General features: G+C 34.3%; 16 protein-coding genes and 1 non-coding gene across 25 annotated transcripts; 8 read left to right on the top strand and 9 right to left on the bottom strand.

Moving 5' to 3' along the window:
• Positions 1-16,849: 16,849 nt before the first annotated feature.
• LOC120276842 lies at positions 16,850-23,757 on the top strand. 7 transcript variants are annotated; one of them, XM_039283567.1, is made up of 8 exons: positions 16,850-17,461; positions 17,777-17,840; positions 17,971-18,182; positions 18,340-18,569; positions 18,683-19,538; positions 19,779-22,080; positions 22,601-22,744; positions 22,854-23,757. In XM_039283567.1, exons 4-6 carry the CDS (start codon positions 18,342-18,344, stop codon positions 21,818-21,820), a joined length of 3,126 nt encoding a protein of 1,041 aa, XP_039139501.1. In that variant the 5' UTR covers positions 16,850-17,461; positions 17,777-17,840; positions 17,971-18,182; positions 18,340-18,341; the 3' UTR covers positions 21,821-22,080; positions 22,601-22,744; positions 22,854-23,757. The 7 variants fall into 7 exon arrangements, with proteins under 7 accessions (XP_039139501.1, XP_039139494.1, XP_039139495.1 ...); XM_039283560.1 differs by having other exon boundaries at positions 19,779-22,473; XM_039283561.1 differs by having other exon boundaries at positions 19,779-22,473; positions 22,851-23,757.
• Positions 22,135-23,358, bottom strand: LOC120277831 (putative pentatricopeptide repeat-containing protein At1g69350, mitochondrial). The gene is made up of 4 exons (XM_039284667.1): positions 23,224-23,358; positions 22,735-23,158; positions 22,424-22,555; positions 22,135-22,337 (listed from the first exon to the last, which is right to left on the bottom strand). Exons 1-4 carry the CDS (start codon positions 23,356-23,358, stop codon positions 22,135-22,137), a joined length of 894 nt encoding a protein of 297 aa, XP_039140601.1.
• A 1,429-nt stretch (positions 23,758-25,186) lies between the features above and the next one.
• Positions 25,187-34,238, top strand: LOC120277830 (mitotic checkpoint protein BUB3.3-like). Its single transcript, XM_039284666.1, has 15 exons — positions 25,187-25,329; positions 25,423-25,553; positions 25,899-25,981; positions 26,273-26,524; positions 26,853-26,925; positions 27,089-27,169; positions 27,249-27,327; positions 27,926-28,026; positions 28,420-28,486; positions 29,735-29,789; positions 29,885-30,015; positions 30,848-30,970; positions 31,075-31,131; positions 31,205-31,279; positions 34,065-34,238. Exons 1-15 carry the CDS (start codon positions 25,225-25,227, stop codon positions 34,164-34,166), a joined length of 1,515 nt encoding a protein of 504 aa, XP_039140600.1. The 5' UTR covers positions 25,187-25,224; the 3' UTR covers positions 34,167-34,238.
• Positions 34,239-35,510: 1,272 nt separating this feature from the next.
• LOC120276803 (isopentenyl phosphate kinase) lies at positions 35,511-40,668 on the bottom strand. 3 transcript variants are annotated; one of them, XM_039283516.1, is made up of 12 exons: positions 40,578-40,668; positions 40,279-40,497; positions 40,096-40,193; positions 38,996-39,038; positions 38,374-38,435; positions 38,197-38,253; positions 37,332-37,367; positions 37,098-37,175; positions 36,731-36,797; positions 36,590-36,652; positions 35,922-36,025; positions 35,511-35,821 (listed from the first exon to the last, which is right to left on the bottom strand). In XM_039283516.1, exons 1-12 carry the CDS (start codon positions 40,651-40,653, stop codon positions 35,708-35,710), a joined length of 1,017 nt encoding a protein of 338 aa, XP_039139450.1. In that variant the 5' UTR covers positions 40,654-40,668; the 3' UTR covers positions 35,511-35,707. The 3 variants fall into 3 exon arrangements, with proteins under 3 accessions (XP_039139450.1, XP_039139447.1, XP_039139449.1); XM_039283513.1 differs by having other exon boundaries at positions 35,511-35,817; XM_039283515.1 differs by having other exon boundaries at positions 35,511-35,817; positions 38,374-38,432.
• A 1,100-nt stretch (positions 40,669-41,768) lies between these two features.
• On the top strand, positions 41,769-50,490 carry LOC120277829. Its single transcript, XM_039284665.1, has 12 exons — positions 41,769-42,062; positions 42,157-42,251; positions 42,345-42,465; positions 42,550-42,668; positions 43,024-43,210; positions 43,416-43,559; positions 43,809-44,096; positions 44,257-44,328; positions 46,472-47,005; positions 47,826-48,526; positions 49,066-49,224; positions 49,826-50,490. Exons 1-12 carry the CDS (start codon positions 41,784-41,786, stop codon positions 50,115-50,117), a joined length of 2,991 nt encoding a protein of 996 aa, XP_039140599.1. The 5' UTR covers positions 41,769-41,783; the 3' UTR covers positions 50,118-50,490.
• An 854-nt stretch (positions 50,491-51,344) lies between these two features.
• On the bottom strand, positions 51,345-52,325 carry LOC120277828. The gene has a single exon (XM_039284663.1). The coding sequence runs from the start codon at positions 52,323-52,325 to the stop codon at positions 51,345-51,347; it is 981 nt and encodes a 326-aa protein (XP_039140597.1).
• Positions 52,326-58,212: 5,887 nt separating this feature from the next.
• Positions 58,213-59,049, bottom strand: LOC120277827. Its single transcript, XM_039284662.1, has one exon. It carries the CDS (start codon positions 59,047-59,049, stop codon positions 58,213-58,215), a length of 837 nt encoding a protein of 278 aa, XP_039140596.1.
• Positions 58,928-62,893, top strand: LOC120277172 (GDP-Man:Man(3)GlcNAc(2)-PP-Dol alpha-1,2-mannosyltransferase). Its single transcript, XM_039283922.1, has 8 exons — positions 58,928-59,122; positions 59,234-59,612; positions 60,025-60,311; positions 60,451-60,637; positions 61,332-61,400; positions 61,493-61,686; positions 62,187-62,296; positions 62,384-62,893. The coding sequence occupies exons 1-8, from the start codon at positions 59,058-59,060 to the stop codon at positions 62,632-62,634; spliced, it is 1,542 nt and encodes a 513-aa protein (XP_039139856.1). The 5' UTR covers positions 58,928-59,057; the 3' UTR covers positions 62,635-62,893.
• A 2,214-nt stretch (positions 62,894-65,107) lies between these two features.
• On the bottom strand, positions 65,108-66,016 carry LOC120277826 (ethylene-responsive transcription factor ERN1-like). Its single transcript, XM_039284661.1, has one exon. The coding sequence runs from the start codon at positions 66,014-66,016 to the stop codon at positions 65,108-65,110; it is 909 nt and encodes a 302-aa protein (XP_039140595.1).
• Positions 66,017-69,169: 3,153 nt separating this feature from the next.
• On the bottom strand, positions 69,170-75,542 carry LOC120277354 (CSC1-like protein HYP1). Its single transcript, XM_039284164.1, has 11 exons — positions 75,148-75,542; positions 74,917-75,072; positions 74,621-74,684; positions 74,038-74,247; positions 73,240-73,434; positions 72,112-72,410; positions 71,346-71,622; positions 70,371-70,643; positions 69,770-70,003; positions 69,444-69,625; positions 69,170-69,376 (listed from the first exon to the last, which is right to left on the bottom strand). Exons 1-10 carry the CDS (start codon positions 75,429-75,431, stop codon positions 69,464-69,466), a joined length of 2,154 nt encoding a protein of 717 aa, XP_039140098.1. The 5' UTR covers positions 75,432-75,542; the 3' UTR covers positions 69,170-69,376; positions 69,444-69,463.
• A 19,323-nt stretch (positions 75,543-94,865) lies between these two features.
• On the top strand, positions 94,866-97,152 carry LOC120276708 (origin of replication complex subunit 5). The gene is made up of 4 exons (XM_039283388.1): positions 94,866-95,907; positions 95,996-96,415; positions 96,489-96,801; positions 96,896-97,152. Exons 1-4 carry the CDS (start codon positions 95,108-95,110, stop codon positions 96,944-96,946), a joined length of 1,584 nt encoding a protein of 527 aa, XP_039139322.1. The 5' UTR covers positions 94,866-95,107; the 3' UTR covers positions 96,947-97,152.
• A 672-nt stretch (positions 97,153-97,824) lies between these two features.
• LOC120276954 (probable receptor-like protein kinase At5g61350) lies at positions 97,825-101,219 on the bottom strand. Its single transcript, XM_039283695.1, has 2 exons — positions 98,069-101,219; positions 97,825-97,969 (listed from the first exon to the last, which is right to left on the bottom strand). The coding sequence occupies exon 1, from the start codon at positions 100,722-100,724 to the stop codon at positions 98,094-98,096; it is 2,631 nt and encodes an 876-aa protein (XP_039139629.1). The 5' UTR covers positions 100,725-101,219; the 3' UTR covers positions 97,825-97,969; positions 98,069-98,093.
• Positions 101,220-102,997: 1,778 nt separating this feature from the next.
• LOC120277886 (transcription factor bHLH113-like) lies at positions 102,998-104,761 on the bottom strand. Its single transcript, XM_039284738.1, has 6 exons — positions 104,451-104,761; positions 104,263-104,340; positions 104,102-104,167; positions 103,859-103,924; positions 103,527-103,580; positions 102,998-103,398 (listed from the first exon to the last, which is right to left on the bottom strand). The coding sequence occupies exons 1-6, from the start codon at positions 104,661-104,663 to the stop codon at positions 103,246-103,248; spliced, it is 630 nt and encodes a 209-aa protein (XP_039140672.1). The 5' UTR covers positions 104,664-104,761; the 3' UTR covers positions 102,998-103,245.
• Positions 104,762-109,775: 5,014 nt separating this feature from the next.
• On the bottom strand, positions 109,776-111,491 carry LOC120277825 (cytochrome P450 81Q32-like). The gene is made up of 2 exons (XM_039284659.1): positions 110,601-111,491; positions 109,776-110,408 (listed from the first exon to the last, which is right to left on the bottom strand). Exons 1-2 carry the CDS (start codon positions 111,489-111,491, stop codon positions 109,785-109,787), a joined length of 1,515 nt encoding a protein of 504 aa, XP_039140593.1. The 3' UTR covers positions 109,776-109,784.
• An 11,828-nt stretch (positions 111,492-123,319) lies between these two features.
• On the top strand, positions 123,320-124,405 carry LOC120277824. Its single transcript, XM_039284658.1, has 2 exons — positions 123,320-124,048; positions 124,181-124,405. Exons 1-2 carry the CDS (start codon positions 123,320-123,322, stop codon positions 124,403-124,405), a joined length of 954 nt encoding a protein of 317 aa, XP_039140592.1.
• A 2,256-nt stretch (positions 124,406-126,661) lies between these two features.
• Positions 126,662-127,057, top strand: LOC120277822 (secreted RxLR effector protein 161-like). Its single transcript, XM_039284657.1, has one exon. The coding sequence runs from the start codon at positions 126,662-126,664 to the stop codon at positions 127,055-127,057; it is 396 nt and encodes a 131-aa protein (XP_039140591.1).
• Positions 127,058-129,125: 2,068 nt separating this feature from the next.
• On the top strand, positions 129,126-129,258 carry LOC120278354. The gene has a single exon (XR_005541688.1). It is a non-coding gene; the product is annotated as a small nucleolar RNA Z247 (small nucleolar RNA).
• Positions 129,259-129,735: the final 477 nt, after the last annotated feature.

Below are 129,735 nucleotides of genomic sequence, written 5' to 3'. Positions count from 1 at the left end.
TTATTAAAAACTATCATTTTTAAATTTTATGTTATAAATGTAAGTTTTTTTATTTAATTATTAAAGCAACTTTGTGTGTAAATTAAAATCATGTTGAATTGAAAAATATAAATCTTAACTCAAAAGAATATTAAAAATGATTAAAAGTGGTATTGTTATGGAAAAAATTAAATGAAAATTATATTTTCTTTTAAAATATGTTTACCTGATTTTTAAATATCATGAATATATATATAAGGTTTGATTCAAATGGCAGAGTTCGGAGATCTAAAAGATATTTTAATCCATCTGTTTATATATGGTACTCATTTGAAGGCATAATTAATCAGCAAGGGAACCACAAATTCAATGAAATTAATTATTCATTATGACTGAAAATTTAAAAATATGAGTTAAAAGTACATTTTGTCTTTATGTTGGAATAAGACACCACTACTCACACTTTTAAAAACAAATCCTTAATCTCCTTACATAAAAAATACTTCAATTAATTAACCAAAGCATAATTTAGTAGTTTTTTTTTATCTTTTTTGTGTCTGAGAAGTTTCGAATTCGAAACTTTATTATATTATGTTGAAATTTTTGATATTATTCTAAGCTGAGATTTTAAATGTATATATATATTAATGTTTTTTCCCTTGAGCTTAAAAATAATAAACAAATTTTACACATAAATATTTTTATATTATGAGCATCTCATTCGTTATAAATGATTTCATCATCATTTATATATATATATATATATTCATGTTTTTTTTCCTTGAGCTTAAAAATAATAAGCAAATTTTATGCATAAATATTTTTATATTATGAGCAGCCCATTCTTTATGGATGAGTTTCATCATCATATATTTATTTATTTATTTTTAAGAAATGTTTTTAAACATGGTTCCTCGTTTTTTGTTTGGGAGAATTTTGGACTTCAATTTTTGTGAGGTTGAGTTTAGATAATAAATTTTCATATGAGAAAAGAAATTTAAATTTAAATTTGGTTTGGGAGGATTTGGGAATTTAATATCATTTACTTTATGTTATTTATCTTATTATTTATGATATGAGAAAAAGAATTAAAATAATGATTGGAGCATCGTTCACATTCTTACAAAAATATAAGTCCCTCATCATCAACTCTTTCAGAGGCAACTAGTAGATGTCTTTAAGTGGTAGTTATCAAAGTTCATTTGTATTTCCCTGTTTCAAAGTTATGGTTATTTTTATTTTATGATATGTAACGAATTAAAAAAAAAAACTTACTTTTTTTTCATTAATTAGATTATAATATGTACAAAAGGAAAAATATATAATTAACCATTAATTTCATAAAAATTTTAAAGGTAATTAAACGTAAGCAAATTTTCCGATTTAATGAAAAATCACTGTTGGATACGTTCGATTTTTATTTTTATTTATTAAAAATAGCGTTTTTAATTATGTCAAATTGTTAAATATAAAAACATTATAAAAAATTTCAAACCTTAACTAAAATGTTAAAAATCATAAAAATGAACACTTTTAATTATCTTTATTCTTTTTAATTATATATTTTAAGAAAACACTGAAAAACATCATTTAAATAATGCCTCCATTTTTATGTATAAAATTTACCCCGTATTTATTATTAATCTTCTATGTCATTGCACTAAAATTCTCATCTCATATATATTTTTATAACTTGAAATCAAACACTAGAGAGCAACAGAAATTTATATAATAAAAAAATCTAAGTAACAAATATGGATTTTAGATTCTTAAAATGTAGAGATTTTTAATATTATTACGAGTTTAAGTTTTAATATATATACACACACATGTATTTTACACCAGCTAAAAAATAATTAGTATATTTTTATATTTTTTAAACAATTTTCATGAGCATATCTCATTCCTTCTTCATGAGTTGTATATATAATTATTTATTTATCATTTTTCAGAAAAATTATTTTCAGATGCTTTTAAATGAAATATGGTTGTTTTGTTTTTAGGTTGGAGGAATTTTAAACTTTAATACTTCTCATTTTCATTTTAAATAATAAAATTCGCAAACAAAAAAATATAATAATAATTTAAATTTGGCATGAGAGGATTTGGGAATTCAACATTATTTATTTTAGATAATTTATTTTATATTTAATGTCAAAACTAAACTAGTAAAACAGATTGGATATGTCAACCTACCCATGTACCATGGTAATTATTATCAGGGAAGCAATTGATTGAATATGGCACCATGTAGAACCAACCCACTTTAATAGTTTATAGGCAATTATATGCTTGGCAAATGATTCATATAGTCTTTTTCCTTGTATAAAGCTTTTTTTCACTGGTGAGCAAGAGGTAACTATTTTAGAGGCACTCATTCAAGTAATTTTTTTAAAAAAAAGGAATTTCTAATTTTTAAGATATGTATGCTAAATTTTTTTCAAAATTTTGATTTAATTATTAACACCCATGAAAATAGGTAAATTTTCATGTATGATTATTTTGAATTTATATCTACACATTCTTCGAAGTAACATCCCAGATTTTCAAAAGGTTGAGAGAAGATGAGGATGGGTGAGACAGATGAACAATGTCATTAAAAAATATTCTGTGCATCCCACTCATTATCATGCAACTATTTATAAACACAATAATATTATTCAACTGAATGATAAAGACTGTTGGATACAATGTAACCGTTGAAATTGGTTTTCAGTTTAAACCATAGGTCTCGTAGAAATAAAATTGGATGATTGAATCACAGCCGTCCAACTCTATTTCTATTGTATAATATTTTTATTTGAACTGTAGATCGTGATCGTAATAGAAAATAAAATAAATGAATTACAACTGTTTCTATTTCTACTGTACCTACAATTTAACTAAAATAAGAACTCACTGCAAGATATAAAGCCTGTTGGGGGTGGTGGTGGTGGTACAATTCTTCAGGTACTGTTTATGTCCCCAAATGATGTGTTCACAATTATTTATATGTCATTATAAAAATATGTAAGACTTGCCCAATAATGTTTTTAGCTAAGCCAACAAAAAAATTAATTTATTAAAAATTTAAATGGTATATATATATATATAAATATGGATATTTTAAGATACCAGGCCAACTTTGTCAAATTTAATAAAAATCTAGCAACTTATAGCATTCTATTATGTGAAATTTATTTAAAAAAAATATAAATCTCAATAGAAAATAAATTGTAAAAATCATTAAAAATACCAATTTTGGAAATTTTAATTTTAAAATGAAATCAATATTTTCTTTAAAAAATATTTGCATGAATTTTAAATATCATGAACTTTTTTTAATGTAAATATGAATATTTTCTTATTGATTTCTTCTTTAAATAACTTTAGTACTTTTTTAGAGCTCAAATAATTTGCTTAGCAGATTAATTTTGATAATGTCTTTTTTCCCTCAAAATACTTATTTTGTAATTTTAGATTATATACACACACACACACACACACACAAGCAAATGTTGAAAGTAAAAAGATTTTGAAATTCAAAGTTTTGACAATTATGTGGATATTTTGATGATTTGTGCACTTGCAAATACCAATAATAATAGTTGTTTTTTTTAATTTAATTATGTGGATAAATAATTACACAGGCATCTTATTTACTAGGGCATTGCTAAAATATTATTGAAATTATGTTTCTATTTTGTTTTTACAATTTTACATAAATAAAGTTTCAAGAATAATAAGAAAATATTTCTATTTTTATTTTCTGTTTTACCTGTACTTAAATGAAAACTTTTATTATTTTCAATTAACTTTGTACTTTTATAGATAAGAAATTAAAGCTGTGTGAGTGCAAATTAGTTGGGTAATAAATATATGTAATTTTTATAAAAAGGTAATCAATTTTTTTTAATCATAGCACTAAAATTTAGATGAATATTAGTAAATCACAAAAAATCATCCAAAAATAAATGCTAAACAAACATAAGTATAATAAATAATAATTTTATTGATGTGTATTTTAACAATATATACAAAATACATTGTAATGGTATTAGTAGTATTATTATAAATCTTAAATAAAATGATGTTTATCAATAACTAAAGAGGATTTCCAAATAAAAATGAATGAAAGAAGATACATTTATAATTAATATTTGATTAAAGAATAGGTGAGATGAAAATGTGAAAAGAGTATTATGGGATCTCCTGATGGTAGAAAAAGAAAAACAAATTAAATTTTGAGGTGATCCTAAAAAATAAAAATTTATTCCATCATTGATCCATTTTTTATTTTTTATAAATGTAGACCAAAATAGAACCTTCAAACTTTGAGTTTTGAGAAAAATAAAATACTATTATAGGGTAGGGGTGGTATTCTCTAATAATGCTCTTAATAACTAAAGTACGAGTTTTATGAAAACATTATTTAGAATAAAACAAATTATTGATATAACTCAATGGTAAGGTGTAACAGTCCCATGTGGGAGGTTAAATCTTATTCCACATCTAATAACAATGTAAATAGTGATTTATCCAAATTATCAAAAATAATATATATATATAGAGAAACTTATGAATTTGTAACTTTATTTTATATAAAGAATATGACATATAGTATATGAAGTTATTTAATTATATCATTAGAGTTTCTATTACAAGTCTATATACAATATTGTTTCAAATCATCCAAAATTTAAAAACTGATAAAGAATTTGCCTAATAATAATAATAATAATAATAATAATAATAATAATAATAATAATAATAATAGTAATTACATGGTTTTGAAAATAATCACCAAGTCATGCCATAAATATGTTATAATATATTTGTGTGTGTGTGTGTGTGTGTGATTTAGTTTTATTGCAGGCTCAAATCCATAAGCCAGAGCCCATATTTACTAGCAGCTTGCAAACTAAGCAAGCTAAGCAAGCTATCACATGACACTCATCAAGAATTAATTAGACTTATTAAAGAATGGCTTCATTTTAAAGTATAAAATTTTAATAAAAATCATATGAATTTGCCCACGTTATAATTAATAGAATATTATTATTCATATACTTTCCCATTGCACTAAAGAATAATTCTATAGCATATATATTTATAATTCAAAATCAAACATTAGTAATATTTTCACCCGTTGTGATAATTTTTTTTATAAAATATCAAAGATATAAATAAATTTTAGATTATATAAATATAGAGAATTTTGACATTGTTCTGAGTTGAGGTTTTAATTTCTTTTTCAATCATTTTACATGAGCTTTAAAATAATAGTATATATGTATATATATCTTTTTAAACATAAATTTCATGAGCATCTCGTTTCTTGTTCATGAGTTGCATAACTATTTATTTGTTGTTTTCCAAACATTGTTTTTCAAATGTTTTTGAATATGGTTCTGTTTTTTTAGGTTTGGGTAATTTTAAACATTAAAATATGTTAGGCCAATTTTATATAATAAAAATTTGTAAAAGAAAAAAAGATTTGGTTTGGGAGGATTTGGGAAATTAACATTATCCATTTTAAATAATATGTTTTATTCTCAATGTAGGCATAACATGTAACCATACTATCAAATTATTTGGCTAGCTAATAAGACCATACTAGTGTTGTGTTGTGAAAGCAATGATTTAATCCTTGAGATTTCTTAATCCACGCCACTGGTTTAAAAGAATAAAAAAAAATATATTTTGAAAGATGGCAAAAAAAATTATCATTAAAATTTTTAGTGTGAATGCTTATAAATATATATGTATTAATGTTTTTTACGCAAACTTAAAAAAATATGTAAATTTTATGAACAAATATTTGTTTATTATGAGCCATTCATTCTTTATCGATGAGTTTTGTTATTATTTATTTATTGTTTATAAATATATATATATATATATATGACAAGTCACACAAAAGAGCTAATTATACTAAAAATTTTACTACAAATCATGGGAGTTTGTGCACGTTATAATTAACACCATATTTATTATTAATATTCCTTCTCATTGCACTAAAATACTAGAGAGCAACAAAATTTTATATAATAAAAAAATCTAAGTAAAAAAATGGCTTTTAAATTCTATCAATGTAGAGATTTTTAATATTATTACAAGTTTAAGTTTTAATATATACACACATGTATTTTACATGAGTTTAAAAAAGTATATTTTCATGGATATATTTATATATATTTTTTTTTAAACAATTTTCATGAGCATCTCATTCCTTCTTCATGAGTTGTATAATTATTTATTTATTGTTTTCTAAAAATATGTTTTCAGATGTTTTTAAATATGGTAGTCTTGTCTTTATGTTTGGAGGAATTTTAAACTTTAATGCTTCTTATTTTCATTTTAGATAATAAAATTCTCATAAAAATGATTTAAATTTGACATGAGAGGACTTGGGAATTCAACATTATTTGTTTTTGATTATTTATTTTATATTTAATATTTAAACCAAAGCTTTCAAGCAAATTAAGTATGTCCGCCTCCCAGTGGTCTCTATGGACTCCTCTAATAGGGTGTTTGTTTTGGTGAATTTAAAAGTCATGGGAGTTGGAATTACATGATTTATCCAAATCATGTGTTTGGTTTGAGGGATTTAAAAAAGATGTTGTAGTTGCAAATACTTTATCATTGGTTTTGGGTGAATTTGGAACTCCATAATTTGGATCTCAAAAATAACTATTTTTCATAATATTTAATAATATATAAAACTAGTGACTATCTTATAAAATATTAAATAAAATATATTATAGTGTAATTAATATTAGTAGTATAATATATAACTGATTTATTATATTAAATTAATTATTTGAATAAATAAATAATATATTATATTTTATTATAATAAATTAAGTATATAATAATTATATTAATTATTCATAATATTTGAAATTTGAATTCATATTTACATAATATAAAGTATAAATTTTATAATATATATTAATTATTTATAATATCAGGCCAAGGATAACCCCATCATGGGTAATGTCACGGCCTTCCCGATCGCCCCAACGATCACCGCGCGGCGCTCGTCACACCACCAAGGCGCCGAGCCAGCCTCCAAGACCTGGAACCAAAAACAGTCCAAGAATTAGCAAGCAACCATGCCCTATCAAACAAACAAGGCTAGTAAACATGCAAGCACACACAAAGACATCATGAGAAGTCCAGGATAGATCATCCCCACATCACACCAAGGTTACCCGAAGAAAACCACACAAGACAAGGAGCTTGAGAGAAAAAGTAAACTCTCAATATAAAGGATCCGAGATACACCACAAGCCAACAACACACAGCCAAGACCTTCTCTCCACCAAGAGATGAAGGTGAACAAAGCCCCAAAGAACAAGCTTCTCTCCCAAGGAAGCTCAGCCCTTTACTTGGTCTCTAGCTGGTCATATGAGAGGGAGGAGGCGGGCTATTTATAGCCAATCACCCTCCAAGGAGAAGGGAACCGACCCTTCAAACTTGTGGCCAAGAATCATTCAGCTGTCTCGTCACAACTAACACACTGCTACAGTGCTACAGTGCCAAAGAATCACAGTGCTACAGTGTCCCAGACTCAGCCGACCACCATTAGGATCACGCTACAGTGCCGCCCATCGCCACTGTTCACCTGATCGGTAACGGTCTCGGATCACCCGGCCGACGCGCCCCATGCTCCCGGCAGCGCGCGCCTATCGGACCGTGGGTGCCGATACACTTCGGTAGTCTGTTAATTCTCGGCCATTCCTCTCGGTAAAGACCCTCGATACGCGCCCATGCGCCTCGTGTCATCTTGGCTCATGGGTCGGGCTAAAGAGCCCCCGCTCCGCCCGCCTATCTGTCGGCCGACCGACGTACAAGTCCATATCGACCGTACTGCCGATACTAACGCCGATCTGGCTCCATTTTGGCTCATACTTAGCCAAATATTACCCATCCCAGTTCCTCGGTCATGATCCCATCACCACGCGCATCACGCCCCTCACGTTGCCTAGCGAGCTCTCGGTATTGCAGCGACCGCGCGCCACGCGACCCTCGCTCGAGCACTCCCGGTCGGGATCCCCGATCATGTGCGTCACGCCCACACATAGGCCACCGGACGACTAGTGCTTCATTTGGACTCGGATTTTGACCTATCTTGGCTTCATCGGTCATCCTCCTCGGCATGGAACCGTCCACCGCCGAGCGCATAAGGTGAAACCCTTACAGGTAACTATAACATGTAATCTAAACAAAAAATACATCAAACCAAACACATATTTTTCAAATCCGAATTTACAAATCCCTCCAACCAAACATAAAATTTTGTGATCCAGTATTGCAAATACATCCAACCAAACACTGGATTTGACTCTCATGAATTTTCAAATACAAGGATTTGTAAATACAAATCCACTGCATTTTCAACTACATCCAACCAAACGCCCCCTAATGGTCTTTATGGGCTCTTGTTAGTTATATTGCCATTCAATTTTTTTATTATTTTTTTACGAGTGTATAAAATCTTTAAGGCAACAATTTCATACATGATTATTGCATTCATTCAAATAAATTTTTTAAAAAATTTTAATTTAATATTTTATGATATGTATGCAAAAAATGTTTTAAAATTTGATTTAATTATTAATACACATGCAAATTTTAATTCAATAACTGTTGAATATAAATAAAAAATTATGTAATTGTTTAGATGCCATTGTCAAAATATTTAAGATTTAGCCAATGATGTTTTTACCTTGTAAAAATGATTAAAAATACCAATTTTAAAAATTTTAGTTTTCAATTTAAATTTAAATTTTTCTTTAAAAATATTTGAATGATTTTTAAATATCATGAAAATATAATGTTTTATGTAAAAATATATATATATATATATATAATTTTAATACTTTTTTCTCACCCAATGTTACAGAATGTTTCTTTTATTTAGAGCTCAAATAATTAACTAAATCATTTGCTTAGCGTATCTCATGCTCACCTCTCAAACTATAATTACCTTTATTTTTTTGATTAAAACTCTTTTTTTTTTCTTCCTCGTAATACTTATTTTGTAATTTTAGATTGAAAAATATTTTGAAATTCAAAAGTTTTAATTATCATGTGGATGCTTTGATGATAGGTGCACATGCAAATGCCTTTTTTTTAAAGAAAATAATCAAATATGGATAAGTCGCACGGGAAGGTAAACTTTAGAACACTAATACCATTTACTTACTGTGTGAGCTGGGATTCGAACATGTCTTCTCAATGGGATGAACACCCTATATAGAATATCCGATGCTAATAAAACAAATGATTGTTACCAACTTTTGTTATTTTCAAATAACTTTATATTTTTTCCGATGAGATATTAATGTTGTGTGGTAGAAAATTATTGGAGTAATAAATGAGCGTATTTCCATAAAAATCAAGTACATGCTAATTTAAGCTATTAAATAATTTCTTTAACCTCAGTGTTAGAATTTTAAATGGCATTAGTAAATCACAAAAAATATGTAAAAATAATTTTTTTTAAAAATAAATATAATAAATAATAGACATATTGATGTGTATTTTTAAAATATAAACAACAATTCATTGTTAACCGTATCGTTATAAATTTTAAACAAAATGATGTTTAACTAAGGAAGATTTTTAAATAAAAAAATGCAAGAAATAATTTATAATTAATATTTGATTAAAGAACAGGTGAGATGAAAAATGTGGAAAGAGTATCACGGGAGCTTCTAATTGTAGAAAAAAAAAATTTTAAAAAATTCTGAGATGATGTTAAAAAATTAAAAAATTATTGATCCATTTGCTAAACAAAGTTAATTTTTTATTTTTTATTTATATATTTAGACCAATTTCATAATCCAACTCTCAAACTTTATTTTCTTTTAAAAAAATAAAATATTCCCTTATTTTATTCTAGAAGTTGTAAAAAGTTATTTCTCTAACAATGCTATCAGTAACTAAAACACAAATATCAGTAACTAAAACACAAATTTTATAAAAATATTATTTGAAACAAAACGTACAAAATATTGGTATAACTCAACGGCAAGACTTACTAGTTTATGTGGGAAGTCAAATTTAATATCACGATGAATAATATAAATAGTGGTTTATTTATTTTACAATATATATATAGGACCATTCATCTGTGGACTCCCATTATTAGCCGTTGGATTTTGATTCAACATCCAACATTGATAAACAGTAACTAATACAATAACAAATACAATAATTATTATTTATAATAGTACAACACAGTACTATTGCTCATCAACATCAACCATTGGATCACGCTCCAACGGCTAATAATTAGACGCTCATAAATAATGTTTTGCCACATGTGTATCTATATATATATATATATATATTAACTTATGGATTTGTAACTTTGTTTTATATCGGGCATAGGGCATCCACCATAGGGCGGCTCCACTATGTTTATCTTCTGATTAGTATATTAACAAGTGGACATATAAGAAGGAAGCTTACTAGTCACCAACTTATAACTAATAAGTTGAAACCCTAATTAATTCCCTAAAGTAAAGCACATAAAGCTATCTTTGAAGAGAAAAGAAGGTTATATATAAATATATATACGTTAAGGATGTAACACTGTTTTTGGTGGTCATTAAATGCAAAAGGAACTTATTCTATTCTTTTATAAAAATCAAAAGGGATGCCCTAGATTATGACTTCCTTTTGTCTAGATTAGGGTTAAGCTTTCAAAGCGAGTGTCCCACTAAGATGTGTTAACATCTTGTGTTTATATGTTTTTTTAATCTTGATCTTAAGATTTTGGGTTTCTTTGTTTGACAAGATTATCATCTCTATTTGTTTGTACTTTGTGCTTCTTTCTTTTCTCTTGTTCTTGATAAGGATATCAAAGTTAGGGTTTTGTGAAGTTGGACAAGTCACCATTGGATTCATTGAACTTTTGCTTATTATATATAACATAAGTAAGTGTTATTCTTTTAGGACAAGGGGAGTATATTTTTTAATTATCAAGGGTATTTTGGTAAAATAACAAAATACATAAAATTACTCATATTTTTTCAAGGAACATATATTGGTTGACTTAGAAAAACAAGTGTTCTAAATTTTTAATGACTCTTAAAAAAAAAATAAAAATAATTCAAACCTAACTTTCAACTTGGAAGAGTTACACTGGTTAAAAAAAAATCATGATAAAATAAATAGATTATGACAGGAAGAGTATTGTTTTGAATTTGTCAAGGGAATTTTGGTAAAAAAAAAAAGTACATCAAATCTCTTATGTTTTTTGAGAAACATATGTTGGCTGACTTAGGAAAAAAAATCATTTTAAAGTTTTATTTATTTTCTATTTTAAAATTTCAAGCCAAACACTCAACTTGATAAAAAATGTCTGAAAAGGAAAAAAAATCAAAGATTTTGGCTTATAATCTAGTCTAGCACATGCTTGACTTAGTCCTTTTTTTGTCTATTTATTATAATTTTTTAATAAAAAAATAAATGTCTAAGATTCTGAAATCTGTTGCAATTAGGTTGGAACTGAATGTTTAATTAATATTGAGATATTTACAAAGTTTGAAATGTATAACATAATTAATATGATTTTAAATAACATGTTTGGTTGGGATTTTTTCTAAAATTAATTAAATTGGCAATAAATATTTTTGTGAGGTGAATTGATGAGATGGGGCCAATCAGAAGACATTCAATAATTTGAGATTCACAAGGACTCATGCACACAATAAATATAAACAAATAAATAAATAAATAAATGAAAGAAAAGTCCAAAAACATTATTTGATATTGAAATAATCCATGAAACATTATTGTCACATCTGAACCATATTCCCACAATTCAATCATTAATGGAAAGGAATAATACTTGCATTTTCTTCCACCCTTTAATTTTTTTAATTAAATATTATCATGTGAAAATTAAGGAATTATATATTTATACACATTATTAACATCATACCCTTGTTAAAGTTAAATGTGAAATTAAGAGAAAATTACCCAAACCTTCTAAAAGTCAAACACAATAATGATAAAATTTATTAAAACACCTATAATGTGGGTAATTTCGGAACTTTCGGGGTAGATGAGGTCAAATTTCTCATGTATTTGATCATATCAATTATTTCTCTGTTTCGTATGAACTGTTATATTTAAAAATTATTTTTTAAAATTACTTGTTACCTTTAAAAATTCTTTGAGTACTAAATTTTTTTTTCCTAATTTTACTTTTTTTATTTTAAAAAATAGATATTAATGAGGGTAAATAACTCTAATAAGAGTAAAAGTTTTTATTATAAAGCATTTTTAAATTTTAAGAGCTTTAATGCCAATCTTAATATTTGTGCAAAATTTGTATATACCAAAGAGTTCATAATCCAACGATATTTGCTTTTAGTGGAAATGCTAAAAACAGCATAAGTTTAGATATGCTAAAAACACCCTGATTAGTTTTCTGATCCTCAAAAACCCCTTCCTTTTGAATTGATGATTTTTTTAAACCCCCAAACATCTAATAGTGATTGATAGAATTAATTTGGAATTTTTGGACTGAAATTGTCCCTTGCGTGGGAAGTTGTGGCAAGTGTGACGATTTTGACTATAATGCCTTTGGAGTGCAATGAGTTTCATTTAAAAATGAAAGCTTTCATTTAAAAATATGAGGTATGAGGTTCTGCTTTAAAAAAACTGAGTTTCTATTTAAAAATGAGTTTTCTATTTAAAAAAATGAGTTTTTGGTTTAAAAAAATGAGTTTTCATTTAAGAAATGAGTTTTCAGTATAAGAAATGAGGTTCTGTTTAAAAATGAGGTCTCTTTTTAAGAAATGAGTTTTTGCTTTAAGAAATGAGGTTTTTGTTTAAAAAAATGAGGTCTCTGTTTAAGAAATGAGTTTTTGTGGTGTATTTATCACCCCCAAAATCTCTTTTATCAGGTTAAATTTGGGCCAGATGAGACAAAGACGTCGACTCACAATCACGATCACGCTGCATGAAAAATGGGATTTCAAGTTTAGAGAAAAAGGTGCAACCTTTCGATGCCTTCGGCCGACGAGCGAGCATCGCGGTCTTCCCGAGGGTCGACGACGCAAGAAGATGAAAGAGATGAGGTCGACGTGCGGGAAGACGATGAAAACGAAGACGAAGACGGCGAGATCGAACCCCTCACTCCGCAGCGCTTCCTCCCTCCGTTCTCGTCACCGACTTAGGCACCATGGATCCAAAACCCCGGAATGATCCCTAACCCTAACCCTATTGCTATCCATGTTGCGGTCTCCGCAATCGAGAATGGTTCCGTTTCAAGTTCAGCTCGTCTTATCCGACGTCGCCATCGAAGACCTCACCACTCCGATCGCCGAGGAACGCCGCCAACCGGATCGCCAACGCCGATAAAGATTTCTCCTTTAAGACCCCACACGAGCAGGGCTACCTCGAGATCGCTCGCCGGGATCCGGAGCTCGAGACTCAGCGTTCGCTGAGATCGGCGACGATGAGATACTCAATGTCCCTACCAATGAGGGTCTTTTGTTTAAAAAAATAAGCTCTCGCTTTAAGAAATGAGTTCTGCTTTAAGAAATGAGTTCTCGCTTTATATGCTTGTTTGTCTTTGTTTAACTATCAATGTTTCGCTTTAATATATTGCGCTTTACGCTTTAAAAAGTGCTTAAATATCGTTGTTTCTATTTAAATACGTATCGAGTGCAACCTTTCGATGCCTTCGCTCGACGACGAGGAGCATGCGGTCTTCCCCGAGGGTCGACTGACGAAGAAGATGAAAGAGATGAGGTCGACGACAAGAAGACGATGAAGACGAAGACGAAAACGGCGAGATCGAACCCCTCATCGGGACCGCTTCCTCCCTCCGTTCGCCACCGACTTAGGCACCATGGATCCAAACCCCTGAATGATCCCTAACCCTAACCCTATCAGCTATCCATGTTGCGGTCTCCGCAGTCGAGAATGGTTCCGTTCGAGTTCGACCCTGGCCTTATCCGACGTCGCCATCAAGACCTCACCACTCCGACCGCCGAGGAACGTCGCAACCGGATCGCCAACGCCGATAAAGATTTCTCCTTTAAGACCCCCACACGAGCAGAGCTACCTTCGAGATCGCCGCCGGATCCGGAGCTCGAAAGACTCAGCGTTCGCATGAGATCGACGACGATGAGATACTCAATGTCCCTACTCAATGAGGGTCTCTGCTTTAAAAAAATAAGCTCTCTGCTTAAGAAATGAGTTCTCTGCTTATACGCTTGTTTGTCTTTGTTTAACTATCGATGTTTCGCTTTAATATATTGTGTTTACGCTTTAAAAAGCTGCTTAAATATCGTTGTTTCTATTTAAATATGTACTGAGTGGCCAAGATTAATTGGTTTTTTTATATCCGGGATTAATTTATCACGTAAATATTTATTTTTTTCTGTTTAAATATTAATGTTTTTTTGTTTAAAAAAATGAGTTTTATGTTTAAAAAAATGAGGGTTTCGTTTAAGAAATGAGTTTTCTGCTTAAGAAATGAGTTTTTGTTTAAGAAATGAGGTTTCGTTTTAAGAAATGAGTTTTTGTTTAAGAAATGAGGGTTTCGCTTTAAGAAATGAATTCTCGTTTAAGAAATGAACTCTCTGTTTAAAAAAATGAGCTCTTTGTTTAAGAAATGAAGTACATGCAAAAAGGAATGCAAAAAGAATGAAAAAAATATACGCAAAAAGGTTTAAGGGCAATGATGGAATTTCATAATGCAGGGGGTAAAAAGGAAGTGAAACAATAAAGGAAGGGTTGTCTGAGGTATGCAAAACTCACAGGGGCTGTTTGGGAAGTTTTGAAATTATCGAGGGGTAAACAGTAATTTTCCCTTGCTTTTATTGTGGAAAACAAGGGTGAGAAATTTAAAAGTTTCAAGTTTAAGACTCGTTGAAAATAATAATAGTAATGAATTGCTAATTGTGGGTACGGACACACAACCCTAACCTTTTATTCTCGGCTGCGAGTATGCAGATTGAATGATTAATTCTCAGCTCATGCATACTCCCATGGTGTATATACTATATAGGACTTGGCATTTTCATATAAAAAAAGAGCTTATATGTGATAATTAAAATGGAATAGAGGGAGTATGATTTTATGAAAACTAACAAATTTCTATTATTTATGGGACAAAAATATAATGTTTTACTTTTTATTTTTAAGTATGCAATTCAAGCCATAAATAAAACATAAGAAAATTCAGATTAATTTAAAAAAAAAAAGAAAAGGGAGAAAAGAGAAGGGCAAAATGGTAAAAGATGCATTGTAATAAAGAAAACAGTGAAGGGGTATATTGGGAAAACGGAGAAGATCTAAAGGAAGTCCCAAGATTTATGGGCGCGGATCGACCTCGGGATGTCCTCAAAGAACACAAGAATTTCGGCCGTCGAGAACTGTACGGAATTCCAAAAATGCCCTCTCCTTCTGTTCATTATTACCAAACCACCCTTGATTTGGATCTTGCCAGTCATGTGAGAAGACAACTTTACCCCCCACCTCCCCACCCCTACTCAATCTGAATTGATTTGCCTTTTCTTATTATCACTATGTTTTTGGGTATTCATTTTTATCATATATATATATATATTTTTTTTTATTTGATGGAATCTCTGACATTAAATATCTAAGATTATGAGAATATTATCAATGTTATTAAATTCAAAAATCTTATAAAGTTTTTGTTATAATTGTTCATGTGAAGTATCTCTCATCAATAATGAATGCAATTCATCATTCAAATATATTATATGAAGTGGATACAATCCAAAAACTTAAATTAACAAGATGAATAATCCAAATCTATATATTTAAATTCATATTTTTTAAATTAAATAATATAGAAGTGTTAAAAAAAAACTATTTTGTTCATGTGCCTCTATTTGAATTGTTATTATTTTTTATACATTTTTATTCCTTATTTAAAAAAGACAGGTGTGCAGTTATAGATGAAGATGAGCATGAAGAAGATATGGGATCTTGAGCTCAAAGTTGGTTGCTTTACCAACACTAGTACTACAATGAATCATAAATTTAGCCTTTCAATGTGGTCCATACATTCATTTCACTGTGTTTCTTGTTTCTCTATTTCTGTGACCAAATAATGCCACTCTCTTTAGATGAAAATTTTTTTTTTTGAAAAAGTTTAGATGAAAATTCATGCATACGCCAACGACTATTTGGTCTATTGACATTGGGTTTTTTGCGTAGGGTATTTGCCTCGAGTGGCGAGCGTGGCTCCCCGAGTTCGATCCCCATCTCGCGCAAGATGAGAGCACGGTTCGATGGTAAGCGCGGCTGCCCCGCGTGTTCGTCCCTGGGTTCCGGCGCTTATTGTCTTTCTCAAAAAAATAAAAAAAATAAAAAAAAAAAAATTCACGCATACATTTTTGATGAAATAATCAAGCAAAATTCTTGATATAAATATATATATATATATATAGAATTCAATGAATAATAAAAGTTGATATTTTTATTATTTTTGGTTGGAAAATTTCTCATGTGGTGAAGGCCATGGAAGGTAGTAGAAGAAGAACACTACACAAAGAAATACTAACCTTAATAACTCCAAAGAAGTACTTCATTATCAGATTTGGATGGTAATAGTTTGAATGCCACCACCATTTCTTGACAAATCTGAACCATGTGGAGGGAATGGCATTTGGTGGGTCAAGCTTCCAAGTCTTCCTTTGATTTGATTTGGTAATAATGCACAACTTGAATGGCAATCTTTTGTTTCCGTTTTTTATTTTTTTTACTATTATTATTATTTTAATCTATTGAATGTTGGAAGTGGAGACCATAATGAACTATTATTATTGTTGTTGCTGTTGTTTTTGTATGATAAAAATTGGATTTTTACATAAAAATTTGGTTTTTTTGGTTTGTGTTGTCAATAATTGTGAGCTAAAAAGAAGGGGGAGGAGAATCTCCAAATCCAGAGAAAAAAGTTGCAATTTTTATCACTTGTCCCAAGGACACAAAAAAAGGGAATTTTTAGAGAGGCAAAGGGAGGGACATGAATGGCAGATATGAATGAAAGAAGAGAGAGAAGAGGAGGAGGAAGAGGAGACCACAAGTTGACAAAGTTTCCTGTCATTGTTTGGGCTTTGTTCTTGGTGGGGAGATTTTCTCATCTGGGATCTGTCTTCTTTCCTCTACCTTCTCCCCCATTTTTCTCATCTCTCCCTTTCTTTCTTTTCCTCCTGCTTTCCTTCCCTTCTCCATCTCTATTGATTGGCCCAGCATATCAAAAAACTCCCAATCTAATGAAGATCTGAAACCATTTTTCATCCTATTGTCCTTTGTAGAACAACTCCTCCTTCTCTGTCTCTCCATTTGTCCCTTCTTCTTCTTCTTCTCTTGTTTCTCTTTAGGACTTGTTTCTGTCCAGTCTTGGCTCTTTCTCTGTGTTTTTTGGTCTTGGGTTTTGGTTGTGAATGCTCTTGGAGATGGTTTGTAGAGGTGGGATGAAAGTGGGCAGGAGGTGAAATTATGATCTTTCTTTGTGTTCTTCTCTTATGTCTTGATAGATTGATTTTTTTTTTTTAATGTAAAAGTTATTATTTTGCATGTTCTTCTCTTTAATTCCTGCATCAAGTTGAGATTTTTAATGTTGGATTTTTGTTTAATTGTGTTTTGCTTGTGAATTATGAAACTTTTGTGGGTCTGTGATGGTTTTATCAGTGACTTCTGGCTATTTTCTGTGCTAAGTTTATTTTATTTTTCTAGTGGTTGTTTTGAAGATTCTTACAGCCGATGGTGACTGAATTTGGGGTCTTTTGTTCTCATTGTTTTTCAGATTTGCATTGTGGTGCTGATCTCTGCAATTGAAATGCTTGCAAGATTGTTTTGGATTGTTTTCTGTATGTTCTTTACCTTTTGTGAATTAAAGAAATAAATTATGATGCATCTCTTGTAGTTCTGATCCTTTTTTTTTCTTTCACTGTTAATATCTGCAGTTTTGTTCTGAATGCTGCAATGTTTGGTGTTTAGGTTAAGTCATGGCAACCACAGTGGAGCTTAATTGCCATCAGAAACCCGAAGACTTGATAGATTGATCGACAATACTGCTTGTGGTTGTTTGATTACCAAACTCAGATCGAGTTTTGATTTAAATTGTCAATAAGAACATTGACTTGGATGCAATTCTGAGTAAAATTGATCATTGTTTTCACACTTTGATGGGAGAGGTTACTTTTGAGTAGGTAATTGTTGTTAATTTCTGAATAACTTAATTTGATTGCACTTTTTTAATTATTATGTCATCAATAAAAAAGATTTTGCCTTTGAGCTACTATCAGTAACTTAGGAGTTAATTTTTGAGAATCATCGATAAAATTACAGAGTTTTTTATCTTTGCAGAAATGGGAACAAAAGTCCAGTATAAAAATTATGTGCCAGGATATAATCCGATGAGGGGACATGATGATGATAGGAATGGTACTTGGTCTATGTTCTACGATGGTAGTAGAGCTCCAAACGGGCATCTCTATAATGCTTTCATGCTGAAGCCGATGAATGGATACTCAGAATACGATAAAGAAATGTTAAAGCGAACAATGCTTGAACATGAAGCTATATTCAGAAAACAGGTAAAATAGTTTGAAACTTCATCAGAATTTCTTGTTGCATATAACAATGTCATTGTTCTTGTTCCTGTTTGGAGATTGTTACATTATATCCATTGAGTTATTTTATCATGTAGGTCTATGAACTTCACCGTCTTTATAGAATACAGAAGAATTTAATAGATGATCTTAAAAAGAAAGAGTCATATAGATATTCTGTACAGTTGGACACATCATACAGTTCACAAGCAAACTCATTTTCATCTCAAATTCAATTGGAAGACAGCAAGAGGATGTTGCATGCAACCCATTTACCTGGGGTGAACAATTGTTATAGTAGAGCTCCTGGCACGACCATGGACAACTTTCGATTTCCCGTAAATTTTCTGAAGGAGAATCAAAATGGTGTCCGATCTGGTCATAGTTCAGTTGAAAATGGATATTCTCGGAATGATGATGTGCCTTTAGAGTCTAACCCTAACAGGTCAGCCCGGAAAATGTTTAACCTTCAGCTTCCAGTTGATGTTTATATTGATGATGAAGAATCTGAAAGATCAGAGAAGGAAAGCACCATGAAATCATCGGTTAAAGCTGTAGATTTTCTAAACAAAACTCATTCCAAAGAGCATGAGAACCGGGTGCTGCTTACACTTGGCACCAATGCACAGTCTATTTGCAGAGAAGAAAATCGTAGATTGGACTCGAAGCATTTGAGAAATGGATTCACTGCACACAGCTTCACCGATTTGAATGAGCCAATAAAAGGAAGTTCATCCGAGGTATCAGCATGTTCGTCAGCATCCTTCCTTTTTGGTCTGAATACTCACAATGTAGATTTTCTGGAGAGTAAGCTCCCACTCATAGCTAACTCAAACTTGGTAAGCCTTCAAAAGGAATATGACAGGCAAAAGGATGAAGGCGCGTCTTTAAATTTTACACGTGCAGAAATGTTGGATACAAGGAAGAAACTGCCACTCTTCCGAAATGATTCTGGTAAGACTTGACATTGTTTGGCATCATCTGCGTCATGGTAGAATTGCTTATATCAGTTTCTTGCTTTAGAATTCGATATCAACATGTCTCACATGCATTAGAAGGATATTCATAATGTCCATATGTTCATTAGTGGACTGTTGACTCTGCTTGGTTGTTAATAGTCTCAACAATTAATGATTTCTTTTCTCTTAAGACTGACTTTATCCTTCATCTACCTTGTCTAACTTGATTTTGCAGGGCAAATTCATGATCATGTAAATGCTTTTGGTCCCGGTCTCTGCAACGAGAAACCCACAACTTCCTCTCAAAAGGTAGAAATGAAACTAAATAGAACAAATGGGATAAAAGAATCAGATTTGAATAAAATGGATACTTGGTTCAGACAAAAACTACCTGATAATATTGAGCTCTCTGTCTCTAATTCTCATCTTGCTGACTTGAACAAATCAAGAATTCAAGAACCTTCGGTGCCCAACATAATGTCAGTGGTTCCATCAGGTCTCACTAGTACTCTGTCGCCGTTGGATTCATCTTGGAGAAAGTCAATGAACAATGTAGGCTGTATTCCATTTGCAATCCAAGCACTTCCACACTTCGATACATCCGCAACAATGAACTCAGAGAACTGGATTTCTAACACTCAGAATAAATCTTCTTGTGGAACTAATGCTCACCAAAATTCTCTTCTGGATTTGAGTCGTATATCCCATTGTGACCATACATCGGCCATCTCTGAGAAAGCCAAGCATAACAGCAACAACAATTGCAATAGCGCAGTGTTTGGGTCTTTTGAAGGACAGTCACCACAGAAAAGTTTGAAAGGTTTGCATTGCAGAGATGTGAAATCTGTAAAGGGTTTAAATTTGAATGAAGAATTTACTAGCGGGTTTCAAGACGACGTTGTGGCAGACGGAGATAGGTTGACACTTGATGTGAAAAGTAAGCATGAGGAATCATCAGCGGGACTCTCTTGGCTCAAAAAGAAACCATCTTTTGAGGGAACAACAGCAAAGAACAACTCCAAAATGGAGTTATGTTCCATGCAAAGTTATTCTCAGCTGCTGTCTAGCTTCACCGCTCCTGCTTCAGAATTTAAGAAGAAGCCAGACAAAGCCATAGCCGTCTTTCCACCTTCGACTTTGGGGGTGGAGGAAAACAGAATGCGTAGGACTGAGGTCTCTGATAACCTTTCTAGTAAAAGAATTCTCGGGTTTCCCATTGTTGAGAATATGCAGAAAACAACTGCATGTGCTCATCAGTCGCAATCTTTTACTAATGATACAAAGCTCAACAAGGGAGAGGGGCTACATCATTCCGAAAATCATTCGGCTATTTGTGGTGAAAACGACAATGTGAGTTCTAGGAATCACATAAATCTGAATTTCTTGGCATGTGCAGAAAGGCCAAAGTCGTCAGAGCTTCCATCAGGTTGTTCTTTATCGGGCCCAAAACTTGCTCTTGAGATTGACTTGGAAGCACCACCCATTTGTCAGCCAGAGGATGATATGGTATTCCCTGGTGAATCTTCTGAAGTGAAACAACACTCCTTGCCTGGTTTCCGTTCAAAGGAGATGGAAAACATGCATGAGAGATGCCTTAGAGAAGCGGCGGAGAGTATTGTTGCCATTTCGTTGGATGCCTGCAGCAACGGCAATGAAGGCACTTGCTGGGAAAGCTCCCCTGCTGGATCTGATGCCTTGTGTTTATTGGCTGAGGTAGTGTTATCGAATTCAGAGGAAGAGTTGAAAGAACGAAGCAGTCGACATGCTAATGCTTTATATGGCAAAACCGACAGGTTGGACTTGTTTGAACTGATGACATTGAACCTTAAAGAAATAAAGGAGGATGAGTACTGCTGCCCGTCTCAGGAACCAGTTAATCAAAAAGAGGAAGAAAATGGTGCTGCCGCGTTGCTTTTAGCAAAGCCTCGAAGAGGCCAGGCAAGGAAGAGGAGGCAGAAGAGAGACTTCCAGAAAGATATATTGCCGGGACTTGCATCACTGGCAAGGCATGAGGTAACTGAGGATCTTCAGGTCATTGGAGGACTGATGAGAGCTTCGGGCAGGTCTTGGCAGGCTGGTTTGACGAGGAGGAACAATGGTCGAAATGGGACACAAACTCAAGTGAAGGGTAGGCAGCGGCCTCGAAGACAACAACCTGAGACTGTGCCTGAGATTGTTGTCAATCAACAGGCAGAGGTAGCTCTGCTTAGAAGATCTACAATGCAGGCAGAGTGTTGTAACTGGGGCGCTATCCAGAACTCTCTCATCAAATCATAGTATTGTAGTCCTTCCTTTACTAGCCCTGTCTGACCGCAAGCCGAAAGAATGGTCATGAAGGTTATTTCATTTGCTCTTGTCCCTGATTTTAGCATTTGAGAGAAGAGCAAGGCGACATCTTCAATTTGCCCGTGTCCTCCGTATGCGGCAATGATTGAACTCCAGGACACCACATTCTTTTCCTGCAAATTATTGAAGACTCTCTGAGCCATTCCTCGGTCTCCGCATTTCGCGTACATGTTAATGAGAGCGCTATCAAGGTATGTGTTTGTTGCTACACCAGACATGATAATCTTGTGATGAATCCATCTTCCTTATGCCAAAGAACCTAGATGGGAGCAAGCCTGAATTGCAGTTAAAAAAGTGACATGATCTTCCTTGAGACAGTGACGATGAATCTGATAATACAATGCTATTGCTTCTTCTGATTTACCATTCTGAACATACCCACTGATCATTGCATTCCATGTAACTATGTCCTTTGATTCAAGCTCTGCAAATATTTTGTAAGCTTTATCTGTTGATCCACATTTACTGTACATATCTATAAGAGAATTTCGCACAAAATTACGGCTCAGAATATATATCCATGAATTTGAGCACCTGCACACAAGTCACCAATATGTCCGCACGCAGGGAGAGTACTCGACAAGGTGAATGAATCAGGAAAGAGGCCTTCTGTCCTCATAACATAGACTTCTAATGCTTTCCTTGAAGAACCATTTTCCGCATACGCTGCAATCAGTGAATTCCAACTTAGAATTGTTTTCTCTTTTGTAGTTTCGAAAACATTTCGACAAAGTTTGAGCTCATTGAAGCTGCCATACATATTAACCAATGCCGGGGCGACACAGTCCATATGCTTAATGCCATATCAACACATCTCTTGATCATGAAGCAATGGATGGACTGACCTTCTCCCAGGTATCCCAAACGAGTGCAGGAGTGCAGAACATTCATCATGGTTATTGCATTGAGCTTAATGCCATATGCTTGCATCTGAATAAAAATTTCCAATGCTTCTCTGTAGCAGGACCTCTGATTGCAGCATGAAATCATACAAGTCCAAGAGATAACATCTTTCTCAGTTGCTCCGTTGAACAGTTTCTCCGCAACAAGGAAATCACCGCATTTGCTATACATCAATATAAGGAAATTACCCACTTTCCACCTATCAGTATCGGTATCAACATCAATCCATCTCTTGATGAAATAACCATGAACTGATTTCAGCTGTTTAAGTGCTCCCAAACAAGCACAAGCCTCAGCCACCTTCATCAGCGCGACAATATCAATATCAACCTTCTCAAGAGCCATCATGGAGAAAATTTCCAGACCCTATAAATATCCCCACACTGCATATAACCTGACACCAGAGAACTCCAAGAAATAACATCCTTTACAGCCATTTCATCAAATACATAGCATGCATCATCTAAACAACCAACATTTGCATACATCTGAAGAAGTGAAGTTGCAAGAACAACATCATGCTCAAACCCACTCTTGACAATCAAACCATGCACTTTCATTCCCATGGTCACATTGTGAAGACCAGAGCAAGCTTGGAGGACTGGTGAGAAGACAAAGCTAGTGAGTTGAGGATGGTGATATTGCATGGCATGAAACAAAGAGATGGATTCTCTGAAGAGATTGGAATTTGCATATCATTTGATCATGGTGGACCACATGAATGAATCAGCAAGTATTGGGAAGAATGCATCAATGATATGCCTTGAAGAACTAATGCAACCCACATTGGCATAGGATTCAATGAGCATGGTGGCATGAAGGAGGTCCTTGTGGAGACCAGTGAGAAGGAGATGACCATGTATTTGGAGGAGACTTCTTGTGCTGCAACACTTTAACAGTGTTGTATAGAGTCTCATCCATGCACAGTTGTATAATGTGACTACTAATAATTCCTTGTGCAATTAGTTTGTGACCAGATCATTACAAATGGTGTCAGTTTCTTTTACAGGAATGATAAAACTGTAATAAAATTCCACAGTGTTTGGTTTCTCTTCTTCTTTGTAAATTTATACTGTTTGGGATTACTTTATTCTATTTTTTTTCTGCTGCCGGAACCTCCGGGGCTGATGTGCAGCCTTTGGGGTTCTTGGAGGATGTCTGTGCAGCCTCTTGTTAGAGATTTCTGTGATTTATTTGTTAAAGCTCTTGTGTGGAATGTCTGGCTTATTAGAAATGATATTATTTTTAATGCCAATACTGTGCCTGTCCATGCTATTATTCTAAAGGTTGATCACATGCTCTTGTCTCTGTTCTCAAATTGCACAGATAATTTCAAAGGAAAGCTTAAAGAGCCCATGAAGAGTATCAGTCGCAGCCTGGAGTTCATTGGATCCCAGTCTGAGGGTACCCCTTCTGATGGAGTGCTAGACGTTGCTTCAGCCGAGGAGGCTCAGCTCATGCCTACAGAGTAGTTTTCTATTGAGGGCTTGGGGAGGCCTGTTTCCCATGTATCTTTGTTTCTGTTTTCTTTTGTGTGAGTAGTTGTCCCACATCTAGTGTTATGTTGTTTTTTTGTTACTTCCTGTTGGGGGAAGTTTGCACTTTGTATTCTCTTTTGTTTTAATTAATGTGATTTATCCATTTTTTTTTTTTTAATTATACTATTTGGGTTTGGCATGCACAATTTATTTGTTGTTGAGACATGAGCTTTGGATGAGCTTTGGAAACTAATGATGTTATTTTCTTTCTTCTTTCTTATTTAAATTTTTTTGGTACCATATAAATTAAATATAATTTTATTTTTATGGACCAGTTTCGGTGTGGACTTACATGAGAGGAGTTATATTTTTAACTCTTTAAAAAATGCATGATAGAGAAAATACTATTATGGTATTATAATTACTGATATATATTATTTTGGGCATATATGATAAATTTTAATTGTTTTATGTATTTACTCACTCAAATGATAAATTTTTATCAGATGATAAAATTTTTTAGTGATCATAAAGCCACCATATGCACTTCTATGTTTATTTTTACTTAAAGGTCATTTTGGGTAAAAATAAATTAAATTTAAAGAGTTGATCTTCTCCACTCCATTAATAGTAAGTTTTTTGCTTAAATCAAATAAAAAATTTATATTTTTAAGTGAAAATAGTCTTTTAAAAAATTTGTCCCGTTTATAAAAAAATAAAAATAAAAACAAAATTTAATGTTTGTTGCTTTCTAAATTTAATAAACAAAAATGAACATTCAAATAAGTGAATATCTGTTTTGCCTCGGGATATGTTCTCAAATACAAAGGAAATCCGAAAGGGTTTTGGCGGGAAGAGTGAAAAACAAGGGTTCTCTCTCTCTCTCAAACACGAAATAGGGCACCGAAATGCATGGACGAAGGCCGGAATTAGGGTAATTCTCGGAGCGATTCGATGGCTGGATCGCCCTTGGAGGTCGGAAACCCCATCGGAGATGCGATCTCGAGGGTTCGGTTCGCTCCCAGATCCAACAATTTGTTGAGCTCTTCTTGGGATTCAGTGAGTTTCATGATTTTTTTTGTTTAAATTTGTAAAATTTCACTCTTTTCGCAAATTGTGACTTCTAATCCATTGAAGAATTTGATACTGAAGTTTCTAAGGCTTTACGACGTGGATGGATCAGCACTCAGAGTTCAAGCTTTTGCGGAAGGAGCCCTTCTTGATTGTTGCTTTGAGGATGAGTCTTTTGCCCTTTCTTCCGGCTCTGATGGCTGCATTCGTAGGTTGAAGATCGTATTTTTCTCCGTTTTTGATAGCTTTGCTTGAAATTATATGTTAATTTTTTTTGGAAAGTTTGAATTGTGTTAAATAAGTAAAAGAATTACAAAACTATCTCTCCATCTTATAAACACTTAGTTGAGTTAACTGAAATTAACGTCTCATGCTATGATTCTGTTGCTTTGTTATTGTTTGCCTTTCAGCCTTGAATTTCTTGAGTTGTTTTCAATAGTATTTGTGTTAATATTGGTGTTTATGATTTTTGTTCTTCTTTACTTTGTTTAGAAAAATTATCTTCTTCATGCTCTATAATGAAATGATTGTTTTTTTTTTAATGTAAATATTTTTAGGTATGACTTAAATTCAGGAGCACAAAGTGTCATGGGGAAGCATGGCGATACAGCAACATGTGTTGAGTATTCTGATGGCACTGGTATGTGATGGAAAGGTCATCTCTGCTGATTGTCATTGGTTCAAATTATTTATGGATTGTTCATTTAATAGTGTTGTATTAGATTAGAATGCTGTTAGTGAATGGTATAGAATGGACAAGATTAGAGGTTACAATTTATCCTTGCTATCCATTATGTATAAATTCTTGTTTTACCTTAGAATGCTGTTGGATGTGAAGAAATTGTCATATAGTCAGCTGAATATTATGTGCAATATTATTTGATTGTGTTCTAGGGTTTTATACAATGGTCATGGTTATTTGATTTTTCAGATCAGGTTATTAGTGCTGGTTTGGACAAAAAATTAAGATTTTGGGATCCAAAGGAGAAATGTGAAAATGGAGGATCCAAGTCAGTCGATTCAGAGGTTTGGTCTATGTCGCTTTGTGGGGTTTATGTACTAGCTGCCGTTGGGGTGATGGTGGATGCTTATGATTTGAGAAACTTGAAAGGACCAGTTCAATCAAAAGACTGTTCTATGGACTATCAGATCCAATGTGTTCGCTCATTTTTTGATCTCCAAGGTATCTTATATATTTTTTTTCTCTGACAGCATTAAAGTTGTCACCTTTTGCCAGGTTGCATGTTATATTATGCGAAGAGTTTTAACCTGGAGGTTGTATAGTTGTTAATTCACGCATTACTTCTATAAGAGAAAAAAAATGGCTATAGAGTATAGATCACACTTCATGCTACATTTGTAGGCTGAGATCGATGCAAGTTGTTACTGTCTTTTTTAATCTGTTGAGCCTAGTATCACTCCAATCACTGCAGTCCTTTTTAATAACAATACATTTTCTGAATTTTCATTTATAAAAAGCTTATCCCCTCCTTTTTTTTTTTTAATAATAGGGTTTGGGGTTGGATCTATTGATGGACGTGTTGCTTTGAAGTTTCTTGACCAGTCAAAATCAGGTGCAATGGGGTCAGTCTTTTGTTCTTTTCACACAAAACAATCTTTTGGTAATTTTACTTGCAATAGGGGATGGTGATTGAAATTCGGTTTAAATTACTACCCTATAGAAAAACTAATGCAAACCTTTGTGCTTGCAAGAACTCCATTCACATTATACTTGTATGTTGCACAGGTGTGCCTTCAGATGTCATCCCAAGTTAAGAGACAGGAAATATCATCTGGTTTCAGTGAATGACATAGCATTCCACCCATGGTATCCGTTCATATATTTTTCCTCGGAAGAATTTATACCTTTAGTAATTGAAGGATTTAACTAAGTTGGTTTATTGCAGCCTTGATACCTTTGTGACCGGAGATAATGAAGGATATGCTATTATTTGGGATGCTCAAAGTAGGAAGAAACTGTATGAGGTACTGTTTGTATTGGTTGCACTTGTTTGGGATATATTCTATGTTATTGCATGAAGAAACTCTTTATTTTTTAATTAATAAATGGTTCTCAAAAGTTAATTCCATGACTAATTCTATTTAAAAAGTTTGTAAATACTGAGATAAATTTTACATTGTTGTTCCAATTCCCAATCTTATTGTTAGGAAAGCAGGAAATGTTTTGGTTACACCCAATGGTAGCAGAATCTGACTGTTTTCTTTTACATGATGTGAACTGTTTCGGAATCCCAATGTCTAAAATCTAGTTAATAACTGTGTTTGTTATAGGACAAACTAGAAATTTAAATGACCTCAAATACATCTGTTTTGACTCGATTGATTAAGATAGAAGTGGTTCTAGATAACCCTGAAGGAAAGGAGAACTTGCGCATACCTCAATGCTGTGTTTAATAATGATTTTGTTGTGATGGCATATTTTTTCTTTTTTTTTTTCATGGTTAATCCACTTGAAATTCATGTTGATCATTGATGCATGTTTTTTTTATTCTTATAGATCTAATCTGCAAGATATTTTTTTTTCATGCGATCATTAATTCATTGAATCCATGTCTTTATTCAGTTTGAGAGGTACTCCAACAGTGTGGCATGCTTATCATACAACCATAATGGACAACTTTTGGCTGTTGCATCAAGTCATACGTACCAAGAAGCAAAGGAAACGTTAGTATTTCCTTATATTCCATTACAATCATTTACATTTATACGAATTTGTCCTTGATATAATTCACTCTAGTTTGCTGATTGATAATCTTAACTATCCTAACAGCTTGCTGCTAAGGCATTGTTTTTGAATTAAAATTCCAAAAATTGCACTTCTGTGTTCAATCATATTTTGGTGAATTGTCCACAAAGATGTAGTTGAACCTTTATCATCTGTTACTGGTTGAGTGTGTTAGTGTAGTTTATAAAATCCATGCTGAACTCAATTGTGCATATCATCATTAATATGCATGTCAACCAGATCTATACCTCTGCATGTCACTGTGCACATTTACTCTTCTTGATCATTTTATGAACTACATTATCTTAACCTATATTATTATTACTACTCAGGGAAGGAGCTTCTCAGATATTTATACATAAAACATCGAACTTGGCTATGTCGAAATCTCCACAACAGGTTGAAGAATCTGATCGATTCTAAGCAAGTATAGCATGTTGTTTTTCTCTGCCATAGTGGTACAAAGATCTTTACTGTCTTTGTTATGGATGCTCTGCTAATTGCTTTCAAATCTTCTTATTGATGGAGTAGGATTGCAAGGGGATATAAATTCTAAACTGGAAGTTAATTTTGGTTAATGTTTGTGGTTCATGTACACTGCCTGTCCGTTTTGTATCATGAATTTCCGCTCCAAATGTAATGCATGTTAACTATTTGTTGTAATTGGTTCTTGTCTCAGATGTTTCTGTTTGCCTAACGTTTCTAATTAATTATTATTTGTTTATTTTTTTTTTTTACCAAGTGGATAAGTCATGTGGTGATGAGGGTGTGTGCACCACCGGAATTAATCGTCCAGCTAATACACATCCATCCTGTGGCGGTGGATACAGGGATTGAAATGTAAGACCGCATTCATAGTCAAAATTTTCTTTGACATTATTGGTTGTGGGGCCAGTACCATCCGACCAAAGGTTTTATGGTAAATAAATTACATCATGTTTTTTACAAATGTTTATTTTGCCAATTACATCATTTGTTGATTTAACAACTTCAAATAAATTAGGTTTAAATTGAATTATTGGTCTTATATTTGACTTTGGTATTCATGTTTGCCCCTCTATTTACAAAATATTTATTGCAGTTCCTAATGTTGACTGGTCATATAATTTTATATGCAAGATTTTTTTTTTTTTTGAAAATTCAGTGTAAACCAACATGACATGTTACATACTAGTATTTTATGTTATCATATATTTATGTGAACTTTTAATAGAAAAAAAAAAATTTCATAGCGGTGCCGGTGATGACATGGTCAATTTTATCCGATAATTTTAAATATAAATTTTAAAGCTTATTATAAGTTAGCCATTCACTTAGACTATATATATATATATATATAATCAAATTAAAACTCTATTTGTAAAATTATATGTGACCTTAATAAATATCTTCTCTAAAATACATTATCAATTTATCATATAAACATTTTGTAAATGGAAAATTTCAAATAAGTAAAGGAGCCTGGTGAAAGTATTTGTCCTAATCGCAAAGCCCAATCGTGTGGTTGATATGCCATCCATATATGCACGTCAATCTAACGGTCAGATTTACTCCGGACGCCAACTCATACTCTTTAGGCGAGAATGAAGCCTAAGGTTTGAAATCCGACCCCCAAAACACGTGACTTCCATTTCTATATATAAATAGATCGCTTTCTCGGCCGCCGTCCGCCATTGTCCCCTCTTCCTCTTCGCAGCAGCCGGTGAGTTTCGAAACCCTAGATCTCGATTCATTCTCTTTGGTCTCGATTTCTCTTTGTCTCCATGGATTGATGCTTTGGTTCTTGCATTGGTTCAGGAACAGTGATGTCGGACGAGGAGCATCATTTTGAATCCAAGGCCGACGCCGGGGCGTCGAAGACCTATCCCCAGCAAGCTGGAACCATTCGCAAGAATGGGTATATTGTGATCAAAGGAAGACCCTGCAAGGTTCGCCATCGGTCTTCTTGATCTGTGTTTTTTTTTCGTTCTTTTCTTTGCTTGGAATCGAAGTTTCTCTCTATTTCGTTTTCTTTTGGTTTTTGTGGACTCTGGTATGTGGAATTTGGTGACAGGCTTTGTTTCATCGATCTTTTATAGTTTGTAGTTTGAAGGTGTTCAAGATTGTTGTAGGGTTTCACTCTTCATAGAAAAAACGAGTTGATTGATTGCATGAAAACGTTATTATGAGGAATCACATAGTAAGTTCAATTTATTAATGGCTGGTTTTCTTGATTTTCAAGAAGATGATCATTGATGTTTCTTGTGCACTATGCATGCTATGTTGAATTTGAATATGCTCTCTTATTGGTAGCATGAAGATGTTAATTAAAATTCTGGTTGGAAAAAGTTGCACTGATTGATGGTTGGTTTTCTTGGTTTTCAAGAAGATTTTTGCTGTTTTTTCTTATTTGCTATAAATACTGTTATGTTAACTTGATTGTTTCTCATCATTCACAATTTATGCTTATGTGAATTTGTTTGGCTAAGACAGTAGTACTTAACCGACAATCTCTGATATTGCTAATTATTATTTTGATGTGTTTGTATGCATCTCATGTAATTTTGATTAGTGTATCTTTTATAATTTGACTTCCTTGCAAATGACGTGGTTCTGTGTGATGTACTTCAGTGTGTTCCAGAGCTCATTCTGATTCAGTTTATATTGGGATTGGGATTATTCTTTCATATTTTAAAGCTCACTTTAGCTTTTGCTTTTTCAGTTTTGGTAGCAAAGGCAACTTATTTTGATCTCATTGTTGAAATGATTGATGTGCACTAGGTTGTGGAGGTGTCTACATCCAAGACTGGCAAGCATGGTCATGCTAAGTGCCACTTTGTTGCCATTGACATCTTCACTGCAAAGAAGCTTGAGGATATTGTGCCTTCTTCTCACAACTGTGATGTAATTATACTTCTTTCTTCGAAGGCTGGCTTGGTGATATGTGCTTTGTGTTATGTATGGATTGCATTAATTGATCTAGTGTCTGATCTGGTGTTTGGTTACAGGTTCCTCATGTTAATCGTACTGACTATCAGCTGATTGACATATCTGAGGATGGCTTTGTATGTTCTATTCTTCTGGTGTAGGTTTTTTTTTTCTCTTTCATGCATATTGACACTACACTGTATTGGGCAGGTGAGCCTGCTGACTGAAAATGGTAACACTAAAGATGACCTGAGACTCCCAACTGATGATGCACTGCTCACTCAGGTTGGTTTTCTTTAATAACTTTTCTTTCCTAGTATGAACTATTATTATTTTTTATTGTATCTGAGTTGCATCATGGAAAAGAGCTATGTTTGGGATACCCCTTTTTAACAAACAAACAGCCAAGGTTATGCCTGTGCTAACCTAGGTTAAGCTTTAGTGATATTAATTAATTGTAATTAGACAGTTATTGATTTAAGATGATCTAAGCCCAAAATTACTAGTTTATCTGGCATTTACTGTTACCTACATTTTTGTGCCAACCGAAAATTAATAATTTCATCTAAAACCAAAACTAAACTTACCCATGTGAGTATACCTGTTCAATGGCATCATTGTTGGCTGAAGTTCATAACTATTAGTTTTATCACAATGGAAGAAAGAAAGAGTATTTATCCTAATGTTAAACCCATATTTAAAACCAAAACCAAATTTACTCATGTGACCATACCATTCCCATGCTATAACAAAATTATGATTTGAGGTGTCCTATTTAAGGTGATCAAACAATATGATTAGGTGTAGTGGGAGAAAATGGAGTGATGTGGATGACTATAAGTTCTTTGAAGGGTTGTTTACAGTAATGTTGAATGAAATGAGTGCAAGTGGGGAAGAAGTTATGAGAGTCCATGATTTTTAAAGAGAAGGGAGCAACCCATCAGTCTTTGTTATTGGCACCAGTGGAATTTGGTATGTTATATGAAGTTAGAAAAAAAATTCACTAATATCATGCTGGATGGTGCTGCAAGGGCTATAGTTGCAGAGTTTCATGAGGAAAGAGAGCAACCCACCAGTCTTGGTTATTGGCATCAGTAAAATTTGGTATGTCTTATATGTAGTTAGTAAAAATTTCACCAGTATCACATCCAATGGCACTGCAAAGGCCATACATACAGAGTTTCATAAGATTAAATTTGCCCCCCAATCTTTCCATTACATTTTCTTTTTTGACATGTTGGGTAAAACATTATTTAAATTTTTTTAATGTTAGTAAATATACATGATGAGAGGGAATTGACCCGATGATCTTGTTTGGAGGGGAAGAATTCAAGCCTGACATATCCTTTGGTGTTGGCCATCTTTGTTTCAGTAATTTATTTATGACTCTGTCAATCCTCCTACAGATATCTTTTTTGCAGCGCTGCAAGGTCACATTTAATTTTTTTTTTTTCAAATGCCTTAATTTTAACAACCAGTGGTTATATGTGGGCAAAAACATGAAAAAAAAATAATTCATTTTGGGCTGTGCGAGGCTGGTGACCCATATATTTTTTGCGCATAGCAAATACTACGACCATTTTGGGTAAGAACAAATTTCAAGTGTCGCTGTATTATACTACATGTTGATGAATTTTGGGTAATTGGATTGCCCTCCAAAAGAGCTTGATGTTTTTTAATCTCACTAACCTTAATCTAGGTTTCCAAAATCCCAACTAAACATAGTTTAGATTTTCAATTCCATTTTTAGATAATAATAATTAATGCCAAACATTGTAAGTTTCTCATGTTTACTTGTTCCGGAAAATTTACAAGACCAAAACAATTCCATCTTCAGCATATGTAACTGTTATTTGCATAAAATTTATATTTGTTGCGAGTTGAGTTGAGAAATCCATTGGCTGAAGGGTTTTTTTTTTTTCCCTAGAAGTTCACATTGTTTGGCAGGGTAAACCAAGATTCCGCCCAAAAAGATACCCTCTCCAGACTTTTTGCATATGATTCAATTATTTAAATAAATTTATTTTAATAATTAGTTTTAAAAATTAATTAATGAAATTAGAAAAGTATTTTTTGACAATTTAAAAATATTTTCTTTTTAGTATTAATAAAGTCAAAGTTTGGTAAAAAGTTTTCTTTCCAAACAATTTTAAACTTCAAAACCTTAATGCCATTATCCTGTTCTCTTGACCCCTTAGTTCTTTTTTATTGGGGGATATATAGTTTTATTTACATTAGTTCTTGTGTAATTATGCCACTTCTTCCGAGTTTTTTGTGATGATTTTTTTTATGGAGAGAAACATGTTTTGGTTTAGGTAGTCATTGCCTCCATTTTTGTTTTGTTTAACTTTGTCAGTCTTGTGTGTGGAGAAACACTAAAATATCTACATCTGGTTCTCTGGAAATTGCTCAAATTTAATTTTGACCTTTTGCATTTATTATTCATTGCTGAGTTTGATGTGTAGCCTTGCTTAGTATCTTACAATTTACAAGTATCATGTTGCTTGATTGTAGCTAATCTTTTCAATAATACTCTAGTGAAGCTCTGTTTAATACTATAAAGTTGTCACGGTTGGTGCCATTTGCATGGCATGTGATGCCCCTCTATAGATTACTTGAAGTATTTTTTATGCGCACCATGCATTTGCTGGTTATTCTTTATATTTATGTTTAATTTCTTCTAGGCTCACTATCCTTTTTCCAAAGGAAAGATTATGAAATTAGTTTTCTTGTTGGGAAATGTTTATGTGAGTTTGGATGCTTTTATGTACACCATGCATTCCTTTTATAAAGAAAGGATTTGGAAATTAGTTTTGCATTGGCATTAGCACATGGATGTAGAAATAGATTTAACATTTTAACTATTTTGATAGAAATTGTGTATTAATAGGAGCATGTTTGTGGTCTACTAGTCATAGATGTGAATTCATTGTAGCCTACTGTGTTTTCTGGTTTAAGAAACTTGCCTTTTTGTTAGAGCCTATGTTCATCCATGTAGGATTTATTATTATTATTATTATTATTGGAATTTGATTTACATTGCCCTGCAATTATTTTCTTCATTTGACAGCTGAAGGATGGTTTTGGGGAGGGTAAAGATCTGGTTGTCACAGTGATGTCAGCCATGGGTGAAGAACAAATCTGTGCGCTAAAGGACATTGGGCCGAAGTAGTAGGTCTGATATTTTTCCCAAACCTTGGTTTGTCTGCGTGCTGGTATAACCGGATAAAAAAAAAAGAAAAAGGAAAAAAAGATAAATATAGTTCAGGTTGCTCTAAAACTTCTAAGTTTGGTGTGGATTGATAGTCAGTGTCACCTTCTTTTGCACTGGTTTTCTTACTGTTTTTGGGGTATTATTTTACATATATGAAGATGGGACTGTTACTTATGTCTTTGTTTATTGGGAACTGTGCTCTTCCCTCCATTGTTATTGTGTTATATATTTTGTTTGCTCTGCTGTTTATCCCATCTTCTCTGTCAAGCGTGGCGATCCGCGCAGAGGTGCTGAGGGATTTTCTTTTTACGTGATGCAAGGGTAAGTGTGTATTAGGCCGGGCAGATTAAATTAGTATGTAGGTTAGTGTAGATTTGATTAGTGTAATGGTTAGGGTGGGGAACAGGAGTTCGGGAAAGGTTTGGTTAGGGGTTAGTAGTACATAGGATTAGTGCTGTTGAGCGTAGGGCATATTAGGGTTGTTGGGGCCCTAGTGAAGGGCCAGCGGATCCTGTTATTAGGGTAAAGTAGGCTGTACCGGATGGGGTTTAAGCGTGTAGGTGTAGGGGCGTTAGGAATAGGGTGGGTGATTAAAAAGCATCTTAGGGTAGATTGGCGTTGGGTTTAGACTAGGGTCGGAATTAGGCCGGGTCGTAGTTTAGTATAGGGGTATAGTCTTGATTAGGATCATGTGCAGGGTAGCTGGGTAGGGGGAAATTGTGGATTAGATCGGGTAGAGAAGGGAGTCTATGATACCTACCTGATTTACGTACCTTCCATCTAATCTCACAATCCTTGTGGACCCTCTTCCCCCTTCCTACCATCCTACCCTGACAACACAATCAATCATCATCTACCCAAACACTCCATCCCATCTTATCTTTTTTCGCTCTCATTGATTGGCAAATAGCTTATTTTACTTATTTTCAAATTTAAATTTCAGTGCTAAGCCGATCCTTACATCATAAATTAACCTTCATTTATTTAATGTTGATTTTTGGATAATCACAACAGTATTTGGAGTAAGCGCCCGCGCTCGTGAAAAATATTGAATTGAATGTCTTGTAATTTATTTTCAAAGCTGGTTTGATCCAAAAATAGGTTTCACTATCAGTCACTTGTGCATTGAGCTTTGTTAATATATGTGTTTATAAAAGTTATTATTCATATCTTTTTTAATTGCAAAAAGCGTTTTTTTTTTAAAATCCATGTAGCACTCTTTCGTAGCACTAGTCCATCTTTGTTTAAAAAAAAAAATTAAATTTTTTTGAAGATAAAAACTACAGATTCAATAAATCAAGGTCAAAATTGCTCGTCCATACAAATAAAATTTTACAAAGAATATTTGGTGGCTTGGTTAGGTTCACAAGGGAAAAAATAATAATAAATTTAAGCATTAATTAATTAATTAATATTTTTTTTTAAGTGATCCATAGCACTTGGTACAATTTTATTTTAATTTCAGAATACCACTTGGAAGAGAAAGGTAGTTTTTATAATCAAAGAGGGCGAACCTGTTTGGCAGACCGTATAGCAGTTCCAAGCCAATCATCAGGAACACTACTATTACCCACTTCTCCCTTGAGAGCTCGTAGAGAGTGTACTGTACCTGCCTACCTCACCCAGGCGGAGCACGAAAGAAGAGATTTCAGACTAGGCTTTGTATTAAAATTTAAAATAAATATCAACATTTGGTATTCGTGTGCCTCACACCTTTGTGATGTAGACATCAATACCAAGCTTTGCTATTGCTGCAGCTTCTGCTATTTTTGTTTCCATCCCTCCTGTTGTGTCATGAGCTGCTACTGTTATCTCAACTGCACAAAACAACCAAAAAATAAAAGGTAAATAAATTTTAAAAAAATAATAAATAAAGTCGGGAAAGAAAAATGTTGGCATTCTATATTTGATCTTCCGTATATTAGATAATCTATGTTTTATCATGTGGAAATAATCTATGTTTTATCATATTATTATAAGCTATATCTATGCGTTGATGGTGTAAGTTTCATAATTAGCAAAAATTATGATCTATATAAGCATAGGTCTTCTAGTGTTGTATAAGCAGCAAGATCTTCCATAATATTTTGATTTTCGTATGGATCACAATCTTCTTTAACTCAGTTGTGCTCTTTGTTATACATTAAATTAATAATGTCACCGAATTTTAATTATTGTTGAAATATGATAACAACGGATATCTATATTGAATGTAGTTCTGATTTGCTTTGTTTGGATGAGCATTTGCTTCTTATAAAGTTAATGATAACTTTTTTGTGTTTTCAGGTAATTTTTTTCTATTTATTTAAAAACAGAGGCATATAAGCTGAACAATCGCAGAAACAGGAAATAAAACTAAATAATGTTGATAAACATCATACCTTCTTTTTTCAGGTGCCCCAACAAGGGTTTGATTATGGACCAGTTTCCATCTTCATCAACAGCTGCAGTCATGTGAAATTAGTGTTACAAGCATGGGAAAGATCTATCCATATCTAAATCTTCTATAGACAAATGCTCACCTATCTCTTTGAGTAGTATAGCATTTGTATCAGTCGGTGGACGGTCATAGACTCCTAGAACATCTGTCTTCATTATTCAAATATAGGAAAGCACTGGTAGAAATATACAACATTCCTGTTTTGATAATGGGGTATATACGGGATTGAGAAACAAATTTTAGCTAAAACATAGAAATCCGAAAAAAAAAAGAAAAAGAAAAATCCCAGAGTCCATAGACTAGCAAAATTAGTTATATCGACCTAATTAAACCAACTAAATTGAATCACAGCAAAGGCCATTGGATCTAAAAGGGAGGATGTGCCTACCTCCCAGCAAGGAAACAGACTTTTATGTGGTGTGTATGTGACTAACTAAGATGAAGGATACAAGGAATACAACATACTCGGGCAGTAATAACTGTGCAAGATGACGGATAATCACATCACCACTCAATATTGTACATTCCTGGAAAAGAGATTGTTTACAACATTAGTCATACGTTAGTATATTTATTGTGATCAGTTCAAATTTCTAATTATTTCCTAAACTATGTTCTATCAACTATTATCAACATCTTAACAACTTGGATGGTATACTGGGCCATTTGACCCAAAGACGTACCTGCAAGTTATCCAGGACCGCATCACCATGCAAAACCTACAGGAAAGGAGCTTTCAGATTTGTGAAAAAAACAGAAGGAAGAAAAGGTGAAAGGTTACTATCTTAAAGAGCTATAGTAGATGATGCACTAAGATGCTGAAGATCTAAAGCAGCACTTCTTCTGTGAAATCAGTATACCTTTCTGTTGCCTGTTTGCCCTTCCTTGGCAGTATGGTTTTGTATTGGATAAACTAGGATTGAGAATGACCAGCATTCCACTTCCACATGGAAAGCAATTCCAAAACCACGCAATGAATTTGATGGAAGTTTTATTAGTATGAAATCAACTATCACATCCGGCCCTCCTAAATCAATGAAGTCTGCAGTCAACACTACTGTTAAACCTTTTTTTTTTTTTTTTTCAAACCTTTGTTGCATCAAATAGTCTACAATTATTTTTATACGCTATTGTTTTTTAATGTCTTCAATGGGTTTATATTTACTAACACAATACAATATGGCCCAGTGTATCTTCTGCATTATCAACTACTATTAACATATCCTAATAGAGCTAGGTAAACATCACACAACTTGAGTTCAAATAGAAGGAAGGATTATATCAATGCAAAGCGTAGTTGGGGTACGATTTCCATCATTCACTTGTTAATTTTTCACATACTTTAACCCTATTAAGGGTCCAAAGCATTTATGTGGATGAAACAAGGTCAAGTGAAATCAAGCATAATGGGAAGCAAAAAATGATTTGTAGCTAATTATAACTTCGTGTATAAATGTGAACAAACCCAGTGAATAAGTATGCCAAATTCAATTTACCAACAAAAGATCATCTAACCATCCATAAACAATTTTAAGCCAGTAAACTCACCGGGACAAGACCAGCATGGAGAGCCTCACCAATATGTGAAGCATCAGCAGAAGCAATCTGAGAGAAAAACACTAGTTCACAAATGATTGTTTATTATGTACACATGCATACATGACACGGCTAGGAGATGAAAAAGGAATAAATAGTCTAGTAACAAGAATTAAGGCTGCTACTGACATTTCTTCTTCTTGTTGTCCATCCACTAGCAAATGGTGACACTCCAACAGATGGTACCCCTTCTACAAGAATGCCACATCAAATTAGGCCAGAACTCATAATCCAGATCATCAACTCATAGCAAAATTATTCAAACAAAAAATAAGTATAATTGGAAGAATTTACAGATAATCCTCTAACAAGACAACCAACAATTTCTGTTGTTTCAGTTAACACTTTAGATAGGAGTTGTTTCTGTGCACACTGCAGACAAACTGCTACTAACTGATAGAGGCCACAATGAATAAACTTCTTTATTAGATAGGGATTGAAATTGTGAACAATTCAGACAAACTGCTGACAGAGGCCACAATCAATAAACTTGTTTCTCATATAATGTTTATTTCAGTGAACAAAAGACAAACAACTCACAACCAATAGAGCCTAAAATGTAAAAACTAGGTTATCGTATAGGGAATGCAGATACTGAGTTCCAAGAAGGTGCTATATGTGTCATAAGAATAATGATATAACATAATAAATAAATTTTTCTTAGCAACTACCACAAATTTATAAATACACACATTCAGTAGGTATACTTCATTAAAATTTACATGGTCAATAAAGATTTGAATCTAAGTACCTCTGGCAAGAGCTCTAACAATTTCAAGGTTGAGAGTTGTCACCTGTGTCATTAGTAAGATGCTTAATTAGTTGTAGCAATGAAAAGTGGTTATTAATAACAAAACAAAAAGCACGCCAAGCAGAATAGCATTAAGATGCATCCGCTTTTCATTTGATAGTAACATCTTCCTGAATAGCATTAAGATGCATCGGCTTTTCATTAGATATTAACATCTTCCCCCACTTAACATGCTTCAGGTTTTCAATAAAAAAAAACTGCATATTTGGCAAGGACAAGCGCAAGCCAAGCTTTTTAGTCATGCAGTTCTTGGAGAGAATCTTGAGTTCTTGGCCAAAAAGTAAGGGATGCTCTTCCATCAAACACAAACAAATGCAAGCACATGCACATACACATATGCAGACTAACCAGAAATACACACACATTCCACAAACTTCCTAGCTATTGCACACATGCATTTAAAGAACTATATGTGCATTACAATCTATATGACAATTCTGCCATTTCACATGTGTGATATCACCTTGGTCATATCACCCCTTCTGCCTACTTTTCTGGCAGACATTCATGGAAATCTAGCCAGAAACTAAAAAGTAAAATCCAAAACACATGATCATGCTTTGCATTGTGGAATATTAAATTTTACAGTGTGTATATATATAACATTAATTCATTTTTACGGGCAAATTGAGGGGAAAAATGATTCAGATGACAATAACCATGACTCAAAGAAATATTAATTTTAAATGAAATTTCAAGAAAGAACTTAAAAAAAAATCTACATTAAAAGAGAATAACTAAGTGATCTTCATGTTAAATCCGCAATTTAGCTCATTGGTAGTAAATCAACTATACCAAAAATCCGAAAACAAATTAAGCCATATTTTCGGTTAATCAGGAAATAAAAAATTATGGAGGAGCATATATATAATTATACTAATTTCTAGGGATCATATATATAAAAACCCCTTACAAATCAATGCGATGAAATCTCAAAAAGGAAAACCAAGAACCACGGTAAAAAGATAATATCATTAGGTTGATCTTCATGGTAAATACGAAATACAACAGAAAGATCGTTACTAATAAACGGAGTATACCGATATTCGAGTTGCCACGAACCCAGCCTTCACGAGAGGTCTCTGCAACCCTCCTTTGTGAACCCCCGATCTACTCGCCTGAAAATGCCCGAAAGATCCTGCAAAACCAAATCACAGCTCAACAAGCAAAACGATTGCTCAATCTTGATCTCAGATCGTTTCAAGAAAAGCATAATCTCGAACCAGCTCCATGAACAACGATGAAATTGGTATCAAGATCAAATGCCGGCTCTTCAACGTCGTCTATAACTATCTGATCTCCAGATACCCGGCTCCAATCCATTCCAAATACTTTGGCCACGGAGCTCCTCGCCATGGCTTCTCTCAGCTGCTGACAAAACAACCTGAGATTCGTCCCATTGATCGTCTCCAGCTCGTTCTTGCAAGTGATCGCAGCGCCACCTGAAACCAAGAAAGCACAAAACCCTAGCAAGAAAATCACAAGAATCTCAAGTAGGAGGCAAAGGAGGAGAAGATTTAACCTAGTTTGACAATGCATCGTAGAGGCTTCGGCTTCTCGCTCTTTAGGGTTTGATTCGAGCTCTCGCTTTCCGCCATTGATCTCCACTCTCGAGCTTCAGAGTAGGAAGCATGTCTCAGTGTCGGTATTTATAGAGCTCTGAAATCCAGATGCGGAAACACGATTGACGGTCCAGATTGAGCCTTGAAGCATCTAGAATCTTGATGTCTAATCGTTTTGTTTTTCCGATTACCCCCTCATTATTGGCGGTATTTATCAACAATTTTGAAAAGATTTAAATAAAATTACCTTTTAACCCTGTAGCTTGCCATTATTTTACGAGGAGTCCTTGAAGTTTCAAATTTTTACTATTTGAACCATATTTCTTCTAGATAATATGGTTTCTTTCAACTAAAACACATCCTTTTATCTTAAGCCCATTCACCAATTAGGCATCTATTACATAAGTTTTTCATGAGGATTGGGAGATAAATTACAAAGTAATATATATACATATATGGCAAATAAAAAAAAAGTTCATCATGCCAAGAGACATTCACATATGTTTAAGATTAATTGTTTAATCTATGCATTTTAACATAAGATTTAGCGTCACACAGCTTAGTCTACAAATCTGGAAGACTTATTATTACTATTATATTAGTAATAGTGAAATTCAAATTTTTTAAATCCTAACATGAATACTTTTGAAAGTAGAGATAATATTTTGAGTTACGATTTAATTTTTTTTTTTTTTTAAAAAAGGGCGACAAGCCCCTAATTAAGGAACGGATATGTGGGGGAACCACACTTTACATCACAATGCCCTCACTTTGAGAGGGACAAGGATCGAACTCGGGAAGTCATACTCTATTCAAGACAAAAGTCCTACGCAAGAGACCCAGTGCCAATTGACCCAAGGGCTATTGGCGAATTATGAACTTTTGATAATACTATATTTTTTATTCTACAACTACAAAAACTACTTTTGTTTAGATTTTTGATTTTTTTATTAATTTATGTATTAAATAATTTTATATTTGACCTAACCAATAACTTTTATTAAATAAGGAAAATATCAGGGGTATTTACAAAAATCAGGACAATTGATAGCTTCGTCAGCACAACGAGTGGCCACGATTGAGTGAAGGCCATACCTCGGGATTAGAACTCGGAAGTGGATAAGAACCAGAGTCTCAGTGAGCCGAGAGACACTGGAGCTCCATCCATGGCGTCCATAGCTCGCATTTCGATCCCTCCGCCGATGGCGGAAGGCCTGGCCCCCAAATCGATCCCAAGAATGCTTTCCAGTGTCCCGAAGTGGAGGTTGAGCTCGAGCTCGGCGCTTGTCACTCCAATTCGATCCCGAAGGCTTGGAATACGAGCGGCGGGGACGCCTTCACAGGCTGTGGAAGAGCAGCAGAAGCAGGACGATGAGTCGATGAGCATCGACGCACTGCATCGGTTTTTCGATCTCAATATCGGCAATTGGAACGGCTCCTTCTATGTTTGTATCGATTCTGTTTCATTGCCTTTGATTTCTCTTCGTTCTGGTGCTTTGATTGTGGGTTTGCTCATTGCTGTGTGGGTTGGAATGGCAGCAATTCGATGCCAATGGGAATGTATTGCAGAACGTGAGCACGAAGCTCGCAGTGAGTTCTTACGGCGAGGATGAACTCATCAGCCTCATCCAATCGTGAGACCTTTAGATTTCATCTTTTATTCAATGTTATAGATTTTTTTTCTTATCAGAAAGCTTGATTAGAATGCTTGATAATGGGGTTTGCAGATTGTATATCAAGCAGCCGCCTTCGAGGACTTCCATTGCTGGAGATGAGGAAGAAGAGCCTGAATGGTTGGAGTATAAGATTAAAGAGACGAACATGTTTACAGTGGACAAATACCAACAGGTTGATGCTCAAAGATTGGAGTTTTTTGTTTGTAAAGTGATGGCCCTTTAGTTTTGAGTAGTGTTAGTTGTTGTTGTTCTGCAGATAGGATTTTTTCCAAAGGAGAAGGCATTTGCATTGAGGTATCAGACTGCTGGGATGCTGGAAACTGTTCTAAGAGCTGGTGTACTTGGAGAAGATGACACTGGGGAGGAATCTCCCAAGTATGTACTTCTTGATTTTTCTGATAATTCATAGCAAAATTTTAATTAACAAATTAAAATGGTGATATAAATCAGTGTGTTTGGCTGTCTCAGTAACCATTGTATATAAGTTTACATGATAAATCACAAGAATATGGTTCGCTTGGCTTTGGTGTTTTGCCATGAGGAATGCTTAGCCAAACGTTTAGTTATTTGTTTAATGAAGTAAGATGAATTGATGCAATTTTTAGAGGCTAGGTTGTTATGTTGCTTACTGACTTTCAGAGCTTGATACATATCTAAGAGTCTTGATGATCTCTTAAATAATCAGCCCGCATATACCATTGAGTGGTTTTCAAGTTAGTATTCTTTTCAGGAATTTGAAGATTCCTTCTCGCCGGCCTTCTGTTGTCTGTGAAAATTGTCTTTATTCTTTGAATAAAGATATGAGAACTAGAGCATTTCATATTATGGACCCAAAGGGCGTTCTTGAGATGCTTCTGATTTTTCTCGAGGAAAGAGGTGGCGGTGTGCCTGCTATTTCATCTCCTAAGAACTTGGAGGTAATCATGTATGACTTGATTAAACAACGTGTGAATTGTTAGTATGCATTGAATAGCTTTTGGCAAAAAACACATTTAAGAAAATCTCAAATCTTTGACAAACAAACACCACTAGAGTTATGATAACGAAGTTACTCTTAGTTAGGGAAAGTTTATTCTAAATTTGTTTTGTTTATCTTTCCTTGAACTATTTTATTATTGATAGGGCACTGAGGACAGGTTAACTCCAATGCTGGGTCGTTGGGAAGGTCATTCTATAACAAAACGCAGTGGTGTTTATGGAGCGACAATCTCAGAGGCTGATACAGTTGCTTTAATTGAATTAAATGACAAAGGCCAGTTAATTCAGGTTTGTGATATCTGGAATGTGTGGCAATTCAAGTTACGTCAACTATTATCCTATACACTGGAAATCGATAATGACACATTCTTTAAAATTCACATCATAGAACTGTGTTTTTATCTGATAAATCACTGAATTTACATTAACGTGTTTTTCTGCATATTTATTTCTGGTCATCTTGTCCTAATCATACTTAAATTTAACAACTAGCATTTTTGCTCTTAAATTTCGTATTCCCTAAAATGATGGATGTAGGATATAACTTCAACAACCAGTGGGACTAGCACTACAACCAATGTCCCTTGGACTGGCGTGGTATCGAACAACTTGGTCACTTTTGATGGAGGTTTCCAGTTGACCTTAATGCCTGGAGGGATGTACATGGGATGTCCATGTGATATTGCCAAGAGTGTAGCCCAGTTACAATCCTTTCATTTGGAATTCTGCTGGATGGAATCTCCAAATAAGAGGCAACGGCTGGTGCGCACTTTTGATGTTGAGGGTTTGGCGGTGTCATCAACCTACTTTTATGAGGTCAAAGTGTAAGAGCAGTTTTGGTTCATCTTTGCATTCTCCTTGATAAAGTTGAGTGCAATCTCCCCATTCATAGGTAATTTATACGTTTTGCGTTTGCTCATCTTCCCTGTTTTCGAATATTGTTTCCTGATGATGCATAGGATTTCTTTTTTTCTTTTCTAACAAGGGAAGGGAGCAACAAGCATCCAGAGTGTGTTTGAGAACATATAGACCCAGGAGGAACTTCCCATCTATTGAGGTATTTATTTTAGCACTTTGAAATGGAAAGGGCATTTTTTTGTCATCTGGGTTATTATTTTGTGTTTTTCTTTTCAAATAAGAATCTTGACAATGCTGTATAAATTCTTTTAATTATCCATACATTGTATTGTTGCTATTGGCTTCCTCTTCTTCTATGGCTTTTATTCTTGAACACGTAGCTAGTTTTTTGTCATATGGGCATTTTCCTTTCCATCTTTCATTTTCTTTTTGACAAGCTTCCAGCATCTCTTTGCTTTCCATCTTTCATTTTCTTTGTTACAAGCCTCAAGCATCTTGTCCTATTCTGCAAACAACTTGTTTGCAATTTTGTAACAAAACCTTCACATCAACAATAGCCTTCGATAAGCCAAAATGTGATAGAACAACAACTACATCAAAGTCCTGCACTAATTTTTTAAGCCTTGCTCGATGATTTCTTACGTATCATTTACCTTATGTTGTTGCTATTTAGTCAGCATTTCAGAGCTGGTAAAACACCGTATTTCTCTCTTCTGTGTTCAAAGTTCTTTTCTAGAAACAAGTTCTTTAGACTTCTTGAAGTTGTAAGACTTTTGTACCATAACCAGTCTACCGTTAAAATTCAAAACTTTTTCCTTCCAATTTTTTTCTGCAAATTAATAAATGATTATTCCGGCCATAATTTTCTGCAGATAAGAAGGTGGAAGATGTGGTGCTGCACAAATGGTGATCGAAAATTTTTGTCATTTATCGGAGGGTCCATTGTTGAAAAGCCTAATAAAACAAGTTTCAGCTCCTTAGTATTTGTTCCAGAATGGTTATCAAACCTTTCAATCTACGTCTTTCTTGCCTTAGCTCAAATAAATACCATGTTTGATGATCTCATGCTTTGACATTATGTATATTTTCTTGTACAATGTAACAACTAAATGAGATGTCAGACCTCTTTGATAATCCTTGTAACTCATGAGCTGTTTCTTTTTTTATGCTTCTTTTATTAATATAAAACTCACTAAACGGTGTGCTTATGGTTCTTGGTTAACTGTTTCTGAAAGTCTACTTCTAAATTGAGAAATGTTTGTGAGGATGAGCTCTCTGGTGAACTCTTCTGCATTCACACTTTTATATTATGAGATCAATTAAATCAAGCATTCACATGTGTATATATATATTTTAAATAAGTGGATAAATCACGAGGATATATAACAGTGAACAGAGGAGAGATTAACAAAGAGGATAGAATGGCAGGTCACTAGCGGTAGAGAACTCGGTTTGGTTCTAAAATAATAAATAATTTTTTTTATACATCCAGGAGAAATTGATTTTTTTTTTATATTTATGTATACACACTTATGTTTATATTTCTTAACATTTACTACATTTATTAATATATACAATTTTTTTCCCAAGATTTTTTTCCCCAAAATTTGAGTTATAATAATTTATAAAATATAATTTATTTAAGAATATCATTGTTTTAATTATACAACTAACAAAGATAATCTATATATATAAAGAGAAATTTGGCGAGGGTATATGTATAATTTTGGTTTTTTTGTAGGGGTATATATGTAAAAACTCAAATTATAATAAATTATATGGAATTGATATAGATTTTTAGGATACCCTAGCTCACCAGCTGTCTAAATCGGTGTAATGTTACATTAATATTTATATATAAATATATATACATAAATATTTAATAAAATAAGATGAGCAAGCAAGCATTGATGGGTGTACAATCCACCACCTCTACCATGAACTGGCTGATGTGATTGGGAAGGAAAAATAGAGAAGAGAAGTTAGAGTTTGATCCATCTGCCCTCCAATTCCTTCTTATTGCAAAACCAAAAATAAAATCACTGAATTTACCAATTTATCCTTCCTTCAAAAACTAATTAAATACATATATATATTCATTTCATATTATCAAATAAATAAATAAATAAATAAATAATTACTCCTACTATATGATTAAACAATTTGATTATTTTGATGAGGATTTTAATTGATTTAAAAAAAAATTAATAATAGAATAATTCAATAATTTTAAGGGGCAATTAAGTCAAATCACGTGATCCACGTGGTGGCCCACAGCTAACCACTCAAGTCAACGTCCCGCGTTTGCATTGCATCCGAATTTAATCTCCCCCGAAATTTAGCCTTGCTCATCTTCCTGTCCGCTTCCAACCCGCTCTCTGCCGCCAAATCCGCCGTCCGTTTCGCGTCAAGATTCGTGCTTACTGTTTTCCCAGGCGTCTGATCTCGATCCGATGTCTGAAGACTCCGGGTCCGCTCCGCGGCCGCCGCCGACGCTTACCCTGCCGCCGCGCGCCAACCTCGAGAGTCTCTTCCGCGGCGGCGGCGGCGGCGTTGGCCTGAGCCCTGGGCCGATGACTCTCGTATCTAGCTTCTTCGCTGAAGACCCGGGCTCTGACTGCCGCTCCTTCTCTGAGCTCCTTGCCGGCGCCATCGCCTCCCCTCAGGCGGCGCAGTTTCGGAGACCGGCGATGGTGGCTGGGGAGGAGAAGCCTGTTGAAGAGAAGAGAGGGGAAGATGGCTCTGGGATCTCGCAACAGCAGCAGCCATCGCCATCGCAGGCGCCGCTGCTGGTCGTGCCTTCTCCGGCCTTCTTCATGGTTCCTCCGGGGCTTAGTCCTTCCGGCTTGCTCGATTCCCCCGCCTTCTTCTCGTCTGTGCGTAAGCATAATTATAATGTTTTTTCCCAAAAAATCTATCTTTGTTTGTGATTCTGAGTGTCTGATTTGATTGATTTGGGGGTTTAGATTTATATGCTTTCTGTTTGATACTATGAGAATTTCTAGTTATTTTCTTACATATTTTGGTTTGATGTGATGAAAAAAGATGGTAAAAATTTCATCTTTTATTTGGATTTAATGTTCAAAAATCAATTCAATTGATGTGCTTTCTGCTTCTAATGCTATTTAACACACTATTGATTTTGACTTTAGTTTAACTGCTTTAAACTCTGTTTCCATTTTTTTTTTTCTTTCTCCTTATTCCCCACCTCTTTGACTTTTGCTTGCTGATATTTGGATTTAGTGAACAACTATAAATGTTTTGGATGAATTCTTGTGTTGTTATTGGTTTTGTATATGAATATTTCTCTAATCTTGTTTATATGACTTCTTGTTTTTCTTATCTGGATTTTCTTAGAATGTCAATGACATGTCTTGCATTAGCTTTTTCTAGGCTTTTTTTCAATTGCCATTTAATTCTTCAGAGTTTGAATTCATGGTATTATCTGATGAACTAATGTCAGAAAGTATGCTTGCACAAGTTGTGATAGTTGCAAAAGTTAATAATTTTTATTCTTTTCTTTCATATATACATACATACATACATATATATATATATATATAGAATTGAAGTTCTTATTGTTCTTAGCCTTCTTGTTCTGTAAAATTTTCTTGAAGTTCTTAACAGCTTTGCCATTTCTAAGCTTTAATTTGGAGATTGTACCTATTGGAGGTTGATTAATTTAATTATGTGCAGGCCCGTTTTGGAATGTCCCATCAAGAAGCCCTGGCACAAGTCACAGCTCAAGCAGTTCAGTTTCAATCGCAAGTGCAACCCCATGAGTATTTACCCTCTCTATCGACAACAACTACAGCTTCCCAGACACAACTACCGGCCCAAGAGGTGCTACCTGTAACATCTGATTCAGAAAACACCGCATTTGAATCTGCTGAGGTTTCTCATTCTGAACATAAATCTCAATCTACAACTCTGGCTGACAAACCTACTGATGACGGGTACAATTGGCGCAAGTATGGGCAAAAACAAGTCAAGGGAAGTGAGTTTCCTAGAAGCTATTACAAGTGTACCCATCCTAACTGTCCTGTTAAGAAGAAGGTTGAGCGATCTCTTGAAGGCCAGGTGACAGAGATAATCTATAAGGGCCAGCACAATCATCAACGCCCCCCACCCAATAAGCGTGCCAAGGAAGGCAGTGCCTTGCCTCCTGGCTCAAATGCCATAAATGGGAACACTGATTATCATGCTAATTCTGAAAGACCATCAAAAAGTCACCTCAACAGATCAAATGATGCCCATGTTTCAGCATCTAAGAGGGGTCGGGAATCTAACTATGGAACACCAGAACATGTATCTGGTTCAAGTGATGGTGAGGAACTTGTTGAAGCTGAAGTTAGGACTGATGAAGCAGATGCCAATGAATCTGATATGAAAAGAAGGTAAATTTTCAAACCTACAACAACACTGATGCTTATATTGTTTAATACTTGGTAGATAAGCAAAGTTATTTTCCTTTTTATTATGATATTTGAAGCATTTATATTGAACTTTTTTCATACTTGGATTAGGTTTATTTATGTATATATACTTGTTGATGGTCACTGGCATGTGACAACTAATTATGTGTAAGGTACAAAAGGATTCAAAGTTGATCTTGTAAGCATTCACATGGTCACTGGGAGTGATTATGACAGAACTGAATAGCCAGTTCTTTATACCTTAAACTTAGCAAAACTTAAAGTAAATCTGGATGGTTTTCAAGTATTAATAGAGCACCATTAGATGATGGTAACTTTTCTTAGTTATGTCATGTGATGTGCTCTATTTTCCTTGGGCATGTTATTGCACATGGACAGGCCTACCAAGAGAGTATGTTGATGAAACACTGTCCATGTAATGGCAGTGCTCTCTTTCGTGCAAGTGGCTTACTTGAGATATTTATGTTTACTAGTATTGACATTATGCACTGATTGAACAGGAATGTGGAACCCAAGGTGTCAGAAACAGCTTCTTCGCAAAAGACAATGACAGAATCGAGGATCATTGTGCAGACAACCAGTGAAGTTGATCTTTTGGATGATGGTTACCGGTGGCGCAAATATGGGCAGAAAGTGGTGAAAGGAAATCCTAATCCAAGGTTGTACATTCTGTCTTTTCAAAAGAAATGGAATTATTTCATGTTGTTTGCTTTTGCAATTATACAGACGATAGTGACCTGAATGCCATCTTATCTTGTTCTCGGTTCTTGCCTGTTTTTGCACTTCTTGCATCAAATATTACTAGACTGATGATCTCATTGATGATGCATTACAAAAAGGCCTGATGATTTGCGTACCATCTACACAAAGATATGTGATGCCTTTGTTTTGTCAATAAAAGGTCTCCTGCCATGACTTTGTCACTGTTTTTAAAAGCCAATAGGCTTGAGAGACTCTATAGCTGAGCAGATGCAGATTGATCATATCAGTTCTATATCTTTTCGTTCAAAGCCAGTGATTCCATAAATTAGATAGAATTTAAGCTTCCATGTTGTAGATTTCATAAATTGCATCTAAACCAAGCTTTCAAGGTTGCATTTCTTTCTTTCAATTCATGTTGTTCTTCCACCAATAGTATCTCTTGATGTTATATTAATTGGTTCTCAGATGGGGTGCTTGCTAGTTCTCACTGATGTTTACATTGTTGAAAATATTTCATCTTTTAGAATAGTCTGTTAATTCTTCATATGCCAATCCCAGGAGCTACTACAAGTGTACTTATTCGGGGTGCAATGTTCGGAAACACGTTGAGCGGGCTTCGACAGATCCTAAAGCTGTCATCACAACATATGAAGGGAAACATAACCATGATGTACCAGCAGCAAGGAGCAGCAGCCATAACACTGCAAATGCTGCCGCTGCCGCCGCTGCTGCTGCTGCTGCTGCGAACGTTATACAACCGAAGGCACAGAACCAAGCATACCTTAACAGAAGAGATTACCGAAAGAATAATCATCACCAAGCTATGAAGGAAGAGGAAGAAATTACTTAAACTTTTGGTGTTGTGTGGTTCATCGATGCTCTTACAACTACTTGCAGAAACTATGATTTGTCTTGACTGGAATTATCAGATGTCTGCAGGAATTCTTCGTCATGTATACTAACGAGAAGATTGCCATGTATTGCTGTATCTAATAAATTTCATGCCCAATGTAGTCCTGATGTACAGGCGACTAATGCCACTGTAATTTATTTTTTCTGTTGTTTTGGTCAGGTTGGTGGCCATTTATGTAATACGGTTAGTGAGCTTCACACATGAACAAAAAAAAAAAAAAATAGTTATGCTTGAATTCAGAATTGTATATTGTTCATTTGTATTCAATTTGGAATCTGAAAGTGGATGCTTGAATGTGTTTAGTGAAGCATATTCTGTGGTTGTTTATATGTGAATTGTGCTTCTATGGTTTAGTTTCTATTCTATGATTGTCATAATGTGAAGCAATGTCTTTCTTATATTATTGTCTTGTGATATTTTATTCATGTTTTTCACTAAACTAATGCAGAGAAAAGACTGAATTTTTGGTGAATTCAACTCATTTATGTTGAACTTGAGTGAACTCTCTGTTCATTCAACAATCTGTTTTTCTTCGGTCTACTTCCATGTTCCAGAAATACAGTTGAAAATGAACAGCAGAGATATGATACTTTTTTTCTGCCAAGGTCTTCATGGCCATATGTTCAAGTGAGAAATACTGAACTTTATTATTTCAATAACATGGTTCTTCAGCGACCCACCAGCAGAATTAGGAATCTTCGAGTCCAGAGTTTATTATTACAGTTTGATTCGCGCATCGATGAGAATCGTATTTATTTCATTCTCTGCAATCGATGGAGCACGAGTATCATCACCGTTAATTCTAATATCAGAACATGTATATTAAACATACAAGAAAGATTATTAAGAACACAATTCATTGCTTTTCGTATTCGTATACTCAACATCTTTTAGCATATGAACCCTGTAAAAGTGTAGAGTGGCAAACAATCCATCAACACAACATTAGTTTAGAAGGCAACTAACCTTTACTTAAATAGCACAACCAAAGCAATGATGAATCTGTTTGAAACTTAGAAAAAGAAAAAATTGACTAAAAGGAAACTCGAGAAGATATCGGTAGTATTTCAATTATAATTCCTGTTCTACAATATCTTTTTTAAGGATTTTTGCTGTACACTTTCTCTTGAACAAGCATGAATAAACAGCTAAGATCGAATCGCTTCAAACTTGGAAATCGCTTTTCTCTTCAGCCTCAAGCTCCATACGATGATCATATCGATCCCAATTCGATGATGTACCGGACTTGCAACTCTTGTAGAACAAACAACTCAAGATAACATCAAGAACAATGACAATAGAGTGCATGAAGATGATTGAAAAGCCCTCTCCAACAAGTGCAAGGTTGAGCTTTCTATTGAGATAATAAGGCCTAACCACTCTGTACTGAAACAGGGCTTCAACAGAAGCCATCAAAAGGTTGGCAAACAAAGCAAGAATCAAAGAAGTTGAAATCCTTTTCCTGATGATCATGCATGATTTCAGAATAGATTGAAAACCACTTGAATTCTCCACTGCAGAAACTATTATTGCCAAATTACAGATAACTACTGAAATACCCAAGATCACAGAATAGATAATCGAACCGAAAACAGAAAGACCGAAAGCTGAAGTATTTGAAGAAAGATGAAGAACATCCACAAAGCTGAATGCTAGAAATAGAAAGGCGAAAGTTGCCGCATTGATGGAGATGAAAAGGAGACAAGTAGCGAAATAAGTAGTCGAAACCGGGCGAAAAATTCTCAACAAAGAAGACAGTGGAGGAGGAGAAAACTTGTGCCGAGGAAACTCAAAGATGGTTAGAACAACTGATGATTTAGCAAGAACAAGAAAAGTTATGGATGAAGGGAAGGCGAAGACGAACGAAAAGGCGGTTTCGGAGAATTTTGTATTGAGAAAGGAAAAGATTGGAGAAGAAGAAGAAGAAGAAGGGAATCCTGCTGCATGAAACAAGGATTGAATTCTTGATGAGATTGTGAGGAGGAGGAAAGGAGAAGATGGAGAGGAAGTGAGAGCTTGTGAGAAGAGAATAGAAGCAGAGACAGGGAGGAGAAGGAGAGAAGCAATGGAGGAGAAGGAGTGATAGCTATAGAAGAAGGTATTGAGTGATGATTTGATGATGATGGTGGTGGACTTCTCCTCCATGGCAAAGGTTTGTTTCAAAGCTTATCTAGATATGCAATGGAGGTGGAAGAAGGCAAGGAGGAGGAGGTTGTGCTTTTCTACTCACACTTTATATGCTTTTGTTGCCATGGACAAACAGGAGTGTCACTCTTGGCACAATGTTAGTTTGTTAAGGTGGAGTTTTTTTGGATTTGGTGCCATATGACTGATAGACCAACAACTCTATTTCTCTCTTTATTTTTACCTTTTATTTATTTAATACTTGTTAATTTTTTTTTTTCAATTTTTGTTACTTTAATATACCTTCTTGATACATGTTAATTATTTTAGTTAGAATGAGAAACTTTTATATATATATATATATATATTTAAATTTATATTTTCTATATTAACTGATGTGAGGCTATTTTTTACGGTATTGAATTGTAAAATATATATTTTTGATGTATTTTTGTTAGTAGATAAAGTGTTATGTATAGAGTTTTTTTTTTTATCTCTATTTGATTTTAGATTTTTGAATTTAGTGATTGATCACATACAATTAAAGTGGGTGTGATGGTAAAGAGTATATTCTAATTCTAATGAAAAGGTGGTTGAAATTGATCAACTACCAAGCGTTCTTCTTTTTTATTTTTCTTCTTTTTCTTCAACTTGTTCAACTTTGGTACAAATTTGCACCACCTTTTTTGGGTGGGTATTAGGTTTGATATTGAATATTTAAACAATATTATAGTCCAAATATTACCCAAAACTTTATCTTGATGGTTAATAATAAAGTCTATTTTGTCCATAAACCAAATATTACATGTATATACAAATTTACATTGTCATTAATTGTGTACCACAAAAAAAAACCCTTTGATTTATTGGTTGTTGATGGTTTCTTTTTCCTCCCTTGACCTTTGTTACAATGTTTTTAATTCCTTTTTATTTCTTAGTCTCCATTAAACAAACTTATGACATCAAATTAGTTATCCATCACTTTAGCTTCAATTACTTCAAATTTCATAATCTCCAAATAGTAATCCTTCCAATGCTCATACCTCTCTATATATAAAATCATTTAATCATATATAATTGTAATTACTTAAATACCCTTGTAGAAGTATATATAAACCTTTATCACATGTATAAAAAAACATAATGGAAATACAAAGTCTAAACCATGGAACTGTAATCTCTTTGTCAAAATATCAATTCCTTTCAAAAACAATTACATGTTTGGCATGAGTGAATCTTAAGGAATGCCACAAGAGAAAAAAATAAATATAAAATAGGTTTGGATGGTGTCCAAGGCACTTCAATGAGTAGTTGATAGCCCTTTTATTGATTAGGTGAATGGTCATACAATATTGCAATATATATATATATATATATTAGTATGTCCCATGGAATTCAATTTGAAGGTCTTTTAATTGATCAAATGGGTGTTGTTAATTAGTGTTGTTAAGGGAGAAGAATTAGCTCATCACCATCCACCATTTGTAAACATCAAAGATGTGACATGTCCCAACACATTATGATCATTAATTAAGTGGACAATTATTTTATTCATGAGTGACATTTTAATTATAAGAAGTATGAACCATTGGCCTTTGGTACTCAGTCAATATGAAGAAAATGAGTATTGATTGGAACTAGTTAAGCTCATCACTTACCTAATTAGTAGAGGAGATGTTCTCCGGTATTATCATTATTTTACTAAAAGATGAATTTGCTTAAGATGGCTCATGAAGGCCGGTCACGTGTCAGATTTTGGTTCTCACACTTTTTTTTGTTTGATAAACCGGCTACAAGCGTCTTATTCAAGAAAAATGACGGATGTGCATGTATAGTTAATTCCTCTGCACATTTGTACCATCACCTTTAGTGAGCTTTGGGTTCGATTTGTGGGTATTTATCGAAATGAACACCTTATACAAAAGATCTGATATTAATAAGCCAAAAGCCTGTTAGTATCCATGTTAAGGTAATGTTCAGTTTTTTAAAAAATTAATTCATTAATTAAATAAACATGAAAAAAATGTGAGGTTTTTTTTAATGTGAAAAAAATAAAAAAAATAAGATTAAATATTTGTATTTTTTTATAAAATATGAACAAACCACATCAGGAATGTGCACATATAGTAATTAATTCCGCAATACATTTATGCTCTTATACTACATGAATCGAGATTTGAATCTTTCTTTTCAGTAGGACATGAATACTTTATATAAAGATCTGATATCAATAGACTAAGAGATTATTGGCGTTGTACTATAGTTTTAAAGTGAAGATATTCTTGAACATTAATTTGAAAAAATTATCACTTTTAAAATTAGAAATAGATATTCAAAAATAACTTGAAGAATTTTTTTTTATATATTTTTGTGTTTTATAGCACATGGGTGGGGAAAATTCATAACTATCACTATAACACAGATAAATTAATCATTTGTTATAAATAATTATTTTAAAAAAACACATGTATATTAAAATATTCATCATAGACCATAATAGACTATCAAAGGCTTTTTATTTTTTACATAATTTATCTAAAACCCAAAACAATACCTGATATGAAAAATTATAAAAATAGGCTATACTATAATAAACTCACCTTGATCTAACTGATAAACAAATATATTTTTAGCAGCCTTATCTATAATGTATGTTTGACATATTAAAGGTAATATTACCCAATCAAATAATATTCTAAATTAAATGCTTTAAATGCACCAAGATGCTTATTTTCTTTATATATATACATACATACATATATATATATATATATATATATAAAAGAAGAGTGAAATAATTTTCTTATTGGCATGATGTTTCTTGAGACCTAAATAAGTGAATTAAACCATTAAATATGTAATATTATTATTAATATTTAATGTCACCATCTCATATCCTTTTGTGACAAAGACAAAAGGAATAACAAAGGCTGTGTTAGATTCCATTAACAAAGTCATATTTTTTTTTTGTAATTTTTTTAATAAAATTTCCACTTCATCACATTATTTTTCTTTTGGACAAGCATGCCGACATTCTGAATATTTAGTTTAATTTTAGGATTTTTTTTCCTTAAAAAATATCTTCTTTGATTTCAATTAACTATTTATTATTAGAATGGAAAATGTGTGAAATTTCTCTTATACTCTATAAATGTATATTTTCTAAATATTTAATATTTTATACATAGTCATATATTTTGAGTTGTTATTATTTATAAAATGAAATTATATTTTTGTTTTAATAAGACTAGCTTCCAATCTTGTGCTGATTGGTTTTTGAATAAATTGTGCTGATTGATTTGTAATAAATGTGTTGTTAGAATGCTGCTATAACAACAACATGAAGAAGAACATCATCAACTTATAATAAACAATGAGAACAATACTTCACCAACCAATCATTTCATTTCAAATGATTAAATGAGATTTGTACTTCTTATCTAACATCATGTTTCATTTTTTTTATAAAAAAATTCATTTTAAATGTTTATATATATATATATATATAGTGATCAATCAGTGTTTATAATATATATACACATGAGGATGAATTTTCTAAGTACGTTCATAGATTTGTAATCTATGAACGTTGATGCATACTGTCGGATTTCAATCTAACGATCATACACTGTATTATGCACAGTAATATTGTGCTTTGATTCGAACCATAGATCGTGATCACATTAGTGATTGAATCAATCTAATCTCATCCATCCAATTTGATTTCCACTAGACCTATAGTGCAAACACCGTTTATAGCATTGTTCATGCTTGGACCTCGGATGATCTTTTTTCTATATATAAGTCAAATTTTTTTTCTTTTCTTTCATTTTAGTATTTTTCTATTTTATTATGCAAAAGCTTTGTAATTAGAATGAAATGATAAAAAATAAAATAATATAATATTATATACACACAAAATATAATATTAAAAAAAAGAAAATAAAGTGATAAATCAAATAAAAGTGCACCGACGAAGAAGTATTTGGAAGTGGTTCATACTAATTATCATCATTCAAAAAGAAGTATTTGGAAGTAGTTGATACTCATTATCATCGCTCAAATGTTATTGTTATGTATTGAATGAAAAAATAAAGAAACTGGTATTTGGTAGTATATATAGATCAACACAATCATTTTCTGTTGATTTATGCATGAAAATGCATGTTGTTGGTGCAATGTCAAATGCAGAGGAATTAATGTCATAGTTTAAGTTGATAGAGGTAGAAATAAAAAAATAATCTTGAGGTGAAAAAAAAAATTTAAAATCAATATTTATTGGATGGTGTTAGTTGGTGCTTTAAATTTAAGGGCACATGTAAATTTATTAATAATTTATATAATAATATATTATCTAGCACATCAAAGAAAATTTGAATTAAACAAGTTGTAATGAAAAAAAAAACCACAATTAAATACATTAAACTCAATTATGTTGTTTGTTTTAATTAAAAGAGATGAAACAACTTATAAAATACAGATAAAGCTTGGAACTAAAAAAAAAAACAAGAAAAGAGAAATATAGTTTAAATTTGGAAAAACACTAGTCTGGTTCACAGTTTGAGCAAGCTAAGCTAAATCATGTCATTTGAATTGTAAACATGACTTGAAAGCATTTGATAACATTTTGACATTAGCTTGTAATTGTTATTACTATCAATATTGGTAATATTGGTATGAGTTGACCTGTGAGTAATTTGATGTAATGGATTAGGCATACTCGATTTAGACATACTCGATTATCATAAGAACAAGTTAAATTAATTTATAATTTATTTATTATTACTGTAATAGTAAAGTTGATATTTCATTTTTCTCTTCGATTTCAAAGTCAATCTATAGTTTATCTACACTTCTAATATATATATATATATATAATTGATTTCAATTATAATGCTAGTGATGGTATGCAAGTTAATGCAACTAGATAACTTGGGGGCTTCCCATGAGACTTGATTGCAATATCAATAGTTGGAGAAGATATATTGAAGGAGGTTAGAAATGGATCTTATGATCAATAATTAACAAACTTATTAATAAAATTTTTGTGGATGGCAGTACATATAACTTGTTTTTCTTTTTTCTTTTTAATTTTAAAATGATCAAAGCATTAATGATACATTTTTTTAAAAAAATAGATAAATCAATTCTATGAAAATTGGAGATTAATGATACATTTTCTTTTAGTATACTCCATTCAAGCCAATTTATGAAATCAAAATCATGATATGCTGCTGCATATAAAACCTCCAAGAACCCCAATTGATTTTTTATTATTATTATTTCATTAATTTTTATTAGTTTATTATTATTATTTATATTTCAATTATTGCTTTTACTCAATTATTGCCTAAGCATTCAAACTCATAAATGATAAAACCTGACATATCAAATACATCTCCAAACATCTTTATAATAATTTCAATTTACCAATCAATATATTATCATCCTGCAAAACACTTATAAATCTTCATAATCCCTTAAAAAAAAAAAATACTAAAAACTATCTAATTTCTAATCACTCTTTTCCTAAACCATTAAAAATAAATAAATAATACAATCTTATTACTAGAATTTTTATATATATATAAATACTACAAGCGCAACATTAAGAGAAGTGAGTCGAATAAATATGAGCACAACAGATAATTGATCACTAATTCACAAATTAAAATCACAAAAACCATTATTTCATCAATTCACAAACAAAAACATCCACAAAATTTATATCACATATCTTTTTTTTTATCACTTATTACTACTTTGGATCGGATGATCATCATCATATAACACGCACAGTACCAACCATTTCACTTCGGCATTTCTACAAACACTTCGCATGCATGACCCGTCGCGCGCTCACGGCCGAGCCATTGCGCGGACGATGGGCACGGTCATTGCGCGGCGGTTACGGGTGAGACACGGACACGATGTGCGGGACCTTGTGGTCGTCGAAGGGCAAGGAAACGTAGTCCCAAGCGAACTCGCGCACGATCTCGGCTTCGAGCTCGCCGTGCAGGGCTTTGCAGTACATATACAAGACGGTGTTCGTCACGATCAAGTAGAGAAGCATCACGGTTGAAACAGCGGAGCCAAGCACGGTTCGGACAATGTCTCGAACACCTTGGCTGCGTATCTCGTAGTTGAAGCCAACGCTAGAGTTGAAGACCCAGAGGATGATTCCCAGGAGGAAGGAGAAGGAGAGGTTGAGGATTAGAGCGGCGCAGCGCATGCCGGTGAGGAGATGGAAGCTGCGGTGGAATGGAGGGAAGCCCCAGGTGGATTCAAGGACGACGATGATGGGGATGAGGGAGCAGACAATGAAGTATAGGGTCGATAAGAGGAGGATCGGGGCGTAGATGAGAGGAGAAGGGGCGAGGAAAAGGAGGGCGATGAGGAGGAGGGTTGGGAGGAAGAGAGTGAGGATAAGGCGGAGAATTGGGGAAGGGATGGAGATTAGGGTTGGGAGAAGGTGAACAGGGCGGCCGAAGAAGCCGTGATGGGTGCTGGCTGAGATCGAGGAGACGGCGGCGAGGAGGAAAAGACAGAGGACGCCGGCGAGAAGATAGGGGAGCGGATCGGAGTGATACGAAGATCGGAGGAGAGATCGAGGGGGAGAGAAGAAGGAAGGGGTGAAGAGGAGGAGGAGAGAGAGGGGGAGGATGAAGAGCACGGTGAGAGCGAGGAAGTGGCGAGAGTGAGCTGCGACCACGCGTTTCGAATCGGAGAGCACGCCGGAAAGCATGTCCGGCCATGGCGCCGCCGTCACCGGCCGGCGGCGAGGAGATGAAGACGAAGAGAAGTTGCTCATTGGAATGGTATCCATTTTTCCAGGCTCGATCTCGAAACTGGGACTAGTTATAGTTACTGAGTTTTTTTAGGGGGTTTTTGCATATTTTCCTAACGGGTTTGGATCCGACCCGAAACAGTGATCTAGATCCGTACCCGATAAAGAGAGCAGTGTGGAGAGAAGTGGCAAAGCTCGAAGCTTTTGGGGGAGAACCAGCCATGGCGATTTGGGTCTCTTTGATCTCTTTGTTATCGGCGCTTCTCTCCATACTGGTTTTCTCTGTTGGGGTTGCTGTGATTTCGGGGAGGAGGAGCAGGAGGAGGGCGGTGGGGTTCTTTCATCCATTCACCAACGATGGTGGTGGTGGGGAACGGGTGTTATGGTGCGCTGTGCGAGCGGTGCAGGAGGAGCGTTCCGACCTTGATTGCGCTGTGTACACTGGCGATGAAGCGTCTCCAGAGAGTCTTGCCGCCCGGGCGCTTGATCGCTTCGGCGTTCGGCTTCTTCGCCCGCTTATTGTATGCCCCTGTCCCTTCCTTTCCTCTCTCTCTTTTTTCCTTTGTTTTTTTTTTTTAATCTAAAAATTTGGATTTAAGGGTTGTTGTTTATGTTAATTATTTGGATTTTTGAGAAATTTGGTGAATTTAGTTTGTGGCTACTCAGTTTTGTTGAAGTTGTATTGAATTCTGGTGGCTTCTCATTGTAAAGATACGATCATCAGTTTGTTCATTATTGGAACTCAGAAAAATAAAATTCTCTCAAAATTGAATTTTTCAGTGTATTTTCTTCTCAAAGACCAATATTTGTGGTACTGGATTTTGCATGTTAGGAACTTTGGTTAGTATTGTTGAAGAGGAACTAAGTTGCATCTTTGTTCTCTTTTTCTTCCTTGTACCTTGTGGCATATGATTTTTTTTTTTCAATTTGTAGGTAGTGCGCCTGTCAAAAAGGAAATGGGTTGAGGAGAAGACCTATCCTCATTTCACTATGATTGGGCAGAGTCTTGGTTCTATGTATCTCTCGTGGGAGGCCATTCGCAAGTTCACACCTTACTTTTATTTTGACACCAGTGGGTATGCTTTTACATACCCAATCGCAAGGTTATTTGGGTGCAAAGTTATTTGCTACACACATTACCCAACAATAAGTACCGATATGCTTTCTCGTGTTCGCCACCGCAGTTCAATGTACAATAATGATCCTCTGATAGCCACAAGGTATGCTTGTGCGGTTAAGATGCATCCCATGTATCCATTTTAAGTAATTCATGACATTTTGTCAATCAAATTATGCATGCATATCTGCTCTATGCTCATGCAGACTATATGCTGCTCACAATTATTTTTCTTGAGGCAGTATTTGGCTGTCGTGGGGCAAAATTATCTATTACACAATCTTTAGTTGGTTGTATGGGATGGTGGGATCTTGTGCACATCTTGCAATGGTCAACTCCTCTTGGACAAGAGCTCATATTGAGGAACTGTGGAAAATTCCTAAACGGACTATGAGAGTTTACCCTCCTTGTGATACTTCAGCTCTCCAGGTATGAATGCTTTGTCCCTTGTATTATATTTAGAATTCTCCATTATCATTCTGTAATAATACTCTCTCCTCAAAGGGAACATTTGTCCGTTCATTTTGATTGCTTCACTCCCTCATAATGTTGTCTTATCCTCTGCAAGAATTTAATATTCATCAGTATCACATTTCTGTTAGCCTTTACTTGTGCAAATCGGTACAGAACAATGTTTATGTTGTTGATCCTTGTAGTAAATATGACCCTTATTTGAAACTGAAATATGAAGCATGCAATGCAGTAGGTACTTCATCATAAAATGTCAGTGTGACTGTTTAGTTATGGAAAGATTGGATGAAAACTCAACACTACGCCATATAAGATTCATGATACATAACTCATTATAGAGGTCAGGTTTTGATGCAAATTTCAATAAGTCATACTTTGCTACACTTGAAGTTATCCTTGTTCAAATAACTCATATGTCAAGTAGGTGCAATGAATAATATATGCGATCAATTTTCACTTAATTAACTTGTGTCTTGTTTTTGAGTCAATGCTATCTGCTGTGATCACCTTGCTATATGTGCAGAGCATGACTCCCGTGGATGCTTAGCATCTGGCTTTCCCTCAATTTGTGTATCTGTTTGAAGCATGTTTCTATATAGCATCTAATTTTTTAGTCACATGTTTGGGATATAATTTTTGCATTTATAAACAGGTTCTTCCCTTGGAAAGGTCTGGCAAAACTCCTACATTTATTTCTGTTGCACAATTTCGTCCTGAAAAGGTGTGTTTAGAAATCTGAAAAGATGTAGTGCACTTTCAATTGGACCATTTCATGGCTCCATTCAACCATGGTATACTTGATTTTTCTTACAGGCTCATGCTGTTCAACTTGAGGCATTCTCGCTTGCTGTTCAGAGACTAGACTCTAGCATGCCTAGACCGAAGCTCCAGTTTGTTGGTAGTTGTAGAAACAAAGAGGACAAAGAGAGATTGCAAAAATTAAAGGATAGAGCTTCTGAGTTGAATATGGAGGAGCTTGTGGAGTTCCATAGGGATGTCTCTTACAGGTCTGGTTCACCTCACCATCTCTGTGTATCATCCTATCGAATGCATGGTTGACACTCCCCACTACATAGTTAAGAATGTTTTTTTGCATGAATATTATCAGTTGTCAAGGTTATGTCTTTGTGGCTTCTGTGAGTAAAGTCTGTCTACATTATTTATTAGCTTTCTTCAAATACAATAGTTCGCAGCTTGCTTCAAACTTTGAATATTGTATCTGAAAGTACCCTCCTGCTTGGCAGCTTTTTGTTATTGGACGAGATTTGATTAATCCATTCTAGGGGTGACTTATTTCAAGACCAACCATGATGAATGACGTTTACTCTTTAAAGGATTTTTTATCTTGATAAGACAGGAGTATCTCCATTTTGTTCATTTTGGTTGATTTTCATGTCTGTGCTAGCAGTTTTCCACCTTGCTTCAGTCATTCATACATCATTTATCTTTTGTAATTGTCAAAGTTCTTGCAAACCTCATTATTTTTCCATGTTCTCGTCTGAAACAGGGATCTGATACGACTACTAGGAGGTGCTATTGCGGGACTTCATTCCATGATAGATGAACACTTTGGCATTAGTGTTGTCGAATATATGGCAGCGGGTGCCATTCCTATTGGTTAGCAACCGGTGCTATCATTGTTAAAATTTATTTCTACCATCTTTGCGAACCACTGAAATTCTTCATTTTTCATGGTTTTTTCAGCTCATAATTCAGCCGGTCCAAAGATGGACATTGTTGCAGACGAAGATGGACATCAGACTGGCTTTCTTGCATCTGACACTGAAGGCTATGCTGAAGCTATCCTCAAGATTTTGAAAATGTCAGAGACGGAGAGGCTTACGATTGCTGCAGCTGCAAGAAAGCGAGCTCAAAAGTTTTCCGAGAAGAAATTCTGTGAAGATTTTAAAGCCGCAATTCGGCCAGTCATCTCAAGTTTACATTCTGTTAATTAGAGTGAAAAATGTTTGGATTATCTCACAATTTTGATCCTTTTCTTCCAAGGAAACGATACATTTGGATTGATGTTTATAGAGGGGGAAAAACATCCTACTGGGCATGGGAGAGAACATGGAAAACATTATTTTTGTGTGTTTGCACTTTAGGGATGAATTATTACTTGTACTTTAGATTATTAGCTCTTAATGTGTTTAGATTCGTATTTGAGTTCTATTATTTAAAATTATATCCAATGGAGCTTATGTTTATGGTTTAGATGAAGTTCTACCACCAACAACTGAACACCTGCTTCAAATTATTTGGTTGATCTATGTTCCGTATTTCTATATAAATTTGTATGTTTTTGCTTAGTACCTGTTGTGAAGTATTAACCCAGGCTGCCCTTTTGTTATCAAGGAATGAAGAAGCTAGGAAAGCTTTATGTTTGTTGGAAGATTGATTTGAGTTGGATTATGCATCAGGGAGACGCCCACTTTTGTATTTTAATAGAATGATGTATGTTGATCTGTACCTAAACATTTGATTTGGTATAGGTTGATAAAATTTGGCGATGGAATGACTACTGTTGTGCTTCTTGCTGGTGAAGTCTTGAAGGAGGCAAAACCTTTCATTGAGGATGGAGTTAATCCACAGAATCTCATTAGGAATCACAGGACAGCATGCTATCTGGTTAGTACACTTCAACATGTGTTTTTGATGTTTTTAGTGTGATTCATTGGTTGGCGGGTCTAGTAAGTGCATCTTGATGTCCAACAGGCAATTGAGAAAATTAAAGGAATAGCTGTAAGCATAGAGGGGAAAAGCATGTAAGAAAATAAAACGTTGTTGGCCAAATGTGCTGCTATTACACTCTCTTCTGAGTTGATTGGTGGAGAAAGGAGTTTTTTGCATCAATGGTTGTGGATGCTGTTATGGCTATTGGTGATGATGGTAGACTAAATTTAAATGGAATTACAAAGGTCTTTCTTGGATTTTACAATTTAATGTTTTGAAAAACTGTCAATTTAATGGCTGTGTTTATGCAGATTATCCCAAGGCTACTTTGTGATAATGCTGGATTTGATGCAACTGATGTGTTATACAAACTCAGACGGAAACATGCCCTTGGTTAGTTATGCACAATTTCTTTAGTTTGTTCTCATGGATGACGGCACGTTTCTTTTGTTGTTAAATTAGATGTTATGGAGTGCTGCTTTTAGAATTGGTTGTTTTTGTTGCTGTTACTTCAATGGTTGTGAATATAAATTGCAGATTAATGCTATTACTGCCGCAAAAGAAGCTGCTTGCCTAATTTTGAGTGTGGATGAAACAGTAAAAAATCCCAAGGTAACTGCCGTTATACCTCTTGTGACAATCTCTCTGAATTACTTTGCATTTGCTTGCACAATATTTCTGGTCTTTCATTTATGTTCTTTTTACTCTCTTTTTGTTCTTTGCTTGTTTCTTATCAAATATAAGATAATATCGGCATTTACTTACTGTTTCCTGATGCATTGAAATTTTTGTGCTGGTTGTGTTGTCACATTGGCTTTTAACAATTTCAAGCATCATCACTGACTGTTAATTGATGGAAATAATTTCAGTAGGAGAGTGCACAAGGTGAGGCGGCAACAAGTGCAATGGCTGGCCGGGGGTGAGGTGGGGCAGCTTTCCGAGGATGTGGTGGAAGAGGAATACGAAGACGAAGACGGTGATCATGCCGACAATTGATTTTTCATGCTTTTGTTTCAAGGTGTGAAAGTATTTTTAACTCCAGAGAGAGATGGTTTGGTTCCCTCTTCTTTCTGGCTTTAAAAAGCAGATACTTTGTACAAGTAATGTTCCAGACCTGCGTCTCTGTTGCCAACATGTGAGTTTTTAGATTGGTTTGGGTACTCTGAAGGTTTGTTGGTTCATGGAACGGGAATGTGAATGGATGATAGGGATTGGAGAGGGGATCGAAATAAAAATGAAAACAGTATTTGGTTGGAGTGAATAAAAACAGTGGATACTGTGCCTTTGCAATGTTTGTGTTCTGATTTCCAAATTTTTATAACGTTTTTTTTTTTAAACATGCATGCTTTCAGTTTTGTTAGTCTTATAAAGTATCCACTATCCTTTGCACAGATTGTGTTTCAAATGTTCCTTTAGGTCAATTCACCCAAGCATGAACCGCCAAGCTATCTACTCTGAGTTTTCCTGTCAGTTTATTATGAGTATTTGGTCTTAAAGACATCAATGTTTTAGACCAAACCGTCAGATTCTCTCATGTTTTCATACAAGTTCCTCTTGTGCATGTGTATATATATATATATATATATATATATGTATGCATCTGTGTATTAAAAAAAGCCAACTTTGCCAGGTGATGATATTTCATCAAGCTTTGCACATCAAAATCATAAGCTACTCCTCCCTTTAATCACAGGCAAACAAGTAATCGTGTGAATTGAAAGTATATATATATATATGTAATAATAATATATAATATCATGTAAAGAAGCTAATGGGAGGGAGATCAAGTGAACTCCAGAGTTCCAGATCTCCATCATCACTCATAACCTGAGAAGCACTTGCTTGAGCCTGCTTCACTTGCAACTCAACTCCTTTCCTTCCCTCCATTGCCAGCTCTTCTCCTCCCTCTTCCTCCTCCCTCATCCCCACCATTCTAAAACACTCCGGCACGCCATCGAGATCATAGAGCGATGCAGTAGCCCTCTGCTCGTGTTCGTGCTCGTACTTCATCCTCTTCACTGCCGCCGCTCTCATTGCCATCGTCTCATCTCCCACCAATTCCTCTTCGACTTCAAAATGTGAGTATCCATAGTTCATAACTTCAGCCATATCCATATCATGACTAGAACTAATACAACTCATAAGACTACTACTCCCTGATATATTACAATCCTCTAAAAACTCTGCAAAGTCTATATCATAATCCTCAACTGTTGTTTCTTCATGTTGTTGTTGTTGTGGTTGCGGTAATTGTTGAGGCTGTTCTTTGTTTGCATGCACTGGTGTTGATGCATTTCCGGCACTCAGTCTCAATAGCAGCAGATTAGTTATCCTGGCAGGCAATGCACGGCTGAACACCGGCTCCGGAGGTGAGCAAGGCCAGAAGTTAGTTCTTGTATTGGCTCCACGGAGCAAACAGGCGGCCTCGTCATAAGCCCGGGCTGCCTCCTCTGCAGTATCGAACGTACCGAGCCACACTCTTATCTTGTGTATCGTATCTTTGATCTCCGCTACCCATCGTCCCGATGGCCGTTGCCGGACTCCTACATATCGTTTTCTAGCTCGGCGAGCACCACTTATTGCCGATACATCCCAACCGGTCTCACCTGAGGTTGAATTCTCCTTCTCTTGAGCTCCATTCATCCCCTTCCTCTTCCCTGCCATTCTTTTGCTTGTGTTTTTCTTCAGAGGAGCATAACTGTGTTGAGTGTATATATACATATAGAAAGATACATCTTATTAATGCAATGGAAGTCTTGTTACTTGATCCTTTCCTTTTGGCTTTAGTTACTCCCAATTGTTCTTGAGATTACATTTGGAGGCTTCACAATTGATGCAAAAAGAATATATAGAGTGTTTTGGTTTGCTCTTGTCAGTGTGAATTACATTGCTAGATCTTTGTTTGATTGTTATCATGGGTTGAGATTTGCAGCAGTTAAAAAGCTTGCCAATTGTTTGTTTGTCTGTGTTGATAATGTTATGCTTTATTGTAGTAATGTGCTCAAATTTTTAATATATATATATATATATTTCTGTTATGATATTGTGAATTATATGATTATTGGGTATTATTAGACAAAACATGGCTAATTTTAAATTCATAAATTATTGGATGATATTCCAAAAAACAAGGAGCAAGCTAACACCATTGAGCTCCAAAATAAAGCATTTTTTTTTTAAACTTTATTACTCATCAATTGTCATTATTAACAAACAATATTAGCTGAAGTGAAATTTTAACAACAAAAAGCTTTTAGTTTCCTCAAGTAAAATTAAGTTATATTTTAACCCAAAAAAAATTCTCAATTTTTAGTATTGTTTTTGGAGAGTAAAATAATTTATTTTTATATTTAAAGTAAATTTAGAACAACAATAACAACAAACCCTTAGTTCTAACTATTTGCAATTGGCTACCTATTACTTTACCAAAAAGCAAAAAAATTAAATATATCAAAATCAAATTAATTATTTCAAATATTTTTTTAAGTTTATTTCTTCCTCTGTTAATATTATCTTACACGAAGAATTTTTACTTTTTTATTTTTCATGTAAAGTGTATATAAAGTGTTTACGATCGTTTAAGAATATATCCGTATCATCTTAATTAATTTAATCAAATATTTGGGATAAAAGCATTATTTAATAGATGGGTTTCAGTAAATTCATCTCCTCTTATCTTATTAATAATAAATCCGGGTGCTCTCTAGTTGTGTACCAACTAAGAGTTCATTGAGAAGATGGCAAAGCATTAAGATTTGATTTTGATTAACTCCTAGTATTTCAAGTTTAGTGTTTGTAATTTGTTTTAAGAGCTATTAATGGAGGAAGAGCATGTGTACAAAATAGAACACTTCTTCACAAGAGGACGCCCCAAGCCAGATGGAATATCTCAAAGATAAAGAGAGAAGACCATTTCTCATAATGAAATAGTATGTAAAGTTTTTCATCATTTTTAGATTTATCATAAATATTAAATTTAGGGTTTGACCCTTACCCACAACATTACATTATTATTATTATTGTGCCTTAGTTATCTCTAAAGAACTCATAACTACACACATACACATATACATATACTACGGTCCATTGATTACGATCATATACATATACTACGGTCCATTGATTACGATGACTTATTAGTTTTTTAAAAATTTATTAACTTAGTCAAATATCACATAAAACAATGAAAATTCAGCACGTACAAATTCTGAAAATTTGCAATAACCAAATCGAGCTAATAAATTCTTTTGCCATACAATCTTAGAGAAGAAAGATATGACTTCTCCTACAAAAGATCAATTTGAGATCCATTTAAACAATACAGTGCATGGTATAGAGTCCAAAAACAATGAGTAAATAATATTGTTACAGTACCATATCACAAGGTTTCAACCTTGCGTCCGCTCATCCACTACCATCGGACAATCCACTGTGCTACACAATGGTTTTTCTTCACATGTTTGTGCTTAACGGACAATACTACAAGTGTATCATGATAAAAACCCAAATTGTATGTGCATATCCATCTAATAACCATTTGACTAGACAAATAAAATGATTAAAGAAAACCAACACAACTTTCTATATAACAATCCTTATTTATCACCAACGTGGTAGGGTTTTCTGTCATTAACTTTATATATATATATATATATATATATAATCTTTCAATATAGACAATAAAAAACTAATTCTCCATTATTTTTTATAACTGGTCAAGAGAGAAGAAGCACACACAAACTCATTCAGATACACAGGCAATTCAGTGTTTTAATCTGGTTGTACACATAATAACATTCATCTTTTCCAGATAAAAAAAACCATATTAATAAAAGAAAAGAATTATAAGGGTGGTTGCAAATATGACTATTAATAAATAAATAAATAAATAAAAACATTATCATAATTGATTTTTGATAAAAGAATTAATAAAGATCTAGGAACAGACCAAGTTAGAAAGAAAGGCATGCTTATCTTCAAGTCCTCCATTTGGCCAAATGATCATACAAAGCCACAAACATGGTTCCACATGCCTTATGAGCAAACCACTAAACAATCTTATCTCCAATTTCAGTAATCATTTTGTTTGGATTCTAATACAAAAAACATGTAATATAATTCTATGCTTATTCAAAGAATTAAATGGAATGGGGGCCAACAAGTGGAACTCAACTTCAGTATAACTACAAAAAAATTGAATGATGCTTAAGTTTGCTTACCTTCTCCTTGTCCCAAAGATCCACATGCCAGCATAGAGATTGGTTAGTGTTATTTATTAATATAGCATTTAAGTCATCTGCGTACGTACGTAAATAACTGTTCACTAGGTATATTTATATACAGCCGTGACTGATGTTCTAATGGTTATTGTTCATATAAATATTGCATAAATTTACTGTAGATAATTTACTGAATAATACTGATTGAATATGTTCATGAATGGATCATAACTTGAATAGTAACATGCCTAGAGTTAAAATCAAGGGACATACCTAAATGATGGATCCTCTATTATATATATAACTTTTGTTTCATGAACTAAACCTCTGTGTTGTTCTACAGTCCTCAAATTGGGGGGAAGATGTACAAGAATAATTCCTAAATTACATTGAAAATTGAGGATTGTGATCCTTACTCAAAAATGTTGTTTAATCTTTAAAGAAAAATGAATATCAGTTGTTATTAAAGACCAAAATAAATTTCCAAGTACAGTTCAGGAGCTGAAATTGCAGTTATGCTATACCTTGCCTAAAGACTAAGGAAATTTCCAACAATGGGAACTCACACCTGAAGGAGAATCAGGTTACAAAGGGAAAAGAAGAATAACAAAAGTAATTGCAATAGTATTATCATGTGATTATACGTAATACACACATTGCGGCAATAACAAATTCGAATGAAGCATAATACAAGAACACACACTCACCAATAAAAACACAAGTGTTGTGTACATCATCACCTGATAGTAAAACACTCATTTCAGCAACCATTTGTATAACTCATCTTAACAACCATTTGTGTAACCTGAAGAAACAGAAACTGACTGGTAAACAAGAATTAGTAAAGAATGAAACAGTATTTTATTGCTTGCCTTGTTTTGGGTTTATCTTATTATGAGTAAGCATGAGAAAGTAGTGGGGAGTTCCGCTCATGTCTGTCCTGTGAGTGGTTTCTTGGCATCAGAGCTGGATCCCGATATGTGTTAACCACTCCATCTAAAAACTCATTCAAAGACGGATCATTCTGATCTTCCCGATCTTTCTTTATTAAAGTCTGCAAATTAAATGAAATGAATACATTAGATCTTATGAATGTTTTTAGCATACAGAATACAGTTACCAGTTGACAACTTGAAATTCCAAGAAAGAGTTTAGATCAAAAGTGAGAAAACAATAGTTGTGTCAGCTGATGAAATACCTCAGCAGGATAAGCATGAAAAACAGGCAGAAAGCGCTTCCGACAATAATCATTGAATAAAAGTGTGAGCACTGGAAGCGGCAGAATCAAGCTGGATGCAACTGGTAGTTTCTTCAGGCTAAATATTCCAAATGCAATGGCTTGCATAAGTATAAGAGAAAATATGGTTGAATTGTGGACAATAGGCCAAAATTTTCCACCAGTTTCATACTTGGGCATGTACACGTTCAATAGCTGCAGGAAACAATGACATAATAATCCCAAATGAATAAGCCCATGTTTAGCACAGTTACACATGAATCATTGATCACAAAGCAGCCCTTATAACACATTTTTCAAACTTATATCAAAGATTGATGATTGCAAGTGAAAAGCAATAAAATTGTAGCATCCCAAAAGGCAACCCATTGAATGATGCCACAGTAGAATAGAATCTAGGGACTGTAAAACTTTACCACTAGTGGAGAATCCTTTTCCTAGACTAGAACATATAACATCCAAATTGTCAATAAGCAGCCTTACAGCGAGGTAAGGCAGACCCTAAACAAATTGATGAAACATATTAAAAATCCAAAAAGCAACATGAAAGATATTCATATACCTGATTGCGGTAGATAATGTATCCAAAACATAAGAAAACCAGTATAAATGGTAAAATCAGCGGAGCTAGGATAAAATAGGTGAGTCCGAGAAGCCCAAATAGAAGAATTCTAGGAATCTCACTGTGATAGGTGATTGATGGTGCATGGAACTCACTATCATGAGATTTTAAACAATGCCTCTGTATGAAATTACCAACGAGAGTAAGCAAGAAAGTGAGTTCAGATGACAAACTTGCCCAAGATGTCACAACATAGGCAATGAAGAACGAAGCCTGCAAGACAAAGGGCGAATATTTGTTGATGCTATATACTGGAGAAAAGGAAGAATCAATAAACAATTATTCAGGTAAGGCATACTGCGACAAGGCATAATAACTCGTTTTGGTGTAAAGCTAAATAAAGTCTAGAGTCCACAAAGAGGCAAATTTATAAACTAATATCAAAATTTCACTTTAGGGGTGCATGACAATCCAAAAAAATAACATGATCATCCTATTAAGAAAAATGCATGTTAGACAGGCAGGAAACAACTGAAGTTTCACCTGCCATATCATTAAATTGTTCAAAAAGTTTGTTTTGTTTGTTTGTTTGCTTTTATTTTTTTCATTAAAGTTTCTGTAACCTCAAGAAAGAGCTCCCTTACCTCATACATATTTCTCACCATTTGTCTTAGTGACAGATATGTAGACATCTAAAATGCAAATGCATCAATGGTAATCCAAAATTTAATGAACTGCAACGCTTCAAGTTAGAGAAAGAATGGAAAAGAAGAAAACAAAGAAGGTCTCTAAAGTTTCCAAAGCATGTCTTTAAATCAGAGGAAGTATATAGTTGAAACTTGAAAATAAATTGATAATTGCACAAATAGGTACAGTAAATTCTACACTATGTCTCTGAAATATTCGACATTGGTTAAACCTAAACCATTGGTTGGGCCTGCACCTTGACAAGAGGGAAAAAAGCTAAATTATTACCTGTGCTGGTACCAGAACAGCCAGCTTTGAAGGTATAGTCTTGGGATCATAAAATATCTCCAATCGACTGGAAATAGTCCCAGCTAGCACATTTGCAAAGAAAATATTCCATATGGTAAACCAAAGCATTTTATTGCAAGCACTTTTCTCAATCTCACTCAAAGCAATAAAACCTTGCATGGTGGAAAAGAGCTTCATGATTGGAGGAACAAAGGATAGAAACAAGTGAAGAATGAGACTTGGAAGATATCCTGTAATTACTTGACTTACAACAGTGCTGCAGAAAAGAAGTATATCAATCAGTGCTCATCACAGTAGTTTAATTGGCATCTACAGCAAAGCATAATTGTTGGTGAAAATTCGAATTCATCGGAAAATATCTATCAAGAGCTTCAGTCTAATTGGTTGTAACCCTACTATTCTTCTACTCGTTCGGTGCACACACTCAAATTTCATTTGAGAGCTCGAAAACTTCATTAAATAGTTTATGCAATGGATTTTTATGCTCCTAAATCACGACTTTGATAATTGCATTTTAACTTGCAAGATTTCATTGGACCAATGCAGCATCAATTACTTGCCATGATGAGTATTACTCTCAAGACCCCAATAAACAACAAAAGGCATTAGTATTCATCCAAGTTCAAGATTCCCAAATCCCAATGAACACAAAACAGTAATTAAATAAAACTGGATGCATAAAGTTGAATGAGAAAGAAAGGAAAGAAAAGAATTTTATTTTCTGGATGAATTGCCAATTACTTACATTTCCAGAATGCCCACCAAGGGAGGGAACGTGGTCTCTAGCTGATCCAAATTGGTTAGTGCTTGAACAATGGCAACAGGAAGGAGAAAGATAATAGTCAGGATAAAAGATGCAACAAAAACCACAAGCTTGGAAACCCATCTTTGCATGAATGATGCAGAAAAAAAAGGCCAATAGATGTCCCGAGGTTCAGGAGCTTGTTCGGTGACCCACTGTGTGGGATTAACTGATTGCTGGATGTGGAGAGCAGTTGCGGCGCCATATCGAGATCTAAAGCAAACAAAAGCAGCAGGAACTTCCTAGAGAATCAAATGCAAATTCAGAAAGTCATGGTGTGTAGGCATGCTGCTAAAAAGTTTGCTATGATGAAAAAAGACATTAGAAATCCCAGTCACCAATAGGTGGTGATAAAATCAATATAATAGTATTTCTCTTCAATAATTGTTAAGAGAAAAATTGGTGCTTATCTTATCTCCCACAAACACAAGACATGGTAATGTAAAAAGATACATCTGAACACATAAAAGGCAGATGTAAATACTAAAAGTCATTCTCTACACATGCAGAATAAAAGGATATGATATGAACTAAGCATCAGTAACATCATGGTGCAAAATAATGCAAATATTCATCATACACCAAAAATAACCTTCCAATACCTTCAGATATCAGCTTATGAACACACAAGGGACTTGCATCAAGTCATCCAATTTCATACAGTCAAGTGGTAGCGAACACAAATATTACATACACTGCTCCAGGGTTTCAGTTTTTCACATGATGATGCTGCTGCTCTTGCTCACATAGAGCAATACTGTTGCAAGCAAATGTAGTGAAATTCCAATAATCCTAGTGCAAGTAATGTGCTTCAAAGTTCAAACAGTTTTTCATTGTTGACTGGTTACTTACAGAAGATACATGCTTGCTAGTAATAAGCATTTATCCCTTTATGGTTCATAAGTACAGCAAGAGCACCATTTAATAGTATTCATTTTAGGAATGCAACACTAAACAAGTCACACAGGAATTAAATGTCATTAAGACATGAAATGCAGGTATAAATCAAGAAGAACAAGTACAGCATAGTTCTGTCTGTTGATGCTGAGATAAAAAAAAAAAAACACGCACCACTCTTCTTAAAGAAGCATCTGATTGCTCTATCCTCAAGTTTGTTTCCAGATCTTCCAGCTTCTTTGAATATTGACGTACAAGATCACCATTCTGTCTAAAAATTCCTAGGAAACCACTTCGTCTTGAGTGTTCAGAAGTATGAGGCCTTGACTTTAGATGAGCGAGTCTTCTATATAAATTCTCAGCATCAGTCTGAACAGAACAACTAACAATGAACAGTTATTATTTATATCATATACAAATACATTTTATTATTTTCTAGAATCAACAAAAAGTACAAATATGCCTTGTTATTGAAGGTCAGGTTTAAAATTAATAGACACTCTCTACAATCTAGTTTCCATTGGCATTGCCAACAAAACTACAGTGTATATAATGCATCAAAAGGGTTAGCGTGTCATATAAAAAATGGCGAACAAAAATGTGATATCAGAGATCTTTGTGATTTGAAAAACCCTTTATAAAAAATAATTAAAATGATTCCTAGATGAGGCTTACCAAATTCACCTGAGTGAGGAAGACACAATAACATGAGAAGAAGTATTTAAGGTTGATTCGTACAAATAAAAATTTAGCTCTGGCTGCTTGACCACAGACAGAACTACTGCCCTCATGGAATGAGGTGCTTAGGCAAGCAGACAAAATTGAGACTAACAACCACCTAGGCAACTGAATATAATTAAATTAAAATTTAAACATGAGCAAATGCAATCAGAAAATATATTCGAATAAGAGATATGAAACAGCATCTGCATAGAAGGAATGAAAAAAATTCAAGTTTTGCAATATTCTTACCATGAGATCTCGAAGTTTGCGTGTTCGACGAACCACAACATGTGACAGGTAAGTAGATGGATGATATTCTGTGAAAAAGTTCTCCACTGCATCACCGACACTACTCCCATCATGAGCAGGAATACCACGGACAAGAATGGTAAATTGATGAGGTTGTGGGCTGGATGCACTATAGTAAGCAAGCCTCTTCAAAGAGATATATTTAAACTCCTGCAAAAATAAATGATTAAGAAATGTTCCCAGACTTCGAAAACATTAAACTAACACACTCATGCACCATCCAAATAAATTAGCAAGCTCTAATTAAGAGCCAGAGAACTATCGTTTTATGAACTACTAACTGAATGCTGCATTTAGTCTCAGAACTCAGCAGTAAATTAAAAAAAGAAAAAAGAGAAAAACTTGCTTCCAGTTACATCAATATCTATTCACAACAGAAAGAGAAAACCATGATTCAGATTTCTTCCATGATCTTTGAAAAAAACCATGATACAGATTTCTTCCATGATCTTTGAAAAAACTAACTCATTTTGAAGAAATTAACAAATTAAAAATAAATCAAACTAATGAAATTAAAACTCACAGCATACAGCAGATAGCAAACAACTGCACTGATAAGATATGCAGCAGAGAAATGAACCCATAACCTGTGAACAAACTGGGGCAAATTAATTCCAGCCATTTGCATATACATAATCAACCCATATGCAATACAAACTATAAAAAAAAAATAATAAATAAAAAAAAAATAGAGCAAGCATCCATCAGGCAATAAAATCAAAGTAGAAAAATTCAAAGAAAAAAAAAAAAGCAAGCAATTCGGGACAATAAGACTCCCTTCTGCAAAGAAAAGAAGAAAGACAAGCAATAAAAAGAGACCTGTTAGATCCATCCTTCACATTTGAAATGCTGAACAAATCCAAGGATTTATTCGGGATATCAGCGAAATCGATACCACTGAGTTGATCACCAAGATAATTCACTGGAACCAACACAAACACCCCAACAATCCCAGCAACAGTGAAAACTCTCAAACTGCAAGCCAGGAAAGACGATCAGAAACCAGAACCAAAATCAGCACACAAAAAGGGAACAAGAATAGAGGAATACCTGAAGATGAAAATACGCATGAAGACAACAGCGTCAAGGCCACAGGAGGCGAGGAGGTCATCTTCAGAGGGATGCCACGCGCGCTGGACCCATCCGGGAGAAGGCAAAAGATCCTCAATATTGAATTCACCGCCTCTTCTCCGGGCTTTCCCCTCAGCGACGAGCCGCGGGGCGTAGACCTCGATGTTGCCGGGCTGCTTCCGAAGCACGGAGTAGAGCGTGAAGAAGAGGATGCAGAGGGCGAGGTTGATGCCCACGGAGGTCAGCAACGCCGAGACGATCATCAGCGCCAATCGAAGAAGCGAAGAAGCGAAGAAGCGAAGAAGAAGAAGGGTCGGTGTGGAGACTGAGAGCTCGGGATTGAGTGCCAATCAAGTGTTTGCTTTAATGCCACAGTGAACGAATCGCGTATCAAGCGTTGGATTTAGTGCGTGCGTAGCGTGCGTGGCAGGCTCTGGTTGTTCGGAGTGGCACGCATCACCGCGAGGTATCCCATGCGAGGTTTTTACTTTCCAACCCCTGAAAATTAGCGAAATTGCTTGACATCGTCTTTATTTTCAGAAATGATGGCTTGTAAAATTTACATGTCACCCTTTTTTATTTTTATTTTCAATTTATTTACTTTCACCGTCTCAATTTTACATGGGAAAATTGCTTTGAAGTAGTGTCATTAAGACAAGATAAAATTTACATTAAAAAAAAATACAATTTTAAAAATATTATTTATTGATATTTTAATAAAATTTATGCATAGTTAAACTTTTTTATTTTGTTATCTGTATTATGGATACAACCCCTTAAATTTATAAAGGGTCATTTTGATCGCAGTAAATATCATTAAAAAAATTAAAGGTTTTCTTACTATAATCTTTGAAAATTTCTCAAATATCAATTTATATAATTGTATTTAGCCTCCTTTAACATTTTTAATTTATTCTCTAAAAAAAATCATAATTTGTAATTTTTTTAGGGTTATAAATGAAAACTATCTGTTCGAAAACTTGGAGTTTTTATTTGTTATAACCTTTAAAAATGGTTCATATCTCAATCACAAATTCACAATTAACCCCTCATTAAAAGTTTTATTTTTATTCTTTTAATTTTTTTATAATTTATATTTTTTATAGGGTTATACACAAAAAGTGTCATTCAAAACGTTGGAAGTTTTACCCAGCCTTTGAAAATTTCTCAAATATCAATTTATATAATTACATTTAACCCGTAATAATTTTAGGTTTTTTCTCATAAGGGCAAAATTCTTTATACATTGTGTTTTTTGTAGGATTATAATTAAAAATATCTATTCAAGACCTAGCCTTTGAAAATTATCCAAATCTCAATCACAAAATTACAATTAAACCCTTATAAAAAGTTTTATTTTTATTCTTGGAAAGAAAAACATTTTTTTTTATAATTTATATTTTTTTTAAATTATATATATAAAAATGTCATTCAGAAGTTGGAGATTTTTACTTACTATAGCCTTTGAAAATTCTCAAATATCAATTTATAAACTTTCATTTAACGCCTTGTAACCATTTTAATTTTATTATTTAAAAAAATTGTTTATAATTTATATTTGTGGAAATTGCCAAAAACACCCCGTTAGTTTTGCACTCCTCAAAAACCCCTTCCTTTTGAATACAATGATTTTTTAAACCCCCCAAACATCTAATAGTGATTGATAGAGTTAATTTGGAATTTTTTTGGACGAAATTGTCCTCATGCGTGGGAAGTTATGGCAAGTGTGACGGGGTTTGACTATAATGCCCTTGGAGTACAATGAGTTTCTATTTGAAAATGAAGCTTTCTATTTAAAAATATGAGGTATGAGGTTCTGTTTAAAAAAATGAGTTTCTGTTTAAAAAAATGAGTTTTCTATTTAAAAAAATGAGTTTTTTTGTTTAAAAAAATTGAGTTTTTTTGTTTAAGAAATGAGTTTTTCTGCTTTAAGAAAAGAGGTTTCTGCTTTAAAAAATGAGGTCTCTGTTTAAGAAATGAGTTTTCTGCTTTAAGAAATGAGGGTTTTTGTTTAAAAAAATGAGGTCTCGTTTAAGAAATGAGTTTTTTTGTGGTGTATTTATCACCCCCAAAAATCTCTTTATCATGCTTGATCTGGGCCAGTGAGACAAAGCATGCGGCTCACAATCACAGTCACGTTGCATGAAAAATGGGATTTCATGTTCAGAGAAAAAGGTGCAACCTTTCGATGCCTTAGCTCGACGACGAGGAGCATGCGGTCTTCCCCGAGGTCAACGACGAAGAAGATGAAAGAGATGAGGTCGACGACAGGGAAGACGATGAAGACGAAGACGAAGACAGCGAGATCGAACCCTCATCGGCGCCGCTTCCTCCCTTCGTTCCTGTCACCGACTTAGGCACCATGGATCCAAAACCCCGAATGATCCCTAACCCTAACCCTATTGCTATCCATGTTGCGGTCTCCGCAGTCGAGAATGGTTCCGTTCAAGTTCAACTCGTCTTATCCGACGTCACCACCGAAGACCTCACCACTCCGACCGCCGAGGAACGTCGCCAACCGGATCGCCAACGCCGATAAAGATTTCTCCTTTAAGACCCCACATGAGCAGGCCACCTTCTAGATCGCTCGCCGGATCCGGAGCTCGAGACTCAGCGTTCGCGCGAGATCGCGACGATGAGATACTCAATGTCCCTACTCAATGAGGTCTCTGCTTTAAAAAAATAAGCTCTGCTTTAAGAAATGAGTTCTCTGTTTAAGAAATGAGTTCTCTGTTTATACGCTTGTTTGTCTTTGTTTAACTATCGATGTTTCGCTTTTAATATATTGCGTTTACGTTTAAAAAAGTGCTTAAATATCGTTGTTTCTATTTAAATATGTACGAGTGCAACCTTTCGATGCCTTCGCTCGACGACGAGGAGCATGCGGTCTTCCCCGAGGTCGACGACGAAGAAGATGAAAGAGATGAGGTCGACGATAGGGAAGACGATGAAGATGAAGACGAAGACGGCAAGATCGAACCTTCATCGGCACCGCTTCCTTCCTCCGTTCCCGTCACCGACTTAGGCACCATGGATCCAAACCCCGGAATGATCCCTAACCCTAACCCTATTGCTATCCATGTTGCAGTCTCCGCAGTCGAGAATGGTTCCGTTCAAGTTCAGCCCGTCTTATCCGACGTCGCCACCGAAGACCTCACCACTCCGACCGCCGAGGAACGTCGCCAACCGGATCGCCAACGCCGATAAAGATTTCTCCTTTAAGACCCCACACGAGCATGCCACCTTCGAGATCGCTCGCCAGATCTGGAGCTCGAGACTCAGCGTTCACGCGAGATCGCCGACGATGAGATACTCAATGTCCCTACTCAACGAGGGTTTTCGCTTTAAAAAAATGAGGTCTTTGTTTAAAAAATAAGCTCTCTGTTTAAGAAATGAGTTCTCTATTTATACGCTTGTTTGTCTTTGTTTAACTATCGATGTTTCGTTTAATATATTGCGCTTTACGCTTTAAAAAAAGTGCTTAAATATCGTTGTTTCTATTTAAATATGTACGAGTGGCCAAGATTAATTGGTTTTATATCCAGGATTAATTTATCATGTAAATATTTGTTTTTCTGTTTAAATATTAATGTTTTTGTTTAAAAAATGAGTTTTATGTTTAAAAAAATGAGGTTTCTGTTTAAGAAATGAGTTTTCTGTTTAAGAAATGAGGTTTCTGTTTAAGAAATGAACTCTCTGTTTAAGAAATGAGTACATGCAAAAAGGAATGCAAAAAAGAATGAAAAAAATGTATGCAAAAAGGTTTAAGGGCAATGATGGAATTTCATAATGCAGGGGGTAAAAAGGAAGTGAAACAATAAAGGAAAGGTTGTCTGAGGTATGCAAAACTCACAGGGGCTGTTTGGGAAGTTTTGAAATTATCAAGGGGTAAACAGTAATTTTCCCTTTATATTTTTATAAAGTTATAAATGAAAATTTTCTATATAACAAATTGTGACAGCCTTTCAAAATTGTTCACATCTCAATCACCAAATTAAAATTATCCCGTAATTAAAAATTTTATTTTATTTTTAAAAAAAAAAATTTTATTATTTATACTTTTATAGGTTTATATACATGTATAAAACCTCTACTTTTCATTCAAAAATACAATTATCACGAGCAATTTATTACATGTGCATCCATTACATTTATACACGTTCATTTTCTTCCACCTCCCCACCTACGAAACGAACATTTGATCAATCAGCTACAATATTAAAAAATTCAACTGGCACACACAGTTTATTCCAAGCATATACATTATATTTATATACATAGTACATCTATTTTTCTACCATTTTCAATGGAGCATATTTCAATCCAACAGTCATATTAAAAAATCTACCTATCACCTGAGACAAGTAGCTTTGTACATGTACAATACATACAAACAAGTGCTCTTATCTGGTTTTAAAAAAGATGAAAGGTGTCACACCCACCCCTATGTGGCACCCATTAGTTAAAAATTCATTTTAACTGGAAACCTAACACCCCTCAGAAACTAAATTAGACTTACAAATCACAATTTATAACTTAACACCAACTACAGGATTCAAATACATAAATACAACAAATATAATTACTCAAATTTGCAGGTACAACCGCTATAAGATCACGACAACAACAAATAGAAAGAAAGGTATGTGACCCACTGCAATCTTAGCCTCAACCTTGACTAACTCTATAGTCGAACAGTGATCTATTAGGGTCCTGCTCCTGCAACTACAACACGTTCAGTTGGTCGATAGTAACTCAATAATTTCAAATAATTTAATGTAGTGTACATAAAGTATATAAAACATCAATTCTCAAATAGTTTCCCAACTTTTACAAATACCAGAATTTTAGAAAAAAAAATACAACTTTAAAGAGCTTTTGAAACATAAATTCATCATAAATCAACATCAAATTGGATTTATCAAAAAACACAAATTTTGTGAGGGACTGCCCTCCTAAGAGCGAGAGCTGGCTTCGCCCCTCATCATAATTCAAAATAACATAAATCTCAAATTCAATATAAAACAATACTCAACACTCACTCAACATAACATGGTCTAGAAACCTCTCTAACCTTTCGTCGTGGCCCCGGCTAGGTTCAGAGTCGTTAAGGAACTCATGTCCTTAACGTTGACCCATCAGTTCAACGGTCGGTGACCCCTGGCTACCCGATGAATATCCAGTCAGGGCTCTACACTCCCACCTGAACTGGCCCTCGTAGAAATCAACAATCAGGTCCATCACGCCACCTCTAAAGGATCGCCCGTGGGGACCCACTACTGCAGTAGTCGGGTTTAAGCCCGCCGTTACCATCCAAACCAATCAAGTAGATATAGCAATAATACAATCGGTATAAATCATATCACAGAATCCTTATCCAGGACAAGTATTCACATATCAGAATTAAACATTATTTTCCACAAAGCCAATGCCAAAAGTATAACAATGCATAATACCAGTAAAGTCCAGATCGACGATACCATTCATATACCAGGAATGAAAACCAATTCTACAAATATTACCGGTAAAACATTTTAATATGTGCACATGGTTTCACAAATCATTCTAAATCAAAGCATATGTAACCATAGAAAAATAAATACATGAACCGAATAATTAAATTAGATATACATGTATTTCCACTATTTAAAAGTACATATAATTATATAAAATCATGTGTATCAATACGATTGTCACGGCACAATAACGTCAAATAAATATAAGTATTTCCAAGCCAAGTCATCACTCCACTATTTCCCCTCATTTCTTCTTCTTTTTTTTTCCCGGGTTACTGATGGAGAAGAAGGAGATGAAACCATTAAACTCTAGATTTTTCTCAACTTAAGTTTCCTGCCGAAATTTACTGTTAGTCCCTGAAAATATAATCTCTTACAAAACGGTTCCTGAAAAGTTCACCAATGGTTCCTGAATCGTGAAATAATATTTCCAAAAGATCCTTACAAACTATCCAACGGTCCCTGGATTATGACATAATATTTCAAAAAGGTCCCTTCCGTCTTACCTTTCAGTCCTTGGTCTCCAAAAATATTTCAAATCAAATCCTTTTCATTTACTCTTTAACCCAAAATCTTTTAGAAACTTTCACATTTAGGTCCTTGTTCTTTCCACTTGGGGTTTCTCAACAAGATTGCTCTGTAGAAAAATCTTATTACAACTGTAGTAATACACTGAACTGGTATCCAAAGGTTCAAGTATTACAAAAGGCCTCAAGAAAATCCTTTGTTGAACCTTTCCACTATCTAAACATGACAAATAATGTGAGAGAACTTGTCCGCAAGATCGCATAAATAAAAATGTGACAAAAACTACTGCAAGGTTTTACTTTGCAGAACTGGATGGGCCTATAGCCTTGGGTATCCCATCCCCATCCCAAGATATCTAGGCTGTCAAACACTACCAAAATTCATACAACTACTTTTAAATATATAGTCAAACAAAACTATACAAAAAAAGCACAAAAAAGTCTCTTATGTAATTAATAATACATTTTTTGTTCAACAAATTTTTAATTAAACCCAAACCCCCCAAGACCTAAAACTGAAATTTCTTATTAAACTTGCTCACTTGAAAATTTTGCTGGCCCACTTATCCATAACTCTTCGAAGAATTTTTTTAAAAATATTCAAATAGTATTTTCAAATTTCCTGCCCACTCCCCTCCTTCACACAAACTGGCTTTTAAATTTCAATTTTCGTCGTCCATGTTTTCTCCCTTGTTTTTTCTCGCTCCCTCGTCTCATTCCAAGCTCTCCAGCTCTCCAGAATTAAGATGCTACCCTATATTCCCCCGTCCTAAGTTGAGGTCGCCGTCTCTACAGTCACTATGGATGGAGCTCCCTAAAACTTCCACTGAATTCTCCAAAGAAGAGGAGAACAACACTTCTACTGATGTCTCCAAAGAAGAGGAGAACAACGCTTCTGCTTAAGTCCCCAAAGAAGAGGAGAACAGGGGAGACGCCCCCCACGCCTGAGTCGAATCTGGAACTTGGCAGCGGTAGCCGTTCTTGCAATCGCCTTCTACTACAATAACATGAAAAGTTTGGAAAAGATCATCAGATGTCACGCTGATGGAGATGGCGTCACGTAAACGGAGATCAAATCTTCGAGATGCTACAGAAGGCCTTAGATAAGGCTGTGAGAGACTGCCCTCCTAAGAGCAACAGATCAGATCAGACAGACAAATGGGTGACAGATGGACAAACGGGCCCATTTGTCTGTCTGTCCGATCTGTCACTCTTAGGAGGGTGGTCTCTCACAAAAAAGGCCCATCACAAATCAGGTATTGTACAATAGCCGCAAAATTCATTCCCTCTAGGGATCAAACCTGCGACCTACTCTTTATCTCGCTCTTAAGGCGAGTGTCTCTCATCATTTGATCCGCGGCTTAAAAAAGTTTTACAAGTCAAACTCCTAAAGGCTTCATAAGCATGAAATGTCAGTCCTCAAGTACCAAAATTAAAGGAGTTTAAGGTCATGATTACAACTTGAAATCCATTTCAAAACCAAATAAGCTAAATCATCACACAAAAGGTCGTAACTCGATGATGTTCAAGTCAATGCCCAAAGTATATAAAAAAAAAACAAATGAATGATGAATGAACTTTGAAATCTCAAGACATCAAAAGTCAAAGAATCGAAGAGTCTCACAGGTCAAAGACTTAAAGGCTTCACTATTATGGCATGCTGAAGTCTTCAAGAAAATAACATCGAAGGAGGCCTGGATAATGCTCAAGAGGCAAACTCAAAAAGTCGAAGAAGAAGATCAAAATCGACAAAATCAAAAAGAGACATTCAAGCATGATTTTCAGCGAAAGAGTCAAGAGAATAGAAACCGAATGGCCTTAAAACATGTGAAGATAGAAGAAAATTAGGAAATTAGGTTTAGGAGAATTATATTTCTAGTCTTTGTACTTTTGATCATGATTATGTACTCATGTACTTTTTGAAATCAAATAAAATATATTTTATGTTTTTTTCTTCTCATTCACACTTATTCTTAGTTGAGACTCCCATGACTTTGTCTAAAATTTGGGGTAATTAATATTAGGGGCTTGCTCTTAATAGTAATCATAAATTTATCACTTGAAATCATAAAAAAAAAAATTAAAATTTGATTTGTAATATACTATTTTTAACTGGTCAATTCTAATGAAAAACCATGCAAAAAATAAAGGACTCAATATGGATGTTTAGCGAAAAAGTAGTGATAGAGAGAGAGATAGAGTCTTAGAGAGATAAACGGTTATATTCACAGTAGTAAAAACAGTGTCCAAAATTTTGTACTTGCTCCCGAGACGGGTGGTTCGGTGTTTGTTTGATTTTTAATTTTTATTAGCTTTGAAGGGTGGGGGGCTAGTAAGGCTAGAGGTGGGCACGGGCTGGTTAACCGGGCCCGACCCGCCGGGTCCGGTTCACTAGAAGCCGGACCCAGAACCGGCCCGTGCTACAGAGGAGACCCGCCGGGTCGGGTTGACCCGGCAGGCCCGCCGGGTCCGTTTCAATTTGTGAATGAACCGGACTCTGCCCGGCTTATCATAGAACCCGCCGGGTCCGGGCCAGGCCCATTTGACCCGGCGGGTTTTTGTAAATAACAAAAACCAATTGTCATGGATGGGGTTTGAACCTAGGACCTCTTACATGAGAAAATAACATTAACCAATTAACTTTTCTTGTTTTAGTGTAAAATATAAATAAATATAAATAAGTTGCAAAATATTTTTTAAATTTAATCCCAAACAACAAAAAAATTAAAATAATTTATAATAACTTAAAAAATTTTAAAATAATTTTAAAAAAGGATAAAAAAAACTACATTTTTAATTTATTTATCTATCAAATTAAATTATTAGCACACTCTTTTAAGTGTAACAAAATGTATATATCAAGTAGTATTCTTATTTTAAATTGAAGTTATCATCAACTTATTTATTTATTTATTATAATTAGGGTTGGCTCTAGATTTTACTTTGGCTCTAACGTTATTATTGTGATTATCATGTTGTCATTGAAAAAAAGTTACAAATCAAAATAATATGGTGTGAACCATTATTTAAAGATATTTTTTTTCACTAATATATTTTTTTATAAATTGATATACATAATTTAAAAACAAATTTTTGTAATTTTATTTTTTATTTTATAAATTGAAACAAAATAATCTAATATATATGTGCAAATAAGAGTGCGCTATTTAAGAGAATTTAACAGTGCATATGTAGGGACTTGGTGCTTATGAGCCAAAAGAAGATTAACAAAATAATTATTTTTTTAAAAAAATATTTATGAAAATTTATTGTTTGATACTTTGATATTTTACTAATTGATTTGCATAATTTTTTAATTTATTATATGGTTTCTTAATTTTTTATAAATTAAATATATATGTAAAATATTTTGATCAATATCCTACATCTATATATACATAATTCTTTTCAATAAATATTAGAAACAAATTGTAGCTCAACTAGTTGGGTTTTTGCTATCCAAGTTCAAGATCATGGGTTCAAATCCCATGATCAACATGTACTTGGTAATTAAAAAACAAACAATAACATTAACCCGGTTTGAAACCGGGTTTGACCCGGCCCAACTCGGTTCCACACCGGGTTTTGACCCGCCGGGTCACTGGTTGGGAAAACCCCAACCCGTAACCGGCCCGTCTACAGTACGGGCCGGTTACGGGTCATTGAACCGGCGGGCCGGTTCCGGGCACGGGCCGGGCCGGTTTTCCGGACGGCCTGTGCCCACCTCTAGGTAAAGCTAGTAAAAATCAGCTTTAACTGTTCAAATCAAATCACTATACATTCCTTTTTTACTATGCAGCTGTTCACTGTGAATACAATTTCTAGCCGTTGGATTCAAATCCAACGACTGAAAACAACAATTCTATGAAAATTCTTAGACGAACGGCCTTAGATATATATATATAGATTGAGTCTTCTAACTACGTTTGTAGATCATGTATCTACGAATGATGATATTGAACAGTTGTATTGAAATCCAACATCCTCAACAATTTTGATTCAAATTTTACTGTATAGATAAATAGTATTACTGTGTTTATAGATAAACACAAAGAAAAGTGGGATGTACAATGTTTTGATCTAAACCGTTAGGTCATGATCGTAATGGTAACTAAATCAATCTCAGTCATCAACTCAATTTCTATTATACAAAAAAAATTATAAACTATAGTACAACTCTGCATATTTTTTTTTAAAATTTAGTATAAGTTTTTGACACTGTTTACAGTAATGTTTATAAACCTATTTATTCCTTTTTTTTCTTCTATCATTTTCTTTTTATCAACTGTGGATGTTCTAACATTAGGAGTTGACATTTATTCATATATATTATATTATATTATTAAACTTAAAATTCAATTCTCGTTTAAATTTTTATAAAATTAATTTTTTTGTTAGGTTTCTTTTAATAGATAGTCTAAATAAGCTAAAAACATTATTAGCTAAATATTACATATTTTTTATAATGACATACAGATAATTACATGCTTATATGTATATATATATGTATGCATATATTTGACAGTAATCTAACCATGCCTTACACTTGCAAAAAGATTATATATGAACATTAAAACGGCAAGCAAACCAACACAGTTAAGACTTTCATTTTTCCGAGATGACATTGCATCTTCCAATCACTCAACAAACCTTATACATTAAATGCTTTCAACTTGACCCACATGCACAAAAACTTCGTAAATCAATTTTGTTAGAGAGAATTGATTTTTGATATTGAACAAATGCAGAGTGAATGAACAAATAGCATGAATATCATGAAAAGAATTTCAATTCATTAATTTTTATATTTATGATCATCTTGTTAAATAAGTTGCACATTATTTTGCTTATTTTTCTCTTAACAAAATTAGCCTATGACTGAGAAGATAAACATAAAAAGCTAGCTAACCTACACACCCCACTCATTCAACAAAATGTCCTCAAGAACTTTAATTTTAAGCAAAAATATTAAACTACTATTAAGAAACAGGTCAATCTAAATGAAAACCTAAATCAAACCTACATGAAAAATAATAATAAAAAAATTGTTCTCCTCAAAAACCAGGATTATTTGTGTAACAGCTATTAAGTCCTCAAGACTTTTGTTGGACAACAATCCAGCACTAATTCTTTCTTATTTTTTAATCACAAGCAAATACTAAAAAAAAATGACAAAAAGAAAATTCTCATTTTTCTATAAGATTTTGGAATCAAAATTTTTAAGATGAATATATTTAAAACATAAATTAACACAAAAAATTTATAGTAAATCTGCAACTAATGTAGAAAATAACTACACTTAAAAATAAACATAATTAACTCATATCCTGAGACCTCCCTCACCACCGCCGTTTCTATCCAACGGCCACACAATTTTAGGTTTTTTTTTTGTTAATTGTAAACCATGTTGTAAGCACAATATATATATTTTTTGTTTAAACATGTAAGAGATGGGATGAACACAATGCATTGATTGTAAAATGTGTACAAACCATGTGATCAGTGTAGGTGGAAGTTTTTGTTTATTGTTGCTGGTGTTCAATACGATATTGTGAAGTTTTTGTATACTGTTGTTTGTGTTTAGTACAAAATTGTGAAATTCTTTGCTACAATTGTTGACTTCATTTAGTTCAGTAGTTTGAAGAAAATTTAACCAATAGTTTGGGAAGTTTTTGTATTTCAAAAAGTTGTTCTAGTATGTGGCTGATGCAAAGTTGTTTAGAAAAGATTTATATTTAAATGTATTGTTCTATTACACCAAGATAGTTGGAAGAATAACAATAAAACAAAATTAGAGAATTAACAAAAGTCAGGGAAAACTCCACTGTTTTAGCCATTGAGACCTTGTATACACCCTCTTACTATGAAATTAGGAGTTTTGTACAGTATAGAAAAATAGATCTCCTTTCACCCATACATCAAGATAGAATTCTTATACAAATTTGAAAAAAAAATTACAATTAATACTAAAATTGGGAATATAGTTCTGAAGACAATTCTCTACTTAAATTTCTTTAAGATCAAATTTAAGTAAAGGGAATAAAATTTTAGAGCGAGAGAGAAAGTAGAGGGTATTAAATCTTAGCACTCGTCCCTCCCTATTGTATCTAGCAATAGCACAAAAACTCTCTATAATAGCCCTACATTTTTATAAATTGTTACTCCCTCCTGCAGAATGATCAAAGTGAGAGCAATGAAGAAATTCTCACCTTATCGGAAAACCGGCAGAACTCAAATTGAACAAACCAAATGAGGAGGAGGAGAAGAAGATGTAATGAGCCTTCTAAATTTTGTTTGACAAAAAACAAGCAGGAAAGCAAAAAAAATGCACAATTGTATGTATAAAGGCCGAACATGATGTGATTGGGCGGTATTTTTTTCCACCATTTGCAAGGGTAAAAATGGAATTTCATAACATGGACCTACTTGAAGTGACCGATAGGGTGTAAAAGAGAATTTAAACTATAACAAAAGGACTGTCCGAGGTGTGCAAAAGTTGGAGGGGGTTTATAGGAATTTTTGAAAATCATGAGGGGTAAACAGTAATTTTTCCTTTGTTTTATATGTTCCAACTATCTATGAATGAAGTTAAAAAAAATTATACAAATAGGATTAATTTCGTAATTGAAAATCAACTTTATATTCCAAATGCAAGACTTTTCCATAAGCATTTCTATTAATATTAGAAAGTGTTTTTTTTTTTAAAAAAAAATTTCTTCTCATCTAAGTAATTATTTAAGGAAACACGTAGCTATATTTAGCTATAATGATATATGCATTAGAACTTAATGCAAATATGTATCTCTATAATCCATCAATCTATTCTATATATTGAAAAAAATTTTGGTATCATTTAAAATTGACTAAATCTTGAGAGATCCTTTTTGCATAATTGAGAGGAGGGAGAAAATATTGAGATTTTTTAAATGTGTAAACAAATATAGTGTCTTCCTTGAATTCAAAAATTTACTATTAAAAATATATTTTTTGAATATTAAAAATAATTAAGAAACTTCATGTTTAAGAAATCATAATTATATCAATGCACATATATGATAGTAAACATTAATAAATAGAGCATCTGCCCCTTGTCTTGTTGCAAGGGTCCAAAATAAAAGAAGAGCTACATAATAGCAAGCAGAAGCAGAAGCATGGCTATCAGAGAGTTCATAGAATATGTGCTTCGCATGGTCTTTAGTGCACTGATCATATCCAATATCAACATCTTCGGTCTCTCAATGTTCGATGGTCACGCATTTTTCCTTTTGAAATTCTTTAGAGCAAGTGAAGAAGCAGTTAATGAAACAATAAGTAACAGCGGTAGGGCTGACAACAGTGGTAGCAGGAAATTGAATCTCTTAGAAATCATAACTAATCTCTTCTGGTACCATAAGATTGCCGAGGCTGGCCATTCCTTCATTTGGGCAATCATACCCAAAGAATACCAACAACGTATGAAGGCATATGAGGAGTTTAAAGGGCCTAGAAAGACACCCTCTTTTATCAAAGAACTGTTGTCCCCTCATGAAACAACTGAAGACTTTGCCGAGAATTTCACTCGCCGTGTTCTTGTCAATCTCGGCTTCCATAACTTGTCATCCTCATCTTTGTCTACTTGTTATCTTACAAATAAATATCCAGGCTGCAATGATTCCCGTGTGTCTTTGTTCGAGCGAGTTTTGAGCCAGAGTTGTTTTGCTCGTGAACTTGTTAAGAGATACAACTCCATTGATTTTTATAATAATGGTCTTTCACCTAATGCACCAACCATGTTCACTGACTTAGAGAAGAGAATATTGCGGGGGTTTTACTTTATACCCAATGATGACAAGTGGATAGAGTCTATGAATAATTGGTTCGACTGGTATATCAAAACTATTCATAAAAGAATCTTTAAATCCCAAGATTTTCAAGTGTTTGAAGCCACGGTCAAATTCCTCTTATTTGCTTTTTTGCATGACACCACGGCTCCTTTTATCTGTTTGTTTGATATGTTTGGGATTTCGTAGGCTTTTGTTTAGTTTCCTTTTTTATTTTATTTTTTATTTGAATTTTTATTATGTAATGCCTAGACTTGTGACAATGATAATTGCAATAAAGCTGATTTTAAAATAAAAAATTCATATTATATGTTCCAACTATCTACAGGTGAAATTTAAGAAAAAATTAAATAGAATCAATTCGGAACTATTCCATGAACAAATTTGTTTATAATAAAAAATAGCCCCTATACTGAAAAATCAAAATTTTGATACTTTCTTAATACATGATTGAAATGTAGTTAAATATGTGTGATCCATGGTTTCATTCGTATTGTAAAACATAATAATAAATAAATATCTTCTCTTTTATTTCTTCTTATGCAGATGGGATACACCACAGGGCTTGTACACATGACTTGAGATTATGTTTAATATTTTAAAATTGTGTTAGGTAGGCCCAAACGGAAAGAGTAAAGTGGGTCCCATCCGATCTGTTTGGCATGAATAGACCCCACGAAGCATAGCATCCGTAATATTAATTTTATTTAATAGTCTCTTAAAACTCTCCAAATCACTATTTGGTTATTGAGGATTGGAAATTTTTAAGTGATGTAGGTTTCACTCCACAATTAAAAACTCCCTATATATCCTCCCGTCTGTCTCAAGGTAGGCTATATTATATATAATATATATAATGTATAAATTTTATATAGTAATAATATATAATATAATATAATATAAAATAAACCATATGGTTATAATATATGATGGTATTCATATATAAATTTGTTTATGCTATATTAATAGTAATAATTATCTATTTAGTATGTATATATTACTTTATACTTTATAGTATTTAAAGACTTCTTTCCAAACTTGATCTTCATTTATGTAAGTTTGGTCTTCATAATCTTCAAACTTGATCTTCATTAATCCAAGTTAGGTATTCAATATTTTTATTGCTAAACTTGATCTTTTATCATTCAAGCTTAGCTTTTTAATATCTGTCAAGCATGACCTTCATTCATCCAAGCTTGGGTCATTAATTATCCCCAAATAATTTGTATCTTTAAATAGCTTGTGTACGTCTTCAAATAGCTCTACCCATATTTAGATTCCCTTGAAGTCTAAACAAATCTTTGATTGTATCTAAATATGGTTTTGACGAGATCTTGCCTTCCTTATATGGCCAAAGATAGATGTGTCTTTATATGGCCAATGCTTGCACTTTAAGAGATCCTCCAAGTTGATTGTCTTGCCAAAGATAGCTTCATATCTTCTTGTTATCTCTTGCCACATCACATTGTCTTGTCATTAAGGTCTTGCTTGCCATGTCATCTTGTTTCGGTGTCAAATGATGCCAACTATAAAGCCTAGCTCTAACAAAAATGACAATGAAACTTTGAAGCTCTAATATATAAGTAAATCAAAGGCTTAAAAAAGTTTCAGAAGTCAAACTCCTAAAGGCTTCATAAGCATGAAATTTCAGTCCTCAAGCACCAAAATTAAAAGAGTTCAAGGTCATGATTACAACTTTGGAAATCCATTTCAAAACCAAACAAACTAAATCTATCACACAAAAGGTCATAACTCGATGATGTTCAAGTCAAGGCCCAAAGTATAAAAAAAAAATCAAATGAATGATGAATGAACTTTGAAATCTCAAGACATCAAAAGTCAAAGAATCGAAGAGTCTCACAAGTCAAAGACTTAAAAGGCTTCACAATTATGGTATGCTGAAGCCTTCAAGAAAATAACATCGAAGGAATCAAATTTGTTATTCTTGAACATGGTGAGATCACAACTTGAGGCCTGGATAATGCTCAAGATGGAAACTCAAAAATGTCGAAGAAGAAGAAGATCAAAGTCGAAAAAATCAAAAAGAGACATTCAAGCATGATTTTCAGCAAAAGAGTCAAGAGAATAGAAACCGAATGGCCTTAAAATATGTGAAGATAGAAGAAAATTAGGAAATTAGGTTTAGGAGAATTATATTTCTAGTCTTTGTACTTTTGATCATGATTATGTACTCATGTACTTTTTGAAATCAAATAAAATATATTTTATGTTTTTTTTCACATTCACACTTATTCTTAATTGAGACTCCGATGACATTGTCTAGACTTTGGGGTAATTAATATTAGGGGCTTGCCCTTAATAGTAATTGCAAATCCATTACTTGATAACATAAAAAAAATTTAAAATTTGATTTGTAATATACTATTTTTAACCGGTAACTCTAATTAAAAACCAAGTAAAAATAAAGGACTCAATATGGATGTTTGGCGAAAAGTAGTGATAGAGAGAGATAGAGATAAACGACTATATTCACAGTAGCAAAAACAGTGTCCAAAACTTTGTACTTGCTCCCGAGACGGGTGGTTCGGTGTTTGTTTGATTTTTAATTTTTATTAGCTTTGAAGGGTGGGGGGCTGGTAATACTAGTAAAAATCAAGTTTAACGGTTCAAATCAAATCATTATACATTCCTTTTCACTATGCACTGTTCATAGCACTGTGCGTCCTTATTTATACAATTTCTAGCCGATGGATTCAAATCCAACAATTGAAAACAACAATTCTATGAACATTCTCAGACGAAGCGGCCTTATATAGAGTTGTCAATTCGGGCTTGGCCCGCCGGGTCAGCCCGCCCCACCAATAAAAATGGGTGGGTCGGGTTGATTTTTTATAGGCCCGCCTGGAGGCGGGCCTAAATGGGCTAACCCGCGCGGGCCGTGGGTTGGGGCGGGTCAACTCGCGGCCCGCTTCTAATTTATATATAATATATTTTATATAATTTATATATATTGATATTGACATATTGTGAAGGATTTAAATTTTGTGATTGTAATGAATGTTTTTATTTTGTGATTTGTTAATTTTGCTAAATTTTTGTTGATTGTAATGGATGAATGTTATAATTGTAATAGATATTTTATCTTGTGGTTTTTGTTGTTGTTTTTTTTTTAAATTTTGTTGATTGTAATTTTGTAATAGATGTTTTTATTTAGAGATTTTGTAATTATTGTTGATTTTTTTAGATTTTGAATATTATAATGGATGTTTTTATTTTGTTAATTATTGTATGTTTTAATTTTTAATTTAGTTTTTTTTATGAATTTATAATGAATGTTTCAATGTTTCATATATTACAACATTTATAAAAATAAAATTAATTAATTATTTTGATTTTTTGGCGGGCCGGCCCGCCCAACCCACAACCCAAAACAGGTCGGGTCGGGTTGGTATTTTGCCGGCCCACCCCGCCCCGCCAGCCCGTTTTGACTGCTCTAGTCTCATATATATATATATATATATATATATATATGAGGTTGCGTCTTCTAACTATGTTCGTAGATCATGTATCTACGAACTATGATGTTGAACCGTTGGATTGAAATCCAACAGCCGCAACAATTTTGGTTCAAATTTTACTACATAGATAAATAGTATTACTATGCTTATAAATAATAATACAAAGAAAAGTGGGATGTACAATATTTTGATTTAAACCGTTAAGTCATGATCGTAACGGTAACTAAATCAATTTCAATCATCCAACTCAATTTCTACTATACAAAAAATTATAAACAATAGTACAACACCACATACTTATTTTTAATTCAGTACAAATTTTTGACACTGTTTATAGTAATATTTATAAGCCTATTTATTCCTTTTTCTTCTATCATTTGCTTTTTATCAACTGTGGATGTTCTAACATTAGGAGTTGACATTTATTCATATATATTATATTATATTATATTATATTATTAAACTTAAAATTCAATTCTCATTTAAATTTTTATAAAATTAATTTTTTTTTGTTGGGTTTCTTTTAATAGATAGTCTAAAAAAGCTAAAAACATTATTAGCTAAATATTACATATTTTTTATAATGACATACAGATAATTATATGCTTATATGTATATATATATGTATGCATATATTTGACAGTAATCTAACCATGCCTTACACTTGCAAAAAGATTATATATGAACATTAAAACGGCAAGCAGACCAACACAGTTAAGACTTTCATTTTTCCGAGATGACATTGCATCTTCCAGTCATTCAACAAACCTTATACATCAAATGCTTTCAACTTGACCCACATGCACAAAAACTCCGTAAATCAATTTTGTTAGAGAGAATTGATTTTTGATATTGAACAAATGCAGAGTGAATGAACAAATAGCATGAATATCATGAAAAGGATTTCAATTCATTAATTTTTATATTTATGATCATCTTGTTAAATAAGTTGCACATTATTTTGCTTATTTTTCTCATAACAAAATTAGCCTATGACTGAGAATATAAACATAAAAAGCTAGCTAACCTACACACCCCACTCCCTCAACAAAATGTCCTCGAGAACTTTAATTTTAAGCAAAAATATTGAACTACTATTAAGAAACAGGTCAATCTAAATGAAAACCTAAATCAAACCTAAATAAAAAATAATAATAAAAAAATTGTTCTCAAAAACCAGGATTATTTGTGTAACAGCTATTAAGTCCTCAAGACTTTTGTTGGACAACAATCCAGCACTGATTCTTTTTTATTTGTTAATCACAAGCAAATACTAAAAAAAATGACAAAAAAAAATTTCTCATTTTTCAATAAGATTTTGGAATCAAAATTTTGAAGATGAATATATTTAAAACATATATTAACACCAAAATTTTATATTAAATCTGCAACTGATGCAGAAAATAACTACACTTAAAAAATAAACATAATTAGCTCATATCATGAGACCTCCCTCGCCACCGCCGTTTCTATCCAACGGCCATTGATGACACACAATTTGAGGTTTTTTTTGTTAATTGTAAACCATGTTGTAAGCACAATATATAAATTTTTTGTTTAAACATGTAAGAGATGTGATGAACACAATGCATTGATTGTAAAATGTGTACAAACCATGTGATCAGTGAAGGTGGAAGTTTTTGTTTATTGTTGCTGGTGTTCAATACGATATTGTGAAGTTTTTGTACACTGTTGTTTGTGTTTAGTACAAAATTGTGAAATTCTTTGCTACAATTGTTGACTTCATTTAGTTCAGTAGTTTGAAGAAAATTTAACCAATAGTTTGGAAAGTTTTTGTATTTCAAAAAGTTGTTCTAGTATGTGGCTGATGCAAAGTTGTTTAGAAAAGATTTCTATTTAAATGTATTGTTCTGTTACACAAAGATAGTTGGAAGAATAACAATAAAACTCCACTGTACTGTCTGTTCACCCGGAAATTTATACTATTTTCATACTATACATGTACTATACATCCGGGTTTCAGTATTGTTCGGTACTGTTTATATTCATATAAAAAAGGTGCTTGTCATCTATTATTAAAAAATAAAATAAAATAAAATAAAATAAAAAAACAAAAATCAGAGAAAACTCCACTGCTTTAGCCATTGAGACCTTGTATACACCCTCTTACTCTGAAATTAGGAGTTTTGTACGGTATAGAAAAATAGATCTCCTTTCACCCGTACATCAAAATAGAATTCTTATACAAATTTGAAAAAAAATTACAATTAATACTAAAATTAGGAACATAGTTCTGAAGACAATTCTCTACTTAAATTTCTTTAAAGATCAAATTTAAGTAAAGGGAATAAAAGTTTAGAGCGAGAGAGAAAGTAGAGGTATTAAAAGCCTTAAAATTTAAACAATGTTTAGGGTTTGAGAAGTAAAAATCCACTGTTTCCCTCCATCTCCATCGAAAGCAAGCTTAGGGCTCTTCGAAGCTTTTGAATCGGCGGCCATGGAGAACGGGAGCTTCAGTCCTTTGCCCATGGCGGCATCGACGGAAGAGAAGATCCAAAGTTCATCGTCTTCGTGCTAGTCCTTCGTTGTTGTCTTCTTTGCTTGATTCGATAGCTGTGACCAAGATCACTAATAGAATGCGCAAAGAGGAACGAACTCCGGAGTCCGCCTCTAAGAGGACTACACGATCCACTGTTGCCTCTCCGGCACCGAAACCTTCAAAGCCTCCATCGATCTCCGACTGTCTCTTGTTCCCCGACGATCCCATCTCTCTCGACACGCTCCTCTCCGGCCTCCCCGGCCGGAAAAATCAAATCTTTGATGTATTGCGTTTGATTGGACCTGTGAACTCTCCAATGCTGCCGATCCTTGTCTATGGTGGTGCGTCTACTGGGAAAACCGCCTCCGTCCTTAGAATCTTCCGCCATTTGCGTCGCCATTTCGTCTACGCGAGCTGCCGCACTTGCTACTGCCCTCGAATCCTCTTCGATTCAGTGCTTAATCAGCTGTCTCTCCATAGACGGAGCGAGGAAAACGGGTATACGAATGCCAAGAAATGCGAGCGGGCTTCCGATTTTGTTAATTTGCTTAGAGATGCATTGGTGCGCGCCATTAATCTCATCGGAGCTGGTTCAAAGGAGAGGACGAGGGTTGGTGATGGTGAGATGATTTACTTGGTTTTTGACAATCTCGAAGCTATTCGATCATGGGACAAGAGCACCAGTGTTCTATCTCTGTTGCTTAGATTGCATGATCTCCTGAGGATGCCTGAGGTGGGCTTGGTTTATATTAGTAGTGCCACTCCGGATGCTTACTATGGGTGCACTGGTTCTATAGAGCCGGTTCCTGTTAATTTCCCTGGCTATAATGTCAATGAGGTGTTTGATATTCTGATGTTGAATCAAGCCAATCCAAAGCTCTACTCCACTTTTCTCAGGTAAATTCTGTTATTTTTGTGCTAAAGTTTCTCGCTTTGATATTTGTTTAGGTTGATGTTTGGATTGAGAATGCTTGTTGTTCTGCAGTGCTGTACTGAAATCATTTTACAGAGTAACTAGGAGGGTAGATGAGCTGTGGATTGCATTGAATCCGTTGTTTAAGAAGTATTGTGAGCCTTTGAGTGACCTTAATTCGGTTCCTGATGAGGGGATGAAGAGGAGGCTGTTCAACAGCATCCAGCCACACATAACTGCTGCTTTGAATGAAGTAGTTGAGATTCCTTCTTATGCTTCTCATGAAAAGAACAAGGAGGGAAGTGGTAGTAGGAGGGGCACTATGAGGAGATTGAGTGGGAAGGAGGCTATTAGTGACCTTGATTTTCACATGTCAGTGTCAGCAAAATACCTTCTTGTATCTGCCTTCCTTGCTTCGCGGAACCCTGCAACTCTTGATGCTGCGCTATTTGACTCAACTGGAGGCTCAGACAATCGTAAACGGAAGAGAAGGTATATCCAATTTGCTGTTAGTGGTACCCCTGTGTAATTCCTTCTCATGTGTTTTAGTTTCTTCTGTATGAAGGAGCTCTCAGATGTCCATTGAAAAGAATGATAGTGTGGTAGAAGACATCCTCATTAAGGGGCCTGGAAGTTTTCCTTTGGAGAGGTTATTAGCTATATATCAATGCATTACATCTGTGGTAGAAGGTGAATTTAATGAGCAGCAACCTGAAGATGGGGTTACAATGGAGGGTGGTAAGATTGGGCTGATGTCTGATGTTTTATTGCAACTCTCTACACTCTGCAATGCTAATTTTATAGTCAGAAGTGGAAGCTGTCCTTTAGAGGGATCAACTAGATTTCGCTCTACAATTGATGAAGATTTGGCTTTGATGGTAAACTTAGTTGTTCTCTTTTGAATGCATCAGAAACTCTACTCTGGTGATGATCATCAGATTAATAATGCACTATATTCTTTATGTTTGATAGGTTGCAAGGAGTATAAACTTTCCCTTGGCTAAATATCTGTGCAGAAGATAGCATATCAGTTCACTACTAAATGTAAGGCGCCCTTTAGGCAGTTCTTATCGGTTCATTGTGATGATCAGTTGTTACATATGTTCTTTCTAAGCTCAATATATTGTTACATTACCAAGATACTTCTTGTTGTATCCCTTGGTAATTATAAGACTGAAGGTGGGAATTTCTTTTATAATATTAGCAATCAAAGTATCATTTTGACTTGTGTGGTGAACTTCAAGCATGTGCTATCGTCTTCTTCTAATGATGCCAATCAAATCACTTTCATTACTGGCCATGACATCTGACACTATAGATTTATTTCAAACCCAATGGCCATGAAAGCTTTCATATAATGCTGTAACATGGTAGAAATGCGACAACACTTGTTCTTTATCATCAGAAATCTTTATTCAGATCATAGATTGTATTAGGTTCCAAAATGGAGCAGACATTTTGACACCTTTACTTGTGTAGTCTTCAAATGTCTCAATGTGATTTAGAGTTTTTAACATGGTGACCTGTGAACACCAGGGATAACTAGTTAGTATATCATGTATGACATACCTCTTTAGCTTCTTTTGGACTTGGCAGTTTTGATATTTAATTTCATCATAAGGGTTGAATTGGGCCTAAGGTTTCATTTGAATAATTCATATCATCTCAATTTGGGATAGAACCTAAAGAAAATTAGATTATGAATCTTCATGCACTGATCATTTCAACTCTGTTTCCTCTCCATTCAGCAAAATACTGGTGAAGGTTGCATTCAGGTGTTAAAATGTAATGACAATAAAATCTAATTTAGAAGATTAAGTTTACAGAATATTGAGGTGAATCTTATTAAAAGAAGCACAATAAGGAAGAAAAACTGCCAGCCTGAATTTTCTAAGCTGAGTAAGAGCAGAAAAATACAAGGTTGAACATCTTTAAATATCTAAAGGAAACATAAAATGATACGAAAACACACCGAGTGTTATGAACACCACACCCAAACAAAAGAATGAAATCAACTCAACAGCTGGAAATCGATCTTCAGGGCACCTGAAATCCTTTCATTAGGTCAGAACCTTTTTAGTTTATAGCTTCTCCATGAAATCAATGAAGGACTTGTATTTTGCAGCAGTTACTCAAATGGTTTACCTCATGATTCTTTAATGGCTTAGTGTCACCTCCCTTCAATCAATGGCATGGCAGTTACTTCAGGTGTTGAGTCCTCATCAATGGTTGCAAGGCCCCTTTGATCTTGGATGGGTACAAGTGGAGTTTCTGGCAAAATGTGTCTAGCACTGTTATCGGATGGATCATCATTAGGCTGTCCCATGGAAGCCTCTTGAAGCTGCAAAGCATACTCGAGGTTCCACAGCACATCACCCATGGAAGGCCTATCAACTCCATACTCTGCCAGACATTTCTCTGTGGCTTCAACATACTTCTTGAGTGAAGCTGGACTGATTGTACCCACCAGGTGAGGGTCAATGATCTTCTCTAGCTGCCCTTTCCGGTGCCACTGCATTGCCCATTCTGCCAGGTTCACCTGCTCTCTTGGAAGTGCTGGATTTATGGCAGGTCTTGCACACAGGACTTCAAAGAGTACGACACCAAAGGAATACACATCAGATTTCTCTGTTAATTGCTGCCGCCGGAAATACTCTGGATCAAGGTAACCGAAGCTTCCCTTGACAGCAGTACTGACATGTGTTTGTTCAAGGGATGGAGCAGCCTTGGAGAGACCAAAGTCAGCGACCTTCGCTATGAGGCTATCATCAAGGAGGATATTGGTTGTCTTCACATCACGGTGGATGATGCCCTGAGCTGCGCCTGTATGGAGATAGTGTAGCCCTCTGGCAGCTCCAATACAGACTTCAAGCCTCTGCTTCCATGAGAGTGGTGGTAGGCCTGTGGAACCATAAAGGTGATCTCTCAGAGGACCATTTGACATGTATTCATACACCAAGATCATTTCTGAGTTCTCATCACAGCATCCAATGAGGGACACAAGGTGCCGATGCCGAAGCTTGGACAACATTTGTATCTCTGTTTGGAACTCATGGATCCCCTGTTCAGATGATGGATTCCCACGCTTCACAGCCAGTTTGGTCCCATCTTCAAGCTCACCTAGATACACCTTTCCAAACCCTCCTACACCAATCACATCCTTCTCATCAAAATTATGAGTTGCATGTTGGAGCTCTGCAAAGGTGAAGATTCGACCAACCCCAAGAGTTCCAGATGCAAAAAAACTCGAGTATCCACTCTTGCTCTTATGGGATCCAAATCGGTTCCTGTAGCTCCCCTTGCTACAGCTGCTGAGGAAGCTGGATTGGCTGACATGCAGTGGAAGAAGCCAAGAAGAAAAGCTGTTCTTCTTCTCCCAGCCAGCAGGACGCCGCCTCCACCGGCAGAGCATCATCCCTAGCAATATTAGTGCCACGACACCCAGTGCAAGGCCAATGGCTGACAAAATCTTTGTCACTGTGCTCTTTGTAGCATAATCACCATGATATGAACCATCAACTGCATATGGACCATCCAAGCTCCCTGCCGAATTGCTCATCTTCATTACTTCCAGACCATTAAGGATGGCATTTGGTGTCCCAGAGTCTGACCCAGTGGCTGGGCCGACCTGGATGGAAATGGTATCATTGATGATGTTGGTGGCGTTGATTACAAAGTCCTTGTAGTAAGCTGTTGAGAGGCCTGAAGTCAGTGATGATAAATCCAGGCTGGATGCACCCATAAGCCCATTGAGGTAAACATTGAAGTATAGCTCGTTGAGGCCCTTGCTTACAATATCACAGAAATGTAGCCGGATCAAGTAAGAGTACGCGTGGCTGGCAGTCATCTGCCATGTTATGTTGAAATTCTGATCAACAGTGTTCGAGTCTGCCATCTTCTCTGCGGTGGAATAGACCATGACTGGGGCAGTGAGAGGTGTCACTGAGCCATCGTCGGGGTACTTGATATTGCCAGGATCAGTGGAGACATTCTGTGCTGTGGCTGCAAACTCCATGAATTCAATGTCTGGCTTCCATTCTCTGCCCAGTGTGTCCTCCTCAGGTTTGATATTTGGTCCGCCAACATTCACTCGGTAAGACACCTCAAGAGCATAATTGGAGAGGCCAGAGAATTGCCCAGCCGGTTGAACATTAGTGACGGTATCGAGTATGAGACCATCAGGGGTTGAGACCAGCTCGATTGCATTGATGAACGCAAAGGACCCCTTCTTTGGAGTGAAAATAAGGGAGGCCCTTTCATTATTGAATGTAATCAGGTACTCTTTGACAACAGGAATTGAGGAGTTTGATATTGAGAAATCATGCAGGAGAACAATGTCATCTGTGTTGATGGAGAAGACAGCAGTAGAGAGGTTGTATCTAGGATTAGTGAATGGGTAAAAGTGCAGGCGAATCCAATGGCGGCCTGGCTGGGATATAGAGAAGCCATACGTTGATTTATCAGAGAAAACCCTTGCGTTAAGATAGATAGGGGATATGGATGACGTATTAATGCTAGACGAGAGCTTGATGTCTTCCGTCGTGTACAGGAAAGAAGTAGACTGGGGATCAGAACGAAATGTGCGGCCATCAGTGAGCTGTGTGCTCTTCGGTCCTCCACAGTCAATTAAAAAGTTGTCTGCCGGTGTGAAGCTCACCTTTCTCGGAGACTTTGATTGTGCATTGGTAATGACAATGGTGTTTGATAGAACAAGGAGGAATAGGTAAAGGAGGGAGAAAACTGGCGGTGGTGTTGTTGCCGTAAAAGGCCGGACCGCCCCATGTTTCTTGCCTCCGGTCATGTTTGGGTGGTCACAGCAAATGTAGATCAACAGAGAAGTGCAGGTGGAGACATCGGATGGCGGCAACGCCGCCTCAAGTTGAGAAGAGATTGGTTGGGTGTAAGAGGAAGGAGGAAGAGAGGCGAGGGAGGGAAGCTTGGAATTCGGAGGATACGAACGTTGGAGCGCACAAGTAGAGATGTAAGGATAGAAATGAGTTGGTTGGAAGCACGTAGGGAGGCAAGAATGTTTGCGTTTCTTTATTGTTGGGAAACCAGGGAAACGGTTGGTTGTTAATGGCTTGAAGACCTATTCCAGGAGGTATGACTCACTTCTACTATAATTCTAACTTTTGTTATCTTGTTAACAAGTTGCCTGTATTTTCTGTATTTTCACTCAATCATAATCTGCCACGTATGCGTATATTAGATGAGTCCCACATGTATTGAGATGTAGGATGTAAGGTTTGGATATAGAAAAGCCTTATGGGGACCCTTGCCAGCTATAGAAACTCATTTCTCTCCATAAGTAAGTCAATAATAATGCTGTTTTATCAACCATGTTGGTTGTAGATAGACTAAGGTGTGATAAAGAGAGAATGACTCTGTCTTTCTAATGTTGGAGTAGATGATCATGTCTAGTTCCACTTTAATCTATTATCACCTTTGCCTATTCTCATAGGATTAATATTAGCAACTACAATTCCAAAATAGATTCACCAGCTGAAAAATAATCATTATTCTTTTGTTGAGATATGCAACACTGTCTCTTGATTTGTCTATTATCAAGTATACAAATACCTTCTGTTTTGTCTGGGGTGTAATCGATCGAGTTCGAGCCGAGCAACAAGCTATTCGAGCTCGAGCTTGGTTGAAAACTTGTTGCTCGATACTCGGTTTGAGCTCGATCAAGTTTTATTTTTGTAACTCGAGCTCGACTCGATACATAAATTGAGTTATTCAAGCTTGCTCTATTAAGTTCGATAAAGACTAATAAACACGATTTGATTATAGATAATTTTATATTCGAACTCGAACTCAATTATATATATAAAACAAATAATATACAGTATATATACACACAAATACAACTACTCAATTAAGCTCACGAGCACTCGAGTTAAGTATTAAGATGCTTGAACTTGGCTCGCTTGACTGCTCGAGCTCGAGCTCAACCCTAAACAAGTCAAGTTCAAGTTTTTCTCGAATCAAACTCGAATGACTTGCGAGTTGATTCTCGAATGACTTGTGAGTAGTAATGTATCATTTACTGCATAATAAGCATCTAATAATGTTCAAATAGGTTAATGTGTTGGAAGACTCAAAAACAATGAGAATGCTTTAAATAATCATTCCATGTTTTTGATTTGCAGTTGATATTTTCTGATAACATTAACCATTCTAAAAAAATTAGTACTAAATAAATGCAAGACATTGACGTGTATGAAATTGGCAACGAACGAAAGCAACATGTGCGCACTATGTTTAGTCCACGTCTTTTTTCATATATATATATTTATTGGTGAAAAAAACATGGCAGCCATGTTTCATGCTTGAATTTATTTATATTTTGATGAGATTTTTTCATATAAGTTGTTCATCAATCTGTGTATATATTTTGCTTTTTAATTTTTCAACAGTTTACTAAACATTCTGCAAAAGGTTGGAACATATCTGGAACAAAGAGTTAATCAAGAAACATGATGAACTGATTATTTTAGTGTGTATAACGTGCAAGGCAAAAACATTCTTCATGCTGTCCATTTCCATTGGTTTGAGCTTTTCTCATCACAACCTGGTTTGTCCTTTGAAATCAATGGCCTGCCTTGGGTATATTATTGATAAGCATTGACTCTGAAATTGACACTTGTCCTTGCATGCTAGCTAATATTTTGTTAAATTATTAGATTACTAAAAGTCTCATTTCCTCTATATTTCTATTCAATACTTTGCTCCAAATTCAAAATTAATGATTATAATAAATTTTTTTTATAATTTATATTACTCAAATCACATGTATAACAAATAACTTTTTTTTTATATTAGAAGCATTACTTCAAATTTTTCTAGGTAAGTCCACTGAGATGCTTCATTGCTTTGTGTATAAAAATAGTAAAACTCTAATCCTTGGTTAAACTATTTCCTGATAAGAAAATCATAAAGAAATAATTTAGTATTTTCTCTTCTACAATTAACAATAAATGGGAGTGGTTTTCTAGGAATTAAATTGCATTAAATCACTTCACCAAACTCCATTCCAAGAAAACTCATCACTCCCCACCAAAAATAATAAAATTAAAAACCAAACCCCTTTTCTTCTCTGATATATATATATATCAAAAGCATGTTATGTTACAAAGCTTCACACATTCCTAAGTCCTCTCTCTCTTGAAAAAACAAGTCTGGTTTTATCCACCCCAAAAAAGACAAAGGTTCAGCAACCCAAGGAGAGAGACAAGCTAGGCAAAAACATCAGAGAGAGAGAGAGAGAGAGAGAGAACCAAAACCAAACTTTTTTTAAAAAAAATTATTTTATAAATTTTTTAGTGCTTGGAAGCAGAAGAAGAATTACTTCCCATAGATGAAGGAGACCAAATATCAGCACCATTGTTATTTGCCACATGATCAGTGCATGACACTGGAACCAAACACAACCCTCTGCTCCTCAATTCATTGCTCCCTCCTTCTCCTCCATCCTACCACCAAACATACCAACTTAGTAACAATTCAAATCACCTTCTTAATATATTAAAAAAAAAGTATATATATATATTATAATGAAAGATAAAGAGTGCAAGGGATAAGAGGATGAGTGTGTTTTTACATGCAAAGTGGCAGGTGGTGTTGGCAGGCGTTGCATGTACGGCAAACTCAGAACCTGTTTGAAAAGACATCTTTTTATACTGAGAAGTCATTTAAAGTAGAGAGGTGTTAATTAAAGATTAAACCTTAAAGTCAGAGACAGTGTTCATCTTTTCATTAATCTTTTACTAGTTACATGCAAGATAACATAACAATTTAACTCATCTCACAGAGAGATAAATTTTTTTTTTTGGTTAATCAAAGTTTTAAATCCAAAATATTTCACTCTTTTGAGTAAGCTAAGAAAAAAAAAAAAGATTAATTTAGAAATATATAGAACACACACACACGAACCTGAACCTGGTCATGCAGGAACCTGATGTACCCAAGAGCTTCATGAAGAACAGAGGCCGTATCTGACTGTAAAAGTAAACCCAAAATACAGTCAAAGTCAAACATTCCACCCATTTATTTATTTATATATTTACTTTTTTAATCTATAAAACAGAACAGACAAACATAAATTTTCAATCAAATTACCACCATTAATTACTCATAAACAAGAACAGGAAAAGAAATAACTAAGTTAATAATCACCTTCCCAAATGGAGAAACAAGTTGCTGCAATGCCATAATTCTCTCCCCCAACTTCTCCTTCCTCACCTGCCACAAAATAAACCATTAATTAATAAAAAAAAAAACAAACTTAAAAAATAAAAAAAAATGGAACTAAATAAACAACATGCATACATACATACCCTCATTGTCCCAGAAGTAGTAACTGATGAACTCTCACTGCTAATCTTAGTCTTCTTCTTGCTTGAACCTCCTCCTTTCTTCAATAACCATATAACCAAACAAAACACTCATCATACAATCTTCAATATTAACTCAAGCACTGCATCTCATGCATCTCATACATACATATATATATATATATAAATACCTTTGTAGTGGACTTTGAAATAGTGGTTGCTGTAGTGGTGACAGTGGATGAAGTAGTGGAAGGAAGAGGAGGAGAAGAAGAAAGAGAAGATTCAGTAGAAGAAGCAGAGGCAAAGCATAACATATGACTAGTTGTTGAAGAGGAAAGAAGGAAAGCATGTTCTTCTCCATCTCCTGAACTTAAGAGGTCTAGAAAACCACCTTCTTCCTCCATTAAACAAGAAGAACAAGAACAAGAAGAAAGGAAGGGGAAAGAAAGAGAGGAGGAGGAGGAGGAGGAGGAGGAGAGATTGCTTGGAGAGTTTGGCTTTCTAAGTTTGGGGGGGTTTTTTGGAGTGTTTGTTTTGTAGTTGGGGATGATGAACGTATCGCCGCGGATGGAGAAATGGACGGTGAGGATGGATTGCATGTTTTCATGTGGTTGCGTGTGAGCTTTGGATGCTTCCCTGGTTCTCTTCGGGTTTGATGACTCTTGACTCACCAGTCAAAACCGCCCTATCTCTCTCTCTCTATTAAATAATATAATATATATACTGGATATTATATTATATTCATTTTAATTTTTATATTTTATTTATTATTTTCTTTTAATCCAAAACAATTATGTGTCAAGGGCAGGCACATACGTTGAGCGCAACTATTAACCCAGTTATATATATGTCTTCACCCTACACGCATTCATCTACAGACAAATCATATATCAAGAACAAATGCATACGTGGAATGCAACCGCTAGCTCATCTACACATTATCTGTTTTGCAAAAAATTTTAAAAACCTAGTAGCAACCAGAGGAATAGAGTGAATTCAAGTATCAATCTGACTATATTTACTGATAAGAATATCAACCTAAATAGTATTTTTGGTATTGAGTCAAGTCAAAACACTTTTAACCATTAGAGAATGTTTGACCAAGTGAAGTTTTCTGACGCCCAAATCGCTAACTCAATTACATATGTGTTTTCACTATGCTCATTCATCCTAGACAAACCATGTTTCAAAAACGGATTTCTACCATGCACATTCATCCATAAACAAATTATTCACCTGTCAAGAGCAGATGCATTCTTGAAACATATCTACCTCAACAATATATGTGTCTTCACCCTATGTAATGACCGAGCGTGATTTGAAGCTGCTTTTTTTTGACGGACATGAACAAATACCCATTTATGGTGATTCAAATAAAAACGATTCAAATATGTTGAATACTAATCCACTGTTGTACAATAGATATTTTGATATATATATTTTTTAACATTCACAAGAATTTTAAATGTATTTTAATGATTATATTATATTATATTATATTATATTATATATTTATTGATATATTTTTATAATATTTTTAAATTGTTTTTACATGTAATTTAAAGAGCAAACCATAACCTTCTTTATTTTAATTAACTTTTATAGTACTCCCTCCGTTTCTTTTTATCTGTCATAATTAACTGAATTTCACATACCAAAAAACTTAGTTATTTCACAAAATTTTATAAAAAATTAGTTATTTTTTCCAAAATTGCCCCTAATTTATATTTTCACATTTCTCATTTAATTCTAACAAGAGAGTTGAATAGCGTGTTAAGGGTGGTTTTGAAAAAAATAATAAATACTTCTTGATATTAGATAATGACAGATAAAAAGAGAAATGGATTAATTTGTGACAAATAAAAAAGAACGAAGGGAGTAGTTTAAAATTTTATTATATATATATATATATATATATATATATAATTTTTTAAAAAATTTTGAAAAATATATATGTATCAGTATATGTAATGTCATGAATCCAGAGTGAGCAAACTATTGGGATCCATATAAAAAAGTAGATTTTTTTCCGAAGTGTTTTTTTTATTGAAATTTCATTTCAATGAATTAAATAATTAACTTAATACTTAAATTTTTGCAATCTAATTTTTTTATAGCAATTTATCATTAACTTTATAAAAAACATATACTTAATTTTAGTATATATATTAAACAACAATAGAAAACATGCTATTAAAGCTAAACGACTTTTTACTCTCTCAGTCTCTCTCAAGGGCTATATATATGACAATACTCTTACCGATCTATTAGCAACAAGTAGATCTATGCCAGGTGAATTAGTAATGTGTCAAGAGAAATTGGTGCAAAAAGCCGTGGATACACTTCTTGATAATGGGATTTGTGGGCAACCTATGAAAGATGAGCATAATAAAGTTTACAAGTCATTTTCAGATGTAATTGAAGGCAAAGAGGGAAGATTTCGTGAGACTCTCCTTGGCAAACGGGTTGATTATCCGGGACGTTCTATCATTGTTGTAGGTCCTTCGCTTTCATTACATCAATGTGGATTACCTCGTGAAATAGCAATAGAGTTTTTCCAAACATTTCTAATTCATGGTCTAATTAAACAACATGTTGCTTCTAACATAGGAATTGCTAAAAGTAATATATATATACACTCGGTGATGTATTGATTAAAATTAGTTGCTCATCTAAATTTTATTAAAAAAATTATGTCATTAACTTTTCAAAATTACCCTTATTTCAAATTCTCATGATTCCCCAAAAATATCTCTCCCATAAAAAAATTTGAAAAATTTGAAATAAAATTTTAATTTAAAAAATGTTTTTATTATTGAAGAAGTGAAAACATTTATTACAATGTGTAGAAGTAGTTAAATATGACTTAATGCTTCATAGATTTAATAAAAATTATAATTGAATATAATTTATTGAAAATTGTATAAGTACATTAAATATAAAAAATGTACCTTTTGAAAAAAAAATTATGTTTCACAATTTTTTATTAAAATGAACATATAAAAGGGACAAATTTTTTTTTTTTAAAATAAGACAAGTAAAGGGGACCCAAGTAGTTTGTAAGATATATAAGACAATATGACTGGTCATGGTACCTTCTTAATTACTTACTCCCTCTATTTTGTATTAATCGTCACATTTTAAGTTTTGCACAAATATTAACGTTGTCATTAAAGCTTCTAAAATTTTAAAAAAAATTATGATAAGATATTTTTACCTTCATTAGAATTATTTACTCTCATTTATGCACATATCTCTCTCTAATTAGGAAGAAAGATAACATTGAAAAAATAATAAGTAATATTTATAGAACTCTTAAAGGTGACAAATATTTATAGAACCTATCATATATGACAAAAATTTCCTATTCAAAGTTTTAAATCATGATATATTAAAAAAACAAATCAAAAGATTTACACATATAATTTTAAAATGCATAATTATTTTTTTAGGGATTTAAATTGTTCCTCTTTGGCTTAAAAAAAGATAAAACACACCTCTTAATTCTAAGCTTTTAATAAATTAGTGGTTTATCCACTTAAAAAACTCTTAGTCTAGGTAGCCACAATTATGTATATATCATAAAATTTATATTTACATTCTCTATTAGAAAAACACCAACATTTATTTATACTTTAAACTCTATGATTAAAAAATTAATTCCGATTTATAAAAATAGTTTCTTCATGTTCTCATATATATGGAATAGAGCTATTTTTTATTACCAAAATGAACAAAGTTTGGAGTTAACATAATGATTATTTAAAAAATAACTATATATGTATATATATATATATATTGTTTTTATGAGATAATTTTTTAATATAATTGTGAAAATTTTTAATTGATAAATAGGAGTACAAGTTAAATAACATGCACCTCTGGTTTGAAAATAATGAAAAGTACGAAAAATGGCAAGATAAGTCTTGCATACTTTCGTCAAATGCAACACTAGGCACAAGACTTATTAAAGAATCGCACGAATTTCAAGCCTTTGAATTAATTATTTATAATAATATGTTTTTGTTATGCTTTTATTTACTATTTTACATATCGTATTCAAATATTCTGTCACCACCCCAAAGTAATTAATTAAAATCTTTAATGAAATAGATGCTTAATGAAAAATAAATGCTATATATATAATATATATATTAATTGGTGGTCAAAGAATGAAAACAAATTAACTAATTTAATGAGAAAATATTATTAAGGAAGCTAGTATAATTCAAATCTTCAAACACCAAGCATATATATATATATATTATTTACAAAGGTGGCAATCAGTGCTCTATTAAAAGATTGTCAAAAGAAAAAAATATATCATTAGTTATGGTAGTTTATCAACCACCAAAGAATTAATTAACCCGGTCATATATCATATGAGGCAATAAAAATCTTACCATGTACATACTTAGAAAATTTTCATAAATCAAATTAGACTAGTAAATCTTCCTATATATATATAAAACAAATTAACAATTGAAAACAATTGTAACAAATTGATTAATTAATTATTACACATGCACACTTACCTAGTATTAACAATTCTAGAAGCTAAAGCATCTGTTGACTCGACCAACCCTCGACCAATCCTTCTAGAAGACATTAATTAAGTTGGTGTTATAAACTTAAATAAAAAGAACATGAGTTGAGTTATATGTATTTATTTTAAAATTTAAGTTTATGTGTACACAAACAAGTGAGCACTGTTAATTATATTGATAATCACGAAATATTTTTTATATGAAAATTTAAGAACATAAAAATCGAATTGGGGACATGCATAGAAAATGTGATGTCAATAAAAGTGTGATTACAAAAAGACCGTTGAAGGAAATTAAAGAAGCTTATTGGTTGTTTTTTTAATTAATTAACAAACGTAAGAACTAAATACTAAATATATATATATATATATATATATATATATAAAGCTTTTCATCAATAGAAATGTTTATACTTATAATACTAAATTATTGAATAACTTACCTCATAAACATTGTGCTCTACTATCCAAATTATTATGTCTCTAATTAATTTTCAAAATTTTACCACATTAATTACCTATACAGTCTATAGTTAGACTTATCGGTTATCAAATTTAATTTAGGCTAAAATGTTTTAACCTGTAGTATTGTTATTTTAATAACTAAATAATTAAATATTTCAATTTTGCTACCATTTAAATTATAATAATATTATTAAAAATTTTATATGTATATATATATATATATATATTAGAAAAGAGAAATTAATACAAGTGCTATTTTTTGGTAATCTAATGATAATCATGCCTCCCTGGATACAAACCTGACATATTTTATAAACTTGATTCAATAAAAAAATTGAGCTACTCGTACACGAGACACTAAAATTTAAATATTCAAATTCATATTTTCTTAAATAATTAATAATTACTCTAACAATATAGGTAATCAAAAACAGTGAAAACAAGGGAGATTACAATTATTAATTTGTTTCATCTTGTGAATACATTTGCAAGATTTTTCCACAGATATAGTTGGTTAAAGTTGGGACAGAAGATGGAGCATATGTGGCCTTGGTTTGCAAATAGCTTCCAAAGGGTTAGCCTTAGGCATAGCAAACCCTTCACCTTCATCTAAATCAACAAGTTCTTCTCCAATTATCTCCCATTCAAAGCACTGAATCAAAGACCCCAAAGTCAGCATCAACATCCTTTTGCTAAACCCTTCCCCAGGGCATCCTCTCCTTCCAGACCCAAAAGCTATGTACTTGAAGTCTTTCCCTTGGTCTCCAACCTTACAATCAAACCTCTCTGGATCAAACTTGAGTGGGTCTTTCCAAAGCTCAGGGTCTCTATGAATGGCATAAGCATTGACAAGGAGCACTGTGCCGGAGGGGATATCAAAACCAGAGATGGTGCAGTCCTCTGATGATTCATGAGGGAGGAGAGCAGGAAATGCTGGGAATAGTCTCAGAGTTTCTTTGATGATTTTGTGAAGATAACTGAGTTTAGGGAGGTCCGTGTCTGTGACCAAACGTTCAGTGCCTACTTGCATGGCTATTTCATCTCTTGCTTTGTTTAATATTTCTGGATGGTTAAGCAGCAGAACTAATGCCCATTCTAAAGTTCCAGCTACTGAATCAGTCCCTCCTGATATTAGAGTCTGTATGTACAAAAAAAACAGAGAAAATAAAGATCATGAGTTAATTATATTCATGTTCTCAATTAAGAAGTTATTAATTAGATTCAATAATAATAATAATAATAATAATAATAATAATAATAATAATAACAATAATAATAATAATAATAATAGTAAAATGGGCAATATATAGTGTCATGCATGCATGCATACCAAAAGAATCCCTTTGATGATCACGTCGGAGCAAAACCCAGGATCCTTCTCCTGCAACCCAAGCAAGACATCAATCACCGCCGTCTCCTCCACCTCCTTCCTTCGCCGTCGCCGTTCATCCATCAAGCCCTGCAGCAACTCATCCATATCCTTCCCTAACTTCACAATCCTCTCTTTCAAACCACCTCCAAACAACCTCGCCACCCACCAAGGCAAGAAGTCATCCATGCAAAGTTTCCCACTCAAAAAGAACACCGCCTCCACAATCCTTCTAAACTCCCTCCCTTCTTCTCCACCTCCATTAACATACCTCTTCCCCATCACAATCCTCACCATGAAATTGAACGTTAAATCATAGAGATAAGCCCTCATGGCCACTCTCCCAGGATTATTACAAAGTTTGCCAAGAAGACCCTTAACCTCATCTTCCCTCACACCAGCAAAGGAAGTCACCCTAGCCTGAGATAGAACTTCATGCGCCATGATACGTCGCAGGCTCCGCCAATGAGGACCATAAGGGGCTACGTCCACGGCGGTGTAGTCATACCCGAATATTTGAGAGAAGGTGAGCTGGGGACGGTTGGCAAAAGCAGTGCCTTTAGCAACTAAACATTCCTCAGCAATGGCCGCTGAAGAGACAATGAGTACAGGACGAGAGCCGAAGCGCAGGCTAAGGATGGGGCCATAAGAGGCTGCGTAGCCGGCGAGACGTTGGTGCACCGGATGTCTCATAAGATGAAGGTGGCCCAGAAGTGGGAGAGACCCTGGAATGGTTGGTGGTGCTCTTGATCTCATCCGGTGAACTTCTTCTTTCTTGCCTCCATGAAACAACCTTCGAAATATGATAATTGCTAAAGCTATGGTTGCACCATAAAACACCAAAGTATTCATTGTTTCAAGTTTTCGTTCTTCTTCTTTTCTTCTTATGTTAATATTTGTAGTGCCACAAGGAATTTATAGATGATGAGTGAATGCGTGCTAAATTAAAAAATGGAATGTAGAAAACTTTGATTTGGTAGTGGCGTTGAAATTATCTCCAAATGAATTCTTGACGTTTCCTCTCATTAATGATAGAATTTTGTATTTGCAAAGTTTAAAACCCACATTAATTATTTCATTAGTGAGATGAGTAGAGGATAGAATAATTTATTGACTTGTTGGTTAATTATGTATATATATTAAAGAAACTATATGTGTCATAATTGCTTGGATTTTAAGTTTGAATTTGAACAAATTCTTTGGAGGATTATATAGCATGTCATTTTCTGTATTAATACATCTAAATTTTTCTAAATTTGATTTTGAATTGATCAAGTAAGACATTGTCTATTGACTTAATCTGTATTGACTTAATGTGTAGCCTTTCTCAAATTTAATTTTAAATGGATTAACTCTTTGGAGGAGTTATTAAGGCATTGACTGTTTAATTAATATAGGAAAATTTTGCCAATTTAAATGGTTAATTTGTTTATTTTCCGCATTATATCCATATATTAGTTCCATATTTCGAACATCATAATTTTGATAATCCATGTATCATTTGAAATTTGTATAGTTTTTAATTATATGGATAATGATATTACACCCTGTGTATTAAACATTAAAATGGAAATAAATAACATAACTAACTAAGATTTACATGGTATTAAATATAAACAAATATGATTTCAAATGATGAAGCCAAATGGAAATTGCATGTACATTATAAAAATTTAACATAATGCATGCTTAATAAAATGTAAAACTATTTTCTTGTTACTCAATTCAAAGATAGTTATATCATTGTTTTCTTGTACTTTTAGTTTTAAAATGAACAAACTGTGTTTGCAGGAATTATAAGACTTGATCGATAAACTGTAACTGATTCGCACTGTAGTGGGCTCAGCTTCAAGTCATGCTCCATCCAACTCATCCAATGTTTGGTTGTGATTTATTATAATCATATATATATTTGTGCCTGCAATAAAGTTGCAATCGACATTTAATGTTATGTAAAGGCATATTGGACTTAACAAATTCATTATTAAACTTAAGTTTGTACATAAATTATTGAAAGCATGTTTTAGTTCAATAACTAGTGAAACTAGTGACTTATTCATCCACAAATATAATGAACACAAAAATAACAACGCCTCAAAGTTTGAGACCAAAAATAAAATTTAAGTAGATCTCAATGGTTATAAATAAGTGAGTGGGTGACAACTCCAACACAAAATTAGAGAATTACATGAGCATTTATTTATAACATTAAAAAACAAATAAACAACTTAATTAGATAGATAAATGAATTTAATGCAAGATTTTTTTTTAAAATTATTTTGAATTTTTTTAGTTGTCTCAACTTAGTCTATTCCTCCAATCCTTTTTACTTCCCATTTTAGAAATTTTTTTGTCCTTTTTACTTATATATTTACAAAATTTAAGAAGTATTAAATATTATTATTATTATTTTCAAAATTAATCTTTATATTTAATGTACTTCTATAACTTTCAATACCTTTATATTCAACCACAGATTTTATTAAATCATATTTTAAATATGGGTAATTTTGGAAAGTTAATATAATTTTTTTATAAATTTTATATTATCAACTAACTTTAATTGACTTTTTTTTATTTATGCGAATTAGTTAAAATAGACATGTAAAAAAAGATGGAGGAGTACTTTATTAAAATATTATTTATTTAAAAATTATTTTAAGAAAAAACTCAATCCGAAATGTATTTTTATTCATTGTTTTTACCAACCATACACAAATAGAAGTTTGGAGTGGATAGCTAGGTGGTGAATGGGTTATATAGGTGGGGCACGAATATGATTCGATTCTCATCCATCGATTTTAATGAGTTTTTAATATAATAATTAAAAAATCAAAAAACAAAATAAAAATTCCGTCGAGACTAGCAGGTTGGGCCCAGACCTAGCGGGTTTGAATTATTGCCCTACTAGTCCCCGGACTCGATAGGTTTGAATTACTACCTGGCTGGTTCAGCAGCGACCCGCCGGATCGTCTGGGTCAAACCAACCCGACGGGTATTGTTACCAGGCCCGGTTACAGGTTTGTTTTTCATGCCCCCTTTACTTGTATTACCTAAGCTTTATGTAGGTTTTCTAAATGGATATAATATTAAGATAAGAAATGGGTGATGACTTGTGTGCGGATTATATTGCAGTTTAAATATAAACCTCAAAATGGAAATAGAGAACATAACAAACTAAGATTTAGATGGCATTAGATATAAACACATGTTTTTTTTATCCTCACCCAAATATTTTTTTCTTCAAACAGAAGCTTAAGCGCTCCCCTGTCTTCCTGAGCACGAGACCGGTTGAGCACGCAATTACCACGGAGATACCACCACAGGAGTAATTCGCTGCTTTTAACAACATGAGTAGACCTTTGCCACCCTTTGGCTGACTTCATCTTCTTAGCTATTGCATGTTTTCTTTTTCCTCTTTTGCTCTTTTTTCTTGTGGCTGTGGTTTTTGGGAGCGCATCATCATTGGTGATGGGCTCTTAACCCTGTTTGGTCCTTGTGTCTGCGGTTTCCTATTTGTTTTATGTTTACTATTTACTAATGTAATACTTTTTTTCTTTCAATAAATTAGTGCTTTATCCAATTTTATATAAAAAAATTGTACATTATAAAAATTGAACGAGATGTTCAATAAAATAAAAAACTATTCTTCTCATTATTCAATAGAAATAAAATCAAATGATTACCAAAGAACGATTAAAGATTAATCACATTTATTATGTAGATTAATAGTTTAATGGATATATATATATATATATATATATTAACAGTTTAATGGATATATATATGATGAGGGCTAAAGCAAGCGTACGCGTCGATCAAGTAGTAAAGTGTGCATGAAAGCAGGGTATCGATCCAAAGAGAAGATTGAGATTACTAGCACTAACCCTAATCCCGAAAATTTGCCTAATCGAAGTTGTGATGTTGTGCAAAAGAACTAGAAAATAAAAGCAAGATATACAGAATAAAAGAGTAGAGAATTCAGAAGGAGAAGCGATATTCAGGCATAGCATCCCTCTAGGGTTTTATTAAGTTGAAGACAAACATTATCTAGTCATGCAATTTTATTTGAACTAAGAGATTTTCTAAATTATACTAAACCCCTCTTGCGAGGGTGAATAGTAACTGAATTGGTTTAGTGCTGATACAGTTACCACACAATTGCTTTACGCTCTGTGAAAACTCAATGTGAGTTAACAAGAATTTCTTAAATAGGTAATCCTTCTTACAAATAGATTACTCATAATCCGAATACAAAATATAGATGCGATTTCTCCTAAAATCTATTCAACATGATTGCAAAACGTATGGAAATAACTTGTTAACCCACTCAGGAGAATAAAGAGAGAAGAATTCTCCAAAGTACCCTATTGCTGGGCTTACTCACTATCCCTTCAAGTCACGTCATGTCTATGCTAGGTGGGTATTTCTACTCATCACAAAACACATCAAATATGATAATTAGGGCTTTCGCCATGATAACAATCAAGCAATACAAACACACAATTAGATTCAAATAACATGGATTGCAATTAAGAAATAACTAAATCATAAGGATCCATAACCAATGTCAAAAGATAATACCCTAGAGTTCAACTATGACCAAACATCTATGAAATTCTCCCCCTTCTCCCAATATCTTGTAATTTGGATGCTTGCCCATATATTTATGAAATTACAAGATATGGGGAGAATAAAGCAAAGCATTAAAACCCCCTTCTCAATCGTGCTAAAGGTTGATTGCCGAAAAAACTCCAAAGGACCTTCCACATACCCTGCCAAGATCGTCTTGACGGCTACAATCTTCATCTCCTCAATGGTGGAGTGAAATCTCCTTCTAGAATCACCTCCAAAGCCTTGAAGACTAGCCCCCTCGCCTCCAAATTGGAACCAAAGATAGCTTAAAAATCCTCATTAGATCTATTTATACTATGACGCTTACGAGCATAAGGACATGATAGTAATGAGCTGGAGATGATGGGTTGCGAGCCTTGCGGGAATACTTATAGCCGTAAGTCCCATCCGTAAGGTCTTATGTCTTATGTTATGGTCCAGCTTCACTGGACCGTAAGTTTCTCTGTGTTGCCCGTGCGACTGCCCTTACGGGCATAAGCTCTACTTGTAAACTCCTCTAGATGGTCCTAACGGGACTCCTTATGGGCGTAAGTCCTTCCTGTAAGATCCTCTGATTTTACTTTACACTCCTCCTTACGGGCATAAGCATGCCTGCAAGGTTCTCTGGAAGAGGCTTACAGCGCAAGCCAGGCCGTAAGCTACCCATAAGCCATCATGTTTACCTTGTTCTTATTCAATTGATGTCAAGAGAGCTCCATCTTCTTCGTTTAAGGTCTAGCTATTATTATTTTTGGGGAAAAATCAGAATTTTTTTCCAAATTTTGTTTTTCATTTGAATGTGGATTTGGGCGCCCACTAACTTAGCACACATAATATATATATATATATATATATATATATATATATATATATATATATATAAATTAAATTGATAGTTTATAATGGCTTCATGATCTGTGTAGAGTTGTCCAAATCTTTATATATTGATAATATATATTCTTTTTATTATAATGAAGCATAGATTTGTAATTTTTATTTTATTTTATTAGTTACTAGAATGCAGATGCTAATGAATTTTTATGATGATAATGTCATTGATTTTGTTTTTTTTTTTAATTAGAAACTATTCTTGTATGGTAGATGCTTTTGTAGTTTGAGTGTAAAAAAAAATTAAAAATTAAAAATTAAAAATTAAAAATTAAAAATTTATGTATAGATGACCAGTTGAAGTTTTGTATGCTTTATTTACAATATATATTAAATTGATTTGAGGATTTGGATACTGTGCTTGCTTTGATTTTATAAGGATTAGCGGAGAAGGTTTGTGTGTGAATAGTTAACATATATATATATATATATTGGATTGTTGGATGCTTTAAGTATTATGATAGTTAGTGCAGGAATTTGATCCACTATATATCCTTGTGTATTTTTTTAGCATGTTTAGCGTCTTAATATCTTTGGGATGTGCTCTCAAATATAGGGTATTCTGTGGAAGTCTAATTTCGGGGTGTATTTAGTTTTTGGTGTTAGACAGATAAGTAAACCACATATAAATCTATATATATATATGTATATGCAAATTTCTGATTTTCGATAATGGTTTATATAATTATTTTGTTAATTTGGATTTTATTGCTTAGAAAATAAAAACCATTCCTATACTGTTCACAAATTTATGTTTTGATTTTTGTGGTTATGTTGACCATCATTTTCAAAATTTAGTAATATTTATTAATTATTTAGTGATTATTGATATTTTGTATATTGATGTTATTTAATTGATTTATGATATATTAGCATAGTATGGATTATTTAAATGTTAACCTGATATTAGCTACTCATTTGGTTGTTTATTGTTTATTTTGTTTTATTTTATTATTATTTTTACTTATTAAATTATTTAAAGAAAAGAAACAAACCTGTTGTTGAGTGTTTAATTGTTTCAGAGATTATATATATATATATATATATATTATAATCTTATTTATGTGAACACTATTGGTTATTTTTGTTAATTGATGTTATCACATATTGACATTAGCTTATTTGATATAATTGGAATTATTTTTGTTAGAAAACAGGATCACTGAATTTCAGTATTATTACTTTGATGATAATTTTAGATACGACATATTTTTGCTACAGAAACTCGTAGTCCCCAATTAACTGTCCAATAACCCTGTCACTGGGTTAAACACTGACGTGTCGACACGTACTTCTGACATAGAAACTATGGTTTCACACCGTTCCGTCGGTGAAGAATAACGGCTTATGATATTCTGGCTCGGGTCACCGAGGGTAAAACTATGAGTTTTGAAATCTGACTCAGGTGATCACCGAGTTTAAATAAATGAGTTCTGAAGTTTTGTTTTGGCATTAGTTGTTTGGGGGACTTATATGCTTGTTATTTTTGTAAATTAAATTTGTTTTGGTTTATTTCTGATTTCTGGGTTAATTTTGATATTTATTTCATTATGTTACATTTTGTATGTTTTTAAAGATTTTTGAACATTTTGTGATCCCAATATTTTTAGTGGTTGCTTACTGGGCTCCCAAGCTCATTAAGTTGTTCTCATTCCCTTTCAGATCAGGTGGACAGCTTAATAAGAATCGTTGGGCAATTCGCCGAATAATTAGCTTGTAATAAGTATCATTTTTTTTGTGTGGGCCTAAGTTTTGATTGAATAAGTTGTTTTGTTTTTGCAAACACTCAGTCTGATTCTTTATTCTGTTTGGATCAGGTTTTGAGGCCTTGTATGTCTACTTGGATTCGGCCTTGTAGATGTACAGCCGTTTGTCAGCTTCCTGGGCCAATTGAGCTGGGTTCGGGGCGTGACAAATTTAGTGGTATCAGAGAATAATAGGATTTCAAAATTTGCAAATATGATGATTAGAAAAAGATGATTAGAGTTAAGCTCTTGTATGATTGTATATTGAAGCATAGGAATTGTGACTTTCAAGATTTTGATTTGAGCTTCTTGAAATTTTGTCCAAATTCAAAGACTTTAGAAATAGAATTTGGAGAAGTTTAAAACTAGAGAATTGTGGCATTCTTCCATAGCTACGCACTTGTACAATTTTGAAATCATCAGAATTGTATCTCAAGAGATATGCTCCTATGAATATGTCTACTTTGGATGTTACTGTTGTGCAGGATTTGAAGAGTAAATGTTATTTTGCATGATTTTTGAGGAAGATTTAGCCAAAGTGCAAAATAGAATGATTATTCGTTATGGTCTTAACTACTTGTCTGTAAAATATAACTATAATTGAATGTGTATATTAGGAGATAACCATGATTCTATAAAACTTGCCTGAAATATAAATGTGTAGAAATTTGGTGATATTCAAATTGATGTGATAATTTGAGGAAAGCTGAGAATATTATGGAACTTGGTCACATTGTATCTTGGTGAGTCTAAACTTATTTGAAATAGGAACCATGAGATTTGGAAAGTTTAAGTACTGCTATAATAGGAAAAGTACCTTGAGGGTTATGTGTGTTTTTCCTTGGCCTTTACTTGTTTATTGGGTAGTATACTTGGTGTTTTAGTGGAAAGATAATGATTTAAATTTTTGAGAAGCAAAATTTCTTATAATTTGATATTATTCCTTGGTTTTCTTGAAACTAAGAAGAGGGTCTGATTGAAATATATGATGTTTTCGTGTGTTTAGTTGTATTGCTTTTGTGAATTAATGGTTATCTAGAGGTGATGATCACTTGCACTTCAGGCTACAATGTCCTTATTCAAGGTTCGTTGGTAGCTTTGTTTGCTTTGGAGGTAGATTTGCCACCTTCGTAGCTTAAACATTACTGCAATGATGCCTATGTAATTTTTGGCCGAGTGCTACAATACTTGCTACAGTAATTTCAGAGCAGTGCTGTACTATAGTAATTACAGCCTGCTTATGGCCATAAGACTGCCCGTAAGACCTGGAATTTCCTTATTTTTGAGATTACGGGCTGTAAGAGTAGCCATATGACGTTCTGTGATGATTACGGCCTCGCTTACGGCTGTAATGGCGCCCATAAGCCCTTCTGTCTCCTTATTATGGCCTCTATTATGGGCATAAGAGTGCTTGTAAACTCCAATTTTCCTATAAATATGCAGAACACACTTCCTTTCCAACATTCTAATGAAGTATACACCATTTTGGACTCAAATTAGAAGCTAAACATGTAACAAGTCTATCAATTCATAGAGGAACAAAAATGGTAGACACAAGATGATCATCAAGTTATTCAAATGAACCTATACTAAAACTATAATGAACAAAACTAACTAAGAAGTAAAAGATCAAACAAACACTTAGGTTGTCTCCCAAGAAGCGCTCGTTTGCGTCGCTAGCTTAACGTACCTCTTCCTTACCTTATGTAGGCTTGAAAAGGGTGTGCTCCTCTCGGCTATAGCTTACATAGCTACTTCCCATGAACACAATTTTATCCGGTCAGGTATACACTTTTATTGGAGGCTTGAACAATTTTACTTTTGGCCTCCACGGAAACAATTTGGGCCGGGAATTGTTCAAGCTAAGCATTGATGGGTACTTGGACGGTTTGAGCCTCCTATCACATCTTCTTCAATTCGTATAACCTCTTTCTTGCATTTTGTTAGTTGATCAATTCCAAAGAAAGCTACTTGTTCTATTGCCTTGGGGTTTTCTTCTTTTACATTTTCAACTTGAAAGAGACATGGCTTCAACAAACCCTCTTCCACAAATTCCTCCTCGCGAGCATGTTGTTCATTCAATCATTCATAATTCTCAAATTGGGGCTCTTTTCCCTCCATTTGATTCTCTATAACATCTTGTTCTTTCTCCCCCATTTTCTCATTATTCTTGCACATTTCCTTGTCATTTCCAAAAGGAATTTCCTCAACAAGTTGCACAGTTTGGTTCTCTAAGTTATGAATGGAATCTTGTTGATTTTATTGTGAAATCTCAAAAGCTTTGATGCTGGCTTTAGTGTTATGGATAAATTTAGCCAACACATCCTCTAAATTCAAATTTTCCTCTTGAGATCGTTCCTCTAAGGGAGCCTCACATCCCCGAACATATCTTGTCAATAGATCTTCTAAGCTAGGCTCATGTTCAATTTTGTGGTGGAATGTACTCTTCAAATCCGAATTGTGGGTTTTGTCATTATTGTCCAAACACATTCCATGAGATGGTGGGGTAGCTCCTATGACTTGGATGATATGTGTTACAGTAGGGATAACTTTGTTGTTGTGTAGAGACAAATTCATCAATCTTTGTATAGATGGCTTCAATTTGAATGTACAAAGCTGTAATTAGATCAACTATCCTTCACGTTCCTTGCACGAAAGAGTATAAAATGAGATTAAATAAAATAAAATGAAACAAAAAATATATTAATCTATAATGACGGAAAAACAAGTGTTCCTAATATCTCAATTCTTCCCCGGCAACGGCGCCAAAAAATTGATTTGCTACAGTAATATAAACAGTGCCCACTACAGTAAACGCTTATAATAGCACCCGTAAGTCACTCTAATAACTCTATTCTTCTTTCAAAATTAGCTCAAATCGGCTCAACTTGTTCCTCTTGATCAATATGTCTTCATTCTAGCCTGAATATGAAATAGAAGCGAATTAAACACCAATTCAATCATAATTTCAACAATTACATGCAAAGTGTTATAAATAGCAATAATAAAATACATTCATTTAAGCACTTATAAAAAATGAATTGTATCTTCCTCTTAGAAAAATGATGAGTGCATAATATTCTATTGTTTCATATTATTTTGTACACTCATTTGGCTTGTATTAGTATCATATTGTGGAATTCGATGCTAATCTTAGTGTATCTTGCATTCTCAAGATTCAGGCAACACTTAAAAGACAAGGGAGAACCAAAAGAAGCATCTGTGACCTAAAACAAAAAAGTTAGTGCTCTTTCGGCATCAAGTGATTAAGGACAAGGCAAGTAGGATGGCTTACGGGAAGTTTACAGCTTGGCTTACGACGATAAGCATCTTCAAGAGAACCTTGCGGGTATGCTTATGCAAGTAAGGGAAAGTTCATAGCCAAGTCATAGGATCTTACGGGCAGGACTTACGCCTGTAAGGATGACAGAAAGGACTATCCAAAGGAGTTTACAATCAGAGCTAACACCAATAAAGGCGGTCGCAAGGGCAGCACAGTGAAACTTACAGTACATAATAATAATAATAATAATAATAATAATAATGTTTTTAAAAATAAAGAATTTGTGCATGAACGATGGTAACAACAAGCACTCAAATCAATGTAGAAAAATCACTGTGCAATGGCCGGTTTTATCATACAATAATCAAACCACTAAACACATATCATAACCCTAAACAAGAACATTTAGCAATGCCATGACAAGATCTAGGAGATAAAAAGAATTTTACCACTTAGTCCTAGATCCTAGGAAGAGAACGTTTACCTCACAACAAAAATGACACAAATCCCTTGACGAAAAGACCTATCACTGTCCTCGCTGCTGGCACTACACACCAAAAAGAGAGAAGAGAAAAGAGACTAGATTTCTCCCTTTTCTTAATCCAAAAGAGAATCTATATCGGAAGAAACGAGGAGACGTACGACTCAAGTTTGGAAAACTGAAAAATATAGAATATAAAAAGGTTTTTTTTAATCAACATAATTGCTAAGCATATAAAATTAAAAAAAATATATTAATGATGTGGGGCCCACAATGGGAATAGGAGGAAAAATAAGATTTATGTTTAATTTGGGGATCTTTTGACTCGAGCTCGCTCACTTTAATGTATGTGTGTATATATATCATATAATTTTAGGGCGTTGGATCATCCGTAGAATACTCGGTTGTGTTTGTATAAACATATCACATCATGCGGGATATGTTTGTATATACATATCACATCATGCGTATGGATATATATCACATCTTGCGTTAATATAGTATCGAACACAAAAGAGGGCGATGAAGAAAATATTTATTTTGTCCTTGTTTTTGTTGGATTGACATTAGGTTTAGCAATTAATAGTTTTTGACTTTTAAAGCTTTTATTGTCCCAAAATTAATGAAACAGATGGCAAGAATGAAAATGATCATTTTGTTCTCTTTATTGTTGGACTGACGTTAGGTTTAGCAATTAATAGTTTTTGACTTTTAGAGCTTTTATTGTCCCAAAATTAATGAAACAGATGGCGCCTTTATTTGATACTAAACACACTTAATTTCCTATTAAAACTTATGCTCAAGCTGTAAGATTAAGAACATAAGTTTGTTCTACAAAATATATTTTATATGTAAACCCAATTCATATAAAAATGTAAGTTTTATTTTAATTAATGTGAAAGTCTATGTTAACAAAATCTTAAACTCAGTTAAATCTAAATATCGAGCCTCCATAAATTAGTAAACAATTTCTAATAATAATAAAAATAAAACTCAAATAGATCCATGCATATACTTACCAAAAGAATCCCTTTGATGATCACGTCAGAGTAAAACCCTGGATCCTTCTCCTGCAAGGCAAGCAAGACATCGATCGTCGCCGTCTCCTCCACCTCCTTCCTTCGCCGTCGCCGTTCATCCACCAAGTTCTGTAACAACTCATCCATCTCCTTCCCTAACTTCACAATTCTCTCCTTCAACCCTCCACCAAACAACCTCGCCACCCACCAAGGCAAGAAGTCATCCATGCAAAGCTTCCCACTCAACAAGAATACCTCCTCCATAGTCCTCCTAAACTCCCTTCCTTCTGTTAAAGAATACTCAGAATACATGCTGGTCTATTGGAGAATACTCAGAGTGCATGCTGGTCACGTAAATGTGTGGGTATTAGAATGCTACGTACTTATATTGCATGAGAATAGAAGCTGGTCATGTCTTGAGCTATGTTATGGCTCTTGTCAGGTCTTTATTTATGTTAACTATGCTGTGTCAGTCTACCTTGTTTTGGTTGACTGCTTTATGTTGTCTTCACTCTCTATATGAGAGACAAGTATTGTATTTTTGAACAAGTTTGAATATCAAGTTCAAAGCTTCACCTAAACTTCATCTTCTACCCCCTCTTCTTTAGCTCCACCTTCACACTGTCCATACGAACAGTGGTATCAGAGCTATGGAAAACACAGTCAACTTCAGCTCCACCCAAACTAGTGTTCCTATCTTCAAAGGTGAGAACTTTAACCTTTGGAGTCTTAAAATGAAGACTATGTTTCGGTCAAAACGTCTTTGGAGTATTGTTGAGAATGGCTTTAGTGAAGAAGAAGAAGAAGAGGTTGTTGAAAGGAGAAGAGATGCTGATGCAAGTGCCCTGTATCTCATTCAACAAGGAGTCGATGAGAAAATCCTCATTCGGATCACAGAGGCCCAAACAGCCAAGCAAGCATGGGATATTCTACAAACAGAGTATCAAGGATGCTCTAAAATCCTCTCTGTAAAACTCTACTCCCTCAAGTCGGAGTTGGAAACATTGAGAATGAAGAATGGTGAAAAGGTCCAAGATTACATAACTAGAGTCTTAGATGTTGTTTATCAACTGAGAGTTCTTGGTGAATCAATGGAAGAGACAGCTGTGGTTGGAAAAATCCTAAGAAGTCTCAACCCAACTTTCAAGCATGTTGTCTCCTCCATTGTGGAAGCCAAAGATCTTGGAAAGCTCACTGTTGAAGAGCTAAGTAGCTCACTCAAGGGACATGAAACCATACTCACCATGTCCTCAGGAGAAGAGGACGCAACTCTTCAAGCTATGATCAGTGAGTTTGGTGATACTAGCATTCGAGGAGGCCAAAACAGAGGGCGTGGTTTCTTTCGCGGTCGCTTCCGTGGTCGAGGCAAGGGAAGGGCCGTGACACCCATATACAAACCAGAAGACTCCAAACAAAAACAACAAAGGTTTGGTGAAGAAGACTTTAAGCATAAGTAGGGACCTCCAATCCAATGCTATATTTGCAAAAAATATGGACATACAAAATCTCAGTGCTGGTACAATAAAGCTAACTTTGCCAAAGAAGAAGAAAAAGTTAAAGAAAGCGAAGAGAGTGAGGATGCAGTGGTGTTTATGGCTGCTCTAGTTGATGAAGACACAAGAAATGATGAAGAAACTGAAGGAGAGTTGTTCATGGCTACTCAAGACAGTAAAGGAACCAATGTTGCTACATGGTTTATCGACAGCGGGTGTTCAAATCACATGACTAGAGCTTAGGAGCTATTTGAAACACTGGAACTCTCTTCTCAACAAATGGTGCGACTAGGAGATGATAAAAAGCTGAAAGTCACTGGTGTTGGAGTAGTTGTGATTGAATCAAAAGATGGACATGTAAGCAAACTTGCTAATGTTCTGTATGTGCCTCAGCTGGCACGTAACCTTCTTAGTGTAGGCCAGTTGATGACGACTGGATACACTCTCAACTTCTCCCATGGTGTGTGCACAATCATTGATGACAACAACAACAACATCCTAGCTTGTGTGCGCATGACTGTGCATCGACTTTTCCCTCTTGATGCATGGAACATAGCATGTGCTAATGCTGTTTTCAGCATAGATGATGAGTTTGCACTTTGGCACAGAAGATTTGGTCACCTGAACAGTAGGAGTTTGCTTCTCCTAGCTCAATCCCAGCTTGTAAAGGATCTACCAAACATTGCACCGGGTGCGGTCGTGCGTCCCTGCGAAGCATGCGCTATGGGAAAACAAACACGCCATCAATTTCCAAAGGGACCAGCACGACGAGCAATGGCACCACTTCAACTTGTGCATGGAGATCTAGTTGGACCAATACAGACGCCATCATTGGGTGGCAACAAGTATATGTTTCTCCTCACTTATGATTATTCACGGTATACCTGGGCATACTTTATGCAGAGGAAGTCCGACGCCTTTGAACGCTTCAAGGTGTTTAGGCAAATACAAGAGAAGCAATTGAGCTTACCGTTGAAAGCTCTCCTAACCGACATAGGTGGGGAGTTTCTCTCACAAGAGTTCATTAAATATTGTGAATCTCACGGTATAAATCATAACCTCACGGCACCATATACACCTGAACACAACGGAGTCACCGAGAGAAAAAACCGAACGGTTGTTGAGATGGCGCGTTCAATGCTCAAGGAGATGAATCTTCCGATGACTCTGTGGGCCGAGGTAGCTGCTGCTGCTGCAGTTACCATCCTGAACCGATCACCCACCAGTGTAGTAAAAGGCCAAACCCCGTTCGAAGCTCTCAAAGGTGAAAAACCATCGGTTGGCCATCTGCGTGTGTTTGGGTGCGTTTGTCACGTGTTGATTGGCTCACATCTTCATCAAAAGCTGGATTCTAAAACAAAAAGATGTGTGTTGATAGGTTACTGTGAAGACACGAAGGCTTATAGAATGCTTGACCCCACCACTGGAAAAGTGTCCATCAATCGGAATGTAAAGTTCTTTGAGAATCTTGCATGGAATTGGGCAGCTTCATCCAGCTCAGAACCCAAGTTTGTGGTGGTTGATACGGCAGGAGAAAAGTCAACAGAACTCACTCCAACTACGTACTACATCTGTTGTCTTTGAGAGCTCATCACCAAACAATACCATGCCAACCTTGAGAGAAGACTCCGTTGATGACTCTCTGACCAGGTATCGTTCTTTCTCCGACATCTACAATACTTGCTCCTTTGTCATTACAACACTAGATCCAACCACATTCGAGGAAGCTGCTCGAACTTATGAATGGAAAATGGCCATGCAAGAGGAGATGAAGTCCATTGAACGAAATCAGACTTGGGAATTGGTTGAATTGCCAAATGGGAAGCAAGCTGTTGGTGTCAAATGGATTTTTAAATCAAAGTATGATGCTGATGGAGTTCTACATAGGAGAAAGGCTCGGTTGGTTGCGAAGGGTTATACTCAAAGGGAAGGGCTCGACTTTGATGAAGTCTTTGCACCCGTGGCTCGTATGGAGACCATTCGGATACTCCTTGCCCTTGGCGCGCATAAAGGCTGGCCAATCTACCAACTTGACGTCAAATCCGCTTTCTTAAATGGTGATCTACAAGAAAAAGTGTACGTCTCCCAGCCTCAGGGTTTTGTAGTCCAAGGAGAGGAAATGAAGGTCTACAAACTTCGGAAAGCCTTGTATGGTTTACGCCAAGCACCTCGGGCATGATACAGCAAGGTGCATCAATGTTTCTTAGAAATGGGGTTTGAACGAAGCTCTAACGAGCCCACTCTTTATACCAAACTTACAAAGCTTCAAGGTTCATCTCACATACTACTTTTATGCATCTATGTGGATGACATCATCTATATGGGGTCTTCTCAAGAAATGATAAATGATTTCAAAGCAACCATGATGCAAAGGTTTGAGATGTCTGATCTTGGACTACTGAGATATTTCTTGGGTTTAATTTGGAAGTGAAACAAGGAAGAGATTTTATCTTTGTCTCTCAAAGTAAATATGCTGAGAGTTTTCTGTTTAAAGCCAACATGCTTGACTGTAAAACCGAACCAACCCCTATGAATGCCAATGAAAAACTTAGCTTGGATGATGGTTCTGGAGATGCAAATGCTGGGAAATATAGAAACCTAGTGGGAAGTCTACTGTATCTCACGCACACCCGACCTGATCTCATGTATGCTGTCTCCGTTGTAGCTCGGTTTATGCACTGTCCCTCGATGCATCACCTTGGAGCGGTGAAGCGCATTATGCATCACATCGCTGGCACTATTAATCTCGGACTGTTATATGAGCGCACTGATAAATTGAAACTTATGGGCTATACGGACAATGATTGGGGTGGGTTGATTGATGACCAAAAAAGCACCACCGGTTGGGTGTTCAATCTTGGTTCGGCTGCTGTTGCGTGGTGTTCGAAGAAATAAGAAATCACTGCGTTGTCAAGCACTGAAGCAGAGTATATCTCCGCAACTTCAGCTGTGTGTCAAGCAATGTGGATGAGATGACTTCTAGATGACATGAATGAGAAGCAATTGGAACCAACCGTGATTTACTGTGATAACAAGTCGGCCATAGCAATTGCTAAGAATCCGGCCATGCATGGCCGGACTAAACACATTGACACAAGATTCCATTTCATTCGTGGTTTAATTGCTGATGAAGAGATCAAGCTGCTTCACTGCAGCACTAACGAACAAGTTGCTGATGTTCTTACGAATGCACTGTCAGTTAAGAAACATGTTCATTTCACTGAGCAACTCGGAGTCAAAGTCTCTGAGTAAGGGAGAGTGTTAAAGAATACTCAGAATACATATTGGTCTATTGGAGAATACTCAGAGTGCATGCTAGTCACGTAAATGTGTGGGTATTAGAATGCTACATACTTATATTGCATGAGAATAGAAGCTGGTCATGTCTTGAGCTATGTTATGGCTCTTGTCAGGTCTTTATTTATGTTAACTATGCTGTGTCAGTCTACCTTGTTTTGGTTGACTGCTTTATGTTGTCTTCACTCTCTATATGAGAGACAAGTATTGTATTTTTGAACAAGTTTGAATATCAAGTTTAGAGCTTCACCTAAACTTCATCTTCTACCCCCTCTTCTTTAGCTCCACCTTCACACTCTCCATACGAACACCTTCTTCTCCACCTCCATTAACATACCTCTTTCCCATCACAATCCTCACCATGAGATTAAAAGTTAGCTGGGAGAGATAAACCCTCATGGTCACCCTCCCTGAATCTCTACATATCTTGCCAAGAAAACCTTTGGCACCATCTCCTCTCACACCAGCAAAGGAAGTGACTCTGGCCTGAGATAGAACTTCATGGGCCATGATAGGATGTAGGCTCCTCCAGTAGGGACCATAAGAGGCTGAGTCCACGACAGTGTAATCATATCCAAAGACTTCAGATGCTGCGAGCCCGGGATGGTAGGAAAAAGTAATGTCTTTAGCAAGTAAGCATTCCTCGGTAATGGCCGCTGAGGAGACTATGAGTATAGGACGAGAGCTGAAGCGCAGGCTAAGGATTGGACCATAAGAGGCAGCGTAGCCGGCGAGACGTTGGTGCACTGGATGTCTCATAAGATGAAGGTGGCCTAGAACTGGGAGAGAGCACGAAATGCTTGGTGGTGTTCTTGGTGTTCTCCGGTGAGCCTCTTCTTTCTTGACTCCATGAAACTATTAGAGAATCCTTGTACTCAATTACCCCCTGATTATAGGATCTAAATCAATCACTATAGGATCTCAATCAATCACCAATGATCTTGTGATTAGCTATATTATTGTGTAATTAGTTGTAATCTCTTAATTATAGGATAGTTTCTATCTTTGTAACTTTACAATCGTGTGTATAAATATACCATATGAATCAATAGAAAAGTAAGCCATTCTTTCCAATATCCTCTTCTATATTTTCAACATGGTATCAAGAGCCTAATTATTATTTTTTTTCCAACATCTTTCTCTCTATTCAATGGCTTCTAACACTGCCTCCTCTTCCACCAACGATCCTATCTCCCTTCACAACCACCAGGATCCTCACCATCCTCTCCTTACCATCAATCTCTCCAACATCACCAAATTATCCTCAACCAATTATGTTACATGGAGCCTTCAAATCCAATCTTTGCTTGAAGGTCATAATCTTTATCACTTCCTTGATGGCACTCATCCTTCACCACCACCCACCGTTATTGTCAATGGTGTTACATCACCCAATTCGGCATACACCACATGGAAGTGTCAAGATCGTCTTATCTTTAGCGCTCTTCTTGGTGCTCTCTCCATTTCATTGCAACCACTTATTGCCCGCATCGCCACTTCTCTTGATGCATGTCAAACCTTAGCTCAGACCTATGCCAAGCCATCTCGTGGTCATATTAAACAACTGAAGACTCAGTTCAAACAATGTTCCCAGGGCTCCACATCAATTAGTGACTATATGCAAACCATCAAAATTCATGCTGATAAACTTGCTCTTATTGGGAAGCCTGTTGATGATGAGGATCTTATTGATCATGTTCTTGAGGGACTCCGTGATGAGTACAAATCTGTCGTTGATGTAATCAATGCTCGTGATACGTCAATTTCCTTTACTGAACTCCATGAGAAACTCCTCAACCAAGAAGCTTCTCTTATATCACTACCGGCAACGACAAATCCCGCTGTTTTTCGTAATCATTCAAATAGGCGTTCACACCAATCCCAACAGTCTGGACCTACCACAATATATTCTTCTCCGGATCAGCGCCACCCCAAAGTTTATCCAAGTATATTAAATATAAACTAGGCATTCTCCCCGGCTTTGTATCAGAGTTTTGCATTAATAAATAAGTGTAATTAATTTTTTTTTATTAATATCATAAGCAATATAAATAAAAACTTAAATGTAATAAAAAAATTTAATTTTTTTCTTTGAAGCACTCCTAGAGCATATTATAAAAATGATATAATTAAACAACTCATACAATAAAAACTGTTGTATATTATACTTTGGATTTCAAAGGTCTAATCGACATTTATTGCATAAATAAATAAGTATAATTAAAAATTTTCTATTATTAATATCATAAGTAATATAAATAAAAACTTAAATATAA

The sequence above is a fragment of the Dioscorea cayenensis genome, chromosome 15, assembly GCF_009730915.1.
Source record: "Dioscorea cayenensis subsp. rotundata cultivar TDr96_F1 chromosome 15, TDr96_F1_v2_PseudoChromosome.rev07_lg8_w22 25.fasta, whole genome shotgun sequence".
NCBI lineage: Eukaryota > Viridiplantae > Streptophyta > Magnoliopsida > Dioscoreales > Dioscoreaceae > Dioscorea > Dioscorea cayenensis.
This window is presented reverse-complemented; position numbering and strand designations above follow the sequence as displayed.

Bases quoted from the DNA above. Each gene is read 5' to 3' on its own strand.
- LOC120276842 (XM_039283562.1), top strand. From the start codon at position 18,342: ATGGGAACAAAAGTCCAGTATAAAAATTATGTGCCAGGATATAATCCG. The intron at 18,570-18,682 runs GTAAAATAGTTT...TTTATCATGTAG, and splicing joins AAGCTATATTCAGAAAACAG to GTCTATGAACTTCACCGTCT. The intron at 19,539-19,778 runs GTAAGACTTGAC...TTGATTTTGCAG, and splicing joins ACTCTTCCGAAATGATTCTG to GGCAAATTCATGATCATGTA.
- LOC120277831 (XM_039284667.1), bottom strand. From the start codon at position 23,358: ATGGGAATGAAAGTGCATGGTTTGATTGTCAAGAGTGGGTTTGAGCAT. The intron at 23,159-23,223 runs GTAAAGGATGTT...GGATATTTATAG, and splicing joins ATGTATTTGATGAAATGGCT to GGTCTGGAAATTTTCTCCAT. The intron at 22,556-22,734 runs GTCAGTCCATCC...CACTGATTGCAG, and splicing joins TTTGGGATACCTGGGAGAAG to CGTATGCGGAAAATGGTTCT.
- LOC120277830 (XM_039284666.1), top strand. From the start codon at position 25,225: ATGGCTGGATCGCCCTTGGAGGTCGGAAACCCCATCGGAGATGCGATC. The intron at 25,330-25,422 runs GTGAGTTTCATG...TTGATACTGAAG, and splicing joins TGAGCTCTTCTTGGGATTCA to TTTCTAAGGCTTTACGACGT. The intron at 27,328-27,925 runs GTACTGTTTGTA...GTCTTTATTCAG, and splicing joins GTAGGAAGAAACTGTATGAG to TTTGAGAGGTACTCCAACAG.
- LOC120276803 (XM_039283513.1), bottom strand. From the start codon at position 40,653: ATGGCGGAAAGCGAGAGCTCGAATCAAACCCTAAAGAGCGAGAAGCCG. The intron at 40,194-40,278 runs GTTCGAGATTAT...TTGGTTTTGCAG, and splicing joins CATCGTTGTTCATGGAGCTG to GATCTTTCGGGCATTTTCAG. The intron at 37,176-37,331 runs GTACGTCTTTGG...TCTCTTTTCCAG, and splicing joins CGGTCCTGGATAACTTGCAG to GAATGTACAATATTGAGTGG.
- LOC120277829 (XM_039284665.1), top strand. From the start codon at position 41,784: ATGGCGTCCATAGCTCGCATTTCGATCCCTCCGCCGATGGCGGAAGGC. The intron at 44,329-46,471 runs GTATTTATTTTA...CCCGAAATTTAG, and splicing joins GGAACTTCCCATCTATTGAG to CCTTGCTCATCTTCCTGTCC. The intron at 47,006-47,825 runs GTGCGTAAGCAT...AATTATGTGCAG, and splicing joins CCCCCGCCTTCTTCTCGTCT to GCCCGTTTTGGAATGTCCCA.
- LOC120277828 (XM_039284663.1), bottom strand. From the start codon at position 52,325: ATGGAGGAGAAGTCCACCACCATCATCATCAAATCATCACTCAATACC.
- LOC120277827 (XM_039284662.1), bottom strand. From the start codon at position 59,049: ATGCTTTCCGGCGTGCTCTCCGATTCGAAACGCGTGGTCGCAGCTCAC.
- LOC120277172 (XM_039283922.1), top strand. From the start codon at position 59,058: ATGGCGCCGCCGTCACCGGCCGGCGGCGAGGAGATGAAGACGAAGAGA. The intron at 60,312-60,450 runs GTATGCTTGTGC...TTCTTGAGGCAG, and splicing joins GATCCTCTGATAGCCACAAG to TATTTGGCTGTCGTGGGGCA. The intron at 60,638-61,331 runs GTATGAATGCTT...ATTTATAAACAG, and splicing joins GTGATACTTCAGCTCTCCAG to GTTCTTCCCTTGGAAAGGTC.
- LOC120277826 (XM_039284661.1), bottom strand. From the start codon at position 66,016: ATGGCAGGGAAGAGGAAGGGGATGAATGGAGCTCAAGAGAAGGAGAAT.
- LOC120277354 (XM_039284164.1), bottom strand. From the start codon at position 75,431: ATGATCGTCTCGGCGTTGCTGACCTCCGTGGGCATCAACCTCGCCCTC. The intron at 74,248-74,620 runs GTGAGTTTTAAT...TTATTTTTGCAG, and splicing joins TTTGCTATCTGCTGTATGCT to GAGTTTAAATATATCTCTTT. The intron at 70,004-70,370 runs GTATATGAATAT...TGTTTCCTGCAG, and splicing joins ACATTATCTACCGCAATCAG to CTATTGAACGTGTACATGCC.
- LOC120276708 (XM_039283388.1), top strand. From the start codon at position 95,108: ATGCGCAAAGAGGAACGAACTCCGGAGTCCGCCTCTAAGAGGACTACA. The intron at 95,908-95,995 runs GTAAATTCTGTT...GTTGTTCTGCAG, and splicing joins CTCTACTCCACTTTTCTCAG to TGCTGTACTGAAATCATTTT. The intron at 96,802-96,895 runs GTAAACTTAGTT...TATGTTTGATAG, and splicing joins ATGAAGATTTGGCTTTGATG to GTTGCAAGGAGTATAAACTT.
- LOC120276954 (XM_039283695.1), bottom strand. From the start codon at position 100,724: ATGACCGGAGGCAAGAAACATGGGGCGGTCCGGCCTTTTACGGCAACA.
- LOC120277886 (XM_039284738.1), bottom strand. From the start codon at position 104,663: ATGGAGGAAGAAGGTGGTTTTCTAGACCTCTTAAGTTCAGGAGATGGA. The intron at 104,341-104,450 runs GTATTTATATAT...TGGTTATTGAAG, and splicing joins TTTCAAAGTCCACTACAAAG to AAAGGAGGAGGTTCAAGCAA. The intron at 103,581-103,858 runs GTTCGTGTGTGT...CTTTTCAAACAG, and splicing joins TCCTGCATGACCAGGTTCAG to GTTCTGAGTTTGCCGTACAT.
- LOC120277825 (XM_039284659.1), bottom strand. From the start codon at position 111,491: ATGAATACTTTGGTGTTTTATGGTGCAACCATAGCTTTAGCAATTATC. The intron at 110,409-110,600 runs GTATGCATGCAT...TTGTACATACAG, and splicing joins TCATCAAAGGGATTCTTTTG to ACTCTAATATCAGGAGGGAC.
- LOC120277824 (XM_039284658.1), top strand. From the start codon at position 123,320: ATGGAAAACACAGTCAACTTCAGCTCCACCCAAACTAGTGTTCCTATC. The intron at 124,049-124,180 runs GTGACACCCATA...ACAAAATCTCAG, and splicing joins GTCGAGGCAAGGGAAGGGCC to TGCTGGTACAATAAAGCTAA.
- LOC120277822 (XM_039284657.1), top strand. From the start codon at position 126,662: ATGCTTGACTGTAAAACCGAACCAACCCCTATGAATGCCAATGAAAAA.